Here is a 144,179-nt window from a genome sequence, read left to right as displayed (position 1 = left end):
GAACATTGAAATCTCCAAGAATGGAGATTTCAGAGAAAGGAGAAATGGATAGAATGTGTTCCATCGTAGAAGTAAGATAGTCGAAGAATTTTTGATAGTCAGTAGAATTAGGGGATAAGTAAACAGCACAGATATATTTAGTCAGAGAATGACAGGAAAGCCGAAGCCAGAGTGTGGAGAATTCAGAAGAATCAAGTTCAGGAACACGAGAGCAAGATAAGTCGTTGCGTATATATACACAACAGCCACCTTTGGCTTTGAAATGAGTATAGAGAAAGTAGGAGGATACAGAAAAGGGTTTGCTGTCAGTTGCCTCAGACAGCTGAGTCTCCGTTAGAAAAAGAAGGTGAGGTTTTGAGGAGGAGAGGTGGTGCTCAACAGAGCGAAAGTTAGAGGAAAGGCCGCGAATGTTGCAGAAATGAAGAAGAAGAGAGTCAGACAGTGGTTCCAGGCACCTTGAGTCGTCATCGGGAGAGGGGCAGATGGTGGGGGCATTTATGGTCCCCCCCCCTGGGGACTCCGAGGCTTGATATAACGACGCCATTTTAGGTAAATTTTGAATAGGAAGTGTAGTGTGTACTGTGCATGTAGTTTGGTGAAGATAGTTAGAGAAATTTGTACTTGAGAGCATGCTGGCCTACTCTCTGTGTAACTGAGACACTGAAAAAGTTCAGCAAAGGGGGATGGTCAGGAACTAGTCCTGAGGGCTGATGAAACGGGAGCTCCAGCACTCCCTGTCATCAGCTTTCCATCCACCTCGGGAGTACTGCCCTGCTCGACTGGTGCTACAGTCTACTCCAAAACAATTCACAAACATGAGGATATGTACGATAAATATGGTTTAAGACACGGGACAGTACGAGCTTGACTCATTCCTGTAAAGATACAATTAGGTAAGAACACACACACACACACACACACACACACACACACACACACACACACACACACACACACACACACACAGAGGGAGTCATCGGAGGTAGACGTTCGTCATCGGCGCTCCGTACCAGGCCAACACGGCCAATGGCAATACCTAAATTAGTATCTTTGAATGAGTCAAGCTCTGTACCAGGTTAGACTAAATGATTTTTCATTATTAAAAGGAAAAGAAATAATAAGTTTAAATAAGACTGGTTCAAACTGAACAAAGAACCACGATGTGCTGAGTCAGCTGGGTTTGTTTAGACTACAGCAACACGGGGAAAGTGTACATACTATGTAAGTACATACGCTGTTCATTTAGTATTACAAAATGGATACATACTTCAGTAAAACAAATTTGGAAAAGAAAAGGAATGAAAGTAAAAGCAAAATGATGATTTCTACCAAGAACTGGTTGAAGTGGAGACTCACAATAGACTGGTTGAACGTGTACACAAACTAGAAATGGCTTTCAAAAATGAAATTGATGAAATAAAGAAGCAAATGCACTTGCAAAAGGAAGAGACAGAAAAACTAGGAAGGGAGGCCAATAAGAAAAACACAACCATCAGTGAACTAACAGTGGAATTGAGTACGCTTAGGAAGAAAGTGAGTGAAATGGCAAGTACAGTAGTCAATCACGAGAGTGTTATGGAAGAGTTCAAAAATAACACAGAGACAATTAGGCAAGCAAGCAGTCTTATGGACCAGAGCAGTGATATTGAGGAGAAGATAACACAGGTGAATGAAGCAGTGCAAAGCTACAAAAATGATGTAGAAACCACGTATGCTGAAATGGTGAAAGTAAAGAAAGACTTAGAAACAAGAGTGGTGGAAAAAAGCATTAAAAAGGAAGTGAAAAGAATAATCGAAAACAATCCAAAGTTAGTCAAAGATTCAGTAGAGATAAATAAATCAATAGTAATCACTGGTATAGAAGAGGAAGAGGTTAAAAACAAGATCACTAGAGACAAAAAGGAGATGGCAAATGTAATGAGCTTACTGAAAGAAGTATCAGAGGAAATCTGTAGTAAAGACATAGAGGAACACAAAAGGTTAGGGAAATACGAGAAAAGCAAGTAAAGACCTCTAAAGGTGACTTTCCAGAGTGTAAACACTGTGGAAGAGATACTAAAAAATGCAAAGAATCTTATGGAAAAAGAGGAGTTCAAAAATGTATGGATAAAAAGATGCCTAACACAAGAGGAACTGGAATTACTGAAAGAGAAAAGGGAGGAAGCAAAAACAAAAAATGAGGGAAGATCAGAAGAGGAGAAGAAGAAATTTTTTTACAAAGTAATAGGATTGCAGGTACGAAAGTAGTACACAAACAGGATGGAAGAAAAAGGAGGAAGGTAGTAGAACCATGTCATGACAAGTATATAAACAAGATGATAAAGTTGATGTACTCAAATGTGAATTGAATGGTATCTAAATTACTAGAGATGAATTATTATGTCAAAGAAAATGAACCACATATAATATGCCTAACTGAAACAAAATTAACACCAAGGATATCCAATGACATACTAAACGTAGAGGAATACAATATATGGAGAAGAGACAGAAATTTAAAAAAAGGAGGAGGAATTATAATATTAACTAAGAAAAATCTAAAAGTCAAGGAAATAAACCTAGATATACCATCACAAGTAGAACTGATTGCAGTAGAGATCAACACATCTGAAGGTAAAGTAATTGTAGCTAATTTGTACATGCCACCCAGATCAAAGACATGGGAAAGAGACGAATATGAGGACCTGGCAGAGAGTACAATTCAGAGTATAAGATCATTGCTACATAAAATGGAAGAGAAATCGGAAAGAATTATACTAACTGGGGACTTCAATACAAATATAAATTGGAATACTCTAGATATAAATAGCCAAGAAAGCTGTTGGGACCAAAAGCTCCTGGATCTTGTACAAGAGTTTTTCTTAATGCAACATGTGAGGGAAACCACCAGAAAAAGAGGATTTGATGTACAGCCGTCCACACTGCCGCGAGGTACACCACAGAGCGGTGGCAACGCTGGGGAGACATAGTAAAGAAGCAAGTGAAACGCTTCGAAACCCTCCCCCCGATTGAAGCACAGGTGCGCGCTGTTGCTATGTTACCGAGGCGATGTGTATGATCGACGTTAGCTACCTTTCATTCGTATGACTCGTGTGTATTGATGTCTTTACCTGCAGAAAGTAATGCCCATTCATCGGAGATGATAGATTTGTTGGTATTGGGTGCAATCATTATAGCCTATTAGGTGCAGCACACTATATTGCTAATTGTAAATGAACATATGGGGAATCGTTAGGTGTGTTAAGTAAATAGGCATGAATAACTTAGGATATGTGCAGAAGGTCAATAAGTAATTATTATATTACTGGATGTCAAGGTAACCATGGATGGTTTATCTGCATGGTGTAAAAATGCTGAATAGCAATATTATCTGTGATAATAAAACTTAAGACTGAATATTTGTATTGAATGACCTCTTACATCACTCGTAACTCGTACGATATGTGGATTATGCCTCCCATTCCCATCTCTCCCTCCCACCAGTGACTGCATCGAATGAAGTTCGAAAACTTGAGGTTCCGGGTTACCGTCTTGGCCAGCGTTGCCAACGTTCTGTGATGTACCTCGCGTTAGTGTGGACGGCTGTACCTTCAGTGCTAGATCTAATATTTACTAGGCAAGAAAATGACACTGACAGTTTAATATATCACCCTCCACTCGGCAAAAGCGATCATGCAGTACTAAATTATAACTTCAGGATAGCATATGACATAGTAAACAGCAATGACAGTTACAAAAAGAGCCTACTCTATAAAAAGGGAAATTATCAAGACCTAAAGAAGTATTTCTTAGAAGTTGATTGGGAAAATGAGCTTAGAGGACAAGATTTAAATGCTGTATAAAAAAAATTTTTGTGAATTTTATGAAATTGGAGTCCAGAAGTACATCCCACAGCACAAAGAAGCAGATAAGAAAATACAGAAATGGTTCAATACAGAATGTAAAAAATCAAAAGAAAGAAGAGATTTGTTGTGGAATAGATACAGAAGACACAATAGTGAAAGGGCGTATAATAATTACAAACAGGCAAGAAACGACTATACAAGAATAAGGAGGGAAGCCCAAAAACAGTTTGAGGAGGATATAATAAATAAAAGTAGTGATCAACCAAAGCTGTTTTACAGCTATATCAGAAGCAAAACCAAAGTAAAAGATATTATACAATCCATTACTGACGAGGGAATCACTTATACACAAGAGAAAGATATTTGTGAAGCACTAAAGAAGAATTTCCAATTAGTCTTTACAGAAGAAAAAAATTTTGAGAGGGACTATGTGGAACACGCATGTCCACACATACTACCAGATATACAAATAGCAGAAAAGGTAATACAGGAGGAGTTAAGTAGATTAGACAGAGGAAAAGCAAGTGGTCCTGATGAAATTTCATGTTGGGTATTACGAGAATGTGCAAAGGAGTTAAGTAAACCATTATTTTTAATTTTCAAGAAATCTTTGAGTCAAGGGAAACTACCTGATATTCGGAAAAAAGCAAATATAGTCCCCTTATTCAAGAAAGGAAATAGACAAAATCCTCTCAACTACCGACCAGTATCATTGACCAGTGTTGTAAGCAAGGTATTAGAAAAACTTATAAGAAAAGCTTGGGTAAAACATCTAGAAGAACACAGTATGATAACAGAAAGACAGTTTGGTTTCAGAAAAGGAAAATCATGTGTTACTAATCTGTTGAGCTACTATGACAGAGTAACAAACACAATACAGGAAAGGGAAGGATGGGTGGACAGTATCTATTTAGATTTCAAGAAAGCTTTTGACACAGTACAACACCAAAGACTTTTATGGAAACTGTACCATCAAGGAAGAATTCGAGGCAAACTGTTTTGTTGGATGCAAGACTTTCTCATAAAAAGAGAAATGAGGACAGTACTAAGAGGAAACTACTCATCATGGAAAGAAGTGACTAGTGGAGTACCACAGGGTTCGGTGCTGGCACCAATCATGTTTTTAGTGTATATAAATGATATAAACAGTAACACTGGAAATGAGAGCTATCTGAATATGTTTGCAGATGATGCAAAAATACAAAGGTGAATTACTAGCACAGACTCTTGTAGGAAGCTACAAGAAGAATTAAATAAACTTAATGAATGGAGTAGTACATGGCAAATGGAATTCAATGTGGACAAGTGTCATGTAATCAAGTTTGGTAAAAGTGTAAAAAGACCTGATTGGGATTATAAGTTAGGAAATAAAACCCTATACACATCAGAAAGAGAGAAAGACCTAGGTGTGATTATCAATAACAGACTATCTCCGGCTGACCACATCAGCGAGAAGGTACGGAACATGTATACACTGCTTGCAAATATGTGAATAGTCTGGAGTCCTCATCTCAAAAAGCATATAGACAAGATTGAAAAAGTTCAAAGGGCCGCTACAAGATGGATACCAAGCTTAAGGGACCTAAGCTATGAAGAAAGACTAAATAAACTGAATCTAGCAACACTACAGGAGAGAAGGAAAAGAGGTGACATTCATTCATTCATTCATTGCCAGACGCCATGTATCCCAGACGGGGTGGCCAAGGGCTTAGAGTTAATTGTTTTTACAGGGAGGGGCACTAATCCTCCACCAACCACACTAGACACGTAGGGATGCCAACAGCATCTGGTGTTCCCAGGTGGTCACCCATCCAAGTACTAACCAGACCCAACGTTGCTTAACTTCGCTGATCGGACGGGAAGCGGTGTACTCAACGTGGTATGGCCGTTGGCAGAGGTGACATGATAATGCTATATAAGTGCATATCAGGAAAGGAGAAAATAGACATAAATGATTACTTAACATATGGAGAAGCATCAGCAAGAGGACACTGCAAAAAACTGCATAAGAAGAGAGTTGATAAAGACGTAAGGAAATTCAGTTTCCCAAACAGAGCAATTGATCAATGGAATGCACTACCGAATGAAATAGTGTGTGCCAAAATAATTCACAAATTTAAGAATATGTACGATAAATATGGTTTAAGACACGGGACAGTATGAGCTTGACTCATTCCTGTAAAGATACAATTAGGTAAGAACACACACATAAACATTCATACATTCCTCACCAACATCTATTCTCCTTCCCCCCAAGGAGAATGTTTACTGGGGAAGCCTTTCTCTCTCACTCTCTTCAAATTCAACCTAAACATTTCACTATTTCATACACAATTGTTCTTTATAAGAACTCCTTCCTCTTTTGTCTTTCTTTCATTCATTCTTTCCTCGTCCTTCTGCCTACTGGTGTCTTTACACTCCCTCTTCTGTCTTGCTTTCCTTCATTCTTTCCTCTTCCTTCTGCCTGTGGGTGACTCTACACTGAGTGACAAGCCAAATGGTTTCCTGTACACCAGGAAACCATTTACTAGGCTGGGTGGTAACCATATGACCAAATTATGGCAACTGGTGGTTTAGTGGGTAATTAAGGCACTCCAATCAGATAAAGCCTGTGTAGGTTTATATCCAAGGGATGGTTGGGGTTTATTGCTCAAATAATGCCACTCAGGGATGAGTGAGGCTGGTCACACTCATCTTAAATGTCGGGACCAACTTGCCTAGCCCCGGGCTCCTTCGCTTCTCATGGGGCAACATAAGATTGGATGATGGATGGATGGATGGATGGAAAAACAAATACACAAACAGTAACACTTACACACACACACACACACACACACACACACACACACACACACAAAGGAGGCAGACGTGCGACATCGGGGCTCCGTACCGGACCAACACGGCCAGTGGCATTACCTAAATTAATATCTTTGAATGAGTCAAGCTCTGTACCAGGTTAGACTAAATGATTTTTCATTATTAAAAGAAAAAAAAAAAATAATAAGTTTAAACAAGACTTGTTCAAACAGAAAAAAAACAGAACCACGAGGAAAAAAAAAATGCGCTGAGTCAGCTGGGTTTGTTTATACTACAGCAACACGGGGAAAGTGTACATACTCTGTAAGTACATACTCTGTTCTTTTAGTATTGCAAAATGGACACATACTTCAGTAAAACAAATTTGGAAAAGAAAAGGGATAAAAGTAAAAAGCAAAATGATGATTTCTACCAAGAACTGGTTGAAGTGGAGACTCACAATAGACTGGTTGAACGTGTACACAAACTAGAAATGGCTTTCAAAAATGATATTGATGAAATAAAGAAGCAAATGCACTTGCAAAAGGAAGAGATAGAAAAACTAGGAAGGGAGGCCAATAAGAAAGACACAACCATCAGTGAACTAACAGTGGAATTGAGTACGCTTAGGAAGAAAGTGAGTGAAATGGCATGTACAGTAGTCAATCACAAGAGTGTTATGGAAGAGTTCAAAAATGACACAGAGACAATTAGGCAAGCAAGCAGTCTTATGGACCAGAGCAGTGATATTGAGGAGAAGATAACACAGGTGAATGAAGCAGTGCAAAGCTACAAAAATGATGTAGAAACCACGTATGCTGAAATGGTGAAAGTAAAGAAAGGCTTAGAAACAAGGGTGGTGGAAAAAAGCATTAAAAAGGAAGTGAAAAGAATAATCCAAAACAATCCAAAGTTAGTCAAAGATTCAGTAGAGATAAACAAGTCTATAGTAATCACTGGTATAGAAGAGGAAGAAGTAAAAAACAAGATCACAAGAGACAAAAAGGAGATGGCAAATGTAATGAGCTTACTGAAAGAAGTATCAGAAGTGTAGTAAAGACATAGAGGAACACAAAAGGTTAGGGAAATACGAGAAAAGCAAGACAAGACCTTTAAAGGTGACTTTCCAGAGTGTAAACACTGTGGAAGAGATACTAAAAAATGCAAAGAATCTTATGGAAAGAGAGGAGTTCAAAAATGTATGGATAAAAAGATACCTAACACAAAAGGAACTGGAATTACTGAAAGAGAAAAGGGAGGAAGCAAAAACAAAAAATGAGGGAAGATCAGAAGAGGAGAAGAAATTTTTTTTACAAAGTAATAGGATTGTAGGTACGAAAGTGGTACACAAACAGGATGGAAGAAAAAGGAGGAAAGTAGTAGAACCATGTCATGACAAATATATAAACAAGATGATAAAGTTGATGTACTCAAATGTGGATGGAATGGTATCTAAATTACTAGAGATGAATGATTATGTCAGAGAAAATGAACCACATATAATATGCCTAACTGAAACAAAATTAACACCAAGGATATCCAATGACATACTAAACATAGAGGAATACAATATATGGAGAAGAGACAGAAACTTAAAAAAAGGAGGAGGAATTATAATATTAACTAAGAAAAATCTAAAAGTCAAGGAAATAAAACTAGATATACCATCACAAGTAGAATTGATTGCAGTAGAGATCGACACATCTGAAGGTAAAGTAATTGTAGCCAATTTGTACATGCCACCCAGATCAAAGACATGGGAAAGAGACGAATATGAGGACCTGGCAGAGAGTACAATTCAGAGTATAAGATCATTACTACAAAAAATGGAAGAGAAATCGGAAAGAATTATACTAACTGGGGACTTCAATACAAATATAAATTGGAATACTCTAGATATAAATAGCCAAGAAAGCTGTTGGGACCAAAAGCTCCTGGATCTCGTAAAAGAGTTTTCCTTAATGCAACACGTGAGGGAAACCACCAGAAAAAGAGGACATGATGTACCTTCAGTGCTAGATCTAATATTTACTAGGGAAGAAAATGATATTGACAGTTTAATATATCACCCTCCACTCGGCAAAAGCGATCATGCAGTACTAAATTATAACTTCAGGATAGCATATGACATAGTAAACAGCAATGACAGTTACAAAAAGAGCCTACTCTATAAAAAGGGAAATTATCAAGACCTAAAGAAGTATTTCTTAGAAGTTGATTGGGAAAATGAGCTTAGAGGACAAGATTTAAATGCTGTATATAAAAAATTCTGTGAATTTTATGAAATAGGAGTCCAGAAGTACATCCCACAGCACAAAGAAACAGCTAAGAAAATACAGAAATGGTTCAATACAGAGTGTAAAAAATCAAAAGAAAGAAGAGATTTGTTGTGGAATAGATACAGAAGACACAATAGTGAAAGGGCGTATAATAATTACAAACAGGCAAGAAATGACTATACAAGAATAAGGAGGGAAGCCCAAAAACAGTTTGAGGAGGATATAATAAATAAAAGTAGTGATCAACCAAAGCTGTTTTACAGCTATATCAGAAGCAAAACCAAAGTAAAAGATATAATACAATCCATTACGGATGAGGGAATCACTTATACACAAGAGAAAGATATTTGTGAAGCACTAAGAATTTGCAATTAGTTTTTACAGAAGAAAAAATTTTGAGAGGGACTATGTGGAACACGCATGTCCACACATACTACCAGATATACAAATAGCAAAAAACGTAATACAGGAGGAGTTAAGTAGATTAGACAGAGGAAAAGCAAGTGGTCCTGATGAAATTTCATGTTGGGTATTACGAGAATGTGCAAAGGAGTTAAGTAAACCATTATTTTTAATTTTCAAGAAATCTTTGAGTCAAGGTAAACTACCTGATATTTGGAAAAAAGCAAATATTGTCCCCTTATTCAAGAAAGGAAATAGACAAAATCCACTCAACTACCGACCAGTATCATTGACCAGTATTGTAAGCAAGGTATTAGAAAAACTTATAAGAAAAGCTTGGGTAAATCATCTAGAAGAACACAGTATGATAACAGAAAGACAGTTTGGTTTCAGAAAAGGAAAATCATGTGTTACTAATCTGTTGAGCTACTATGACAGAGTAACAAACACAATACAGGAAAGGGAAGGATGGGTGGACAGTATCTATTTAGATTTCAAGAAAGCTTTTGACACAGTACCACACCAAAGACTTTTATGGAAACTGTACCATCAAGGAGGAATTCAAGGCAAACTGTTTTGTTGGATGCAAGACTTTCTCATAAAAAGAGAAATGAGGACAGTACTAAGAGGAAACTACTCATCATGGAAAGGAGTGACTAGTGGAGTACCACAGGGTTCAGTGCTGGCACCAATCATGTTTTTAGTGTATATAAATGATATAAACAGTAACACTGGAAATGAGAGCTATCTGAATATGTTTGCAGATGATGCAAAAATACAAAGGAGAATTACTAACACAGACTCTTGTAAAGAGCTACAAGAAGAATTAAATAAACTTCATGAATGGAGTAGTACATGGCAAATGGAATTCAATGTGGACAAGTGTCATGTGATCAAGTTCGGTAAAAGTGTAAAAAGAACTGATTGGGATTATAAGTTAGGAAATGAAACCCTATACACATCAGAAAGAGAGAAAGACCTAGGTGTGATTATCAATAACAGACTATCTCCGGCTGACCACATCAGCGAGAAGGTACGGAACATGTATACACTGCTTGCAAATATGAGAATAGCATTCACATACATAAATGAAGACATGCTAAGAAGGATAATAACATCATTCATTAGACCAACCCTGGAATATGCATCAGTAGTCTGAAGTCCTCATCTCAAAAAGCATACACTCAACCCTCGGCTATCACTCACAATTGGTCCTGCTATGGCTGCGCTATAGCCGAAACCGTGATAGCCGAATTGAAGAACTTATGGAAATAATTCTAATTGGTGCCATGACCTCAATCTTTACCCCTAAGATACCCATTTTGTACCACATATTAACATACAATAGTCCAAAAATGAGCATGTTTTATGATGTGATCATGATTCTTATAAATACCCCTCACAGTTGATTCACTGATGTTAAATTTCTTCCCCACACTTTGCTTGGTCTCTCCATTGTCTATAAGTTTCACATTTCCAGTTCATCTGCATAACTTAGGTTCTTCCTTTTCTTTATTTCCCTGCCAGGTGCCGGAGCATTATGTTGGGTGATGGTAATGGGACAGGGAGGGGGTATGTTGGCCATGGTCATATCATAAAATAGGTTATTGTTCTCGCTTTCACTGTTCACGGTCTGAGGGTGCGCACTTGAATGGTTTGGCGGGCAGGAGACTCAGTTGGGCGGCCAATCAGCACTTGGCTGGCGCTGACGTCACACGACCAATCACGGAGTGAAGCTTTTGTTGGCTGGGCGGAGCACCGAAGCCCGGCCTTCTTGAAAATTTCGAGCATTTCTGGTGCGCGATAGCGGGCATTTAGTGCGTGATAAAGGTATTTGGGTAGTTTTTTATATAGGCGTGATAGCGAGATACGCTATAGCGGAACCCGTGATAGCCGAGGGTTGAGTGTATAGACAAGATTGAAAAAGTTCAAAGGGCCGCTACAAGATGGATACCAAGCTTAAGGGACCTAAGCTATGAAGAAAGACTAAATAAACTGAATCTACCAACACTACAGGAGAGAAGGAAAAGAGGTGACATGATAATGCTATACAAGTGCATATCAGGAAAGGAGAAAATAGACATAAATGATTACTTAACATATGGAGAAGCATCAGCAAGAGGACACTGCAAAAAACTGCATAAGAAGAGAGGTGATAAAGATGTAAGGAAATTCAGCTTCCCAAACAGAGCAATTGATCAATGGAATGCACTACCGAACGAAATAGTGTGTGCCAAAACAATTCACAAATTTAAGGATATGTACGATAAATATGGTTTAAGACACGGGACAGTACGAGCTTGACTCATTCCCGTAAAGATACAATTAGGTAAGAACACACACACACACGCGGAAAGTGTAAGTACATACTTTTCATTTAGTATTACAAAATGGATACATACTTCAGTAAAAGAAATTTGGAAAAGAAAAGGGATAAAAGTAAAAAGCAAAATGATGATTTCTACCAAGAACTGGTTGAAGTGGAGACTCACAATAGACTGGTTGAACGTGTACACAAACTAGAAATGGCTTTCAAAAATGAAATTGATGAAATAAAGAAGCAAATGGACTTGCAAAAGGAAGAGATAGAAAAACTGGGAAGGGAGGCCAATAAGAAAGACACAACCATCAGTGAACTAACAGTGGAATTGAATACGCTTAGGAAGAAAGTGAGTGAAATGGGAAGTACAGTAGTTAATCACGAGAGTGTTATGGAAGAGTTAAAAAATGACACAGAGACAATTAGACAAGCAAGCAGTCTTATGGACCAGAGCAGTGATATTGAGGAGAAGATAACACAGGTGAATGATGCTGTGCAAAGCTACAAAAATGATGTAGAAACCACGTATGCTGAAATGGTGAAAGTAAAGAAAGACTTAGAAACAAGGGTGGAGGAAAAAAACATTAAAAAGGAAGTGAAAAGAATAATCCAAAACAATCCAAAGTTAGTCAGAGATTCAGTAGAAATAAATAAATCAATAGTAATCACTGGTAGAGAAGAGGAAGAAATTAAAAACAAAATCAATAGAGACAAAAAGGAGATGGCAAATGTAATGAGCTTACTGAAAGAAGTATCAGAGGAAATCTGTAGTAAAGACATAGAGGAACACAAAAGGTTAGGGAAATACGAGAAAAGCAAGACAAGACCTCTAAAGGTGACTTTCCAGAGTGTAAACACTGTGGAAGAGATACTAAAAAATGCAAAGAATCTTATGGAAAAAGAGGAGTTCAAAAATGTATGGATAAAAAGATGCCTAACACAAGAGGAACTGGAATTAATGAAAGAGAAAAGGGAGGACGCAAAAACAAAAAATGAGGGAAGATCAGAAGAGGACAAGAAGAAATTTTTTTACAAAGTAATAGGATTGCAGGTACGAAAGTGGTACACAAACAGGATGGAAGAAAAAGGAGGAAGTTAGTAGAACCATGTCATGACAAGTATATAAACAAGATGATAAAGTTGATGTACTCAAATGTGGATGGAATGGTATCTAAATTACTAGAGATGAATGATTATGTCAGAGAAAATGAACCACAAATAATATGCGTAACTGAAACAAAATTAACACCAAGGATATCCAATGACATACTAAACTTAGGGGAATACAATATATGGAGAAGAGACAGAAACTTAAAAAAAGGAGGAGGAATTATAATATTAACTAAGAAAAATCTAAAAGTCAAGGAAATAAACCTAGATATACCATCACAAGTAGAACTGATTGGAGCAGAGATCGACACATCTGAAGGTAAAGTAATTGTAGCCAATTTGTATATGCCACCCAGATCAAACACAAGGGAAAGAGACGAATATGAGGACCTGGCAGAGAGTACAATTCAGAGTATAAGATCCTTGCTACATAAAATGGAAGAGATATCGGAAAGAATTATACTAACTGGGGATTTCAATACAAATATAAATTGGAATACTCTAGATATAAATAGCCAAGAAAGCTGTTGGGACCAAAAGCTCCTGGATCTCGTACAAGACTTTTTCTTAACGCAACATGTGAGGCAAACCACTAGAAAAAGAGGACTTGATGTACCTTCAGTGCTAGATCTAATATTTACTAGGGAAGAAAATGACATTGACAGTTTAATATATCACCCTCCACTCGGCAAAAGCGATCATGCAGTACTAAATTATAACTTCAGGATAGCATATGACATAGTAAACAGCAATGACAGTTACAAAGAGACTACACTATAAAAAGGGAAATTATCAAGACCTAAAGAAGTATTTCTTAGAAGTTGATTGGGAAAATGAGCTTAGAGGACAAGATTTAAATGCTGTATATAAAAAAATTTGTGAATTTTATGAAATAGGAGTCCAGAAGTACATCCCACAGCACAAAGAAGCAGATAAGAAAATACAGAAATGGTTCAAAACAGAATGTAAAAAATCAAAAGAAAGAAGAGATTTGTTGTGGAGTAGATACAGAAGACACAATAGTGAAAGGGCGTATAATAATTACAAAGAGGCAAGAAACGACTAGACAAGAATAAGGAGGGAAGCCCAAAAACAGTTTGAGGAGGATATAATAAATAAAAGTAGTGATCAACCAAAGCTGTTTTACAGCTATATCAGAAGCAAAACCAAAGTAAAAGATGTAATACAATCCATCACGGACGAGGGAATCACTTATACACAAGAGAAAGATATTTGTGAAGCACTGAATAAGAATTTCCAAGTAGTTTTTACAGAAGAAAAAAATTTTGAGAGGGACTATGTGGAACACGCATGTCCACACATACTACCAGATATACAAATAGCAGAAAAAGTAATACAGGAGGAGTTAAGTAGATTAGACAGAGGAAAAGCAAGTGGTCCTGATGAAATTTTATGTTGGGTGTTACGAGAATGTGCAAAGGAGTTAAGTAAACCATTATTTTTAATTTTCAAGAAATCCTTGAGTCAAGGGAAAGTACCTGATATTTGGAAAAAAGCAAATATAGTCCCCTTATTCAAGAAAGGAAATAGACAAAATCCTCTCAACTACCGACCAGTATCACTGACCAGTGTTGTAAGCAAGGTATTAGAAAAACTTATAAGAAAAGCTTGGGTAAATCATCTAGAAGAACACAGTATGATAACAGAAAGACAGTTTGGCTTCAGAAAAGGAAAATCATGTGTTACTAATCTGTTGAGCTACTATGACAGAGTAACAAACACAATACAGGAAAGGGAAGGATGGGTGGACAGTATCTATTTAGATATCAAGAAAGCTTTTGACACAGTACCACACCAAAGACTTTTATGGAAGCTGTACCATCAAGGAGGAATTCGAGGCAAACTGTTTTGTTGGATGCAAGACTTTCTCATAAAAAGAGAAATGAGGACAGTACTAAGAGGAAACTACTCATCATGGAAAGAAGTGACTAGTGGAGTACCACAGGGTTCGGTGCTGGCACCAATCATGTTTCTAGTGTTCATAAATGATATAAACAGTAACACTGGAAATGAGAGCTATCTGAATATGTTTGCAGATGATGCAAAAATACAAAGGAGAATTACTAGCACAGACCCTTGTAGGGAGCTACAGAAGAATTAAATAAACATCATGAATGGAGTAGTACATGGCAAATGGAATTCAATGTGGCCAAGTGTCATGTAATCAAGTTTGGTAAAAGTGGAAAAAGACCTGATTGGGATTATAAGTTAGGAAATAAAACCCTATACACATCAGAAAGAGAGAAAGACCTAGGTGTGATTATCAATAACAGACTATCTCCGGCTGACCACATCAGCGAGAAGATACGGAACATGTATACACTGCTTGCAAATATGAGAATAGCATTCACATACATAAATGAAGACATGCTAAGAAGGATAATAACATCATTCATTAGACCAACCCTGGAATATGCATCAATAGTCTGGAGTCCTCATCTCAAAAAGCATATAGACAAGATTGAAAAAGTTCAAAGGGCCGCTACAAGATGGATACCAAGCTTAAGGGACCTAAGCTACGAAGAAAGACTAAATAAACTGAATCTACCAACACTACAGGAGAGAAGGAAAAGAGGTGACATGATAATGCTATATAAGTGCATATCAGGAAAGGAGAAAATAGACATAAATGATTACTTAACATATGGAGAAGCATCAGGAAGAGGACAATGCAAAAAACTGCATAAGAAGAGAGGTGATAAAGACGTAAGGAAATTCAGCTTCCCAAACAGAGCAATTGATCAATGGAATGCACTACTGAATGAAATAGTGTGTGCCAAAACAATTCACAAATTTAAGGATATGTATGATAAATATGGTTTAAGACACGGGACAGTACGAGCTTGACTCATTCCTGTAAAGATACAATTAGGTAAGAACAATTAGGTAAGAACACACACACACACACACACAAAGGGACCAAAACACTACACCACCATCAGGCACCATCAATTAAGGAAAAATGAATTAAATATAAAACTTATGCAATAAACACAGGAACTAAAAAAAAGCCTCCAAAACTTATCCACCTAAAAAAAAAAAAAAAAAAAAAAAGTAAAATTCAGATGCCTAGATACATTGTAACTGTAAAAGAGTTTAGGTCGTAGTCAGTGGGAAAGACAGACTGAGGAAGAGTGTGCATAAAGATTGACAAATGCCTAAATGGAGAGTATAAATAAATGGATGGATGGGTGAACAGAAGAATGAACAAACACAGATAGACCAATGAATGGTTCAATATAGACAGAAGTATGTACAAACTTGCATAAATGGCTACATAATTATAATCTATCTATCTATCTATCTATAGCCCGACGCCCTAATCCCGCAAAAGGTGGCCACAGACAAAACGCCTCCAAGTCACTCTGTCACCCACCATTTGACTACCCTCCCCCCAACTCACCCCCCCTTCCCTCATATACCTCTCAATTCCATCCCTCCACCTCATCCTCGGTCTACCCCTCCCTCTCCCTCCCTCCACCTCACCTACATACACCCTCTTAGTCAGTCTTTCATTCTCCATTCTCTCCACATGTCCAAACCACCTCAGTGTATTTCTCCTAATCTTCTCAACCACATCCACATCTACTCCACAACGTTCCTTCACTTCTTCATTCGTCAATCTGTCCCTCCATGTCACTCCACATGCTCCTCTCAAGTAACTCATTTCCACTGCTCTCACTCTTGACTTGTTCCCCTCTTGCAAGGTCCACGCCTCGCTAATAATAATAATAACAACAATAACAATAATAATAATAACAACAATATGGATGATGATCGTGACACACATGTATATTCTGCAAAATTAACTATGAATGGAAAGAGACACATTAAATATTCCATGTTCTTATTCTAAACTTTAGAATTCGGTAAAAACAATGATAACTTGGTCTATAATTACCAACTTACTCATAAAATAAACTGAGACACAGATGACAAATAAGAGATGGATAAATTTACAACTGAGATATGTAGCAGATGATCAGCTTCCCTGTTATAAGCAGACTTTTTCATTTTTCCTGGCTCATGCTTAATTTTACTCGTTCATATTCAGTGACAACATATTTATCTATACTTATCTATATATCTACCTATATACATACATACATAAAGTTCTATACGCTATTTCTTCTATTCAAATATACTCAAACTCTCACTCACAAACACAGCTGTACGAGTAACAACAAATCCCCACATATACAGTACTGTCCTTCTCCTCCTACGATGTGTCTTAGTGTAGATGCATTAGGCTATGTCTGTGGGGTGGAGTCAGGATTCTGGTGGCTTTAATGGCAAATGAATGCACAAGTGGAATATTCAACTAGGCAGACTTTTGGTTTGTTTCTCCTATCAATTTCTTTTAAAATCCTATCTCACACCATCTTTGGATGGGTTAAAGAGGTCTGAATGATGATGATGATTTCTTGACCTACAATACAATGCCTTCTACACCAATACTCAAGTATGAAGCACTGTGAGACGGCAGGTCACTTCACCAACGGACAGTGGTATTCCTTGGCCATACATATCAGCTGCCCTTCACAACAAATAAAACAAAAAATGAACGTGTATGGTACAGCTACCCATCATTTATGTCGGGCATTTGCAAGCTGGCTGATGCAATCCATACATAGTCAAGATGATGTGGGAGGAAAGGGCAACTTTGGGAACTGATAGATGAGGGAATTCTAAGTAAAACTGCTTTATCAACATGGATCTAAATCTCAACCATTACAAAGTTCCAATTTCTGGTCATCTTGTAGGTAAATTATGAGACATTTTTGACCATAAGATCATCAGTAACTGCAGCTTCTTTACATTTCAGATAAGGATCCATGTTATTACAGCAGTTTTTACCATAAATTGTGTCCATGTCTTTAAACCTAGCCATGCAGGTAAAACAGATACCACAGATCATCACAGCAGCCAAAACACATCCTGGTGACCTGGCAGCTATCTATCCATATCCATTCAAATCTTTATCTTAATTATTACCTAAGAAGTTAACTATATCCCCCTACACGCAGAGCTTAATCCTCGAGGGGGTGGCCACAAACAAATTGCCTCCATGTCACCTTGTACTCCATCATCAGACTGCCCTCCCTCCACCTCATACACACCCATTAAATAAATATACAAACAAAATGCCTTGTTCAGTACCTTTAAAAGCACCCACACGAGCAGCCACCTTCCCCTGACATCATTACATGTTCAAAAATTCTCCATTCACCTCTTGGGAACTGAACCCATGAATACAAACAAACTCAACAAAGTTGAAGTGGCAAAAAATGGGGAGAAATTATACCAGAGCCTGACAGAAGGGGTACAGCTGTGAGGAAAAGTCTGCCAACAATTCTGGCTGTGGTGACAGAAGGTGTTACCTGAATCTTTTTTTTTTTTAGGTGACAGCAATATGCAGCACACAACATAAAAGTCTGAGGAGGTAAAATAATTGTCCATTGGAGGGGAATAAGGAATATGGAAAGCAGGACATAATGCAGGCTGAGGACTGTTGGTAAATTTTTGATGATGGCTGTACATTTGGCTCCTCACCTTCACAGGGAGAATGTTTTTACTGTAAGTTGCCAGCAAATGACAAAAATCAAGGAATAACTGGCACCCTCTCTGAACAACCCCTGCATATGTAATTTATCTATATGTTTACCTATTAAGTGTCCCCAGAGTTCAAAATATCATCAGACATCACAAGCTACCGGTACTTATTTAACTTCTCGAAGCTGAGTGACATTCTTTTTAGTTTATGCATGACATTTCCAGATGATTTCATTCAAGCTTGGAAAGACCTCTCATATTGAAAGGGTTTAACACCTCTAGTTAAAAAAGACTATGGTACAAAAAGTTGCATATAATTATCTGGAAACAACAAGAATAAATGAAAAAGACATGTCCAGGCTCAGTGAGTTGAAGTGCATTGTAAGATAAAGAGACATGCTGTAATTAATCTCAAAATATGTTAAGTGTAAATTAGATATTGATTTATTAACCCACAAGTAACCAAACCCACAAACAGCACTCCCATCAATGTACAGTACAGTAAACCACCAATTTGTTGAACTACATGAGGGGAAAAGCTGATGAAACGGTCAACAGTTCGATATAGCCAAAGTTCACAGGGGGGACAAAAACAACCCCAGGTTCAATTTACAGTATATTTAATCTTATTCTGCGCATGCCTCAAGGAATTATACACGTTTACAGTTTTATCTTTCAATTTTCTGTGGGTTTATACAGTACTTATCAAATATTTTCAATCAATAATTAACAGCATAACACAAAAAAACTAAAATTACTTCATTTACCTTTTGTTTATTCTTGCAGATATGTTCCCTCAATAAACTGACCTTTAGTTTGAGACATCTCAAGGCTCAGCAAGCTCAAAGAGGTCAATACAGCTAAAGTTCAGATTCATGAGGTTTAAATAAGTGTGGACTTACTTATCCATCACTAAAATCTTTTTCTCGCACAATGTACTATTAAGAATTGAAGCACGTACTGCCAGGTACGCCATCAAGTGCAGCACCACCATGCCATCCCATGCCCACTTCTTCAAGTGCAATAAGCCACAACCCTTGAGATGATTCAGGTGTGGTTCCTGTGGAGGGTATGTATCAATTAGCATCCTCTTCACTTGTCTGACACATAACAGCTCACCTTCATCAACATCCTATTGTTAGATCATTCATATTAACTAGGCAGAGATCACCGCACACTCCACTCCTTGCCATTCTCAATAATATTCAGGAGTGGTTCCTGCATGGGGTATGTACCAATTAGCCTCTTCTCCACTCTTCACACACATACCAGCTCACCAATATCAACCTTTCTATAGTTCAGTCATTTTAGTTAGCAAGAGATCTGTGTTCTTTTGCAACTTCTCACATAGCTCAGCAACAGAAAAAGACAATATAGTACTATGGTTCTATGGTACAACATTTACACAACACTTCTTCATGACTATCACTATAATGTAGTGTTAATCTCTTGCTATTACTTAACACTGATGATGAGGACAAGGAAATTTTACACCTAGAATAAGGGGACATAGCATCAATAACATTACCAACCAACAGTTATGATGATCAACCTTGTAAGTTAGGTGGATTTTGCCTCCATGTTTACATTAACTTTTATCTAAATTCATCTACAGTAATCCCTAGGTTATAGTGGTTTTCATTATTACTGCAAGCTGAAAATCTGCACTTCTCCCATTATTTCTGCATATTTCGGCACACTGTTATCGTGCTGACTATGATGATCCAGTTTTTGCAGGTTCTGATGGCTTTGAGGGATTCACAGATGAGGTCCTACTCAAGGAATTTATCCCAGGTGGTGGAGACTACTACCTCTCCACCCCCCACCTCAGGCCCATCTCAGGTTTCTGTATGGCACATATCTCTTCCTTATTGTGCCCTTTTCATCACTAGCTATTAATCTAACCATGTCTGTGTGTGTTTCTGGTACTTACCATAACAGGATGTATGTGGTAAGTCTAAATTGTTGAAAATGGGAAAGCTTGGGCTTGCACTCAGGGAACCTGGTACCAATTAGGAAAAATCCCATAGGTTCTGCGTACTGTACTTGTTATCTTTGCATTTCCGTTATCACACACCATGTTCAGTACCAGTTATGTGCAATAACCTTAGGATAAGTGTATTAATACAGTACAGTATTAGTCTTTGTAAGTCCCAATAAAAATACTAAAAAGTGATTAATAATGGAATATAATATTAGAAATAAAAATGTGCAGTGAAAAGGATGTAGAACTGTAGTTCCACCTTATCCTACCACTGAGCAACATGAAATATGCTGCAAAAGGATAAGAATCTGGACCAAGTTAAGGTAAATGGAATATGGTAAACCCTCCACTCACTAAATATACACTGTGTTGATCTATATTGTAACTGGCATCTCTCTACCTTGAATGCTGAGCTGTGACAGCAGCTTAACATAAACATGGTGCTAATCACAGAGATGTTACAGAACAATGTAAAACCATAGCACTGGCTTTGTCTGCCATTGAGGTAAACAAAATAGGCTACAGAAGGATGAAAATCTGGGCCAGCTTAAGGTGAAAAGGGTACAATATGGACTTTAACTGGTCACAGTAATGTAGTTCTGACTTGAATAAAGTGCCCAGGCTATGGCACACCTAATGTCTGACTTGGCTTGCATCTCTGGTTGGGGTAAAAGCAATCTTGTTGGTTTTAATGCATCAAAGACTCAGTTCCTACACCTATCAACCTATCAAAATCTTCCACAGGAGTACCCGCTAATATCTGATAATATCCAGCTCAATCCTGCATCATCTGTAAACATACTTGGGGTTTCATTCTCTCGGAATTTATCTTGGAAAGATCATATTACATCTCTTGTAAAATCTGCTTCCAGTAAGCCAACTTCATACCTTCTTTACCCCTGCACAGTTGTTGACCTTTCACACAGGTTTTATTTGCCCCTGTGTAGAGTACAACTCTCATGTGTGGGGAGGCTCCCCACATACAGCTCTTCTCAACAAGATGGAGTCAAAGGCTTTTCGTCTCATTAACTCTCCTCCTTACTGGTTCCCTTCAACCTCTATCTCATCATCACACTGTTGCATCTCTGTCTCTTTTCTATCGCTACTTCAATGGTCACTGCTCCTCTGAACTATCTGTTGCATCCCTCCACCTCTACAACGGGCAGGTAGCACCTGTCTAACAACAAACTCTCATCCCTTTTCTGTCCAACTCTCTTGTGCAAGAGTTAACTGTTACTCCCAGTCCTTCATTTCTGTGACCGGGCAACTCTGGAACTGTATCCCTCTGTCTGTATTTCCTACTTCCTATGATCTTCAGTCTTTCAAATGCATCTCAAAATGAATGGATCTTGAATTTGGCTCTCCGTTGTATTATCTCTAATTTTCTTGAAGGGAACAGTTTATGGGTCCTTGCCTTTGGTTCCTTCTTCCTTGCATTAAAAAAAAAAAAAAAAGAAAAAAAAAAGAAAAAGATTTTACCCTAATTCACAAAAAGTTTAACTCTTCAAAAGGTTTCCAACTCTATGCCTTCCCATTGGATAACCTTATATACACTTCATACGTAAAACAACAAAGTTGTTGTTGTAGTTGTTTAACCCTGGTCTATCATGCTGTAAAGACCCACTGACCCAAGTTACACAAATGTTTCTGTGAGGCCATCCTACAGGTTCAGTACAGTACAGAACACTGTGTAGGGATCCAATGCACCTTGTGGTAGACAGCACTTCACCAGGGTTGAACCATTGTCATTCCCATGGCGAGGTGCAGGGATATGTGAGAATGTCCGGCTCTTGGGTGAATGCCACAGCTGCTGTATCCAGAGTGCACAGCACCACCATGTGTGGGCTTCTTGTCAGCACCAACAAAAAAGGTAAGTAGGTACAACAATGCCTTAATTCTGGGGATTTTGGCCACTAACAAATCACCTCTATGTACTACAGTAAACTCTCAATTCTCCGACGTCACAATATCTGGCCCAATGCAATATCCAGCCAAATTATGCAATATCCGGCACTGAAATGGGATGTAACCGGCAGTTCAATGCAATATCCAGCACTGAGGTGCATCAACCAGCTCGTAAACAGTAGCCAACTGGTGCTATGTTATTGTACTGTATCTTTATTATATTTTATTTTATGCTTAATTTTCATCTTTTACTCATGGGAAAGTTTTTAGATTAGAGGTTGGAGATGGATAGTTATGCAATATCTGGCTCGACACTGAATACTGAGCCGATGGGGAGTGCTATGCATGGGTACATTGCAACATTTTGCATTTGCCAGTCCCGACGACGTACTGGTATGTCGTGCAATTGCAAGGTCCCTAATTTGCACAATTTTCAATTTTCGTGCATGATTTTTCATACGTATACACGGGACACCTTCCTCTGTTCCTCTACAAGATGCCAAGCAGGGACAATGCCTTACACCGCATAACCTCCCCCCTCCCCCCCTCACGCCATTGTCTCGGCAATTCACCTGTTATCAGTGACCTGGCCAGTAAAGACATTCAGGGCCAGAGTGATTCCCCAATCGATGACACTGTGGAGGACAAAGTTTACATAGGATTACAGGAAGAAACAGTCAGAAATAATGATCAGGTAATGTGGCAAAAGAAGGTCAGGTATGGTGATGAGTTAGTGAGTGAAACAATGCTTATAATGCCCATATTACTGTTTGAAAACCAATATACTCTTGTACTACATATAAATTCGTACCAAGTAAATAAATAAATACCCTTTATGAGTGGTGTGAAATAGTTACCCTCCCATAGAACTCGTTTTCTTTGGTGCCAGCCTGTTAGAAAACCCAATCAGGTAAGGAGGTACTGGTAACTGGATCGAGTATTTTAAACCTCAGGTGAGCGATTTCTCTATGAAATTTCGATGTTTCTCACCAAAAGTGGAGGTTTTAGCAAAAAAATTTTTTTTGGAAAATACCTCGGGATCGGGGGGTGTCAGAGGTGCGAAATAGCTCGTGATGTGACGAGTTAACCGGCATAGGGTGTGGCCAAATTACACTGGATAATTTAGAGTTTACTCTATACTTCATTCATTCATTCATTCATTGCCAGACGCCATGTATCCCAGACAGGGTGGCCAAGGGCTTAGAGTTAATTGTTTTACAGGGAGGGGCACTAATCCTCCACCAACCCCACTTGACGTAGGGATGCCAACAGCATCTGGTGTTCCCAGGCGGTCACCCATCCAAGTACTAACCAGACCCAATGTTGCTTAACTTCGCTGATCGAACGGAAAGCGGTGTACTCAACGTGGTATGGCCGTTGGCTGATCAGCTTAAATAGCATATTTTATAGTACCTTGAAATTAAAACACCTTCATGAAAAATGCAACTGAACTAACTAAACTAAACCATATTAACCTCATCTAACCCATATTAACCTAATAATAAACCATCTCTTCCCCTTTCTATCAAGAACCTGCACAAAGAAGGTCTTGCTTGTCTGATGCAGTAATATTATACCAGCATATGCCTCTTCCAAGATGAATGGTACGGTAAGGTTGGTACACTGCAGAGTTGCTTTGAACGTGAGAAACTGATTGATTGGTATGCCGGTGGGGTGCAGTACACCAAGCTCTCTCATATCTGCTCCCGTTCAGACTTAACACTTTTTAGTACCAAATATTAAATACAGGTATTGTGTACCATACTGCACCTCTACAGTGCAACACTGTACCTAAACAGCAGTGTGTGTGAAGTTGTTATTCAACTAAATCATACATTAACCCACAATGCTGGGTGCAAACCAGGGGCATACCTAGAGATTTGGGGGCCCAGGGGGCTAGGTTCTTTGCAGGGCCCCCCTCCTTGAGGGGAGGCCCCGCATAGAACCTGCCAGCCCCCCTCATTCTCAAAACTTATCTAATATCTCAGCCGGGAGGATAAATATATGTTTTTAAATATTTATAAAAAAGCTTATAAATTTTTAGGACTTTGGGGGGCCCCCTCCAAAATTGGGGGCCCGGGGGGCAGTTTCAAACAGCCTCCCCCACCCCCCCTTAGGTACGCCACTGGTGGAAACCATATAACCAACCCGTATGTGCTCCCTACATGTCAACAAGTGGGCTGGCTGAGGTTTAACACAGAATGACAGAAATATGAGATTTAAAGCCACCATCTGCTCGTTAAAGGAATTCCCAGACCTTTAATGAAAATGTAAACAAATACTTTTTAGCTTTCAAAATACCATTATTATCATACATATTCACATTTTCCTGGGTTTATTAATTTTCTCTGCCTTACCTCTTACAGGACCATATTCAAGGCTTAAAAAACTAATGGATGGCAGTAATAATGGGTGATTTACTACTGCACCAATCTACATGTCTTAAAGGGACATCTTGGTCTGCCGGGAACATACATTCCCGTATATTCTACTTACAGCTAATAAATAAAAACAAAATTAACTAGCTATACACTTAGTAATGACACCAGACTCTAATAAATACACAGTTATGAAAACTGCTATAGTAAAATAGAGCAACACTGTAACTAATGAATATTTTCTCGCACCCACCTTAGCTATCTCAAACCGACTTCTCCAGCCTCACATAATCCTCTAGTTAGAGTCTACTGTAGTGACTCCACACACGGAACATTAGTTTCTGTTGAAGAATTTTAGGCAGATAATTTCGTGCATATATAATAAACTTTTCGATAATAATTTTATGTGCAAAAAGAGACAGAGGTAAGTAAAGAGAGTAAAGGATTGGTGGAGGAAAGTAAATAAGGGAGGAGAGGGAAGGAGGAAAGGGAGGCGGGATGGAGTCGTGGCGGTATAAGGTCTCTAGTGGTGGTGAGAGTTAAGGTGGGTAAAGGAAAGGGATGGGAGCAGGGGTGAAGAAACCGACAACAGTGGAAGGAAGCAATGGAAGGAGGGAGGAAAAGTAGGTAAAGAAGAAGAAAAGGAGGCGGGGGGGGGGGAGAAGGAAGGGAAAGGAAACGAAGAAGGGTATGGTGGGGAAGGGAGGTAAGGTTGGTGAACTGAAGGAGGGGGAAGGGAGGAGGAATGGAGAAAGAGAGGAAAGACGGATATGAAGGAAGAACATTGAAATAATATTGAGTTTGTGGAGCAGCTATATAAAATAAGCTAAAACACAAGACTTGGATCAAAACTGTATGATATGGAAACCTGGCCTATTGTATATTAGAGGGTTGGAACTTCAGCCTGTAGTCCACAGGGTTCACATAACCGATGAACCTTGTGCTAAAGTTACTACTACTACTACTGCTACTACTACCGCGACTACTACTATTACTACAGATCAGAGCCCTGTGGGTGCTCCTGCTGCCGACTCAATTGTGCCTTTAAGGGGTAACTAGAGGCACGAAAATCATGGAGGATTTGCTATTACTGAAGTGGAATGATCGCTGAACCACCTTCATATACATCTTAGAGGTTCTCAGGGTCATGCAAACCTACACTGATGTGCTGCTGGCATGCGGTGGCAAGTACTACAGTGTGCACTTTGGTGTTTTCAACATGTACACTTATAATAATTACTTCTGTGCCATGTTTGACAAGACAGCTTGTAAGAGTCCTGTTACAGTGTTGAAAGACATGAAAAGTGAGGACCTAGAAGCTCTGTTATGTACTATAGTGAAGTGAATGTTAAACAAAGTGACAGCCTCTTTGATAAAGGCAGCAGAAAAGTTAAGAATCAAAGGCCTTGCAGTACTTGATGATGAACCTCCTAATAGGAGCTCTAGAAATGCTCAGCAAAAGAATGAGTTAAGTAGAAGAGACGCTGGTAGTCCATCAAGTCAGAGAAAAAGAAGAGATGAAGGTGAAGACGGACGGGAAGACCAAATAGATCAAAGAGTCCCGTTAACCAGCAATTAAGTCCTTTCCCCCATTATACATCTCGGGAGTCCACTTCAACATAAGACTGTGCCAGCCATACCCATTCATCACCTGTGGAGCCTTCTCAAACCTTTCATGCCTCATCATAGCTCTTGTCTTAGCCCTCAGTATTTCAACATTCCAGTCAATACAGGTCTGATGAGACTCCTTCCTTTGTTAGAGTTGAAATGGAAGAGGATCATGCAACAGATATGCAAGACGCTTATGAATTAAATACAGATGGGTATAAGGAAGAAGGGAATGAGTCTGGAAGCGGAATGAATAATATTTTGCCTAAGTTCCTACAATCAGTTGCATTTGGTGTATTGTCCAGTTAACTCGATTGAATAAAGACAGAATTAGCCCTTCTGCAATCCACTATCCCTCTTTCCGAGGAAGAGGGGCCACCAGGTTTGGTGCCACCACGTGAAGGTATCCCTTTTCTACACCTACCTCGTTCAAACACGATAAAACAGAATCCTGTTTCACTTTTACTTCGTAACAAGTACACATAAGGCAGCTCGATAGTACACAAGACATTTAAATATTTACCTTAGCTTTTATCATTCTTTTTCTGTGCCTGCCCTCCTCTCTTCCTATTTCTCCTATCTTTCCTGTCACTTATTCCTTTTCTTTCCTTTACAGGTGGCTTTACATTGAGTGACAAGCCAAATGGTTTCCTGTAAGCCAAGAAACCATTTACAACGCTGGGTGGTAACCATATAACCAAACCATACGTGCTCCCTACGTGTCAACAAGTGGGTTGGTGGAGGGTTGGTGCCCTTCCCTGTAAAACAACTAACTCAGTGTCAAATGGTCACCCTTTGCGGGATTATGGTGTCTGGCAATAGATAGATAGATAGACTACGTTACTGATACTTGGCTGAGGCCGAGTGGCACAGAGGACAAGACAAATCATCATCATATTATTTATTTTTATTTTATTTTTTTTGCTGTATAAGTGTTTTGTCTTGAGACCAAGCAACGTGTCCTTACAGAGATAGTGTGATCAATGTTAGACCATTGAAAACACCACATTAACATACCAGCTACAAAAGAGAGATCATATACACCACGAAATGATCAGAAACACCACCACATGTTTATAAAAACCACCACATAGTCATAGATAAAACTACAGGGTCATGGTCATAAATACCACTACACGGTCATAAGCACCACAACATGCACTACCACACGGTTATAACCACCACCTCATAGTCATAAAACATCACCACATGACATGGTCAAAAACACCACCTAGTCATGGTCATATACACCCCCTTTTGGTTATAAACATCACATAAGCCATATACATCATTGTTTGGTCATAAACACCACCATATGAAACATTACCACAAGATCATAGTCATAATCACCACTTCGTGGTCATGAGCAGCACGGCATGGTCATAAATACCACCAAACTGCTCTAAACACGATAAATAGTGTTGGTCATAAGCATCACTAGATGGTCATAAACCACACCTCATGGCACTTAGACACCACCACAATTTCACAAACACCACTGAGTGGTCATGAACACCATTAAATGGTCATGATCACTGCCATATGATCATAACTACCACCACAAGATCATGGACATCACCACCTGGCACTTAACGCTACTACAGTACATGGTCATAGTACCAAATGATCATGAAGCATCACCACACGCCTCCATATTCTCATCAAACAGCACCTCAAAGTTATAATCCAATTATCACCTGCTTCTTCGTTATCATAAACATCACAACATGAGAGTAAAGCAGCACCTCTCAGGCACATCAGATCCAACACACGTTTGTTCATATACTCTTTTGTTTTTGTCATATCTCCTTGTTAAGAAACACAAACCAAGGTGCATTCTTTCAGTTTATTGACGTACCAGTAGTTATTATTGTTTGGTTCACATAATTCAGTAGAAGAAACAAATATGTCAGTGCAAGACAAGAAGCTCTCACCTTTGAACGTGGAGAGCGACTGGCACTTGAAGTTGTGAAATTATAAATAAATGGTGAAAATGGTAGGACAGAAACACACACACACACACACACACACATATATATATATATATATATATATATATATATATATATATATATATATAAATATATATAGAGAGAGAGAGAGAGAGAGAGAGAGAGAGAGAGAGATAGCATCATCATCATCATCAGCCGTTTGGGTGTCCACTGCAGGACCGGCCTATCCTGACCGAAGTGGGGACGATACAACCTATGTATCTCTATCAAGTGGCTCAGGCTGTCTGGTAGAGATTGTAGAGTGAGAAGTGTTTGTAAGTGTTACTGTAATGTTGGAGTGGCTTTGGATATGTGTGTGTAGTCCGTGAACCAAGTGTAATCGGCCCGTGTAAGCCGACTGGGTGCAAGTATACTTTATAGTACGCGACACTGGTTCAACCACAGCACCCCTTGTGTCCGCCAAAGCAGTACATGGCGGGAAGAACGCTCCCAAAGTTTATTACTCTGGCGGGGCGTGAACCCTTGTTCTCCCGTGTACGAAAACGCACACTCTACCACTGTACCACAGAAGCTCCATATATATATATATATATATATATATATATATATATATATATATATATATATATATATATATATATATATATATATATCTATACGCTAGGAATGAAAACTAACTTTTTGATATTTTGATATTCAGGCTTTAATAAACAGGGTGCTGTCCATCCTAGAATATAAGACTTCTTGGTATCTTTAATTTCCTCTCGAAACGACCAGATCAGAGAGAGAGAGAGAGAGAGAGAGAGAGAGAGAGAGAGAGAGAGACAGAGAGAGAGAGACTCAGGAGGGTTAGTAGGCGACAGAGAGAGAGGGAAAGAAACAGCCATTACGTTGGTACAGAGAAAAATGAGCTTTGAAGGCTGGGGCAGAGAGAATTTGAATATATAGAATATAAACTGGCTTTCATCTTCATCAAAACACACACACACACACACACACACACACACACACACACACACACACACACACACACACACACTTTTTCCAGGAGGAAGGTGGTAAAATGCGTGAGCTGCAGCATAGTGCCCCCAGAAACTCCCCGACACCCCCACCAGGACCCCACGGAGGAGCCACAGCTGAACCGCAAGACGCAGTGCGACAACAGCACAAGTCAGCCAGGGCTGTGTGCCCCTATGACACGCAGCTGCCTCACCGTCGCCCTAGCAGACATAGGATACTACCTTCGGGGAGAGGTACTGTTGGATCAGATCGGGGTGGACCTGTCTATCCAGCTCCAAACAGCGCCCCTCAGGAGTTGGCCTGTAGCCACTCCTGCCTTCAACAGGAGTGTGCCTGTAGCCTCTCTGAAGGTGTCTCCCTCTTTGGGACAGCCGGTAGCCGCCCTCCCCTCGTAAGGGAATCAGTGAATCACCGACCTGAGGGTAACCAGGAGACGGCCAGTAGCCGCTCTTGCCTTTGTCAAAAGGTGTTCTTCCAGGGATGGCCTGCAGCCGCCCTACACCTCCTCCTGCAGGAGTCGGCCTGTAGCCGCTCCTCCCCCTGGCAGAAGGAGACGGCCTGTAGTCGCTCCCACCTTCATCAGATGGCTGGTAGCCCCCCCGACGATGTTGCCACCGAGTCGGCCTGTAGCCGCTCCTCCCTCCGGCAGGAGACGGCCTGTAGTTGCTCCCACCTTCGGCAGATGGCTGGTAGCCACTCTGAAGGTGTTGCCCCCGAGTTGGCCTGTAGCCACTCCTCCCTCAGGCAGAAGGAGACGGCCTGTAGTCGCTCCCGCCTTCGTCAGACGGCCGGTAGCTGCTCTGAAGGTGTTGCCCCCTAGTCGGCCTGTAGCCACTCCTCCCTCCAGCAGGAGATGGCCTGTAGTCGCTCCCGCCTTTGTCAGATGGCAGGTAGCCGCTCCGAAGGTGCTGCCCCCGAGTCGGCCAGTAGCCGCTCCCCCCCCCTGGCAGAAGGAGACAGCATGTAGTCGCTCCTGCCTTCGTCAGACGGCTGATAGCCACTCCGAAGGTGCTGCCCCCGAGTCGGCCCGCAGCCGCTCCCCCTTCCTCCTGCAGGAGACAGCCTGGAGCCGCTCCCATCTTTGTCAGACGGCCGGTAGCCGCTCTGAAGGTGCCCAGAGGCATGCTGATTCCCCCACTCAGGCCACGGCCAGTAGCCGGGCCTTGGCGCCTCATAGCCGTGCCCTTGGGGAGCCACATCCAGTAGCTGGGCCCCACGGCCAGAGACAGGCGAGAGCAATACTGCAGCCCCAGCGTGAGACAAGGACCCGGACTCCCGATGCAGGGGACGTAGGAGGATTCCAGAGAGGCCCTAATGCCTCCCCTGGCCTCTGTTCCCTACACTTGGCCCTGGAGAAGACCCACCTAACGGACCCTGATTCAGGTTGGTGCCGCAGTCCCTCCCTGACGGCACCCCTTGACTCTGGGGGCTGCAGCCCTAGAGTACTCCAGGCCCTCCCCAGGACGCCTGGTCGAGACCTCCCTACGCCCCGACGGAGGAAGACATCCACCTCCGGCCAAGACCTGAGCCAGAGATTTCTGGACCTGTTTGGCCCCAGTCCTGAGGGCCACACCCCTATACCCAGCCCGGAGAATACGGGCCTCTTCGCCACCTGCAGCCCCGGACGAGAGAAGACGCCCCTGCGAGTCGTCCCGTGCCCTCTTGGCACGCCCTCCCCTGGCGGTGCCCCAGTTCCGGCAGAATTGTCACCAGTGTGTCTCCCCGCCGCCCCCACCGTATAAGTGACTTATGTTAAGTGTGATGTTGCCCCAAGTTGGTGTAACAGAGATATAGTGACATAGCGCACCCCGAATAACAGGTCAAGTGTTCACGAGAAGATACAGGGGGAATAAGTGATACCACGGGGCGGACTAATAATGAGTGCAGAGTCTTAAGTGCTGGTGAATCAGACTCACGGAGTGACGCCCTTGTATGAAATCAGTAAGACGCTCAACCCGAGAGATTCACATTAGTAAACTATCCAAATGTCCCTTGCTACTAGAAAATAGTGAAGAGAAAGTGTTAATAATACCCTCCCGCTCATATTATCATAAACACAACGAGACTCTCAGTGCCTTACACCCTCCCTAGTAAATCTCCTCTCGGCATTCGACGCGTATGTGAAAACCTGGACTAGTGATATAATAAATTACCAAAACCCCCTTGCTACCAGAAAATACCAAGTCAAACTCTTTAACATCAATTCCCACTCGATACTACTATAACTATAATCGGAACCTCAGCGCGTCACCCCTCCCCCCCCTTGTGAAACTCACCCTCGGCTCCCCTACGTGCACCGCGACCCTGTGTTCTAAGTAAACCTGTACACTAAACCTAGAGCGTTAGCATCAGTGTCTGTGAAGCTAGTATCCTGTGAGATACTGATTATCTAGTTAAGGTTTTATTATCCACCAAATATTGTGTTGTACTATCTGCTGTTTTGTCCTGTGTCTGACTGAAGGAATACACGTGTAAAGGTTATTGCCTGGAGTTTTTGTGTCCTGAGTCTCTCTTATTTGCACTAAGTCCCGGTCTCGAAAGAGGACCCCGCTACACGTTAGGTGTTCTAGGACAGAGGAGTCGGGCCTTTTTCACCTAGCATTACATATAAATAAATAAATATATATATATATATATATATATATATATATATATATATATATATATATATATATATATATATATATATATCAGCCATTTGGGTGTCCACTGCAGGACCGGCCTATCCTGACCGAAGTGGGGACGATACAACCTATGTATCTCTATCAAGTGGCTCAGGCTGTCTGGTAGAGATTGTAGAGTGAGAAGTGTTTGTAAGTGTTACTGTAATGTTGGAGTGGCTTTGGATATGTGTGTGTAGTCCGTGAACCAAGTGTAATCGGCCCGTGTAAGCCGACTGGGTGCAAGTATACTTTATAGTACGCGACACTGGTTCAACCACAGCACCCCTTGTGTCCGCCAAAGCAGTACATGGCGGGAAGAACGCTCCCAAAGTTTATTACTCTGGCGGGGCGTGAACCCTTGTTCTCCCGTGTACGAAAACGCACACTCTACCACTGTATATATATATATATATATATATATATATATATATATATATATATATATATATATATATATATATACACTAGGAATGAAAACTAACTTTTTGATATTTTGATATTCAGGCTTTAATAAACAGGGTGCTGTCCATCCTAGAATATAAGACTTCTTGGTATCTTTAATTTCCTCTCGAAACGACCAGATCAGAGAGAGAGAGAGAGAGAGAGAGAGAGAGAGAGAGAGAGAGAGACTCAGAAGGGTTAGTAGGTGACAGAGAGAGAGGGAAAGAAACAGCCATTACGTTGATAGATACAGAGAAAAATGAGCTTTGAAGGCTGGGGCGAAGATAAACTGGCAGTTCATCTTTATCAAAACACACACACACACACACACACACACACACACACACACACACACACACACACACACACACACACACACACTTCTTCAGGCCACTTTATTAATTTTATTCTCTGCTTCCTCACACCCCTCTTGGATATTGCTCACGCCCCCCAGCATGAAAACCATTGATCAAAAGGCTTCCTCCTCATCCTAACTTCATCACCTCAAAGGGATCTAGTGATCACTCAGAAGGATCTAGTGAACACTCAGAAGGATCTAGTGAACACTCAGAAGGATCTAGTCAACACTCAGAAGGATCTAGTCAACACTCAGAAGGATCTAGTCAACACTCAGAAGGATCTAGTCAACACTCAGAAGGATCTAGTCAACACTCAGAAGGATCTAGTCAACACTCAGAAGGATCTAGTCAACACAGTGCATCTTCCATTAGAGCCTTTGTCAAGTCACAGAGGGGGAAAAGATTTGCGCGGTTGGAATATATGGTCTTGCCTCATAACCAGGACCCCCAGCCTTACACTGCCTCTCTCCAGGATAACCTCACTTACTGTGTCTCATAATACGATACTTATTAACTTGATGAGACTCAGAACTCATGTGAAGTATAACGGGAATGTAGTATGTGTTATGTAGCCTACAGGGAGTAACTCAATACCTGTATGTTCTGAGCCTCATACAACCATGTGCTTTAACTCTGTATTTTGTAGCAAGACTGAGAAGAATTCAAGTGCTTGGAGGCAGTAAATGTAGCCTATAATATTCATGATTAAATTCATGATAGTTCAGCGGAAAAAAAAAGTACTTATCAGTTTTCAGCAGAAAGGGAAGGGTTTTTATACAATGATTAATTTGCACAGCAGCATAAAAAGATTTACAAAACTACTACTACTACTACTAGCACTACTACTGCTGCTGCTACTACTACCACTACTACTATTACTACTACTACAACAACTACTACTACTATTTCTACTACTACTACCGCTACTACTACTATTGCTGCCTCTGCTGCTACTGCTATACTATCTATCTATCTATTTATTGCCAGACACCTCAATCCCGTTTGGGGTGGCCACAAACAAATCGCCTCCAAGTCGCCCTGTCCCCTGCCATTTCACTGACCTGCTCCCAACTCCACCCCCCTCTCTCATATACCTCTCCACCCCATCCCTCCATCTCATTCTCGGCCTCCCCCTCCCTCTTCCCCCCTCCACCTCACTCACATACACTCTCTTCGTCAGTCTTTCACCCTCCATCCTCTCCACATGGCCAAACCACCTCAGTGTGTTCCTCATAACGCTTCCTATTACATCCACATCCACACCACAACGCTCCTTTATATCCTCATTCGTCAGCCTGTCTCTCCATGTGACTCCACAGGCTCCTCTTAAATAACTCATTTCCACTGCTCTCACTCTTGACTTGTGTCCTTCCAACAACGTCCAAGCTTCACTTCCATACGTTAGAGTTGGTATCACAATACTGTCATGTAGCAACTTTTTCACTTCCCTGTTTCATATCACTGCTTTCAAAGAACCAGCAACCTTTCTTCCCTGCTGTACCCTTTCAAGCACTTCACCCTCCAAACCTCCATCCTTACTCATTACACTACTCAAGTACTTAAACGTACTCACATTTTCCAATTCCTCACCATCTAACCTCGCTGTACATTCACTGACTTCACCTCTCTCAAAGACCATCACTTTACTCTTCCCTACATTCACCTTTAGATTCCGTTTCTTACACACTCTCCCAAACTCATCCACCAAGCCTTGCACCTCCCCTTCGTCTTCACTCAACAACACAGTATCATCTGCAAACAACAGTACAGGGAGTTTCCAAACACTATCCTCTCTCACCAGGGCCACTCCAACATCCACTACCCTACCTCGTACCTTTTTTTATTGCCCCATCCATGTACAGATTGAACAACCATGGAGACATGACACATCCCTGTTTCAAACCAACTTTCAAAGAGAAAAATTCACTTAGTTCACCATCCACACGCACTGCAGCCTTAGCACCATCGTACATACTCTTCATAGCATTCAACAACTTCCCATCTACTCCATATATTCTTAACACTTTCCACAATCCTTGTCTATCCACCCTGTCATATGCTTTTTCCAAATCCATGAAAGCCGCATACAACTTCTTTCCCTTCTCTAGAAACTTTTCCACTAAATATCTAAGAATGAATATCTGATCTACACAACCTCTTCCCTTCCTAAAGCCTCCCTGTTCTTCTCCAACTAATTTCTCTGTTCTTTCTCTAACTCTGTCAATAAGTATCTTACCATACACTTTTCCTATTGTACTAAGAAGACAAATGCCCCTATGATTACCACACACTTCTTTTTCCCCTTTTCCTTTGTACAAGGGAATAATTATACCTGACTTCCAATCCTCCGGGACTCTACCTCCTCCCAGGCCAATCTGCACATCTTCCACATCCATTCTACTACTATCTCTCCCCCATGCTTCAGCATTTCACCACACACTCCATCAATTCCTGGGGCTTTCCCCGATTTACCTTTCTTCATTGCTTCCACAACTTCTATCCTACTGATTTCTTCCTGTCTTCTCACCTCCCTCCTTCTCCCAGCCATTCCCCAGCCACTTATACTCGCATTACTTCCATCCTTTATGTTCAACAATTCCTTAAAGTGTTCTCTCCATCTGCTCACTTTTTCTCCCTTCTCCACTAGTAATCTACCAATTTTATCTTTCACTCCCCTGCTAACTTCACTTCCACCCTGTCTTACTCTTTTCACCTCTTTCCAGAACATTTTCTTACAGTCCCTCCACTTTACACTCAAATTCCTTCCAAATTCCTCATCCACTCTCTTCTTACTCTCTCTTACTAATCTTTTCACCTCTCTCTTTCTTTCTACATATAACTCTCTCTTCCACCTCTCAACTTCTTCCACGCCCCTATTTCTCATCCATTCATTGTATGCTTTCTTCTTTTGTGCCACAGCCTGTTTCACCTCTTCAGTCCACCACGCTGTTCCTTGCACCCCCCTCTGTCTTCTCTTCCTTCCACACACCACATCACATGCTGCACATATTTCTTCTGTAAATATCCTACACACACCTTCCACGTCTTCCATCTGCTCCAATTCATATTTGCCCAATCGTTCCTCCACTTCACTCTTATACTCTGTCTTTTTCTCATCCTCTTGTAACCTTTCCACTCTCCTTGCAACTACTCCTTCCTCTCGTCTTTCCCTTCTTCTATTTCTCCATCTTACTTGAATTCTAATTCTGGCCACCACCAAGTAGTGGTCAGAAAGTCCACTCCCCCAACCTCTATAAACTCTTGCATCCATTACACATCTTCGCATCCTTTCATCCACACACACATAATCAATCATTGCCTTCCTTTCATTCAGTTCACCACCCACCCTTCTCATCACTCGCCATGTATACCTGTGGATCATTTTATGCCTGAAGAAGGTATTGGCTATCACCAACCCCCTCCCAGCACAAATGTCCACTAACGCACTCCCATTTTCATCTATCTCAGCAGGCACACCCCACTCACCAACTATTCCATCCACCTTCACATTCCCAACTTTACCATTCATATCACCAATCAAAAACACTCTCTCATTCCTTCCAAACTTTTCCCTGCACACTTCTACATTTGTCCAGAACTCTTCTCTCACTCTTCTAGCACGATCTTGCGTTGGCGCATACACACACACAATCGCCCACATTTGTATCCCAACTTTCAACTTTACCCACACAATCCTTGACCCAACTGATCCATACTGTCTTATGCTCCTCTTCCATCTTTTACTCACAACTAAACATACTCCTTCCTTTGCCCTCTCATTCTCACCTACTCCTGCACATATACCCCATCCATACTCCCATTCTCTCACACTTTCTCCTCTCCATTTTGTTTCAGTTATTCCACATACATCCACTTTCGCACCCTCAAGCACCTGGACAATCTCTCTCTCTTTCACCTCATCATTCGCTCCCCTTACATTCCACGTTCCGATAACCATGTCCTTTGTCCGGTCCTTGGTCGTCATCGTTTGGTCAGTCCTTGTCCGAGACTTATTGTTTACTTTTTTAGTTAGTTGTTTTCCGGGGAGGGGCACTAACCCTCCGCCAACCCTTTTAGTCGCCTTTTACGACAAGCAGGGATACTGGGGGAGTATTCTTGAAAACCCCCCCTACCCCCAGGAGTTGTAGTATTAGTAGTAATAGTAACAGTAGTAGTAGTAGTGTCGTAGCAACAGCAGTAGCAGTAGTAGTAGTAGTAGTAGTAGAAGTATTGGTAGTAGTATAGTAGTAGTAGCAGCAGCAACAACAACAACAGCAGCAGCAGGAGTAGTAATAGTAGTAGTAGTAGTAGTAGTAGCAGCAGTGGTAGTTGTAGAACTACTTCTACAACTACCACTGCTGCTACTACTACTACTACTATTACTACTCCTGCTGCTCCTGTTGTTGTTGCTGCTGCTACTACTACTATACTACTACCAATACTTCTGCTACTACTACTACTACTACTACTACTACTACTACTATTACTACTACTACTACTGCTACTGCTGTTGCTACGACACTACTACTACTACTGTTACTATTACTACTAATACTACAACCACTACTACTAGTACTACTACTGCTACAACAACAACAACTACGAACTACCACTACTACTACTACTGGCATAGCCTTAAAAAATGAGCCAAATACACAATAATCCAAGAAGTGGCATTCACTATCCCTTTCCTCTAACTTGGTCTGAAATTGCCATCCATCCGTCTTCAATGCTGATATGTAACAGTTGATTAACACTGTAAGATGCTAGTCACGAAGAAGTGTTAAGGAATGCATATACAGCCGTAGTATTGTCGAATACTGCCACTAATCTGCATGAATTAAGCCGCAAAAAGACGAAAATTTGGGCCAAGATAAGGTGGAAAGAGTATAACACGTATGTTGTTGAGTTGTTGGGGGGGGTGACCATCCACTCATTCGATGCAGTGTTGCCTTTGGGTGACTTAGTACTGATCAAGTGACAAGCCAAATGGTTTAACACAGGAAGTCGTTTACTATGATGGGTGGTAACCAAACAGTAGTAGTAGTAGCAGCAGCAGCAGTAGTAGTAGTACTAGTAAAAGCAATATCGATAGTAGCAGTACTAGTAGTGTGAGAAGAAGAAACAATATCTATAGTAGCAGCAGTCGTATTAATAGTATGCTGGTAGCAGGAGTAGTAGTAGCATTAGTGTCGATGATAGTAGTAGTAGTAGTAGTAGTGTAATGCTGGGTGTTTTAGGGTCGGCTTCCCGTCCCTCTAACGCCTAGTGTGAGCTGGGTTTTCTTTCTAGACCGGAACTTAGACAAATAAGGGAGAGGCAGGATACAAAAACTCAAGGCAACAACCTTACATGTGTATTACTAAATTCTACTGTGGAACGGGTAGATGTCACGAATACAGATATGCTGGACAATTATAATTCTTAGGCCTAGATATGGGTTATTTGTATCGTGCAGGATACTACTCAGGTTAAGGTCGGGTAAGGTGAATAGCACTTAGGGCAGAGGTTTATATACTATTATTGCGGAAAGTTCAAGTTTTATATATTGGTGGTACTATTTCACTGCTGGTAATTATTACTTTAACACTGGGGTCTGTGTATGATCTTAGTATGATGCGGCGTTATTAGTTGGTAGCGTATTCACTGTAATAGACCCATATTTCACTGCCTTGCTGCGTTCACGGTTTCACTGTTACTTTTACTCACTCCACTACTCTTTTATATTGTCACTGATGCTTTTTTCACTGACTTCCTTTATACTGTTAATTCACTGCTCTGCCTTCACTTCACCAGGTCACGGACACTGTGCTTTCACTGTCACTCCTTTCGGATCTGGGCGTCGTGGCTGTCAGGTACAAGGGCAGCGGAGGTGACTCGGCCTCATTACTGATGGGGCTGGGTTCCGCCAGGGGCCTCTATGTTCAAGGGCCACGGGATCAAGAGTAGGGGCGTCCTCTCTCTCGTCCGGGTCTGCTGGTGGTGAAGGGTCCCTCACTTTCGGGGTTTGGGGCGGGAGTCCGGCCCTCGGGCCGGGGCCGAATGGCTGCCTGAACTTCTCGCTCAGGCACCTGATGGAGGACAAAGACCTCCGGTGTCTGGGTGTAGGGAGGTCCCGCCCGGGGGTCCTGGGGGCGGTCTGGAGGTCTCGAGGGCTGTGGTACCTTGTGTTCAGAGACGCCGTCGGGAGGGCGCTGCGGCGTCAGCCTACATCAGGGTCCGTCAGGCGAGTCCTCTCTGGATCCGGCTGCAGGGAGAAGAGCCCAGTGGAAGTCACAGGGCCTCTCCAGTACTCCTCCAGACTGGGGGCTCCATTTGGGTCGTAGGTTGGTGAACAGGAGTCAGCACCTGATGGAGGAGCAGCTACCAGCCGTCTCCTGCTGTGGGGCCTGGCTACTGGCCGTGGCCTTCTGGGGGTGTGGATACAGGCTGTCACTAAGGCACGGCTACTGGCCATGGCCTGGGAGAGGGAGCGGCTACAGGCTGACTCAGGGACACCTTCAGAGTGGCTACAGGCCGTCTCCTGATTCCCTCTGGAGCAGCTACAGGCCGTCTCCTGATTCCCTCTGGAGCAGCTACAGGCCGTCTCCTGAAGGAGGGTTAAGTGGCTACAGGCCATCTCTCAAGGGGCACTTTCAGGGCGGCTACAGGCCGTCTCCTGTTTGCCTTCAGAGCGGCTGCAGGCTGTCTGCTGTAGGAGGATTGAGTGGCTACAGGCCGTCTCGTTAGGGGCAACTTCAGAGCAGCTACAGGCCGTCTCCTGACGAAGGCGGGAGCGGCTATAGGCCATCTCCTGTTTTCCTCCAGAGCGGCTGCAGGCTGTCTCCTGTAGGAGGGTTGAGTGGCTACCGGCTGTCTCAGGGGTGCTGACTGGAGCTGGAGTAACAGCTCCACCCCATTGTTGGTTGTGGTCGGCTTGCCCGGAAGGTAGTCTTGTATTCCTGCTATGGTGGCGGCGGGCAAGCTCCGGGTCATAGGGGCGTGTGGCCTGGGTGGACTTATGTCGTTGTCACCCTGAGTCCCGGTGTGCTGTAGGTGCTCCTCAGTGGGCTCCTTCTGGGGGTGTTAGGTCGCTCTCTATGGCATTATACTGCATTTTAAATTGTAGTAGTAGTAGTAATATCAGTAGCAGTAGTAGTAACAGTAGCAGCAGCAGCAGCAGCAGCAGCAGTAGTAGTAGTACTAGCAGTAGCAGAAGTAGTAATAGTAGCAGTAGCAGTAGCAGAAAAAGCAGCAGCAGCAGCAGCAGCAATAGAAGTAGTACTCGTACCAACGGTAGCAGCAGCAATAGTAGTAGTAGTAGTAGTAGTAGTAGTAGTAGTAGTAGTAGTAGTAGTAGTAGTAGCAGCAGCAGCGGTACAAGAAATAGTAACTGTAGCAGCATCAGCGCAGTAACAGCAATAGTAGTAGTAGTATAAATAGTAATAATAGTGGTAGAAATAGTAGTGGTAGTTACGGTTATTGTTGCTGTAGCCCAGTGGTTCTCAACTCTTTTAGGGTGATGACACCTTCAGCAGCTGGTGCTGATGGCCACGCCCCCCTTCAGCAGCTGGTGCTCATGGCCACGCCTCCGTCAGCAGCTGGTACTGATGGCCATCCCCCCCCCAGCAGCTGGTGTTGATGTCCACGCCTCCGTCAGCAGCTAGTGCTTATGGCCGCGCCTCCGTCAGCAGCTGGTGCTCATGGCCATGTCCCCCTCAGCAGCTGATGCTTATGTCCACGTTTCCCTCAGCGGCTGGTGTTCATGTCCACGCTTCCCTCAGCAGCTGGCGTTCATGGCCACGCCCCCCTCAGCAGCTGGTGCTCATGGTCACGCCCCCTTCCTTCCATTCTGTCCCAGATTCCTTTCCAAATTCATCATTTACCACATCTATATCCATATTTATATCTATATCCACCTACCTGTCTGTCTATTTCTCTCAGCATAAGCGTGAATGGCAGGGAGCTGTCCTGTGCTGACGCAGCACTTGACAACTGGCGCTTGTTGCTGCTGTGGTTGGTTTGAAAAAAAAAAAAAAAAAAAATGGGGGGAGGGACCGTCTAAACTTGTGCAATGACCGAGATGTGGAAACTGGTGTTAATGATAGCACAATTTTTTTTTTTATTCTTAGACTCTGAAAAGGTGGTGTCTAGCCTACTCTTTGCTAACAGACTTCTTGAGATTTATCTTTTGCTCTCGAGACGACAAGAACGAAGAAGAGAGGGAGGTGGCCAGGCGACAGACAGAGGAGGAGAGAGATATACTGTACGTGCTTCACACTGGTACAAAAACAAACATGCTTCAGAGGACAAACAGACAGACACCTATTCAGGCCATTTATTAATTTTCAATAGGGTCCTCCCCCACCTCCTCCCTTGGAAACTGCTTATACTCTCTGTCGTTTGGGGGAGAAGTATGGAAGGTAGACTGAGAGAAAGGAGGATGCTGTGTAGTCTGGGGAAGAATGAAAAATATGGAAGGAAGGGTGTGAGAAGGAAGGAAGGAAGGATACTCTCTATCGTTTGAGGAAGAATGAGAATTATGGAAGGTAGACTGAGAGAAGGAAGGAGGCATTGTGTCGTCTGGGGAAGAAAGAGAAATATGGAAGAAGAGTGTGAGAAGGAAGGAAGGATACTCTCTATCATCTGAGGAAGAATGAGAAATATGGAAGGAAGAGTAGGTGAAGGAAGGATATTCTTTGTCGTTTGGGAAAGAATGAGAAATAAGGAAGGTAAGACACTATACTAGCAGAGTGTAGTCGTCAAACTTTTGCTCATGGCTGTATAATGAAATGCCTGTTACTGAAATCCAACACCGAACACATCTTTTATTGCAACTAAATAATACAGTGTAAAAATAATAAATTATCTATGAAATATACATTTTGATGATATAGCAAGCACAGTTGCAGACAATAAGGTGATTACATTTTAAAACCGTTTCAGAACGAACATATTTTGATAATTTTGCCCGGGTTAAAATCATAGCTTAAAATGTAATCGTTCATTGTCAGTATTATGGCTGCACTCTTCAGTCGAATTATACAACATTTACCTACAGTAATAATCTGTAAAGCTTGTCAGTGGATTTCACAGGTCACTGCTCGCTCTCTCACTGTACATCGTTACTCTCTCGCTATATATCGTTAAGAGGTGGATCAGTATTTATGACCACAGCTGCACTTATTTTTGTCTCTAAAGGCACTGATACAAAAACATGATTACCATACACTATACTCGAATCCATATAAACACACTATCATATATTATACTGGAATCAATGGATATAAAAATATACCATGACCAGGGTCTCTTGACACATAAGCCCCACCCCTTGACAAATAAACCCAGCCCATTTCCTTATGGTAGCTTCCAATTGGCTGAAGTTATTTTTGTCCTTCACCTATGCAAATGATAATTAAGGCGTTCAGTCAGAGATCTTTTATTTGTATTATTGTTGTTATTATTATTATTATTATTATTATTATTATATGATGGCTGGTTATATCGGCGCCACCACATGAAGGCGTCCCTCTCAAACATCTGACAATACTGAAAAGAAATAAATATAAAGCAAGAGGATATGGGCAATTGGTAAAATAAATCGCTAAGGAAGATGTGCTAGGAAGCCTTGTAAGCTGACGAAAAAAATAAAAACGAGTTTAAAAGACACATTGCAGGTGGCACTGGAGAGTTTGTAGTGTCCCTTCCTTAGCGATTTATTCTGTATATTGCACCTTTTTACCCATCCACGCCCCGGAGGGGCTAGGGGACGGGTTTTGTTTTCACTCGGTGTGTCTGTCTGTCTGTCTGTCTGTCTGTTTGTTTGTTTGTCAGTCTGTCAACGACTTTGCGTGAAAACTACTGATGCGAGTTTGACTAAAATTACAGGGATGATGGGCTATGCTCTACTGATCACTTGATTAAATTCTGGGCCAAATTGGTCCAAATCCCAGGCTGTAGGCCCCTCAAAATATTTATATATATTTTTTGCATAACTCCTTTCAAATTCGCCATATTTACATGATACCAAAACCTAAGAGCGCATCTTTCAAATCTGCATCCTACAACATGCCTCATTACATCAAGGGGGTCACCCCCCAGTTAGCAGTAGGAGGGACAATGGCAGGTGGGTCGGGCCTAAAATTTCAAATGGGCATAAAATCGTCAATTTTCACCCGATTTTCTCCAAATCTGATATGTGACATCTTTGACTAAATATCTTGTTTTGTTTATACGCCAACACTAAAATGACTGCCGGGGACGGATTTACTGTGCCTTGGCACCACTTCTTGGTGTTTGCTGTTATATTGCTGTAAACACTAGGGAAATATAGGGTGGTTCATACACAGTGCTCCTCTTTCACATCGTTGGGAAATTTCGTGTGTGTTGTAGGGATGGTTCATTCAGCGTTATCCATACCTTTCCTGCATTATTTATCCATTTCCCACTGCCTCTGCCAAACTCACGCCTAAACCAGCAGACTGTGCCCGTCCCCACAACAAGTAAGATCCCATCAGGGGAGATTTTAGTGCAGAGCTAGTTATGGGCCACGCTTTACAACAGGGAGTAATAAGCATAATAAATCCCTAAGAAACAGGTGTTACGATACCTCCTACGCTACTAATTACACAAAAAAATAGACGATAATATGTGGAAAAATGATATGGAGACAAGGATGAGGTTAGAGCAAATTAGAGCAAGGTAGAGCAAGAAGCCTCAGACCACACTGCTTTCCCGTTGCTGTGTTGTGGCTGTGGCGAGTATCCTGTGGTTGGGGTTGATGGCTGTCTGTATCTCCATGAAAGACATCCCCTTCGTCTCCGGTAGGCAGGATAGCACGAAGACTATCCCGACCAGAGAGCAGAGGGAGTATATAAGGAACACCCCACCTGCACCCACAGACTCCACGCTGTATGGGAAGGTGAAGCTGATAAGGAATAAAAAGAGGCTGAAGCACATGGCTAGCATTCCCGCCCCGACGTTTCTGACTTGTGACGGGAGCAGTTCAGCCACCAGTGTCCACGAGATCGACCCCACACCACTGCCATACGCTAGGGTGAAGACGCAGATGCAAGCTAGTGGTATCCAGCCAAGGGACTCTTGTAGCCCTCCTTCCACCCCTCCCCAGTACCACAGGACTCCCCCTAGTGTGGCGAAGGAAAGAGAGCAGATGAACAAACAGGAGGACAGTAGTAGACGCCTGCGCAGCCTCTCTATCAGCGCCCAAGAGAGGAAGCATGGGAGGAATCTGGCTGCACCCATGACCACAGCACACAGGTATGGGTCTAATGTAGAGCCTGCGAGCCTGAAAATGGTGACGGTGTATGTTAGTGATGCGTATTGACCGGTTAATTCCTTGAAAAGCAGCACCAGCACACACAATACCAGTGGCTTCAGATACACCATCTTCTTCAAAAGTACGAGTTGCTTTAATGCGTTGGGTTCCTCCTGGCATTCAATATACACACTGGCCTTAATATGTTCAAGTTCTACATCCACTTCCACGTTCCAGCCACCTCTGAGCCAGGCTAGGGATGCTGCTGCCTTATCCATCCTATTTCTCCTAGCCAGCCACAGTGGGGACTCGCGTAAGAAATAGGCACACAGGAGCTGCGGGATGAGGGCCCCAGCGAGGACATAAGCGAGAGACGAGGCCTGCGTGACGAGACCCACTAGGTATGTGCAGAAGGCCCCCAGCATGACCATGAGCTCGGACACACACACCATGATGCCTCGCCACCGCACCACACTAACCTCCACTGGGTACACCGTCATTACCACAATGAAGACGGACGCTGCAGGAGAAACACAGATGGAAGTTATGGCTGTGATATGGACATTAAAGTTAGGTGAGATCCTCTGTCAGCTTCTTAGCCTCATCTGCTTCCATACCTTTCCTTCTTACACACTAAAATACCATCCTCTTTGCCTACCATACCTCCTCCCATCTCCAAACTCACTCATATTATACTCTTCTCACCACGACCTCTACTTCCATTTATCCATATACCCGTACCATCAACACACTCTTCAGTCCAATGATCAACAAATTTCCTTACTACATAACAGAGCACAAAGGACAAGCACAGAGCACAAAGGACAAGACACAGAGCACAAAGGACAAGACACAGAGCACAAAGGACAAGACACAGCACAAAGGACAAGAAACTGTACACAAAGGACAAGAAACTGAGCACAAAGGACAAGAAACAGAGCACAAAGGACAAGCACAGGGCACAAAGGACAAGAAACTGTACATAAAGGACAAGAAACTGTACACAAAGGACAAGAAACAGCACAAAGGACAAGAAACAGAGCACAAAGGACAAGAAACAGCACAAAGGACAAGAAACAGAACACAAAGGACAAGAAACAGAACACAAAGGACAAGAAACAGAGCACAAAGGACAAGAAACAGCACAAAGGACAAGAAACAGCACAAAGGACAAGAAACAGCACAAAGGACAAGAAACAGAACACAAAGGACAAGAAACAGAGCACAAAGGACAAGAAACAGCACAAAGGACAAGAAATAGAGCACAAAGGACAAGAAACAGCACAAAGGACAAGCACAGGGCACAAAGGACAAGAAACAGAGCACAAAGGACAAAAAACTGTACACAAAGGACAAGAAACAGAGTACAAAGGACAAGAAACAGAGTACAAAGGACAAGAAACAGAGCATAAAGGACAGAAACAGAGCACAAAGGACAGGAAACAGCACATAGGACAAGAAACAGCACAAAGGACAAGACACGGAGCACAAAGGACAAGAAACAGAACACAAAGGACAAGAAACAGAGTACAAAGGACAAGAAACAGAGTACAAAGGACAAGAAACAGAGTACAAAGGACAAGAAACAGAGCATAAAGGACAGAAACAGAGCACATAGGACAGGAAACAGCACATAGGACAAGAAGCTGAGCACAAAGGACAAGAAACAGAGCACAAAGGACAAGAAACTGTACACAAAGAACAAGAAACTGTACACAAAGGACAAGAAACTGTACACAAAGGACAAGAAACTGTACACAAAGGACAAGAAACTGAGCACAAAGGACAAGAAACTGTACACAAAGGACAAGAAACTGAGCACAAAGGACAAGAAACTGAGCACAAAGGACAAGAAACTGTACACAAAGGACAAGAAACTGAGCACAAAGGACAAGAAACTGTACACAAAGGACAAGAAACTGTACACAAAGGACAAGAAACTGAGCACAAAGGACAAGAAACTGTACACAAAGGACAAGAAACTGAGCACAAAGGACAAGCACAACAGGGCACAAAGGACAAACAAAGAGCACGAAGGACAAACACAGCAAAACACAGGGACGTGATTCTCCACACACGCATCCCTTCAACCAGCAGGACTTCTTTTGGTATAATAACCTCTTTATTTTTTTTATTTTTTTTTATTTTAATTGGCCGAGTTAAATACAGGCTTCATTAACATTTCACAGCCAGAGAAGTGGCGGATCCAGCACTTTGAAAAGAGGGGGGAGGGGGGGGTGCCTGTCCAAAATTGCCATAAGTTTGAATTCATGTCTTTTATTACCAAATCCCTCAAAATTTATTACCCAATTCCTCCTTTTAGTGAAATATTTTTATGATACTATTTATATCAGTGATGTCTATTGCATATGTTTAAGTACATTACGCTATTTTTTTTATATTATAAGTAATCATTGGTCTATCGAAAATAAGGAGTGTACACCATCTCAACTCTGGAACTGTCTCCCTCTGTCTGTATTTCCTGCTGCCTATGATCTCCAGTCTTTCAAACGCAGTGTGTCCAGGCATCTCGAAATGATCGGATCTTGAATTTGGCTCTCTATTGTATTTTGTTTTTCTCTTGGAGGGAACTGTTATTGCGGGCTCATGGCCTTTGATTCCTTCTTCCTCTCATCAAAAAAAAAAAAAAAAAATCTCATCCCCCACGCTCCTCAACTCACTGTCTGTAAGTCTCCACGTCCCCAAGCCTTGAGGTTCCCATGAGATAAAAAAAAAAAAAAAGTGACAGTCGGCGTCAGGAGTAAAAAAAAAATAATAATAAGAATAAAAGAATAAAATTAGAATAAAATGAGAATAAAAGAATGAAATAAGAATAATATAATAGAATGATAAAAGTATAAAATAAGAATAAAATAGGACTAAAATAAACAGGAATGATACATGAATAGAATAAAGAAAATAAGAATAAGAATAAAATAATAAAAAAGTTTAAAATAAGAATAAAGAAAAAATAAAATAAGGATAAACTAAGAATAAAATAAAATAGGATAAAATAAGACTCCGCCAACGCCCTATCTGGCAATGTTAAAGACTGAAAAAAAAATCCTGGATCCGCACCATTATCCGGATCCGCACCAAAATTTAATGGAGTCTATTCTGGGCCAAGGCCAATTCTGCTACCAAGTTTCGTGGAAATCCGTCCAGTAGTTTTTGTATAATTTGCTCACAAACCAACCAACCAACCAACAAACAAACGGGCAGGGGTGAAAACATAACCTCCTTGGCGGAGGTAATAAGAATAAAATAAACAAATAATATAAATATAAAATAAGGTAAAATAAGGTAAAATAAGTATGAAATAGTAATAAAATAATAAAATAATACAATAAGAATCACACAGGGGTTAGACTAGACCCGTACTCTGGGTGGTTAAGGAAGCTCCCTTACACCTCTTCCTGAGCGACTTGTTTTGCCTATTACCCCTTACTGTCCTCTTCTGTGTTACTTTAATCATACTAATATCACCAAACTCTACATATGTGGCGTACAAAGCGATATTAGCAAGGCGTATCCCAAAATAAACAGCTGAGAAAGAGGTGTTATGCGGCTCCCTTAATCACACAGGATACGAACTTAGGACGAACTCAGGACTCACCCACAGCCCCTTGGACGACCCTGGCGAGGATGAGGACCCAGAAGGAGGCGGAGAGGGCGAGGACGAGCCAGGTAAGGGCGAGGACAGTGGACCCCAGGAGGAGGACCCGCCGCACGCCCATCCTCTCCACCAGCACGCCCGCCACCACGCACCACACCACCGCCACCACCATGGGCACGGACGCTAAGGGCACGGAGCACGGTGGGCACGGGGGCTACACGAGACAGGTTAGGTACAAGGCTCGTGCTCATGTCGGGTTAGAGATCTCCTAGCACCTCCTCCTTAGAGATTTATTTTGGGATGTGGCTTGTTCATATCCTTCTGTCAGATATTTCTGCAGATTATAGCGATATTGGAAGGATTTACGTAACAAAGAAGGGGAGAGTAAGGTGTAATAAACCAAAAAAATCGCTTAGGAAAAGGTGTTCGGGAGCTACCCCAACCGACAAGAATACAAGCCCTAGAGTGATAACCTCTTCAATCCAATAACTTGATATTCGTGTTATTTATGCCACTTTCCAGACCATTTTACGAAAGCTTGGAGTGAGTATTCGACAGGACGGGTGGCTGATTTTTCCTCTGTATACCATTTTTTCCATTACGTTCTAAGTCTGATTTTCCCAGGATGCTCACCCTTCCATTTTTGTTACTCTTTTCTACCCTAACCCAAACTAACATATCCTAACACAACTAACTAAGAAACTAACCCAACCTGATATCCTACAGAGAAAACCAACCTAACATATTGCTGTGTTAGCAGGATTAAGGTGGTTTTATATCTGGATATGCGAGGAACTTTAAAAAATTAAGTGCCGTGGTGTAGGATTGGGTTAATGTTTATATCTGGAGATGTGAGGAACAGTCTGGAGATTTTGGCATGTCTTTTGTTTACTTTCTCTCTTACCAAAGGAATTAGTTCTTGTCATAATTGTTACTGTGCATTGTTAATTTACGTTACTTATTGTGTGAGACAGTGTGAGTTCTCTCCTAGGTCCTGGAATGTTCTGGGCTGTACTTGTAGGTGGACTCAAGGGAGGTGAGAGAGTATTTAGAGTGAAGTCCCGTGTCCGAGACAGTTCAGCCTTAGTGAGGAACTGGGAGTCTGACAGTGTGTGCCAGAGAGTTGAGTATGCCTACTATGGGTTTCAGAGGCTGTGACCCACTGTTCTTCGGGAATAACTTATCAACAAACAGTTGGATCGGAATGAATTTCTGGCAGAGCTTGTTGCACACCATGCCCTAATTTTCGGTGATATAGTGCATTACCAAATATGGAGAAATAAGGCACTTGTCCCTGACAAGTGATGCTACAGTCCCACCTTCATGACGAGGAAACGGACAAGGGTTCCGTGACGTTGGTCAGTAGGCTCCACCCACCCCTCCAGCTCTCTCTCCTGCCCCCCACCCCTACCCCCCACCCCTACCCCCCATTTCTCTCTCTCTCTCTCTCTCTCTCTCTCAAATCGACACTGCGGCCAATAGCATTTACCTTATACATATATTAATGAGGCATGCATTATGCGTTATTATATTTGTAAATCTTTATTTGAGAGAGACAGATGACCTGACGTAAAGGCAAGAGCAGGGTAGGGTGGTGGGTGATAACGACCATGATTGATGGGAGTGCAGTGGTGTGAAGCTCTTCAGGTGGTGTGTGATTTTGTAGTGGATTTTTTTGTTCCAATACAGCATCTATTGCAGGATGGTTCTTGTCTCGTCAGTCTGTGTTTGTAGTCAGGTGGAATGGGACAGGTTGGGTCTGGGTCGGGAAGCGGAAAAGGGTGGAAATGTGGCCGGGGAGGAAGGGTCGTGCAGGTTAAGTACTTTGAGGGAGATGTTGACGAAAATAAAACAATTAAAAAAAAAAAAATGGAGGCTGGGTGACAATGGGACATTTATACAATGTTCATAGGAATGCGGAGGTGTGGTTGTGGGCAGGTTCTATTAACACGTCATTGTAGACGATGGGAGGAAGAGGAAACATGTTGGGAGGATAAAATGATGCGAACAAAATACTACATCAATAGCCAATCATCATGCGTCCGAGTAGTAGTCATACTGCAAACATACAGATTATTCTAATCATCCCAAGGCATACAGTGTATGGCCCCATAACCCGGCACCCCCCCCTTCCCATCCCCCCTACCCAACCAGTCCCGCTCTCACATCACCCCTCTTTCTCACACACAGTTACCAGACATGCGTTTGCATTATATATTACAGATTCGCTGCTATAGGCCTCACTTTGGTTGGTTCGAACCTGTGGTGAGGTGTACTGCCGTAAGCCCTCTTCACAAGGGAAACACACACACACACACACACACACACACACAGAGGCAGTCAAAGGAGGCAGACGTGCGACATCGGGGCTCCGTACCGGACCAACACGGCCAGTGGTATTACCTAAATTAGTATCTTTGAATGAGTCAAGCTCTGTACCAGGTTAGACTAAATGATTTTTAATTATTAAAAGAAAAAAAAATAATAAGTTTAAACAAGACTTGTTCAAACAGAAAAAAAAAACAGAACCACGAGGAAAAAAAAAATGCGTTGAGTCAGCTGGGTTTGTTTAGACTACAGCAACACGGGGAAAGTGTACATACTCTGTAAGTACATACTCTGTTCTTTTAGTATTGCAGAATGGATACATACTTCAGTAAAACAAATTTGGAAAAGAAAAGGGATAAAAGTAAAAAGCAAAATGATGATTTCTACCAAGAACTGGTCGAAGTGGAGACTCACAATAGACTGGTTGAACGTGTACACAAACTAGAAATGGCTTTCAAAAATGAAATTGATGAAATAAAGAAGCAGATGCACTTGCAAAAGGAAGAGATAGAAAAACTAGGAAGGGAGGCCAATAAGAAAGACACAACCATCAGTGAACTAACAGTGGAATTGAGTACGCTTAGGAAGAAAGTGAGTGAAATGGCAAGTACAGTAGTCAATCACGAGAGTGTTATGGAAGAGTTCAAAAATGACACAGAAACAATTAGGCAAGCAAGCAGTCTTATGGACCAGAGCAGTGATATTGAGGAGAAGATAACACAGGTGAATGAAGCTGTGCAAAGCTACAAAAATGATGTAGAAACCACGTATGCTGAAATGGTGAAAGTAAAGAAAGACTTAGAAACAAGGGTGGAGGAAAAAAGCATTAAAAAGGAAGTGAAAAGAATAATCCAAAACAACCCAAAGTTAGTCAGAGATTCAGTAGAGATAAACAAGTCTATAGTAATCACTGGTATAGAAGAGGAAGAAGTAAAAAACAAGATCACAAGAGACAAAAAGAAGATGGCAAATGTAATGAGCTTACTGAAAGAAGTATCAGAGGAAATCTGTAGTAAAGACATAGAGGAACACAAAAGGTTAGGGAAATACGAGAAAAGCAAGACAAGACCTCTAAAAGTGACTTTCCAGAGTGTAAACACTGTGGAAGAGATACTAAAAAATGCAAAGAATCTTATAGAAAAAGAGGAGTTCAAAAATGTATGGATAAAAAGATGCCTAACACAAGAGGAACTGGAATTACCGAAAGAGAAAAGGGTGGAAGCAAAAACAAAAAATGAGGGAAGATCAGAAGAGGAGAAGAAAATTTTTTTTTTACAAAGTAATAGGATTGCAGGTACGAAAGTGGTACACAAACAGGATGGAAGAAAAAGGAGGAAGGTAGTAGAACCATGTCATGACAAATATATAAACAAGATGATAAAGTTGATGTACTCAAATGTGGATGGAATGGTATCTAAATTACTAGAGATGAATGATTATGTCAGAGAAAAGGAACCACAAATAATATGCCTAACTGAAACAAAATTAACACCAAGGATATCCAATGACATACTAAACTTAGAGGAATACAATATATGGAGAAGAGACAGAAATTTATAAAAAAGGAGGAGGAATTATAATATTAACTAAGAAAAATCTAAAAGTCAAGGAAATAAAACTAGATATACCATCACAAGTAGAACTGATTGCAGCAGAGATCGACACATCTGAAGGTAAAGTAATTGTAGCCAATTTGTACATGCCACCCAGATCAAACACATGGGAAAGAGACGAATATGAGGACCTGGCAGAGAGTACAATTCAGAGTATAAGATCATTACTACAAAAAATGGAAGAAAAATCGGAAAGAATTATACTAACTGGGGACTTCAATACAAATATAAATTGGAATACTCTAGATATAAATAGCCAAGAAAGCTGTTGGGACCAAAAGCTCCTGGATCTCGTACAAGAGTTTTTCTTAACACAACATGTGAGGGAAACCACCAGAAAAAGAGGACTTGATGTACCTTCAGTGCTAGATCTAATATTTACTAGGCAAGAAAATGATATTGACAGTTTAATATATCACCCTCCACTCGGCAAAAGCGATCATGCAGTACTAAATTATAACTTCAGGATAGCATATGACATAGTAAACAGCAATGACAGTTACAAAAAGAGCCTACACTATAAAAAGGGAAATTATCAAGACCTAAAGAAGTATTTCTTAGAAGTTGATTGGGAAAATGAGCTTAGAGGACAAGATTTAAATGCTGTATATAAAAATTTTTGTGAATTTTATGAAACAGGAGTCCAGAAGTACATCCCACAGCACAAAGAAACAGATAAGAAACTACAGAAATGGTTCAATACAGAATGGAAAAAATCAAAAGAAAGAAGAGATTTGTTGTGGAATAGATACAGAAGACACAATAGTGAAAGGGCGTATAATAATTACAAACAGGCAAAAAATGACTATACAAGAATAAGGAGGGAAGCCCAAAAACAGTTTGAGGAGGATATAATAAATAAAAGTAGTGATCAACCAAAGCTGTTTTACAGCTATATCAGAAGCAAAACTAAAGTAAAAGATATAATACAATCCATTACGGACGAGGGAATCACTTATACACGCGAGAAAGATATTTGTGAAGCACTAAATAAGAATTTCCAGTTAGTTTTTACAGAAGAAAAAAATTTTGAGAGGGACTATGTGGAACACGCATGTCCACACATACTACCAGATATACAAATAGCAGAAAAAGTAATACAGGAGGAGTTAAGTAGATTAGACAGAGGAAAAGCAAGTGGTCCTGATGAAATTTCATGTTGGGTACTACGAGAATGTGCAAAGGAGTTAAGTAAACCGTTATTTTTAATTTTCAAGAAATCCTTGAGTCAAGGTAAACTACCTGATATTTGGGAAAAAGCAAATATTGTCCCCTTATTCAAGAAAGGAAATAGACAAAATCCTCTCAACTACCGACCAGTATCACTGACCAGTGTTGTAAGCAAGGTATTAGAAAAACTTGTAAGAAAAGCTTGGGTAAATCATCTAGAAGAACACATTATGATAACAGAAAGACAGTTTGGTTTCAGAAATGGAAAATCATGTGTTACTAATCTGTTGAGCTACTATGACAGAGTAACAAACACAATACAGGAAAGGGAAGGATGGGTGGACAGTATCTATTTAGATTTCAAGAAAGCTTTTGACACAGTACCACACCAAAGACTTTTATGGAAACTGTACCATCAAGGAGGAATTCGAGGCAAACTGTTTTGTTGGATGCAAGACTTGCTCATAAAAAGAGAAATGAGGACAGTACTAAGAGGAAACTACTCATCATGGAAAGAAGTGACTGGTGGAGTACCACAGGGTTAGGTGCTGGCACCAATCATGTTTTTAGTGTATATAAATGATATACACAGTAACACTGGAAATGAGAGCTATCTGAATATGTTTGCAGATGATGCAAAAATACAAAGGAGAATTACTAACACAGACTCTTGTAAAGAGCTACAAGAAGAATTAAATAAACTTCATGAATGGAGTAGTACATGGCAAATGGAATTCAATGTGGACAAGTGTCATGTGATCAAGTTTGGTAAAAGTGGAAAAAGACCTGATTGGGATTATAAGTTAGGAAATAAAACCCTATACACATCAGAAAGAGAGAAAGACCTAGGTGTGATTATCAATAACAGACTATCTCCGGCTGACCACATCAGCGAGAAGGTACGGAACATGTATACTATCTATCTATCTATCTATAGCCCGACGCCCTAATCCCGCAAAGGGTGGCCGCAGACAAAACGCCTCCAAGTCACTCTGTCACCCACCATTTGACTCCCCTCCCCCCAACTCACCCCCCCCTCCCTCATATACCTCTCAACTCCATCCCTCCACCTCATCCTCGGTCTACCCCTCCCTCTCCCTCCCTCCACCTCACCTACATACACTGCTTGCAAATATGAGAATAGCATTCACATACATAAATGAAGACATGCTGAGAAGGATAATAACATCATTCATTAGACCAACCCTGGAATATGCATCGGTAGTCTGGAGTCCTCATCTCAAAAAGCATACAGACAAAATTGAAAAAGTTCAAAGGGCCGCTACAAGATGGATACCAAGCTTAAGGGACCTAAGCTACGAAGAAAGACTAAATAAACTGGAACTACCAACACGACAGGAGAGAAGGAAAAGAGGTGACATGATAATGCTATATAAGTGAATATCAGGAAAGGAGAAAATAGACATAAATGATTACTTAACATATGGAGAAGCATCAGCAAGAGGACACTGCAAAAAACTGCATAAGAAGAGAGGTGATAAAGACGTAAGGAAATTCAGTTTCCCAAACAGAGCAATTGATCAATGGAATGCACTACCGAATGAAATAGTGTGTGCCAAAACAATTCACAAATTTAAGGATATGTACGATAAATATGGTTTAAGACACGGGACAGTACGAGCTTGACTCATTCCTGTAAAGATACAATTAGGTAAGAACAATTAGGTAAGAACACATACACACACCACCTGAAGAGCTTCACACCACTGCACTCCCATCAATCATGGTCGTTATCACCCACCACCCTACCCTGCTCTTGCCTTTAAGTCAGGTCATCTGTCTCTCTTAAATAAAGATTTACAAATATAATAACGCATAATGCATGCCTCATTAATATACGTAAAATGCCCGCCGCTGGACCACCCACCCCGCCACCCACCACTCCACCACTGGGCCACCACCACCCCACCACCCCAGGAAGATACAACGGGGGGGCTAATGACCCAGGGCAAGAGGGTCACCCACCCACCACTGACCTGTGCCCCTTTTCCCCGCAACTGCCCCGACACCAGGTGAACCAGGATCGGAGACAACCTCACAGGCGGGCCAACCATCGACAGCAGTGGGGTGGGACTGAGCAAGAATCAGTCCCTAGTAACATTTTGGCGATGGCCATAGTTACACCCCTCAAGGGCAGGAGGACCTTCAGTGAGCCACGAGGTGTCCCTACCTCTGCCACGTCCAGGGTAAGAGGCCCTACAGTGAGCCATGAGGGAGTAATACCCTCTGCCACATACACAGTGATCCACGAGGGAGCAATACCCTCTGCCACGTCCAGGGCAGGAGGCCCTATAGTGTGCCACGAGGGGTCAGTACCCTCTGCCACTCCAAGGGCAAGAGGCCCTAGTAGAAAGCAAAAAGTGGGTCCCAGGGTAAAGCAACCTGGAGCTACGGCTGTGACAAAGACAGGAGAGAGAGTCGCCTCTGTGCTGCTCTCCCTGTATGTAGGAGAGGACATGGTCTCCGTGTGCACTCCACCTTCCGCGTTCCCCTGTGGGAATAGCTTGACACCACCCGGGAGAGTTGCCCCGAAGGTGTCACCAGAGTGGAGGCAAAGTCTGAGACCGGACCTGCCTCCCACTCCTGGGAGATTCTTGTCTTCTCCAGGCACCAGCAGGAGAAGAGGCCGCAGCCCAACCCTGACGGCGAGTCCCCTGGCAGACCACCGCAGCCCCAGGACCCCCAGGTAAGCCCAGCAGCCTACAGGTGAGGGTAACACTGACCCCCTCACCCCGCGGAGCCACCGACGCCAGACCCGCCTCCTCCAACTGTTTGGCCCCAGCCCTGAGGGCCACCTCTCAGGTCGAGGCCCCCAGACAGGCGGGCCTCCCTGCACCCCACCGACGAGATCCTGAGGTAAGGGTCTACCTTCAGGTCGAGGCCCCCAGACAGGAGGGCCTCCCTGCAACTCACCGATGAACCGGACCCGGACAGTGACTCCCCTGCGGGTAGTGTGTTGCCCGCCACAGGCAGAGTCCCCCCTGAGGTCCTCCCCCTCGAACAGTGACAGAGTGAATTAACCCAGGAAACATGGGTAAATCAGTGACGCCCCTTAGATCTAAGTAAACCCGAGAAAGAGGAACAGTGAACAGTGACAGAGTGACATAGTGTGATCCATAGGAAACCAGCAGCTAATGTTATTTAACCCAACAAACTCACTTGTCCCTTAAAGGAAAGTAATTCAATAATAATAAGTAAAGTACTATCGCCCTCCAGAATAAAGGAACTTCCCGTAAGTGTGAATGACAGGTGCGCAGGAGAACCAAACCCTGAGAAGAGTGTCGCCACGGCTAGTTAACTGAGTCGAGTGTCATGATCCACACCCTTCCTTTCTTATAGTAATATTCCTCCCCCAGACTCTTAATCTTGTGTATTCCTCTTGCTACTGTGAATATAGATATTTTGGGTTTTAATGAAAGACGATCATCCACACTTATAGAACCAAAGCCATTGTTATATGTGATCATATCGTGTGTTGAGTACAGTTGTATCTCGTGTCATCCCAACCTAACTCTGTCCCTGTATCCTATATCCTAAATATCACTCTGTATCATATTGTAACGGTTTTAGAATTAAGGCAATAGATGTGTTAAGGTATACTGCCTAGTTTTTATGTCCTGTTCCTTTGTTGGTGCTTTATTTCCAGTCTGGAAAGAGGACCCCGCTCAGTTGCTAGTGTTTTTAGGGCGAGGAGTCGACCTAAAAACACTCGGCATAACAATATGTATAAGGCAAGTGCTATTGAGAGAGAGAGAGAGAGAGAGAGAGAGAGAGAGAGAGAGAAATGGGGGGTAGGGGTGGGGGGCAGGAGAGGGAGCTGGAGGGGTGGGTGGAGCCTACTGACCAACATCACGGAACCCTTGTCCGTTTCCTCGTCATGAAGGAGGGACTGTAGCATCACTTGTCAGGGACAAGTGCCTTATTTCTCCACATTTGGTAATGCACTATATCACCGAAAATTAGGGCATGGTGTGCAACAAGCTCTGCCAGAAATTCATACTGATCCAACTGTTTGTTGATAAGTTATTCCCGAAGAACAGTGGGTCATGGCCTCTGAAACCTAGAGTAGTGTTATACTAGGTGTTTTAGGGTCAGCTTCCCGTTCCTTGAACGCCTAGTGTACAGCTGGGTTCTCTTTCTAGACCGGAGCTTAGACAAATACGAGTGAGGCAGGACACAAAAACTCAAGGCAACAACCTTACACGTGTATTGACTAATTCTATATGTGGAACAGGTAAATGTCACAACAACAGGAATCTGGGTAATTATGTCATATGCAAGTATGTGAGGAGTAGACTGTAGCACCAGTCGAACAGGGCAGTACTCCCGAGGTTGATGGCAAGCTGGTGATAGGGAGAGCTGGAGCTCCCGTTTCACCAGCCCTCAGGACTTGATCCTGACCATCTCCCTTTTCTGAACATTTTCAGTGAATTCATTTACACAGAGAGTAGGCCAGCATGCTCTCATGATACCTCTACCTTCAACTGTCTACACCACACTACATGCGCATAACATATCACACCTTCTATTCACATCTTTAGTAATGGCCGCTGCAATCTCACAATCAAATGAGGTGGTATCTCGGATTGCCACCACCGGCAGGGTAGGGCTGGAGGCACAGGGTCCTCCCGGTCGCTATCAAGCGACTGTGCCAGCAGCGACTGTTGCTATTTCCGGAAAAACTCGTCGGCGAAGAGGTGACGGTGTGGCCTTATTCTTTACCAACATCCGCGGCCTTACCACGAATTTAAACTCAGTTCATTTTTTCCTTCAGTCCATATCCCCTTTGGCCCTTTTCCTCACAGAACCACAAATCTCACCCTCTACCGATATATCTCCATTTTGTTTTCCCGGTTACCATCTCCTTACAAACTTTCGAAACAAGGGCGGCACCTGTTGTTATATCAAATCCCAATATGCAGTTGATACTATTTTAAACTTCACTTCATCCAGTTTTGATTACTCATTATATAAATTAAATTGCCAAAACATTACCAAATATATCTGTGTAGTTTATCGTTCCCCCAATGCTTCTTCGGAACCCAGTGTATTTGATTCCATATCCACTCAGTTGAGTAACCTTGACCTTGCCCTTGGCAATGAAATTACCATTTTGGGTGATTTTAACATACACAATGTTGAATGGCTATTGCATTCTGCCCGGACTGACGACGCTGGTCTAGAATGCGAGCTATTTGCGGAATCGTTTAATCTCACCCAGTTGGTAAAGCAACCAACCAGAATACCTGATAACCCTGACCATAATGCCCATCTCTTGGATTTATTCTTGACAAATAATCCAGATCAATACAGGATAGAGGTACTGTCACCACTTGGATCCTCTGACCACAATCTCATCAAAGCCTCATTAGTTAACCCTCCTACACCTCCCATTCCGAACCTGTCAGGGTGACCCGATGGCACTTTGACAGGGCAGACTGGGATGGATTTAGAAATTATCTTGCTGATGTTCCATGGCAGTCTTTCTTCTCTAGTGATCCCAATTCTACCCAGTCCCACATTTGTGACTTAATACTAGCTGGTATGGATTTATTCATACCAAGTCAACAATTCACTAAAAGATCAAACTCTCCAAAATGGTTTGATGGCAATTGTGCCAGAGCAACAGCCCAAAAGTCATTAGCATATAACTCTTACTTAAAATCAAAAACACCTGAATCACTCTCCCAATTTAAAATTGCTAGAAATCATGCAAAAGCTGTATTAAATCTATCTAAATCAAACTTTCTTCAAAAGCAAGCATCAAAACTACTTAACAACCCTAATGACAATAGAATATTCTGGTCAACTCTTAATTCTTTCAATAATAACTTTAACAAGTCATCTTCCATTCCCCCACTAAAATCTTCAGATGGCAATATTACAAAATGACCCACGTGGGAAAGCAGATATCTTTGCTAGTACCTTTGCAAGAAACTCTACCATAGATGATACCAGCCAGAATGTCTCAGTACTGGAACTTGATTCTCCCGAAATTGCCCCACTTAAAATACAGACAAGATTTGTAAAATCCATCCTAGACAATTTACCTACCAACAAAGCTCAGGTCCAGATGGAATTCCGCCAATTGTTTTGAAAAAGTGTTCCCCCTGAACTTGCCTCTGTCCTAGCTAAATTATTCAGACTATGCATACGTACTTCTTTATTCCCAAATTCATGGAAAGAAGCCAATATCCACCCAGTTCCGAAGAAAGGAAGTTCGTCTGACCCCTCCAATTACAGACCAATAGCTATCACATCTTCTCTTGGTAAGGTATTTGAAACTTTAATTAATAAGCATATTGTTAAACATCTTGAATCCAACAACTTAATTAATGATAGACAATACGGTTTTCGCCACGAAAGATCCACCATTGACATACTCAATCTCTTAACTCATACCATCCATCAATCAATAGATCTTTTTGGAGAAACTCATGCAGTAGCTCTTGATATCTCTAAAGCTTTCGACAGAGTATGGCACCGTTCCCTGCTGTCCAAACTCCCTTGCTATGGACTAACGTCTTTTGTTCCTTTGATTTCTTCTTATCTTAGTGACAGGAAAATAAGAGTAAAAGTAGATGATGTATATTCGAATTTCCACTCAATTAACGCCGGCGTGCCGCGGGGATCAGTTCTGGCGCCAACCCTATTTCTGGTTCATATTAATGATCTCTTATCTGTCACTCACAATCCCATTCACTCATATGCAGATGACTCAACACTACATAGTTCATTCACACTCAGACATCCATTTACAAAGTCTAATATCTCTACCTCTCAACTCAATACAGCCATCTCCATAAATGAAGATCTATCTACAATCAGTGAATGGGGACAAAACAACCTTGTCTCTTTTAATGCTAGTAAAACTAAATATATACAGTTTACCAATAGACAGATATTGCCAGACTCGTACATTACCTTCAGTGCTACTAATATTCCCATCTCCAAAAGTATTGAAGTTCTTGGTGTCTCACTTAACAGTGCCCTCAGCTGGACCTCTCATGTCAGATCACTTGCTAAAACCGCCTCAAAGAAACTTGGATTATTGTACAGAGTCCGTAACTTCTTCGCCGATGAGCAGTTAGCTATAATTTATAAGAGTCATGTGCGCTCTCAGCTTGAATATTGCTCACCCTTGTGGAATGGTTGTGGAGAGGTTGCATTAAGGCAACTAGACAAAATTCAGAATAAAGCTGTTAGAATCATTAACAACCCTGCCATTACATATAAACTACCTCCCCTGCAAGTAAGAAGGAATGTTGCCTCCCTTGCATTATTTTACAGATATTTTTTTGGCAAATGCTCAGACGAAGTTGCGTCCATGGTGCCACCTCTCCATGCCTTCCCTCGTGCTACACGGGCATCTGGTAGCGCTCATGACTGGAATGTCACTCAACCATATTGCAGAACTTCTGCCTATCAGAATTCTTTCATTCCCCGAACTGCATCTCTCTGGAACTCGCTTCCCCAGAGTTGTTTTCCTCCAAATTTCAACCTACAACTCTTCAAGTCTAACTGTTACAGATATTTTATGAACAGAGGACACCAGTAATCTGGTGTATGGATTATTTTTTTTTCTCCATTTGTTTTTCCTTCCTCCGTTCTGTTATTAAAAAAAAAAAAAAAAAATCGTGGACAGTAGTGCCACGTAGGATACTATTTAGACAATAGTTCAGGATAGCGGGTGAACAGCACAACGAACAGCGTTTGCAGTCTTTCGGGGAGGGGAAAAGATGACTGTCACTTGGAGGGAAATATAAACTGTGTTTGGGCTGGGCAACTGATTCACAGGTCTTGCAGTGCAGAGGAATTACACTATGAAGGCCGAGTCTGATGTTCACTGAAATCACTGCACTCTTATTAGATCTTTCTTCTTACTCTTGTTATTTCGCTATCTGCCCAAATCGTAACTATCACACATTACTAGGCCTTGGACTTAGATTCCCTCGGCTAATACACTGCCCGATATTCAAGTCACTATTACACTGTCACTGTCACTCACTGTCGATGGGGCGGTGGCATGGTTAGTGGGGGGGGCGGGCGGCGGGGAGGACTCACAGCCCAACACCTGATGGGGCTGAGTCCTGCCTGTGGCCTCTGTATCTGGTGGCCACGGGGTCACTTGCAGGGGCGTCCTCTCTCGCCCGTGGCTGTGGGCGGCGAAGGGCCCTGCACTGTCAGGGCTGGGAGTTGGTGTGCGATCCTTAGGGCTGGGGCTGAACAGCCTCCTGAAGGCTCGCTTAAGCGCCTGATGGAGGACGAGGGTCGTCTGCGTCGGGGTGGGGAGAGGCCTCACCCGGGGGTCCTGGGGGCAGCCTCAGGGGCCCGGTGGCTGTGGTCTCCTGCTGTCTGGGACGCCGTCAGGAGTGAGCTGCGACATCGGCCGTCATCAGAGTTTGTCAGGTAGGGTCCCTCTGGAGCCGGCTGGGTGGAGAACAAGCCTGGGGATAGCACAGGGCCTCTCCACAGGTCCTCGGGACTGGGACCCTCCTCCTGGAGGTTGTCACGTTGTGGGGGTGTGGCAGCACCTGACGAAGGAGCGGCTTCTGGCCATCTCCTGCTGTAGGGCCCGGCTGCTGGCCATGGCCTTTTAGGGGCGCGGCTTCCGGCCATCGCTGAAGCCTGGCTACTGCCCGTGGCCCGTGAGGGGGAGAGGCTACTGGCTGTCTCCTGAAGGAGGGGTGAGCGGCTACTAGCCGTCTCAGAGGCACTATCAGAGTGGCTACCGGCCGTCTCAGGGGCACCTTGGCTGTCTCCTGACAGGTGGGAGGGGCTACTGGCTGTCTCCTGAGAGAGGGGTGAGTGGCTACCGGCCATCTCAGGGGCACCTTCAGAGCGGCTACCAGCCGTCTCCTGACGAAGGTGGGAGCGGCTACCGGCTGTCTCCTGAAGGAGGGGTGAGCGGCTACTGGCTGTCTCAAGGGCACCTTCAGAGTGGCTGTCGGTCGTCTCCTGACGAAGGCAGGAGTGGCTACTGGCTGTCTCCTGAAGAAGGGGTGAGCGGCTGCAGGCCATCTTGAAAAGGGCGTGGCTACCGGCTGTCGCAGGGGTGCTGCCTGGAGCTATAGGAGTAGCTCCACCCCAATCCTGTCGAGGGTCAGCTCGCCCACAAGGTAGTTGCGGTTTCCTGCAATGGTGGCGGCGGGTGAGTTCTGGGTCATAGGGGCACGTGGCCCAGGTGGACTTACGTCCCTCTCGCTCTGAGCTGGACCGAGCACTGTCTGCCCCTCTGTAGGCTCCTTCTGGGGGTGTCATATCGCCCCTGGAGCCTGTATCCGGCATTTTACCAAGTGTACTACATGAAGTGAGTTGAGTGCACGACATTCAGTTTTTCGTCAGTGAACAGTCAGTGAGTCTGGTAGTGAGAGTAATCAGTGCAGGATGGGATAGTAATGAGTCAGTGAGGAGTCAGTGAGGAGTCAATGAGCAGACAGTGAGTGAGTAATGAGTGAGGGACAATGTTAACATGCGAGAGATAAGCCAGTGTTTTGCGACAGTACCTCAGCTGTACTTGAAGTGTTCAGCTGCCTCTGATTAACCACCTCATCTGTCTACGTGTCATTCTCGACGTATCAGCAGAACTTTACGGTGTAACAGTATTAACCTAACTAACAAACTAACCTAACCTCATACTTAGAAAACAAGCCTAACCTAACCCAGACTTCCCAGGATAAGAAAAAAGTGCAAAAACAGTACACAGAACGGGAATGAGTGACGAGTTAGATAAATGCAATAAAGAAAATGACACAACAGAAAGCTGAAGGGGGTTATGCTCCTTTGTGTGTTACTTGTGTTGTTTGGCAGATATACAAATGAAGAGAAAGAAGCAAAGAAACATAGTTAACTCTAAAGAACTAGATAGACAGAGGACGACAAAGGCCTTATTCTCATCCATTAAGAAGCTCCCTGACACCTTTTCCTAAGCGATTTATTTTGCTTATTACAACCTATTGTCCTATTCTGCGTTATGTAAATCCTTCCAATATCGCGACACTCAGCATGAATAACACACAAATGGCTATTAACCAGCCATATTAAAAAATAAATCGCTAAGGAAGAGATGTTAGGGAGCTTCCTTACGTGACGAGAATATGGGAAAAACCAAGAGGCGAACATAAACAACTTAAATGAAGTGCTCACCGAACCACGTCTTCTGCACGGTGGTCAGTGGCACACCAGCGTCCTCCCATCGTGCCAGGGCCACGGCGGGGTAGGCGTAGATGGTGCCGTTTGATAATCCAGAAAGAGATGCCACCATGGACATCACACACTGGGGGGAGAGGCAGAGGTGGACCGAGGATAATGTGAGTGATTAGCATATGTGGGAGAAGGTGTTTGATGCCTGTACAGTTTGGAAGACGGACAGGTGGAGCGAGAGCAAGTTGAAAATACTGTACTTTTTTTTTTATCCTCCATCTGACAAAGTCAGATGAAGGTATTGTTATCACTGGGTTCAATAGGTGTCCATCCGTAGAGTTGGACGGGAGGGTGGCAGGGCGGCTGGCCGGGTGAAGAGATTTCGTTTCTGGGCCAGAACTCAGAAAGTATTCACTATAGTTCATGAAATTTTGCATAGTTATGTGTCTTATAGTGAACTGGTGCCTTTTGATACGTAAAATGCTGCATCTTAAGTATTTTTTTTTTTTAATAATGAAAAAATAAAAAAAACCATTTTTTTCCAGAAATTTCAATGCGACCTGTGCAAAAAATCTGAAAGGCCCAGGTTATGTGTCCTCAAGGTGTTCCTCTTAAACTACATTTAAAGAAAAAGATTGGGTGGTGGTGAGGGCCGTTATGCGCTTGGTTAGGTGTGCAGGGAGGTGGGGGTATGTGCTTGGTCAGATGGAGGGTTGCAACAGCATAGTGTTGCCTATGTTTTTACTTTAACTTGGCTCAGATTTTCATACTTTTACATCTTATTTCACGTAGTTCAGTGGCAGAAAAAGACAATACCTTCCTCCCAGCACTTCTTTGCGACTTACAACATTTCTAGTGTTGATCTATTGCTATGACTCAGCATTCAAGGTGAGAGAGATGACAATTTTAGGCCAGGTTAGAGTAAAAAGAGTATAGGGAGGTGTATGGTAGTGAGATAACCAGAGAAAATAATAAGTGATAGGCTTAGAATGAGGTGACTAGACGAAGTATGGGAGCACACAGGAGAAGCTGTAAGAGATGGATTGTTGAAAGGAGAGGCAGACCGAGAACGACGTGAGGAGAGGGGAGGGGGATGAAGGGGTCAAAGGGCATAGAACCTAGAAAATAAATAGGAGTGATGGGGAGGAGAATGAAAGGGTGAAAGGGCATAGAAACTAGAAAATCAAGGCTGGAACTTTACGATCTCTTGTTGTGTGAGTGTAATATTGCACAGCTAATGATGATGCAGTTCCTGAGGTAGGGTCTGTACTGCATGGAGGGAAGTGCAGTAGGATGGTAGGACACTGGAACTTTGAAAATCTACTGGCATCACATTTATAAAGAGTCTATTTTATGTAAAGTAGGATGACCAAAGGTGGCTTGGTTACTGAGATCTGCTAGTCAAAAGATGGCATTTACAAGCTGTGATGTGTTTGAGTGGCGAGGGGGCCCCAGATCCATGAAAGTTTAATAGAGTTTACCTTTATAATTCATATGCTGAGTGTGTACAGCCGAAATCAAAAGTTCTGTTGTCTCTTCTGCTATCTGTCCAGGGGCTTTGAGAATCAGTAAACTTTGTCCATGGTAACCTATACTGATCATTTTACCTGGCTACAGATCAGTGTCATCAGTCTCATCTGCTGCAGATTCACCATACTGATTTTCACCATGGAGGGAGAGGCAGGAGAGATGACAGAACTTTTGATTCTGACTGTACAACTGTACAGAAAAAGGTGGCGTGGTTGCCGAGATATGGTGTCCACGAACTGTAATGGTATGAGGGGATGAAGGAGGCCTAAAACCTTAAAAATCAACTGGCTTGACCTTCACTATAGACTTATTTTGTGTGTGAAGTAGGAGAACCAGAGGCGGCCCAGTTACTAAAAGAGATCATTCCCAAACTGGTGCACTGGGAGAACATGGGGACAGGGAGGGTTAGAATTGTTCAGACACATGAGTTTTGCTGTGTGGAAGTAGTAGTAGTAGTTGTTGTTTCCTACGTAGTCTGGCCGAAAACAGCCCAGATCTCGGGCCCCGTGAGGGGCCGGGGTTGCGGTGGTTTGGCCCCCATGCTGTCCTCCTCCTCTGCTTCGACAGCCTTTGGGGGGTAGACCCACGGCGATGACGCCACTCAGGTCTGGCGTGTGGAAGTGATAGATACTGCCTCGGGACAGTGGGGTGGTACACCCTTTTTACTCTAACCTGGTCTAATATTACCTTGTCTTTATCAAGAATACTGAGGTATATCAAGACGTTAACCCTATAGTATGATGCTGGTCACGAAGGAGTGGTATGGAAAGAATGTAGAGCCGTAGTATTGCCTTATTTCCCACTGAGCTAAGGGTAAGTACCAGTAATTTAAGGATGAAAATGAAGCCCAAATGAAGATAAATGAACTACAGGAATAGGGGGGGGGTACTGCCTATACTATTTTTACTCTAACTTGGTCCAGAATTTCGTCCTTTGTCAGCTATTTTCAGGTTAGGGCAATTGAGGAAGAAAGACAATATAGTGTATTTCTTTCACAAGCGGTGATGAGCGTTTAAAAACCAGTCTTTGTTACACATCCCACCACCACCAGAGACAGACGCCATCTTACAACGCCATTACTGTCACAAAGTTTCCCATATCGATGCCAATATATTTAAATCTGTACTGTACTAGGACTCTACATACTCTCCATAGCAACATTTGGTAACTAGCTCCACATTTTAGTGCTGATTTGTTGGTAAGCTCAGCAATTATTATGGAAGGGTGGCAATTTTAGGCCAGGTTAGAGTTAAATAAGCAAATCACTGTGTTTTCCCATATGCGCCATTTTGAGTTACGCCTATCTGTTATGTTTTTTCCACAAGACTATTGCATGTGCAGGATTACACAACAAAAGATAGGCTGGTTATTAGGCATGGTGTCCACAAAACAGTAAATTGATGGGGAAGAGGACCCTAGAATATTGAAAAATTAATAGGCTTCACCTTTGCTAGAGGATCGTATCAAACCCATCCATTTCGAAAACCACCCATAAGATTATATAAATTATCTGGTATTAGCAAAAAAAAAAAAAAAGTATATGCTTGAATAGGTTACCCATTCAATCCCGTAACGTCATTCAATCATTTATTTATTTTTGTTACCACTTGACTTTATTCAGGGCAGGTGAGACTTCGAGCCAAAGGGATGGACATGTGTTTTTCGGTAACCCCTTCAGTACAACAGGCCTTTTCTATCTTAAGCAGAGTCGCATGGAGACAGCAATACACCCAAATAATAGATCATGAGTGTCAAGGGGTTAATGGGGTGTTCTATTATTTATCTATTTTCACCTGAGGGGACTGGGTCACTGGCACACACAAACTACTAACTCGTGGTTGCAGAAAATTTAGTGGGCTCTTGTTATAAGGAAGGAGTGATTCTCTTTCGTTACTATGCTCTCCTTTTTTATATATTTTTTTATGTATTTTTTACAGAATATGAACAGAGGAAAGAAAAACAATTAAAAAAATCCCATACGCCAGATTACAGGTGTCCTCCATTCATAAAAAAATCTGTAACAGTTGAACTTGAGCCGCTTGTCCTAAAATTCCCGTCTCTCCATCTTGAATACTGAGTTGTAACAAGAGATTAACATTGGAAAAGGATGCTAGTCACCAAGAAGTGGTAAGGAAAAGATGTGAAGCCGTAATATTGGCCTAAAATCTCTCCATCAACACGAGATTAACAATGAAAAAGGATGCTAATCACGAAGAGGTGCTATGGAAAAGATATGGAGACGTAACACTGGCCTAAAATTGTCATCTCTCCATCTTGCATACTGAGTCGTCATAAGAGATTAACATCGAAATAGGATAAGAGTCATGAAGATGTAGAGCCGCAGTATCGTCTCTTCCTGCCAGCGAACCACGTGAAATAAGCCCCAAAAGTACAAAAATCTGGGCCAAGTTGAAGTGAGAGACCTATAGGCAGCGTATCCACGGAGAAACACATCTTAAAATTTTCTAGCATCCCTTTCCCTTACCTGGCATCCGATTTCTTAACTTTGGCAGGCGTGTAAGTAAGTATATCTAAAAATAATACCAATAAATAAGGCAAATGTATAGGCTACCCGTCTAGCAACAAACTCTCCACTCTTTTCTGTCAACCTCTCTAATGCAAGAGTTAACCGTTACTCCCAGTCCTTCAATTATGCAACAAGTCAACTCTGGAACTGTCTCCCCCTGGCTGTATTTCCTACATCCAATGATCTCCAGTCTCTGAAACGCAGTGTGTCCAGGCATCTCGAAACAAACGTATCTTGAATTTGGCTCTCTTTTGTATTGTTTATGTTTTTTCTTGGGAGGAACGGTTTGCGGATTTCTGGCCTTTGGTACCTTCTTCTTTGCATTAAAACACACACACACACACACACACACACACACACACACACACGATCAGGCCCTTGTGATAGAGCAAGGATACCTGTTGCTTGATTGGTGTGTGGATGATTACGTGGCCATTTACAATGAACGAGTTTGTTGTGTATTCGTCCACTTATGCATCTTCTCTTTCCCCTTTTTTCCGAGTCCTCTCTCATCCCATCTTTAAGTGCGAAAAACTCATGATGATGATGATGATGATGATGATGATGATGATGATGATGTTGGCTGACGATGATGATGATGATGATGACGGACGATGATGATGATGACGATGGACGATGATGATGATGATGATGGCGATGGACGACGACGATGATGATGATGATGACGATGGACGATGATAATGATGACGGATAATAATGATGATGATGATGAAAAACTGACTAGGGCTCCATTTCCCTCTCGTCCCTGTTCCATAGCGATTCATTTAGCATAGTACGCCCTAAACATTCTCTTTGGTTATTTACGTCGCTTATATATCGAAAACGTTTGGACCAATAACATACAAGAAGATACGGAGGTCCAAAGGAATAAATCGCTAAGGAAGGGGTGTTATGGAATTCTCCCCAGCAACTTCCAATGCTACCGCTACCCTGAGATCCTGTCTGTCCTCTCAATGGTACAAGGAAGAGGGAAAACAGAATAAGAGAGATATCAGAATGTGTTGAGGGACGAACAGAGATTTTTTATGAGTGGTAGGGGATGTGGATCAAATATTTATAGTGAAAAGAAGGCGGAAAATGGAAGTATAAAGAAGGAAGGAAGGAAGTAGAAAAAGGAAAGAAAGGAAGTAGAGAAAAGGAAGGAAGGAAGCAGAAAAAAGGAAGTAAAAAGAAAGAAGTAAGGACAGTTAGAGAGCGATGGCATGGTATGTGTGGATCAAATATTTACAGAAGGACAATGAGGAGCAAGCAGGTGAGAAGGACGGTAAGGTATATATGGGATTTACGGATCTGAAGAAGCGTAAACAAAGTGGATATGGGAATTATAGAAGGCGCTGTGTATGTATGGTTGGATGGAATACGGCTGAATGCTGAGAATAGTTTTCGTGATGGTAGTGAAGCTTATGTTTTGAGGGTATGGATGCAGGAACGAAAGTATACGATATCAGAAGGACGTGAGGGTGTACTTTCTCTCTGACCCCACCTGTCTGAGGAAGGGACGGGCGGCAGGTGTGCAGTGGTTGTTGATGCTGAGGTTGCATTCTGAAGGCAGACTTTGGGGACCCTCTCCGTTTATCTCTAAGCTGCCCTGGGAAAGAGAGATGTGTGAGTGCAAATCATCATCATCATCAACATCCTCCTCCTCCTCATTATCATCATTGTGCAAGATGTGGAGCGCTCACCACCTACTTGATACATAGATACACCTTCCTCTGCGCTGAGTGATGAGACAGAATTATCATTATTACAGCTCTGAAGTTAAAAAAAAATCCAGCTTCGTGGTAAGGAAAAAAGAATATTGCCTCTGTATTCCCTGCTTGCCAAATGTAGAGAAGGGAAGGGGGTAGCGTGCATCAAGGACCACTTAATCTTATCTCCTTCATATAAGATAGCCACATACCTCGGTTCAGTGCCTACCCAGGGCCGTGTAGGGTTTATTATTGCCACAGTTCAGTCACCACAAGCAGTATGGAAGATCTGGCAGTATTTACACCTTCAAGAAACACCGAATTGAAGTCTGTTATTTTACACACCCTCTCAGTTTCGGGGAAGATTATGTGTCTCGTTTCCAATCTGCAAGCGATTTATTTATTTATTTATTTTTTTTCACAGAGGAGATTTTTTTTCAAACTAGGAAGGTTAAATAAAGCCTTCGATAACCTCTTCAGTGCAAAAAGTCTTTCCTTGGGTAATTCACTCGTACGGTGATAAAAAATAATTAATAAAACAGTAAATAATCACAATAGTAAGGGAGTTAACAGAATTTGACAACAGTCTTAATTACGGAAGGAAGTGATATAATTTGACTTCAACTCTAATTACGAAATAATGTGATAAAAATTGACAACTCTAATTTTTTGTCACGGCCATACTTGAAAAACCGATGCACTAGAAAATATCGCTCACGTTTAAATTTATGGAACGTAAGGGGTAGCAATTCTGATTTTTTCATGTCTTCAGAACGACGATGCATCTCTCCCTCCCTCCCCCCCTTTCTCTCTCTCTAGGTTTTAACAATTGGAGTGGTATAGGCTGCCTGCGACATTTCGTATATATATTAACCAATAGAATAAATCAAGCTGTTCTTGAAAGTTTGTTTGAGATGGAGGGTTGGAGTGGAGAGGTATACGAGAGAGGGGCGTGTGAACTGGGAACAGGACAGTGAAATGGCTTTGGACAGGGCGACATGGAGGCGATTTGTCTGTGGCCACCCCTTAAGGGATTGAGGCTTTTGGCAATAGACAGACAGATGGATAGCCAACCTAATGGGATCGTGCCATGACTGTCAGGACTACATATTATATTTACAAATCATAATAGGTAGATAGATAAATAGATAGATAGAAGCAGGGAGTCAGATGATGAGAGGTGTTGTGTCTGCGAGAATCGAGCAGTGCTAAACATGCTTACACACTCTGACGCGAGGAATGCTTGATAGGCACACGACAGCGTCTAGTGGCCATATACACACATACACACATGCTCACACACAGGCTGCGAGAACTTTCCATCCACGAGGAACACACGTGACACATCCCTGCTACACCAGAATTTAGGAAAGAGAGCTCAGACGGAGATTAGCCACAGAACAGGCAAGAGAGAAGTAAACAGGCCTCAGAGGAGACAGGTGACGGGAGAAGGGCTTGGCAATTTGAGAGAGAGAGATGGCGAGACAGGGAGGTAGCTACCCGGGACTTATACTCGTTCCGTGTGAGAGACTTGTTAATATTTCCAAGACAAATAAAAATAGTCCCATACTATTCTTTACATCTCCTGTCACTACATGACAAATGGGGAAGCTACTACAAGATATAAAAGCCACTCGACCACAAGTCTAGAATATATATATATATAACTCAACTACAACTGAAGCACAAAGAACCACAAAGTATTTTATGACACAAAGTCATTTATGACATTTGGTGGCAGCGGTGGGATACGAACCTCGTCTACGAATCAACATTAAATTCCTACAAAAAAATATCAAGATTGAAAACAAGAATATCTATCTCTCAAGATTAGCTTCAGTTCTACAGTGAATCCCTACAAAATACAGCCTACAATGCAAATGGTCTACAAGTCTACGAAACAACTCTATAATCTTCACGTAACTTCAAGCAGCAACAAGAAGAATATAAAACGAAGCAAGTAAAGAGGAGGAAAAACCAAAGCAACAAGCACACCACTCTCTCCCACCTGACCCAGAGGTCAAGACACGCAGCAAAACATCTAGTCCATATTCACAACTCGTCTTACTCACCCGTCTTCACTCAATTTACTCATCGCTACTCATTCACTCACCACAGCTACCAGAGTGGGAAGCCGACGTCACCATGTGCTAAGACGACAACACGTTAATCAACCCGCGAAGGACAACGCTATCACCACGTGCAACACCACTCACACCATTTCCTCCACGGTAAAAATTAGTGAGTTACATAGTTACTTCATTTATACAATACACAGTGATAGACAATAAGCTTCTGCACAAACATATAAAACGTGCTGTATAGTTACAGCTTAAATACACATACTTACTTCAGTTATCTGCATAACTCAAACACTAAATAATCACCAACAATAAATATTCTACACTGTATATATTCATTCATTTATTATAACATTTATTTACTACCAACGAGTGTTACCATTTATACCTACATAAAATACGTGTTTCATACATACAACTATACATTATTACATCTACAAAGTGATAAAGAAAATATACCATCACAGTTACTCAGTGAGCAATTAAAAGAACTGTATTTAACATTTATTAATTAAAACTACCTAGTGGAAACAGACAAATTAAGTTACAAGGTAAACTTGAGAAAAAAAAAATGGCCAACACAAATGACGTTAGCAAGAGCGAACATCTTCAACACAATCGTGAAGACAATGATTTCCACACAGTGCTGACACACATATTACCCATGATAGGTACAGGTGAACAACAAGTCAGTGTGTATAGTTAATACTGTATATATATATATATATTTATATATATATATATATATATATATATATATATATATTTATATAAAATAACAAAATATGGGACTATATAATATCATTTTCAGTAATACCTGTGCAATATAAACTAAACTTTAACAAAGTATCCCAAGGAAATTAGCCAGTATTTATGCAACCATGAACAACATGGGGAAAGCGTACACAAGCGAAGAAAAACAAACTACAGAAAATCAATACATACAAAAAAGAAAGAAAGAAAGAAAAGTAAGAAAGAAAAAAGAGAAATAGAGTAAGATCACATAACAAACAAATGAAAATAAGTGTAATTGTTACTACCTATGTCAAAATACCACATAAACTACAAACAAAAAAGCAAATTGTTGTCTCCACAAACAAGTGGCATGGCACATCATCACTATCATCGACCGCAGCATATGTTAGGACTGCAGTTATTACAATTATGTTACTCCATATTATAATTATGTAACTACACACAATATGTACCATTTCTGTGAGTGTTGCATTAACAAGATGTAACTTTTATGTAACTTTAACTACAATAATGTACTTACAAACGATATGTAACAGTTATGTAACGACAAACGATTACATTATGTTACACTTGTTACAATTATGTAACTACAAACAATATGTACCAATTTATGTGACAGTTGCATTAACAAGATGTAACTTTTAGGTAACCTTAACTACAATTATGTAACTACAAACAATACTACAAACAATATGTACCATTTCTGTGACAGTTGCATTAACAAGATGTAACTTTTATGTAACTTTAACTACAATTATGTAACTACAAACGATATGTAACAATTATGTAACGACAAACGATTGCATTATGTTACACTTTGCCAATTAACAGTTGCATTAACAAGATGTAACTTTTATGTAACTTTAACTACAATTATAAGGCCAACACAATTATGCATTAACACAATATTTTGTAACAATTCATAAAATGTTACAATTATGTAGTACCACAATGTTAGTACAATATTATAAGTCATACAGTTATAGCACAATTCTGTATTGCCAGTATCATCATACAAGTTAGGTGAAATATTAGACATTACTAAAGTGATAACTCAAATATGTAATGTATAACCTAGCAGTATTACCATTGCACAATTATATGCGTACGTCTGTTGTACATGCACGTCTTACAAAGTGTTATACAACAACCATTGTATTTATTCAAATATGTATACAACTTGTTCAAAATGTAATATTACTGAATAATCACTATTTACTATGAATAATATATGTATACAATATTCATACAATTATGTTACTTTACAATATTGTATATTTCACTTAATTAGCTTGTAAGTTCATTATAATGTGTATGTAGTATGTATTAATATATTATGACTATTAAATGTCGATGGTATGCCATTTTCGCGCGACCGAGCAGATGTCAGGACTACATATATTTACAAATCATAATAGATAGATAGATAAGTAGATAGATAGAAGCAGGGAGTCAGATGATGAGAGGTGTTGTGTCTGCGAGAATCGAGCAGTGCTAAACATGCTTACACACTCTGATGCGAGGAATGCTTGATAGGCACACGACAGCGTCTAGTGGCCATATACACACATACACACATGCTCACACACAGGCTGCGAGAACTTTCCATCCACGAGGAACACACGTGACACACCCCTGCTACACCAGAATTTAGGAAAGAGAGCTCAGACGGAGATTAGCCACAGAACAGGCAAGAGAGAAGTAAACAGGCCTCAGAGGAGACAGGTGACAGGAGAAGGGCTTGGCAATTTGAGAGAGAGAGAGACAGATAGCGAGACAGGGAGGTAGCTACCAGGGACTTATACTCGTTCCGTGTGAGAGACTTGTTAATATTTCCAAGACAATAAAAATAGTCCCATACTATTCTTTACATCTCCTGTCACTACATGACAAATGGAGAAGCTACTACAAGATATAAAAGCCGCTCGACCACAAGTCTAAAATATATATATAACTCAACTACAACTCAAGCACAAAGAACCACAAAGTATTTTATGACACAAAGTCATTTATGACATGACTACCTTTCCCAGTTATCAATAAAAAATCTGTATAGAATTCTTCTCGCTGGAAAAGGTAATGTATTGGTAGAGTCTGCATTAAGTACAAATCTGAGAGAGACTGTAATGAAGAAAAAGTAACATAGGGTTCATGTGTGTGAATGGGAGACCAGATACGGTGAATGGATATGGGGATTCTCTACATCGCGAGTTATCTTTGTCTGCGATGTTGACTACAGCCTGACCTGTGGAATGTGAACTTTTTAATGAAGATATGGAAACCCAGTGTAGTATGGAAAATGGAGAGACTGACTAGGGAAATATCGACGAAGAGGAGGGTCTGCCATACTGTGCTGTGGAATGAGCGGTGGTTATGGGACGGATATCACCATTCTGTTTTCATCCCAGTTTGGCCTGGTGTATGTGGACTTTCACCTCTGATACACATGCTATTGGAAAACATTAATGGATTGCACAGTTACTCCAGTTAAGGATTCATTGACGTAACAACTGTAATTCATCTGCATTAACTTAGCGACAACAATAAAAACAACAAGTGGTGCCAGGCACAACAAACCTCGCCTGACAGCAGTTATTTTATTTTCAATCGTTTCTGAGTTATAGCCCTCTGAAAATCCGTGCTCTTGCGTCTGACCTTTCAAGGTCACTCATGGTCAAAGGTAATGGTGCCAAATGAAAGCCCAGATGAGACTTGCTATATCTTGATAACAGTAAATATCTCTGTCTTCGACCAATTTCGAGTTATAGTCTCTTGAATATCCGTGACCTTGAGTTTGACCTTTCAAGATCACTTAAGGTCAAGGTACCAATTAAAAACCCATATGGGACTTCCTGTATGTTGATAATAGTAAATATCTCAATCTTTACCCATTTTCGAGATGTAGCCCCCTGAATAACCGTGACCTTGAGTTTAACCTTTCAAGGTTATTTAATTATCATTATTATTATTATTTTTTTTGTGTCCGACTTTGGTCATAGGCTTCACAGCCTGCTCCCAAGGCCCAGCAGTCCTTCTACATACGATACACCTCTCTATATGTCACCACTTCGGTGCTAACACCCACCGTCCATATTGAATACATGCTAGGGCTGTCTTATACAGGACTGGTGTATTGGTATTAGCGGGGGTATTTTTACGACATGTTGGCGGGTCTTCTGGTAGATCAGTAAAGTCTGATTTCGTGAAATCCTTAAACTCTTCCCTGCCCCAGCGGGGATTTGAACCTGGGTCCAGTAGGACTGCAGGCCCATCTAGGACTTCGTATTATTAATGATAATAAATATCTTTCTTCAACCAGTTTCGAGTTATAGCCCCCTGAATATCTGTGATTCTGAGTTTGACCTTTCAGGGTCTCTCAGGGTCAAAGGTCTTGGTGCCAAATGAAAGCCTATATGGGAGTTCCCTTATGATGATAATAATAAATATATCTTCAACCGGTTACAAGTTATAGCCCTCTGCAAACCCGTGACCTTGATTTTGACCTTTCAGGGTCATTCAGTTACCTCCAAAATTTAATCAATTTCTTTTGGGACCAGTGCCTACATATCCTGAAAGTTTCATGTAATTTAATTCTGCCGTTTTTCCGTAATGTTGCTAACAAACGAAGAAACAAAAACAAAGGAACGATAAAAAACGCAATACCTCGCTGGACTCCGTCCGGGAGAGGTAATAATGGAGAAATGAAAGTTTTAGGCCAAGTTAACCCGCCCCGTCCCGACCACTTTTTCACCACTGGTACCCCCCAATCCCGACCATTTTTCGACCATTTTTTTTTTTTTGTGCTAAAACTTTCGCTTTTGGTCAGAAACAATGGTCAGTGACAAAGAAATTGTTCCCCGGGGTCCATAATTACCTTAAACAGGTATGCCTTGGTCCCACCTTGCCCCGTGTTCTCCGTAGGCGGTCTGAGCCTCTAACGTTTTCTATGGTATTATAAGTCTGGGAAACCAATGAAAGTAAGTAGATATGTATTTATTACAAACAAAAAAAACATGTGATAAAAGAGTATAATGGATTTTATACAAAAATAGAGCAGAAATAAGCATTGTACCATCGTGCGAAACGAGCAAAATCGGGCAACTTGGTCACGATGAATCGCTAACATTCGAAATTCATGATACATATCTTTTGTTTTACTTACATAATACTTCTACAATAACATTATACCATTTTACATTTTATTGAACTGTTTTTACGTATTCACAGGCCTTTTGATAACATTTAGTGTAATGTTAGCGCTTATTTACGTAGTGAGTGAACTCGCTGTGACTGTTGTTTCAACTCGTATTGTGTTTTTTCTACTTACGTAATACTTTTCTAATAATATTATACACTTTTCAACTTTATAGAACTGTTTTGAGATAATTTCAGGCCTTACGTAAATATATAGCGTAATAATAGCGCATAATAACACACACGGTGAAGTTGCTATGACCACTATTTCAACTTACAACCTATTTTTGTACTTATATAATAATTCTCCACTAACATTGCACATGTTTACACATGATATAATTGATATCACATAATTTCAGAACTTTCGATGCAACTGAGCGTCATATTAGCGCGTACTTCCACAGGGAGTGTTATCGCGATATCATTTGTTTCATCTTACACTAGTATTCAGCTTATAAAATACCTTACTACTAACATTACAACAAATTCCACTTTATATAATTCCTATGCTGTTGATTGGAGACATGAATGGCAAAGTTGGGAATGTACAAGTGGATGGAGTGGTTGGTCAGTGGGGTGTGCCAGCGGAAGTAGATGGGAATGGTAGTGCTTTGGTGGACATCTGTGCTGGTAAGGGGTTGGCAATAGCCAACACCTACTTTCGTCATAAGATGATCCACCGGTATACATGGACAGTAATAAGGAGGATGGATGGTGAACTTGTTGAACGAAAGGCAATGATAGACTACGTGTGTGTGGATGAGCGAATGAGAAGACAAGTGTTGGATGCAAGGGTGTGGAGAGGGTGGGGGAATGGAGTCTCGGACCATCACTTAGTGATGGCCAAGGTAGAGCTGCAAAGAAAGTGGTTGAGGAGGCGAAGGGGAAGACAGGAGGAAGCAGCTCCTGTGAGAAGAGTGGAGAAATTGCAAGATAGTGAGAAGAGGACAGAGTATAAGAGCATAGTGGAAGAAAGATTGGGAAGGTATGAGCTAGAGCAGATGGAAGGGGTGGAAGACGTATGTAAGATATTCACGGAAGAGATAAGCGCAGCGTGTGAGGCGGTTTGTGGAGTGAGGAGGAGATGCAAGGGTGTGCAAGGGACAGCATGGTGGAATGTTGAGGTGAAACGAGCTGTGGAACAAAAGAAGAAGGCATATGGTGAATGGTTGGCGAGTAGAGGTAGGGGAGAAGATGAGAGAGAGAAGAGAGAGGTATATGTGAGCAGGAGAAGGGAGGTTAAGAGACTGGTGAAGGAGAGTAAGAAGAAAGTGGATGAAGAGTTTGGGAGGAATCTGAGTGTGAAATGGAGGGAGAGTAAGAAATTGTTTTGGAAGGAGGTAAAGAAAGTAAGGCAGTGTGAAAGGGGAAATAGTAGGGGAGTGAAAGATAGGAATAATAGATTGTTGGTGGAGAAGAGAGAGAAATTGAGGAGATGGAAGGAGCACTTTGAGGATTTGTTGAATGTAGAGAGTGAGAGCAGTGTGAGTATAAGTGGTTGGGGAATGGCTGGGAGAAGAAGAGATGAGAGGAGGGAGGAAGAGATCAGTAGGTCGGAAGTAGTGGAAGCGATGAAGAAGATTAAGCTGGGAAAGGTCCCAGGAATTGATGGAGTGTGTGGTGAAATGCTTAGGTATGGGGGTGAGATTGTTGTGGAGTGGATATGGAAGTTGTGTAGATTGGCTTGGGAAGAGGGAAGGGTTCCAGAAGACTGGAAATCAGGTATAATTGTTCCTCTGTACAAAGGAAAAGGGGAGAGAGAAGTATGTGGTAACCATAGGGGTATTTGCCTTCTTAGTGTGACTGGTAAAATATATGGTAGAATACTCATTGATAGGGTTAGGCATATGACAGAGGAGCTAGTTGGAGAAGAACAAGGGGGATTTAGGAAGGGAAAAGGGTGTGTAGATCAGATATTTGTTCTAAGATGTTTAGTGGAGAAGTATCTAGAGAAGGGAAGGAAAGTGTACGCTGCCTTCATGGCCTTGGAGAAAGCTTATGACAGAATAGATAGGAAAGGTATGTGGAAGGTATTAAGAATATATGGAGTGGAGGGGAAATTGTTGAGTGCTGTGAAGAGTATGTACGAGGGAGCTAGGGCTACGGTGCGAGTGGATGGTGAGCTGAGTGAGTTCTTTGATCTCAATGTGGGACTGAAACAGGGGTGTGTAATGTCTCCAGGGCTGTTTAATATATATATGGATGGGGTCGTAAAGGAGGTACAAGGTAGGGCAGTGGATGTGGGGGTGGCCCTAATGAATGAGGGTGAGATTTGGAAGCTTCTGGTGTTGCTGTTTACTGATGATACAGTATTGTTGAGTGAAGATGAATGGGAGTTGCAAGGTTTGGTGAATGAATTTGGGACAGTGTGTTGGAGGAGGAAGCTGAAAGTTAATGTAAACAAAAGTAAAGTTATGGTGTTTGAGAGGAATGAAGTCACAGAGTGTGCAGTGAGGTTGGATGGTGAGGATATGGAGAATGTGAGTGCATTCAAGTACTTGGGTAGTGTGATGAGTAAGGATGGAACTTTGGGGGATGAAGTACGTGAAAGGGTACAGCAGGGAAGGAAGGTTGTTGGCACACTGAAAGCAGTGATGAGAAATAGGGAGGTGAGTATGGAAGTTAAGAAGTCACTGCATGATGGTATTGTGATCCTTACCCTGACGTATGGAAGCGAGGCGTGGACCTTGCAAGAGGGGAACAAGTCAAGAGTGAGAGCAGTGGAAATGAGTTACTTGAGAGGAGCATGTGGAGTGACATGGAGGGACAGGTTGACGAATGAAGAAGTGAAGGAACGTTGTGGGGTAGATGTGGATGTGGTTGAAAAGATTAGGAGAAATACACTGAGGTGGTTTGGACATGTGGAGAGGATGGAGAATGAAAGACTGACTAAGAGGGTGTATGTAGGTGAGGTGGAGGGAGGGAGAGGGAGGGGTAGACCGAGGATGAGGTGGAGGGATGGAGTTGAGAGGTATATGAGGGAGGGAGGGGTGAGTTGGGGGGAGGGGAGTCAAATGGTGGGTGACAGAGTGACTTGGAGGCGTTTTGTCTGCGGCCACCCTTTGCGGGATTAGGGCGTCGGGCTATAGATAGATAGATAGACATACTTACTGACCAGAATGTGGGTGTACTCATGACATCAATTATTACAACTTACACTATTGTTCAACTTATACGTTTTATTCATACTAACATTACACCCGTTTCCACTTTATATTCTTGCTATCACATATTTACTGACCAGAGTGTTATACTGAGCGTCATATTTTCGCAGATTTATACAGTGGGTGTAGTTTTCATATCACTTCGTTCAACTTACACTATTTCTCAACTTATACATTACTTTCCTGCGAACATTACACCCGTTTCAAGTTTATATAAGACTTGGTACATACTGACTGGCCTTACCATTATACTGAGCGTCATATCGCCATCCCACACAGTTTCAGTAGTGTAGGAAGTTATGGTACTCTCTGAAACATGGCTGAAGGCACAACGCAACATTGGTGGTGGTGGGGGAGGTGGAGAGCGGCGCCTTTCATCACTCGCACTTCTCTTCCCTCTCCCTTTTCCTTTACCCTTTCCCTTCCCTTTCCTTCCTTTCCCCACATCCTGGGGCTGTGTGGAGGAAGTTTGGGAATATTGTATGGCGAAAGACGTGCTGGGGAGTGGCTCCACCTCCTCTCCCCTAGGCCTACGTGCACCACGTGCTCGTGCTGCCTCCCTCACACCACTTCCCTTTCACCCCGCACTCCCACCACACCACTTTCGCCTTCCCCAGACAAAACACTATGCCATACTTTATTTGCCTTCTCGCCCCACCTTCTGATCCTCGGGGTGAGATTTTTTCCTTCCCCAACCACGAGGCAACATCACGTCCTAAGCCGCCGTCATCGTCATCGTCCTCATCCTCGTCCTCATCAGAATCTCTCTCTAGGGGATGGAGAGAGGTCCATGCAGGTGTTTTGGGTGCAGGCTGGCCTTCCCTTGCCTTTCGATACGTGACATACCGCTTTTTCCGGGGTGAAGGGACCTCCTCATCACTGCTTGTTATTTCCTCCTCAGGCTGCACATAATCTCGATCCACCACATCATTATCAAGTGGAGAATCACTATCTCCAGTGAAGGCATCCAGGGCGGATTGTATTTCGTCGTCTGAGAGACCTTTACGCGCCATGTCTGACCTGGGTCACTGCTAACAGGTGAGTGACCGAGACAAGGGCGAGCACAGGTCACGCGGGGTCTGGGACGCTGCCCGCCTGGGGGCAGGTAGGGGAGGCTTGGGTACGTGGGCGAATCGAAAATCTCGCGCGAATTTTGAAAATTGTGGAAATTATGAACCTTGCAATTGCAGGACGTTGAAGTACGTCAACGGGATTGGCAGTGACATAACGTGAGGACGTGGAAGTACGTCGACGGGACGCCGCGGGTTAAAGTGAAGGGAATGAATAGGTAAACAGAAGTCCCCCAGTAGGTGTGATAGTGAAGTGGCTTGTGTATGGGCATTGTGGTCTGCCTGTGCCGGGTTTAGATCCAGGGGTGGTGGGCTTCGATTCAGATAACGACTACAACAGAGACATGAGCAACCCAGGTCCCATAAAAATGCTGAAGGGAGCCTAATGTCGGTTTTGAAGCACGATAAGGGATATTAAGACACAAATGTAACATGATGATGATGACGATGATACCTTCTGTACAAAGATATAATATGGCACTGAAGAGGAGCGTACACATGGTAGTGCTTTGCACCCTGGATGGAGCAGCTGCAGCATCCACCCTGGAGCCAAACCTCATATTTCCCTGCACCTTGCCGTGGGAAGGACTCTGGTCTGTTCTTGATGAGTCCTTTTCTGCTACCACAAGGGGCCACTGGATCCCTACATATACTGTGGTATGTATTGTACTGTACCTGTAGGGCGGGTCCACAGAAGCTGCTACTTACCTGCGGTCAGTGGGTCTGCTTGGCCAAACAGACCAGGAATATGTAACAACAACAACAATATCAACAACAACAACAACCAGAATATAAACATTTTGCTAAAGATGACAATAACGACGACGATGATAATGATGATGATAATGAGGATGGTGATAATGATAACAGTAATGAAGGAAATAGTACTGATAATAACGATGATTTTGGCGATGACAGTAATATAGCAAAAGCAATAATAATAATAATTATGACCAATAAGTGACAATGTTTATGACAGTTACACAATACTGGAAGAAACTAAACACTCACTTCTCTGAAGACTGATGTAGGTCGGTTTAACATTGGCTCCTCCTCCTCTTTTGTCCTGTTGTCCTTCTCTTCTTCATCCTCCATCTCTTCCTCCAAATTTCCACTTTCCTTGCTGGTTTTCGTCAAAGCTCTGGTGTTGCCACTAACTTTGATATACTTTGTGGGGGCGTGTCGTATCAATTTCTCGTTTTCCATTACATCCAAATCTTCCTCCTCCTCTTCTTCATCTCCACATTCACTAATTTTCACCATTCCTTTCTCCATTTTCTCTCTACACTCCTCCTCTTCTTCCTCCTCTTCCTCTTTATCTCCATATTCACTAATTTCCACCTTTCCTTCCTCCATTTTCTCCCTACACTCCTCTTCTTCCTCGTAATCTCCACACTCACCAATTGTCTGTTTATCTCTCTCATATTTCTCTCTATCTTCCTTCTCTACCTCCTCCTTATCCTCGTCATCTCCACATTCACTCATTTTCTGTCTTTGTTCCTCCATTTCCTCTCCACACCTCATCTCTTCCTCATCCCTCTTCTCCCCCTTATCTCCACATTCACTTATTTCCTTCATCTGTTCCTCCACTTTCTCTCCACCCTCGTCCTCCACCTCCTTCTCCTCCTCTTTACCTCCATATTCACTTATTTCCTTCATCTGTTCCTCCACTTTCTCTCCACCCTCGTCCTCCTCCTCCACCTCTTTTCCTTTCCCTCCACATTCACTTTTCTTCATCTGTTCCTCCACTTTCTCTGCACCCTCGTCTTCCACCTCCTCATCCCCTTTTCCTCCACATTCACTTATTTCCTTCATTTGTTCCTCCACTTTCTCTCCACCCTCGTCCTCCACCTCCTTCTCCACCACTGTTCCTTGGAGCGTCATATCTTCTCCACCTTCATTCGAGTCACCCTCCATCTCGACTGACTCCTGGACCGCCGGTTTGGAGAATTCGGTATTGCTGCGTTTCATCTCTGTGGAGGAATGGACGATGGTAGAGTGTAAATAGCTATCATTATTATCTTCATGCAACATCATCCTCCAGTCAATTAATCAATCAATCATCATCATTATCACAAAGCATCATTATCATCCTATCATCCACGCGCTTGATGTAGTGCTGCCTACTTCTTCCTTCACCAATATCACTTTTTTTCTGTGCCTGTCCTCTCTCTCTTCCTATTTCTCTCATCTTCCTCTCTCTCTCTCTCTCTCTCTCTCTCTCTATTTCTCCCATCTATGCCTGTCCTCTCTCTTCCTATTTTTTCCATCTTTCCTGTCACTAATTATTACTCTTCTTTCCTTTTCAGGTGGCTTTACAATGAATGACAAGCCTATTGGTTTCTTGTAAGCCAGCAAACCATTTACAACGCTGGGTGGTAACCATATAACCAACCCGCACGTGTTCTCTACGTGTTAACAAGTGGGTTGGGGGAGGGTTAGTGCCCCTCCCTGTAAAACCACTAACTTAAAAGACAAACGGCCACCCTGTATGGGATTATGGCGTCTGGCTATAGGTAAAATAGATAGACTCTTCAATCAATCAATCAGTCTATAATCATCATCATCAAGCAACATCAAGTCAGTATTGTCCATCTATCTTTCATCACCATCATCATCAACATCATCATTTTTATCCACCAGTCATTCTGTATTATCCACCAATCTTTCATCATCATCATCAACGACACTATAAAACAGTACCATCCATCAGTCAGTCATCATCATCGTCATCGTAACCTTATTTCCCACAATTAAAAGGAGTGGGGGGGGGGATGGAGAAACAATTACATATCTAGCAGTATTTAGCTTTATACCTGTTGACTAAGCAAGAAATTGAGAGAGAGAGAGAGAGAGAGAGAGAGAGAGAGAGAGAGAGAGAGAGAGAGAGAGAGAGAGAGAGAGAGAGCGCTTGTAAACACACACACAGGTGGTGAAATTGTATAGTTTTTACATCATCTCTGGCAATTACCCCACCACCTGTGCAAAGGGGCGCCTTCACGTGGCAGCACCGATATGACAGGGCGGTGGAGCTACCCGGTTATACAAAGTCCCCTGAAACCCCCTTTTTTTTTTTTTTTTTTTTAATCCCCGAGAGAAAGATAGTGGACTGCAGAAGAGAGGTAAATTTAGCCTTCAGCCCATGGAGTTCACGTACAGATGAGACTGGGGTTGCTACTGCTACTACTACTGCTGCCACTCCTCCTCCTCCTCCTCCTACTACTACTACAGTGAGAAACTTAAAGCTTTGTATAATGTCTAAGTCAAAATGCATGGTTTTTGGAAGCAGAGAGTTTGGTAACAATTTGCGTAAGGTTGTGACTGCAGGAGATGAGAGTGATGTTGACTGTTACAAATATCATCCATCACCATCGTCAATTATTATTATTATTATTATTATTATTATCACCCCTAATCATCAGTCATCAACCATTACCAATCATCGATCATCATCAATCATCATTCATCATCAGTAATCACCAGTCATCATTATCAGTTATCATCAGCCAACACCATCAACCACTATCATCATCATCAATCAGCATCAGTTATTATTATTATCATCAGTCATCATCATCTTAAGTCATCAATCGTCATTAGTCATTACCAACCATCAACCATTAGTCATCATCTTTCAAAATAATATATAATAATAATAATAATAATAAATAATAATAATAATAATATAATAATAATAATAATAATAATAAATTCAGAGCGCATATCTCCCCCAGTGCCATGAAAAAGGATCCGGATCCGGATCCGCGCCAAAAATTAAAATAAATTTTTTCTTGGTCCATTGTGCGGGATACTCCGGATCTGGATACGGATCCTGCCCAAAATTTAATCATTTTTTCCTTGACCCGTGGCCCACCGTTCCACAAAATTTCATCAAAATCTATTCATAACTTTTTGAGTAATCTTGCTCACAGACAGACAGACAAACCAATGCGGGGTAAAACATAACCACCTTGGCGACGGTAATAAACGTTTTCATTTCAGAGAGATCCATTGCACAGTCCCTGATGTGTTCCGTCTTGCTTTATTAAAATTTGTCCACCACTCTTTCTACCAAGATCCAAAAAGTCAAATCCTGTCCACACGAGTGGGCAGTGCCCGGGGGGCAAACAATGTTACAAAATCACGTTTCACACAACGCTATACTTTTAGCTTTAAATGTCCTGCGACGATTCTTACTGTAACCCATGTTGACGTACTGTACTCAGTTCCGCCAAGCACCTACTCTGGCCGCTGCCAGACATCGACTGCCTAATCACCACCCGGTCTGCCGTGTGGACAACAAAGCAGGTGTGCCCGGTAGTGGCCACAGCCCGCCGGGAACTGCTCGATCTGGTAACACTGCTAAAGAAGCTAGGGATATACAGTAAGTTCAGCGGGCAGTCTGCCGCTTGTGTGGACGGGGCATAGCAAATAGAAGATAGGGCTTTGTATAAATCCTCCCAAGCGATTCATTTTGCCTATAACATCTTATCTTCTGTGTTGCTTACATCGCTCTGGTATCGACATACTTTGCGATATTAAAGTACTAGAGGATGCTGGCGTGTAATGTGCGAAATAAATCGGTAAGGAAGAGGTGTTACGGAATTTCCCAAGGTCACTTCTATTACGTCCATGTATTAAGGGGCGTAGGCGACTTTATTGGCCTCCTTCCTTAGTGATTTCTTTAAATACTGCACCTTAATAATACTGTGTGTGTGTGTGTGTGTGTGTGTGTGTGTGTGTGTGTGTGTGTGTGTGTGTAATTCACCGGGTCGGTCAGGATCACTTGATGGTCGTGTGTGTGTGTGTGTGTGTGTGTGTGTGTGTGTGTGTGTGTGTGTGTGTGTGTGTGTGTGTGTGTGTGTGTGTGTGTGTGTGTGTGTGTGTGTGTGAGAGTGAATGTGTGTGTGTGTGAGTGAGTGAATGTGTGTGTGTGTGAGTGAGTGAATGTGTGTGTGTGTGAGTGAGTGAATGTGTGTGTGTGTGTGTGTGTGTGTGTGTGTGTGTGTGTGTGTGTGTGTGTGTGTGTGAGATGTACTCACGTAATACCACCGCCATTAGATGTTGGTCCCAGATGCAAAGTGTTGGAATTTTTTAATCTCTGTATATTACCTTAAAAAATAAAAATGCTTCCTGTCTGTAAAACCCACACTCCATGTTATTTCTTGGTGGCAACTTTGTACTGGGAGTTCATGTGTGTTCTTTTAGGTTACAGTAATACACTCCTGATGTAACACACTTATTGATAAAGTACCTACCGAGAGATAAGATGATAAAGGATGATGATTACGTCCAAGAACAGCAAAGTCTATATTTATTTTGCTGACAGTAATGCCTTTCTTAGCTCATGAAAAAGATGTTACAGAGAAATCAGTAATTTTAAAGGATTCCTTCTCGTTCAACCTCCAACTTAAGGTATGAAGAGGGAATATAGGAGTAACAAATACTTTTCATCTTCGTTCCCTCTCAGTCTTCATTGACGGCTGTAATGTTATCCACACGACCGTCAGATTCTGTGTTATTTTGACTTATAAATTATGTATGTGGTATTAAATAGCCTTAAATGTTTACCTTTATATTATTTGTTAGAAGGTGGCCAGTTTGATCACAATCCAGTTGGCTCAGGTCACTCAGCGTGGTTGGGCCAATTCTTGACAATCTTTGTGTTGTGGATAATAATTCATCGTCATATTTTTCATGTAAAATCCACGAGTCTTTGTTGAAGGAAATTGCACTAAAAGGAAATATGCATAAGCATAATTCCTTGTTCGTATATAACCTCTGCTAAAGTACTTTTCCATCTGCCGAATTGTCTTTCGTGGCATCAAAACACCTGTAAAGTCCTGAACGAGACGCTGTTGCTGCACAGACTTTGTTTATAATTTAATGTAATCATTAACCATGGGTTGTAATAACAGATATACAGGATGTATTTGTCATCCCTCAATATAGCTTCATTCTCTGTCTTCGTTGTCCTGGGGCATCACGTAACTCATTACAGGTTTACAGCACCACAGGCTATGTTGGAAGAAGTTATCATCATCCAGACTTTCTGTCATAGTTGTGAACATTATTATTATTATTTATTACACAGCCACACCTTCTACGTTTACCTCTGGTGATATGAGTAATAATCAGACTGACTACACTATACACATCAGGCATATATGGCGCCATGTTAATGTTACAACAGCCTTCTCTGCACTGAACACATCGCAATTCAAACTAATAATATTATTCAACAGTTGAAGACTCAGCATTCCAAAGACTAACAGATCTTTTCTAACCCTCTGACTAATAGATTTTCCCACAGCTAAGTAATACAGTTTTGAGGCAGCTTGATTAATATATCTAACTGTGTTCGTATGAGGCGAACTAGTTAACTGAATTGTTACTGGATATTAACGCTGATGATTTTTTTCTTTTTTACTTTTTCTACTTTGTATAGTTGGAAATAACAGCATTAACAGTTAACAACAATTAGGGTGATGATACCTTGTATGTTTCACTTATTTCCATTGTAAGTGACACGAGCTAATAATGAAACTGCTACATTTATTCATGTCACGTTAAATAAACAGTAACAGTCGGTAGAGTCGCAGTTAGTGATGTGTCCAGTGTCTCCGGATGCCAGCGGTGAAAAATATTGTCTTACAATTTCTTTTATCTTGAGTAGATATTTGCCACATACTGATTCTTTACCAGTAAATGTCACTAAAGTGTCCACCCTCCATCCTTCTCATTAGGCTAATTGTCTGGACTCAGCTCGGCATTGGAGAGACTGAGATTTCTTAAAAGCTGAGGTTGGCGGCGGAACAAGTGCCTCTTTTCCTCGATGTGGGTTCACAGCTGCCCTGCCATTGTCTCTCGTTCAGTACCCACGTGTTCATCAAGATTCTCGAACAATTTTCTGTAATAATGGAGTTACAGTTGCTACGTGCAGTCTACTCAGCCATCCTGACAGTCGCAGGTTCTGATGACCAAGCCAGTCTGTAACAGCTCAGGCTGTATGGACTGGTTAGCAACAATAGGCAACGATGACTTGGACTGGGCGGAAAGGAAAGTTTGTCTCGTAAAGAATGCGGGAAGAATTCTGTCGGATATGCACACACTTCTCTTCCTTAAATCATCATTTAAGTAGTGTCACCTCCGCCATGCATGCTCCTCCACCCTCAATTATTACAGCTCATGTGTCCGCTACGCGCCGCCTCATATCATGCAAAAATAATCACATCTACTGTATATACAAACATGATAAATAAGCTTCATGATTTTATGCATGTCCCTTTGTAAGCATATGGTATTCGAGGCACCTATCATATGAATGTTAACAGTAACCCCGTGATGGTTACATTAAGAATGCTGGTTTCTTCTACTTCATAGTTGTAGTTTGGAATAATATGTAATGATGATAATGATGATGATGATGCTAGTTCTCCCACTGCACTTTCGTTCACTGCATCTCCATATTTCTGAATCTTACCTCACCTCATTTAAAATTGGGAAAGAGAATAATGATGGTAATGATAATGGTAATGGTGATGATGACGACGATGATGATGATGTACTTAATAGACATAGAAAAATGGTTAAGACAAGCGAATATTACGGTGATAAAACACATTCTTCAGAAATGCATCAATATTAAGTTCCAAGTTTTCAGTGACTAAATAAAATCGTGTGTCATTAGTTCAATATACAGAGTTGGATTGAAAATGAGAGTTAGTGATGATGATAGTAACATGTGGCTTCTATGACCCACTCCTACCTATCTACAGTATAGTTACCTGGCACTTCCTGGAAAAAGAAAATAGAGTTGTCCTCCAAATGAGAAGGGTAATGGAGTCACTATCAGCACTTTCAGGCTCCCATTATTAAACATGAGGCCGGGAAGGGGAACGCAGACCCTCCTCTTTTTGACGTCATTATTGGAACACGTAATGAAGAATTAAAGAAGAAAAAAAAATGACCTTTCTTCCTCGCTGCTGGTGGCGCAATGTAAAGTGAAGCGCTATTTATTCTTTTCCTATCCTGACAAGTGTTTTAAAATGGGGTGTCAAAATTTAGCGGTTCACTGCTATTTATTCTTTTCTCCTGACAGGTGTTTTCAAATTGGCTGTCAAAATTTAGTGGCTGAGTACTATTTAATTTTTTCTTATACTGACAAGTGATTTAAAATTGGCTGTCAAAATTTAGTGCTGAGTGCTATAAAAATTTTTCTTATGCTGAGAAGTGTTTTAAAATTGGCGGTCAAATTTAGCGGTATACTGCTATTTACTATTTTCCTATCCAGACAAGTGTTTTAAAATTGGCTGTCAAAATTTAGCGACTTGCCTATACACCTTCGCATACTCAGGTTTAATACAATGAACTTTTGGCTCACCTGAATGGAATCGTCAGAATAGATTACTAGTTTTCCCAACCGTGAGCGGATTGAAAAAAATCTAGAAATAACCTAGCAAAAATTATGGAGGTAAAACTGCCACAAATATTATATAATTAAGTTTAACAGCCTTGAGTCCCCGGCCTATATTTTCTGAAACTTAGGACACCGCACATTAAAAAAAACATGTCGGGTCACTCATCTGAGGCCGAAATCACGCCTATACTCCTTTTACCTTAACTTGGCCCAGATTTTCGTCCCTTTGCAGCTATTTTCACGTAGCTCAGTGGCAGTAGTGGACAATACTGCAGCTCTACATCCTTTCCACTGCACCTCTTCGTGACTAGCACATTAGTGTTGATCTAATATTAAAGCTGAACGCTCGAAGCAAATTTAAGCCAAGATAGCATGAAAAGGATATAGTAACTTCCCACCTCGACGAGTGAGTCATGTTATCAAACCCATATTATCAGACGTAAAAATGGCTGAACTTCCTCATGAACACATCCATATTTAAACAGGACGATAAATAAAAACCACTTTGATGAATGTACGTATATATAGAACAATAAGGTCGCTTCCCACCCTAGCTGTGCTGCCACCAACCGATAATCAGGTGAAAAAGGTGAAAAAATGGTATGGAAGGAAAGAAGTTGGTGGGAGCTTTATGAAATACGGTAACCAGAAATGAAATAAACTCAATAGCCTTGGAGGTGAAGGAGTTTTTAGAGAATTATTCGAGTTGTGGGATGAATCCTGACACATACTGTATTGATAGCAAGGTTTAACGTACAGAGTATTCAAAATTGTTAATCTTTATTGCAGAATCGTACAGCACCAATCTTTACAATGAGAATAAAGCGACCTGGATGTAGATGTAATTAGAACCAGATAGAGATTTTTTTTGTAAAGTCACTGAGAATGGCAGATGAGGTGTTTCTCGCTCAGCTTAGCAATGATTTCAAGAATTTTCAAGGCGGTTTCACGTGTCCTATAGAGTTTTCGTTGTTATGGTCCTGATGTGTATGGTATGATTATGAAGTATGATTCATCCTTAATATCCCAACACCTTGTACAGAACTGCAGCTGTGTGTGTGTGTGTGTGTGTGTGTGTGTGTGTGAGAGAGAGAGAGAGAGAGAGAGAGAGAGAGAGAGAGAGAGAGAGAGAGTGTGTAAATTAGAGAGATGTGAACATAGGGTTTTCATATCAGATAAAGGCTATGTTTTCAAGGCTTTATTTATTTATGTATTTATTTAGTTTGCATAGAGAATGGTGAAAATCCAGTACACTATATAGACACTAACCTATCAAAGGCTGAGGTGCCTCATGTGGAAGTGGGTCACGTTGCACTCCTGTAGTTGGATGTACTCAAAGTCAGCTTCTAAATAATCACCCAGGGCAGCACTAACGTAGCACTTTTACCTACTCCACTGTACTTCTGAGCTCCCTGTCACTAATGCACGCTCAACCCGACGACCTAACACACAAAGCACCAATGTTTATGCAAATTTATGTTCAGGTGGTATTACAACTCGTGCACAATCGCCTAAAAGATCGCAACATTGATCTACCTGATACTAAAAAAGGCACAAATGCTCCCTGTCTACATAAGAGATAAAATTAAACACACAAAGCACCAATATTTATGCAAATTAATGATCACTCGTGGTATTATACAACTCGTACACAATCGCCTAAAAGACCGCAACATTGATCTGCCTGACACACATACACACACACACACACACACACACACACACACACACACACACACACACACACACCAAAAAAAAAAAGGCACAAATGCTCCCTTTCTACACGGGAGAGAAAATTCGACTTTTTCTAACGTCATGTATCATTACTGCACTCTATACATGCGGAACATTGTCGAAATAACCGTAAAAGTGCTGGACATATAAATAAATCACGAACATAAATCACTTGAACACACGACATTCCTTCCACCTTCGTGCTACTGCGCTATCTTTAAAAAAATAAATTCACCGCACACCTTCTTTTCCACTGTGTATAACCAAACTGGCACTGGTACTTTTATGATTCATTATACTTTACTTTTCCACTCAGTCTCGTGCACTCTGGCCAATACTTCGCCTATTTCACAACACAGATCTCCCCTATATCCAGTAATCAAATTTCGTTTTATGGCAAAGTACACCAAAATAACACTCACCGCTTCTTATAAATATATTGGCAGTAAAACATGAACAATAAATACCCAGTGAACAAATAGGTGAAATGAAGCAGCGAGGGATATATGGCACAAGCTGAAGCCGTCACGGTCAAGGGAGAAAGGAGACTACGTGCCTGGGAAGGAGGAAAGGCAGCACCACAGTCACAATGGTGCCAGAGATATTGGAACACAGCCGATACCTGATTAATTTCAGAGCTGATGTACACAATGATGAGTAAAATTTCGGGGTGACTTAGCACAGAATAGCCGAGAAAATGCAATTCCACTTGGTGATAAGTGTGAGGCCTCCAAGGTCATGCTCTGCTCTTCCTATAATTTATGCACCAACACGTCGAGACTCAAAGGTGTTTACGAACTCGGTGGTGAATCACACCAAAATAATACGTGTCATCGGTCTCAAATATTTATGCATTTATGGCCAATATCTTTTCCTAACGTACTGCTAAATTTGCCAGGTGGAACTAGATGCTTATACAAAGTTTCTGCATTTTTTTAGTGTCATGAATGCTGCTGCTGCTGATGATGATGAGGAAGATGACAGTTATAGTGATTAAAATGCTGATGATGAGGAGGAACGGGATGACAGTTACTGTAATTATAATTATGATGATGATGAGTTATAACAGTGATAATGATAACAACAACAACAAGTAGCTCTCAGAGAGGGCAACACTCATGATCTTCAGTTGGTCTCAGAGCCGAATATATAAATCTGCCCTGTGACTAAAATCGACTTACTTCACTCTTGCTTGACCCTTAACACTTCCATCAGCTTTACTTCAAGTAAGGTTGACGCTGTCGGAATAAACTGTGCCTGGTGACCTTGAATTTTGACCTATTATTCTCCAAGTCTATTCTCTCTCTCTCTCTCCTAGCTTTTACCCCCTTCCATAAAGTTTAATCTACACTGGATAAAACTGCTTAAGGGTAGATTGCCATGTGACCCTGCCGTTTCACCTATTGTTCTAAAAAAACAAGAGGTCAGCCTTTTGGGAGACCCTCAATTCATTCACACAGTCTGATTCAGATCAGATTAAAACTGTTTGTTATATACTTTACACACAGGCACACGGACCTAATTTCGACCTTGCCTTGTGACCTTGACCTTTGGCTAATTGTTCACAAGCTTTAATCACATTGTTCTTGCCTGACCCTCAACAGTACCACTTAGGTTGGTTCAAATCAGACCAAAACTGTTTGAATTAACCTTGCCTTACAACCTCGGTGTTTGACTTTTTTTTTTTTTTTTTTTTTCATAATAACCATGGCGGCGCAACTGCCAGGGTCATATGCCGCCGTATAACAAAGAAGTAAAAAGCAAAAACAAAAAACAGAGGATAATCACACAATCAAAAAGGAGAAATTCTAAATATCTTTAAGAAGTCCTGCCTCCTTCACAAAGGAGAGGGTTGCCCCTCCCAAGGCACAGGCATCCTCCCCAAGCACGGAGGAAAGATGATACTCACCTCCATCCGTTTGGTGGTCAGAGAGGAACCGACGCCGCAAATCCTCAAGACTAGGGCACTCCACCAACAGGTGCCGAACAGTCAAGGGAACCAGACAGTCATCACAGAATGGAGGAGGAGCCCTCTCCATTAAAAAACCGTGAGAGAAACGGGTGTGGCCAATGCGGAGGCGGCACAAAGCAGTCTCCCATTGACGAGGGAAGCCCTGGTAACTGAATGAGCCCACCTTCTGGCAAATCGAGCGCAACTTATTGGCACCCACAGCATCCCAATGCTCCTGCCAACAGCACCAAACTCTGAAGGCAATAAAGGAGCGCATATCTGCAGCAGGCAGACGATACAGAGGGGACTGTGCAAGAGGGGGACGAGCCGCTGCCGCCTTGGCCAGCTGATCAGCTCGTTCATTCCCTGCCACTCCTACATGAGCTGGAACCCAACAGAAATCTACACGACGTCCACGACGCCCTAAAAGGAAAAGCCACTCTAAAATGGATAAAACCAAAGGATGAGAGGGATTAAAAGACTCCATTGCAGAAAGAGCACTTCGTGAGTCACTAAAAACAGTAAAAGCAGTGTGGGGGAGAGTGAAGAGAATCTGAAGGGCAAATAAAATAGCAGTCAGCTCAGCCGTAAAAACAGAAGCAGTCACAGGGAGGCTCCCACCTCGACAGAAGGTGGGAAACACCACACCAAAGCCCACACCCGCATCAGACTTAGATCCATCAGTATAAACTGGTATGGAGTCCCCATGAGAAGAGGCATGCTCTATAAACAGAGAAAATAAAACCTGAGAAGGAAGGGAGGCCTTACTGGATGAGAAGAAACGACAAAATGTCACCCTGGGGAGAAGCCAGTAGCCCACCCTCGGGACACGATGGGTAGTGATCGGCACAGAAGGAACAGAGAAGCTAGACATAACTGACTGCACCCTGAAACCAAAGGGCTTTGGAAAGAATGGCCGAGTTTGTTTGACATTTCACTGTGACCTTGACCTTTGACTGACTGCGGTAAAAACTGAATTCTTTTATTCTCGCCTGAACCTCAACTTTTTCAGTTTGTCTAAACTGGATAAAAAAAAACATTGTAAGTTGCCCTTGCCCTGGGTCCTTGACCTCTAACCTGTCGTCAAAAAAAAGAAAGAAAAAAAAAAAAGACTAACCTTGAATCAATGCACCAGGTTTGGTTACGTTCGGACTAAAACTGTTTGTTTTCAACAACTACGTACACGGGCGAACTTTCACATTGTCATGTGACTGATTGTTCCCAAAACTGAATCATGTCATTCTTACTTTGCTTTCAGTCTTTCACCTACGTTTGGTCAAAATTGGATGAAAGCTGTTTAAGTCGATTTAGCTGGGTCAACGTTTGACCTGGCCCTGTGACACTGACTTTCACCCTACTGTTCTAAAAAAAAAAAAAAAAAAAAAAATAGGATCTATATTGTCAGTCCCTTAACCCCTTCATCTAGTTTGGCTGAAAGGGGATACAAACTTTTTGGGCTACTTGGTTAACACACAACAGCGTGCGCCGCCTAAATCATAACCCCACTAACCGCTGTACGAGTAGTGGGTGTAACAACAGCAACAAAAACAACAAGAACTACTCCTACTACTACTACTACTACTACTACTGCTACTACTACTGCTACTACTACTACTGCTACTACTACTACTACTGCAACAACAACAGCAACAACAATAAAAAACTAATAATATTATAATATTAATGATTATGATGGTGATGATCAAGTATTCTCTGGCAAGTAAGGTTTGTTTTTTGAGAAAGAATAAGGCACATTACAAGACTCTACAATTTGCCTTTGTGCTTCTTGACTCACCACTACCAACCACCACAATCACTAACAATGCCACAACTACCACAATCATCACCACTACAACCACCACAAATACTACTGGTACCATCATTACCACCACAACACCCACCACCACTATCACAACTGCGACTGTTATTACAATCCCCACCACAATTACTATCACCACAACTGCCACAGCCACATCCATCATCACAGCTACCACAACTACTACAACCACAAACACCACCATTACAAGCACAACTTCCACCACAAAAACCACCATCACAACCACAACTGCCACCAACATAATTACCACAGCAGTTACCCTCACCATCATTACCATCACGACACCCACCACCAACATCATCACAATCATTACCAAACCAATCATAACCACAGCAACCATCATCATCATCATCATCATCATCATCATCATCAACAATTGCAGTTTTGCTTACATAAACCTTCCATCGCCATCATCATCATCATCTGCACCTCTTTACATTTTAAAAATCATCACCATCATCATCAATATCTCTGCTCCTTTAAAAGATCATCATTACTATCATCATCATCACCAATACTCCACTCTCACGTAATCCTCCCCATCATCACCATCATCACAATTTCCCACCAATACATGGGACAGAAAAGAAAAGAAAGGAAATGGCAGTAACTCTCACCACAATGGCCCAAGAAAATGTTAATCCTTCCTCCCTCCCCCTCCTTCCTTTCCACTTAATATGACACACAACAACTTAAGTGTTATCCTTGTCAGTCACCGTGCACGTAACACAACACTTATACGGCCTTATCATTGCAAAAAATTGTCCGAAATTTATGCAAGTCTCTGAAATTTGACGATCATTTTTGGAACATCCGGGGGAAATTTTTTGTTCTGTATACTACTTTTTGCGCTTTTTTCCCTTACCCTCTAAAGTCAAGGTTTGCTTTGGTTGATTTTCTTAATGTCAGGTTAGGTTAGTTTGTCAGTCAGTTAGGTTGATGTGTGAGGTCAGGGTAGGTCAACTTAGGCCAGAGTAAAAAAAAAAAAAGCAAAAGACATAAACCTGGGAACACCAAACACAGCTCGTCATACAAAATTGATGTACTGTACAGAACGAAAATTTTGTAACCAGTACTGCGTCGCGTCATCGTTCTACATCCCGTGGCGTATCCAGAAAGTTGAAAAGGAGGGAGGGGCTTTTTTTTTTTTTTTTTTTTATCTTTTTAACTGCGCAGCCCATGACTTTGGCGAACGCAGCGAGCCCGTACAACTGGGATGTTCGGGGAGGCGTTGTAAGCCCCGCCCCCGAGAAAATTTTGCATGTTGGCCAATTTTATGATCATTTTGAGGCCATATGGAAGGGTATGCGACATAAATATAGCATATTCTAAAGTCATTTTTAAGTACTCTGTGTCACTGAGTTATGATTCAGTCTTTCCAATAACCCTACACTACTAAGATTCAAACGCTCACATTTCGATCAAACAACTTACACCTGAAATAAAGTAATAACATTAAAAAATAAAGATAATCACTGTATTAGTCTCAATTACAAACAGTCAAACTTATATGTGTATCTATCTATCTATCTATCTATATGTTTTGCAAAAGGGGGGGGGGGCATGCGGCCATGGCCCCCTCCCCCGGTACTCCACTGTCTACATCCCACACTAGAAAATGCACTCAAAAGCAACACAAATAAATAAATAAAAATATAAAGCAACAGAGTCCAGCGTGTCCTGTTATCTTTATAAGTTACAGAAATTCATCTCGAAAACTGGGGTCTTCACACTTTCCCATCGTCAGTTTCAGCCGTATGGTAGATAGACACGTGACTAAATAGATAACCAACTTGGAACTAAAGTGAAGGATGCGATACAAACTTGAGTGAAGACGGTGGTGGGCATGACACAGGTTAGGCAACACACTCAGCATAACACTGAAGAACTGTGCTGGAGGCGGGAATGAGAACCACACACACACACACACACACACACACACACACACACACACACACACACACACACACACACACACACACACACACACATGGGCGCTACATGAATGTGCAAAGGAGTTAAGTAAACCATTATTTTTAATTTTCAAGAAATCCTTGAGTCAAGGTAAACTACCTGATATTTGGAAGAAAGCAAACATTGTTCCCTTATTCAAGAAAAGGAATAGACAAAATCCACTCAACTACCGACCAGTATCACTAACCAGTGTTGTAAGCAAGGTATTAGAAAAGCTTATAAGAAAAGCTTGGGTAAATCATCTAGAAGAACACAGTATGATAACAGAAAGACGGTTTGGTTTCAGAAAAGGAAAATCATGTGTTACTAATCTGTTGAGCTACTATGACAGAGTAACAGACACATTACAGGAAAGAGAAGGATGGGTGGACAGTATCTATTTAGATTTCAAGAAAGCATTTGACACAGTACCACACCAAAGACTTTTAAGGAAACTGTACCATCAAGGAGGAATCCGAGGCAAACTGTATTGTCGGATGAAAGATTTTCTCAAAAAAAAGAAAAATGAGAACAGTTCTAAGGGGAAATTACTCATCATGGAGAGAAGTGACTAGCGGAGTTCCACAGGCCTCAGTGCTGGCACCAATCATGTTTTTAGTGTATATAAATGATATAGATAGCAACAGGAGTAGACTGTAGCACCAGTCGTGCAGGGCAGTACTCCCAAGGTGGATGGAAAGCTGATGATAGGGAGAGCTGGAGTGCCCGTTTCATCAGCCCTCGGGACTAGGTCCCGAGCATCCCCCTTTGCTGAACTTTTTCAGTGTCTCAGTAACACAGAGAGTAGGCCACCATGCTCTCCAGTAAAAGTTTCTCTAACTATCAACACCAAACTACATGCTCAGTACACACCACACTTCAAAATTTAAAAAAATGGCATCGAATAACGTAGCCTCGGAGCCCCCAGGGGGGGGGGGACCATAAATGCCCCCACCTTCTGCCCCTCTCCCGGTGACGACTCAAGATGCCTGGAACCACTGTCTGACTCTCTTCTTCTTCATTTCTGCAACATTAGCGGCCTTTCCTCTAACTTTTACTCTGTTGAGCACCACCTCTCCCTCTCTAAACCTCACCTTTTTCTAACCAAGACTCAGCTGTCTGAGGCAACTGACAGCAGACCCTTTTTTGTATCCTCCTACTTTCCCTATACTCATTTCAAAGCCAAAGGTGGCTGTTGTGTATATATACGCAACGACTTATCTTGCTCTCGTGTTCATGAACTCGATTCTTCTGAATTCTCTACACTCTGGCTTCGGCTTTCCTGTCATTCTCTGACTAAATATATCTGCGCTGTTTACTTATTTCCTAATTCTACTGACTATCAAAAATTCTCTGACTATCTTACTTCTACGATGGAACACATTTTATCCATTTCTCCTTTCTCTGACAACCCCATTCTTGGAGATTTCAATGTTCACCACCACCTTTAGCTCTCCTCTCCTTTCACTGATCCACCGGGTGAACAAGCCTACACCTTTTCTATCCTTAATGACCTAGAGCAGCTTGTACAGCATCCTGCCCGTATCTCTGACCACCTTGGAGAGAGCTCCAACATACCTGACCTCGTCCTTACAACTAATCCTTCTGCTTACACTGTTAATCTTTTCTCTCCGTTGGGCTTCTCCGATCACAAGCTTAACACCTTAACCTGTCCTATCACTCTGGTATGGCCTGTGGACCCTCCAAAGAAACGTCTACTGTGGCACTTTGGAGCTGTGGATTGGGAGGCACTCAGGCAGTACTTCTTTGATTTTCCTTGGAATGATTATTGTTTCTATGGCTGAGAGCCATTTGCGTATACCTTGCGCATTACGGAGGTTATTCTCTCGGGCATGGAAGCATACATTCCTTTCTCATATCCTCTGACTAATGCAAGAAAGCCTTAGTTTAATCACGCCTGTTCTAATGCTGTCTGCAACAAGGAGAGGGCCTATAAAAGGTACCGGAGCCAACCCACCCCACCCCTGAATCACATCTTTTATACGTTTCTGCCCGGAATTGTGCTAAGACTGTTCTTCACTCTGCTAAAAATAATATCATCCATACTAAATGCTCTCAACTTTCCAACTCGAATTCTTCCTGCTCCTTCTGGCACCTTGCCAAAAACCTTTCTAACAACTTTACCTCATCATCCTTCTCCCCTCTTTTCTACTCTGATGGCTCTGTAACTATTTCTTCTACTGATAAAGCAGATCTCTTCACTCAGCCTTTCTCCTCCAATTCCACCTTAGATGATTCCAGTGCTGTTCCTCCATCACTTCCCCCCTCTGACTTCCTCATGGCTGACATTAAAATTTCTTCAGCTGATGTATTTTCTGCCATCACAGGCCTCAATACTAATAAGACATATGGGCCACGTGGAGTCCCTCCTGTTGTTCTCAAGAACTGCTTCTGTGCTTACACCCTGCCTACGCAAACTCTTCCGCCTTTGTCTTCCCACTTGTACCTTTCCTTCTTGCTGGAAGTTTGCTCTCATTCAGCCAGTCCCAAAGAAGGGTGACCATTCACATCCCTCTAACTATCGTCCAATTGCTTTAACATCCTGTATCTCAAAAGTTTTCGAGTCAATTACTAATAGAAAATTTTTAAAGCATCTTTCCTATCACAACCTTCTTTCAGATCGTCAGTATGGGTTCCGTCAGGGACGCTCCACTGGCGAACTTCTCACCTGCCTTTCAAACTCCTGGTTATCCTCCTTTTGGGACTTTTGCGAAAGTTTTGCCATTGCACTTGACATCTCAAAGGCTTTCGATCGAGTTTGGCATAAATCTTTAATTTCCAAACTGCCCTCTTACAGTTTCTATCCTTCTATCTGTGCCTTCATCTCTAGCTTCCTTTCTGGTCGTTCTATAGCAGCTGTTGTAGACGTCCATTGTTGTTCTCCTAGATTATCAACAGTGGCGTTCCCCAGTGCTCACTCCTATCAACAACTCTCTTCCTTTTATTCGTCAATGACCTTCTAAGCTGTACATCTAACCCTATTCACTCATATGCTGATGACTCCACCCTTCACCTTTCCATTCGGTTCCCGCAACGTCCATCTGAGCAGTTACTTCAACAAACAAGGGATGAGACTATGGCACACCTAATGTCTGACTTGGCTTGTATCTCTGACTGGGGTAAAAATAATCTGGTTGTTTTTAATGCATCAAAGCCTCAGTTCTTACACCTATCAACCCGACAGAATTTTCCATAGGTATACCCACTGTTTAATAATATTCAGCTTACTCCAGCATCATCCTTGAACATGCTTGGGTTTTCATTTACTCAGGACTTATCTTGGAAAGATCATATTACATCTCTTGTAAAATCTGCTTCCAAGAGATTAGGTGTGCTAAGCCGACTCCTTGCCTTCTTTACCCCTGCACAATTGTTGACTCTATACAGGGGTTTTATCTGCCCCTATGTGAAGTACACCTCTCATGTGTCGGGAGGCTCCCCACATACAGCTCTACTCAATAGGGTGGAGTCAAAGCCTTTTCGTCTCATTAACTCTCCCCCTCTTACTGACTCCCTTCAACCTCTGTCTCTTCGTCGCACTGTTGCATCTTTATCTCTTTTCTATCGCTATTTCAATGGTCTCTGATCCTCTGAACTGTCTACATGCATTCCTCCATCCCTACAACAGGCGCGTAGCACCCGTCTAGCAGCGAACTCTCATCCCTTTTCTGTCCAACTCTCTAATGCAAGAGTTATCTGTTACTCCCAGTCCTTCATTTAAAACTCTGGAACTGTCTCCCTCTGTCTGTATTTCCTGCTTCCTATGATCTCCAGTCTTTCAAACGCAGTGTGTCCAGGCACCTCGAAATGATCGGATCTTGAATTTGGCTCTCTCTTGTATTTTGTTTTCCTCTTGGAAGGAACAATAATTGCGGGTTCGCAGTCTTTGGTTCCTTCTTCCTCGCATAAAAAAAAAAAGAATAACATTGGAAGTGAAAGCTAACTAAATATGTTTGCTGATGATGCAAAAATACAAAGGAGATAGCAATATATGACAAACGGAATTCAATGTGGACGTGTCACGTAATCAAGTTTGGTAAAAGTGGAAAAAGACATTATTGGGATTATAAGTTAGGAAAGAAAAACCCAACACATATCAGAACGAGAGAAGGACCTAGGTGTGATTATTAATAACAGACTATCTCCGGCTGACTAGATCAGTGAGGAAGTACGGAACATGTATACACTGCTTGCAAATAGGAGAATAGCATTCACATACATAGGTGAAGACATGCTAAGGAAGATAATAACATCATTCATCAGACCAACCCTGGAGTATGCATCAGTAGTCTGGAGTCCTCATCTCAAAAAAACACTTATGTAAGATTGAAAAAGTTCAAAGGGTCGCTACAAGATGCGTACCAAGCTTTAGGCATCTAAGTTACGAAGAAAGATTAGAAATATTGAATCTACCAACACTACAGGAGAGAAGGAAAAGAGGAGACTTGATTATGCTATATAAATGGATCTCAGGGAAGGAGAAAATACACATAAATGAATATATAACCCATGGGGATGCATCAGCAAGAGGACACTGCAAAAAACTACATAAAAAGAGAGGCGATAAAGACGAAAGGATATTCAGTTTACCAAATACGGCAATTGATTAGTGGAATGTACTATCGAATGAAATAGTGTGTGCCAAAACAATTAATAAATTTAAGGATAAGATAAAAATGATTTAATACACGGGACATTACAAGCTTGACTCATTCCTGTAATAATACAATTACGTATGAACAATTAGGTAAGAACACGTCTAGGATTACAGTATATTAGATGTGATAATGTGAGGTGTGAGTGGACGGGAGGGAAAAACAGGAGAGAGCTTAAGTTTATTTCTCTAACGTTTTGGACTACAGAAAGCCCATCCTCAGAAAGACTACAAAAGTGAGGGAATCACACATGTTTATACACAGGAGGTTTCTGGACCTATTGTCGAGCCTGTTGATAATTGACTACCCTCCTCTATGGATTATAAGTCTCAAAAACAAAACAGAAAGAATAATAAAGATGAATATAGGGAATAACATGGAAAGAAATAATGAGAATAAAAGATAAATGTCTGCCCCAAACTACAGATTTCCAACAGAGATGGCTTCCTACTTGTCCCCAGGTGAAAACCCATACCATATGCGGCGTCATGTTATTGTATGTATATTTTTGTGAAAAGTCTGTATTTAAATGTTTTTATTTTACTCTCAAATATCATTTATTATATACCATGAAGAAGGTCATGTTTTGCGTAGATATAGGGAGATATGGTTAGGTATCACCCTGGTTTTGACCTGAGAATTGATGGAGTCTAAGGAATTTCCACAACCCCTCTCTCTCTCTCTCTCTCTCTCTCTCTGTATAAAGCGTCAGTTGTACTGAACTTCGCCCACATTGTTCGCCTCTGAAGATGTGATTACACGATTGCACTCGGGACATTTTTGTCTTTCCTTACCTTGTTGATATCAGCGTATCTATGAATCACGCCTAAGCAAGTGATTTATTTGCATATATATATATATATATATATATCTATATATTTATATATATATACATATATATATATATATTCATCATTCATTCATTGCCAGACGCCATGCATCCCAGACGGAGTGGCCAAGGGCTTAGAGTTAAATGTTTTACAGAGAGGGGCACTAATCCTTCACCAACCCCACTTGACACGTAGGGATGCCAACAGCATCTGGTGTTCCCAGGCGGTCACCCATCCAAGTACTAACCAGACCCAACGTTGCTTAACTTCGCTGATCGGACGGGAAGCGGTGTACTCAACGTGGTATAGCCGTTGGTATATATATATATATATATATATATATATATATATATATATGAGAGAGGTGAAGTCAGTGAATGTATAGCGAGGTTGGATGGTGAGGAATTGGAAAAGTGTGAGTACGTTTAAGTACTTGGGTAGTGTGATGAGTAAGGATGGAGGTTTGGAGGGTGAAGTGTTTGAAAGGGCACAGCAGGGAAGAAAGGTTGTTGGTTCTTTGAAAGTAGTGATAAGAAACAGGGAAGTGAGCATGGAAGTGAAAAAGTTACTACATGACAGTATTGTGATACCAACTCTAACGTACGGAAGTGAAGCTTGGACGTTGTTGGAAGGACACAAGTCAAGAGTGAGAGCAGTGGAAATGAGTTATTTAAGAGGAGCCTGTGGAGTCACATGGAGAGACAGGCTGACGAATGCGGATATAAAGGAGCGTTGTGGTGTTGATGTGGATGTGATAGGAAGCGTTATGAGGAACACACTGAGGTGGTTTGGCCATGTGGAGAGGATGGAGGGTGAAAGACTGACGAAGAGAGTGTATGTGAGTGAGGTGGAGGGGGGAAGAGGGAGGGGGAGGCCGAGGATGAGATGGAGGGATGGGGTGGAGAGGTATATGAGAGAGGGTGTGTGTGAGTTGGGAGCAGGGCAGTGAAATGGCGGGGGACAGGGCGACTTGGGGGCGATTTGTTTATGGCCACCCCAAACGGGATTGAGGCGTCTGGCAATAGATAGATAGATAGATATATATATAGATAGATAGATAGATAGACAGATAAATAAATTATATATATATACACACACACACCGCTCGCTGGTGCAGTGGTAACGCTCTCGCTTGCCATCTGGTAGACGGGAGTTCGCGCCTCGCTCAGGTTGCGAAAAGTTTCACTGACGAAGTGGGTGGTTACTGTCCCCCTTGAGCAAGGGGACGGGTGTGTGAGTGTGTGAAGGTCACAGCCTTGCCCTTAAATCGGACTATATGAGCTCTCAGCTCCCTTCCGGGAGGGTAAAATGCTGACGATCACGACCATCAAGTGATCCTGACCGACCCGGTGAATTACACACAAGCACAGAAACACACACGCGCGCGCGCTATTATAGTAAACCAGATGTATTCGTATTGGTATATATGTATGCACGTATAAATGTGTATACAACATTTATTATTTCTGCTGGCAGCTGCACACTCCACCTTCACAATCACCATGATAACACTCATCAACATAACACTTGTGCTTCCCATCAAACACGGTATCCAGACACCCACACACTTGCCACCAGTTACAACTTTAGACTGAGTAAATATATGTAAGTTAGATCATGGCGCAGAATCGCTTTTTATAATTGGCTTGTTGATATGCGCTGTATTTTGTAAGGTCATGTGACTGGACGAGGAAGATAAAGTTACATCATCGGATTGAAGGGAAATGGAAAAAGCAATCATGAATATCCCCCTATCTGCTATTTTATAAATTTTACTCAGGTCATCGCTATAGCCGGATTGTTTTCATCTAACGGAACTGCACCACTAAGACAACGGAGATACTAAGTTGTGATTGTGTGAAACAAATAATTGTTGGACTGGATTACTAGCCAGGCTTCCCTTTCAACCTAATTACACTTGGCCATCAACTAAGCTGCAATGGGTTACAGATCTTTGTCAGGTTAGAAGAAAAGTGTTCTAGTTATTTTTACCTTGTTCTTGTTCTTCTTGCTGATCTCTGGTCCATCTAACTGAGCAGACCAGTTGACCGCAGGTGAGCAACCACCCCTAAGGAGCTGTCCCATAAATTCCCTGCACTGTTGATGATGTCTCTGCGTCTTAGCGTAGCGTGTGTTGTGCAGTGGTTCATTATGTGGGTTAAGTGGTGTGGGCCTATGTTGCAAGCGGGGTACGTCATCTGTGATTTCACCCAACCTAAATCGAAGCTGGTAGTTGAGGAGGGCTGGGTGATGTCCTGCTCTAGTTAAGTGAACTCGATCATCTCTATTTCAGAAGACCTACGATGGGTGGATGTCAGGAGTGGCTTGTACGATGGCGTTGTGATGGAGGTGTTGTATTGCCCTGCATGCAAAGTGAATATGTAGGTGTTCCTTGACTGCTGGTGTTGGAATGTCTGAAGGTGGGATATTGTAAAAGGTCTGATAATGTTTGCGTGGTGATTATTTTATGTGTTTAAGTGTGTTGTGTGTGTGTGTCTCTCATGTAATGACCGGTGTTGTATATTGGCAAAGGCTGCTGCATAAAACTGTGTGCCACTCATATCAAGTTAACAGTACCGCAGGTTGCCAAAGATGTACGACATTAAGGAGAAAACCCCAAAATTTAGGAAGCAGAGGAGACTTGTGGCTTGCTCCACTGAAGTGAAAGCTGACGTAGAGCAGCCCGTGAACGAGGCTATCATTGCTTGAGTAGTTACTATTTTCGTCTCACATTGTTGCCCACATTTATGGAGTACTCACATTATGGTTTAAGCACACGGCCGTTCGATTAACAACTGGTAATGAAGGCAAACCTACCTTTGGTATGGCTGCACATTTCCCAGTAACTGCTAGTGACCACATGTCTTGAACCCAAACACAAACTGTATAATGGCTTGCTGAGAATATTAAATAAAGATGTCTGTGTAACATATCCCAAGACACACTTTCCGGTCAGTTCTTTACTTTAAAATTTCATGAATGGCTCTCCTGTTCTTGTTCAAAATTATCTTTTAACACACCATGAGATCTGCATTGTCTTTCATGTGTTGGTAATTCCAGGCATGATAAAAATTTAAATTCTGTCCAAGATTGTATACTGTCCCTTCAGCGTTTACATTCCTCTCTTTCACTCATGGCAGGGCATCTGGGCTGATGATGTCACTGCAAACACTCGAACCCAGTGCACTCTTTTAAAGCACACTCGGACCATTCTACTGTCTGACACTGTGCAGTGTGTTTGTCTAATAAAATTGCACCTTTCGCCTCTATAAACTTCTTTTGCAACTCCACCATTTCCCTTAACCTCCCCCCGAGGGTTTTCCGACGTCGCCCACTCCTCCCTACGGGGGATTTCCGTGATTTTGGAAAGAATACCCTTAATTCAAACCCTAATATCTGCCAAACTATAAGAGCTAGAGAAAAAATTAAAGATACATAAGACTCACCAACTCTTCCTCTTTTCAAATGAAAATATCCCCACGTCTCCAGGTGGTCCCGTCGGCGAGTAAGGATAAGTTAAAGATGACTGGTTTTCCGTGTTTTGGCGAGCTTATCTAAGTGCACGCCACTGCCAGTGACCTTGGACTCCCTGGCTAGCAATGGCAGCACTGACCAAAGTGGTGATTGTAACACTACCTTGCCTCTCAGAATTTTCCACCCATTCTTTAACTTTTCCTTATTCACCGTCGTAAGGATGAGTCATCACCCTGTTCATGTGGCTCCCCATAGGGTTTTCCACCCGTTTCATACTGCCACAATGCCCCGCAGGTGTGTGGGAAAAAGAGTAGCTATTCGAATTTCTGTACTCACTTTTTGCGTCAGCTATACTAATTTTCCTCTACTACAGCACTTACATCTGCACTTGACATCACGATTACGGGTAACTGCACTCTGAGAAGTAAATGCTCTGACTGTTTCACCAGTATGGTTGAGTTTGAGGTAATTACTTGTACAGAAATTGACTAAATTGTACTAATCAGGGGCATCGTGAAAATATTAGTAATGTTATATACAACTTACATTTTTTGTACTTCACATCACACATGCGTTAATTCTCACATATTTACCATTATTTTCTGAGTAGCGAGGGAAATAATTTAATTACAGCCAATCAGGTCATTTTCTTTCTCACCCGTGCACTCGTGGTTTTCTTTCATTGTACCAAATAGAGTTACTCAAGGTATTTCCAGTCATTGTTTCACAGATAACCATAAACAGTAACACTTATTGCAATGCACTTGTTAAGCTTACTGTAAAACACTTATTTCATAGCATTTACTAGATATAACTTGTAATATCTTACATTTCACTTATGTAAAAAAATAAAAAAAAACGTGCATATTGTTTACTATGTACAATTTCCGACACACCTTTTCAGTCACTTAACCCATTACCCGGCGGTAAGGTCAGAACTTTCGCTGGGGTCGATGATGCAATCGGTCCCGCGCATGGGGGAGTGGAACCGGACGAGGAGGATGAGGAAGACATCACCCTACACTTTATCAGTGCCGTGTACAGACTGTGCCATGTGTCAGTGGGGTACCTTGGGTACGTAGCTACCCTGTGGTTGTCACAGAACATGGGCGCCGGTTCAAATGGTGGTGGGAAGATGCTTGCAGCTGTACAAGTCAACCGGCGTTACTCCACGCCCCAAATCGTGACGGTATAACACATCCTCCCACAAGGAGGGTGCCATTTTACCCTTAATACCCAGACAAGATAGGTTACACTAAGTTAAGTTAGATTATTTACTGTTAATTAGTATTCTGCAAGAGAAATTTATAGAGCAATCATCTTTTGGCGAATTGTTTACCCTCCTTTTTTTTTTTAAAGATGAAATTCAAAATCTACTGTCCTTAAAATTTACCAACTCCTTCAGCCATGAAACTGAGCTGAAGGTGTTACATATTGTTTCAAAATTTTCAATGGGACCTTATCCAAAATTGAATAAAATCATCCAGATGTAGAAAAACCTGTACTATTCTTAATCTGGCCAAAATTTTCCCCCTCTCCATCTTGCATGCTCAGCCGTAACAATAGATTAACCCATCTGCACCCAGTATAGGACGGAGGTGGGCCTTTTCAAAATTTAAGAAAGAAGGGAACCCCGGGATAGGGACCTATGAGCTACGCGACTGTGAGCTGATAGGGGGAGGGTGGTACAATTAGTACCCTGCCAGGAAAATCCCTTGCACAGGAACTCTGAAAGCTAATGGGTTAAACACTGGGAAATCAGTCAGTTTCTTTAATCCATTTGTGCCTAGTGTCCTCAATACAGGACGGAGGTCGGCCTTTTCAAAATTTAATAAAGAAGGGAACCCCAGGGTAGGGACCTACAATTATGAGCCAATAGGCGGAGGCGGTACACTCAGTATCCTGCCAGCAAAATCCCTCGCACAGGAACTCTGGGAGCTAATGGGTTAACATTAGAATAGGATGCTGACCAGGGAGAGGTGCAATGGAAAGGATGTAGAAATTTATTTATTTATTTATTTTTTTAACCACTGAGCTACATGAAATATGCTTCGAATGGGAGTGAAAATCTGGAATAGACTAATCTCACTAATAATAATCCTTAATGTCTGAATACGTGTTTATTTTTCAGCCCTGGGGAGGCCGTGTAGTGAAGATAATGAAGGCCATATCTACTGTATACCCTCTTCAGTTTGAATGGCGTCCTCAAAACTGAATAAAACTGAAAATAGAAAGAAATATCTTTTTCATTTTTATTTAATGTTTCGGTAAATCACCACCGTTTTACCTACTGTTTTTATTGTTTCAGTAAATCACTATAGTTTTTATTGAGTGCTGGACTGGTTCTATATCGTATGTTTTTCACCAGTTTTCCCGGCGTACACATCGCTGTAATCTGTTAAATCTCGTCAGGTAAAAAACCCTAACCTCTTTCACCTCAGTTAGTGGCCGGATGTGGTCAAATTGGAGGATAAATTCGACCAGTAACCATGGAGACCCATTCCTACCTTATGACCAAGACTCATCAAATTTCACCCAACCATGTCTACGTATTCCAGTTGCATGAGTGGTCAAGTTTCCTCTGACGAAATTAAACCAGTTACAGTTTCATTTTCAAGTTACATGTCTAAGGCGCTAGTATCATTTTGTAGTTATGTCTAGGGCGCTACTTTGATCTAGTTTTACATGTCTACGGCACGTCTCATTATCTAGCTTTTATCTAAGGCCCCAGTTTCCTTCTGCAGTTATGTCTAAGGTGCTAGTTTCATTTTGTAGCTGCCTAAGGCACCAGTTTCATTTCGTAGTTATGTCTAAGGCGCTAGTTTCATTTTGCAGTTATGTCTAAGGTGCTAGTTTCATTTTGTAGTTGTCTAAGGCGCTAGTTTCATTTCGTAGTTATGTCTAAGGTGCTAGTTTCATTTTGTAGTTATGTAAGGCGCTAGTTTCATTGTGTAGTTATGTCTAAGGCGCTAGTTTCATTGTGTAGTTATGTCTAAGGCGCTAGTTTCATTGCGTAGTTATGTCTAAGGTCTAAGGCGCCAATTTCGTATTGTAGTTATGTCTAAGGCGCTAGTTTCATTATCTAGTTATATAACGCACTAGTTTCATTATCTAGCTGTCTAAGGTGCTGTTTCAGTTTCGAGTTATGTCGAAGGCGGTTTCATTTTGTAGTTATTTCTAAGGCGCTAGTTTCATGATCTAGTTAAGTCTATGGTGCTGTTTCATTTTGAAACTATGTCTAAGGCGCTAGTTTCATTATCTAGTTATGTCTAAGGCGCTAGTTTCATTTTCTAGTTATGTTTAAGGGGCTAGTTTCAGTTTTTGGTAAAGGCCAAGGCACTAGTTTCATTCTGTAGTTATGTATAAAGCGATAGTTTCATTTTGTAGTTGTCTAAGGCACTGTTTCATTCTGTAGTTATGTCTAAGGTGCTAGTTTCATTTTGTAGTTGTCTGAGGCGCTAGTGTCATTTTGTAGTTGTCTAAGGCACTGTTTCATTCTGTAGTTATGTCTAAGGCGATAGTTTCATTTTGTAAGTATGTTTAAGGCGCTAGTTTCAATTCTTAGTTTGGTATGTTTGAGGCACTGGTTCATTTTATAGTTTCCGGTACCCCAGATGCATGTTTCATTTTCTTGTGTCTTAGATTTGGAACAGTTCAGGTATACTAGTTTCACTGCTAGTCTGACCTACCTAACCACAGTTTCCTTTTCGATTTGACATGTGGAGAGTGTATGTGAGTGAGGTGGAGGGGAGGGGAAGGAGTGGGAGGCTGAGGATAGGACGGAGGGGTAGAGTGGAGAGGTATATGAGAGAGAGGAGTGTGAGCTGGGGGGGAGCGGGATGGGAGCGAAATGGCGGGTCCACATCCTTTCAATAGCACATCTTCGTGACTAGCACCAAATTCTAATGCTATAGTACAGTGACAGTTCGACATTATGTGGAGAACGGCAATTTTAGGCCAAGTTAGAGTGAGAAGAGTACAGTTTCATCTCATTTTACTTCTGAGCCAACTGTTTCATTTTGTTTCATTTTCTCGTTCATAAGCACTAGTTTCGTCTTCTAATTAAGCTTAAGCCAACTGTTCCATTGTCTAGTTTATATGCACTAGTTTCGGCTTCTGAGCTTCTGAGCCAATCGTTTCATTTTGCTTCATTTTCTCGTTCACATGTAAGAGATTAATCTTGTAATTGTGCATCTGAGTCGATTGTTTCATTTTGTTTTATTTTCCAGTTTCTTTGTACTTCTGGGGCACTAGTTTTATTTTCTGACTTAAAATTCCTGCAAGCGCTGGTTTCATTTACCGAATTAACATGTACGAGGCACTAGTTTCTTTTCCTAGTATCTAATGTGCCGTATGAATCACCCTTCATCTTTTGGTTTTAAATATCTCAAAGCGCCAGTTTCATTTCCTAATTAAACGTTTCTTGGAGTACCGGTAGTTTCAACTTCTAACTAAACATTTTTAAGATCCTAGTTTCACTTTCCAAGACCCTAGTTTCATTTCATGGCATTAATGAAAGACTGACCAAGAGGGTGTATGTACCGGTAGGTGAAGTGGAGGAAGGGAGAGGGAGGGGGAGACCGAGGCTGAGGTGGAGGGATGAAGTTGAATGGTATATGAGGGAAGGGGGAGTGAGCTGGAGGGAAGGGGGAGTGAGCTGGAGGGAAGGGGGAGTGAGCTGGAGGGAAGGGGGAGTGAGCTGGATGGAGGGCAGTCAAATGGTGGGTGACAGAGCGACTTGGAGGCGTTTTGTCTGCGACCACCCTTTGCGGGATTAGGGCATCGGACTATAAATAGATACACTAACTTCTCTTACACAGTACCGAATGTTTCAGATGTAGTCTTTTCACCTTAACTTGGTCCAGCTTTTCATCCTCATGCAGCTTATTTAACATACCTCAGTGGCAGAAAAAGACAGTACTACGGCTCTACATGCATCCATAGCACTTCTTCGTGACTAGTACCATATTCTAGTGTGAATTCATTGTTAAAAACCAGCATGAAAGAAGGAGAGATGGCGGTTTAGGTCATATTTTTTAATCTGACACGTCTACGGAACTGTTTCATTCTCTAGTTTCAAATGTTTTAGTTACTAGTTTCAGGCTGGCTTCTAAACCCACTCCCACTGTTTTATCCTGAAGTTCCAATTATTTCAGTTATTAGTTTCAGACTTTGAACTTCACCGCCACCGTTTCATCCCTTACTTTCAAATGTTTCAGTCAAGCATCACTGTGTCATCCCCTTGTTTCAGTTACTAGTTTGTTTGGCTTGTAACTTCACTCTGTCGGTCGGCTATGCACGCCACCACAGCGTTGTAAGCAGCACTATCTGAGCAGATGTTGGGGCCCCAGGCTTATCACTCAGGCTTAATAAAGTTCTCCCCCCGCTGCAGTTCACCATCCTTCTCAGTGTTGCCACTTCTACAGATTTTGTTGGCAATTTCAAATTATCCGATTTTGTTTGAAAAAGAGGCTTACTCTACAGACTTTAGCTTCGGAATACATTTTCATAATGAGAGACCTCATTCTCATCATCAGTAAGAAACTCGACATATATACTGCTTTAGTCTTTTGAGAATTTTGTTTAAAGTTCCATGAGAAGTTAACACGTACATGCTCGGTGTGACCTACCGGCTACATTATGATTTTCTCAGTATTGTATTCCTCCGTATACTCCCAGGGTTGACACACATTCAGCAATATTTTAGGCGATTAATCCAAAGGCACCTTCAGTTCAATTGATATGCGAGAGTATTGCCTGTGCAACGGCATTCCCTGATGCGTTATTCATTCCTGCTTTATCTTCCTTCTGTTTTCTTTCCTTCTACGGTCTGTATTTCTGTTTTTTTCTCCCTCTTAGTTATGTTGTTGAACCCTTCTTTCCCTTATTTTCCAAAAACTGTGTAGTGTTTTCTTTGTCTCTTCTATACTATCACTGTCGAACAAAATTTTTCTATAACTTGTTCCTCTTCTTCTTCGTAAGGCCGTTGAAGTCTTGCACATTTCCTTCTTACTGTTGCATAAGCTGAACACCACATAATGAAGTGCTTCAGGTCTTCTCTTTCTTCTCCACACATATCACATGTCTCTTCATTTTTAAACCTATTGCTATCCTTCAGACTCAAATTGTTTGTCCTACATTTTAAACAATATTACTGAAGCTATTCTACTCGTATTATCGTATACCATTTCTTGTCCCCCAATCTCTCTTCTCCATTCTTGTATATTTTCAAACGTATTTTTTCACTCATTTCCTGCTTCTACATTTCTGTGTCCCATTCACTCATTCTCTTTTTTATTTCTTCACAAGTTGTAGTACTTATACTTCCACACTGTCTATTACTGCCCCTTTCAGATCATTTGCAAGCTTATTCAACCACTTACTCTTCCCCTGTTCTCTCGTTTCATCAATTATACTCATCAAATCATTACTTTCACCACTTAATATTTGGCTTAAGAATTTCCACTGCCCTTCCATTATTCTCGCCCTCATACTTTTTGCTCCTATTTCTCCTCTCAGTGCAGTTCCTTGTACATATCCCTGACCCCCCCAAATTTGTCTTTAAACGCTTTATTCAATACCCTGTAGTTCATCAGTTTCTTGCTTTGTTAACCTAATCAGATTCACTCCATAATTGATGGCAGCGGTTTTTCCAGTACGTCTTTCCTCTCAAAATTTTTGAACAACTCTGGGCTATAACTGTATAGGCCATATTTGCCAGCCTTCTTGCCTTCCTTATCATCTCTTCCTTATGCACCTTAAAATAATTCTTACTATCATTTATTGTTATCCCAAGATACTTTATTCTTTGATTCACCATTATTCCTATAATCTCATTAGGTTTATTTTTCATATTAAAAATCAGTTTTTGGTTCTTCTGCGTATTTACTGTTAGCCCACACTCTTCACTAACCTCTGTAACCTCCTGTATTACTTTTTCTGCATCCCCTATGCTGTTTGATTGCAATAATCCATCGTCTGCATAAAATAATGACGTTATCTTGAACCTTTCATCCTGATGACCTTTGCCCAATCTATTTTTTTTCAATCTTTCCGTTATTTTTTGTTACTAGCGTGAAAATAGTTGTTGAGCCTGTGCGCCTCTGGCATATTCCACTCTCTACTGGTATTATTACCTCCCTGCCTTCTTCTAATCTTATCTTTGTTTTATCTCCTTCGTACATCTTCACTATTACTTCCATTATATGTGGATTCACTTTATTCTCCATTGGAATTTCTAAAATTTTCTCTCTTCTAATACTATCAAAATAATGCTTTCGCATAATCTGTAGCAATTACAATTAGTGGCATTTTCATTCTAAATGTGTTTTCAATACAATAACTTAAGTACAATACTTTCTGTTTTCCCTCCTTCTGTGAATCCAGCTTGCGTATCTTTTCTCATTTCATTATTCTTTAGGTGCTCTTCAGTGCCCAACCTCATTACTGCCATTAACAGCATATAACCAATATTTGCTAGCACTATGGGTCTTAACTCATTTACTTTGGGTTTGCCTGTCCTGGGAATCATTACTGTTATAGAGTCTCCACTCCTTTGGTGGCTTACCCGTACTTATTATATTAGTCAACCATTCTACTATGTTTCCATCATAATATCGCTTTCCAAGAAAGTCTGGTAAAATTCTGGCCAAATTTCGTCCGGTTCGGCTTTTTAAAACATTGTCTTACCCTTTCGTCATTAATAATTTCTTCTTCCATGCTGATTATTCCTCCTTTTACTTTTAATGGCATTTCCATATGTTCTCTAATTTTTATACTGCATGCATCTATATGCTGTATTTCCTCCTCTCCCTCTTCAGCTCCCTCCTTGCCTCACTGCTTGAAACTGCTTCCCCTTTTTCTGTCTTCCATTATTCTTTCACGTTCATTTTCATGCTGCTCTTTTTTTCCCTCATTCCATGCTCTGCTGATATCATTTTCATGTCTGCTATATACTGCACCCCACAAATTCAATATTTCTGTCGGTATCATCCTTCTCTACTTCTTTACCATTTTCTCTGTATATCTTTAGATCCTCCTCTGCCCTTTCCTTATCTCCTTTCAGCATTTTGATGTATTTCTACTTATTTTTCCTTCTGGTGTTGTTCTACTTTATTATATTTGTTAACTTCTCTTCATGTTTATACATTTCTTCTTCTACCAATAACTGTACCTTTATCTTTTGTTCTAGGTAAAGCCTTTCTCGTTTCTCCTCCTCCTGCCTATCGTTTGCTTTAATGGCCTTCCTCCTGTTTCTCTTTCGTCTCCTCCTTTCCTCGATTTCTTTTCTTAATTCCTCACTTAACCAAGGTGGTTCTTCTTTTGCCTCCTGGGTCCTCCCTTTCCTCTTACTATATTTGCCTTTTAAAGTTCTTTCAGCTATATCAGTTATCATTATCTCTAACTCTTTCTTATTTTCTACTTCATTATCTCTTAATGCTTTTTCCATTTCTTTTATATATATACCTTTAATGCCTCTTTCTCAGTTTTGTAGTAATCCCTTTCAATCCATTCCCTTTCCTCATATCTCTTACCTTTAGACTTTACTGTTATTTCCATCATATTATTATCTGAAATATCAATAAATCTCATTTTCTTCATCTACCTTCATACATATAAATTTATCATACTGTTTGTTCATCATCATCATCATCATCATCATCAACCGGACCTCCTTTCCCACCCTAGGGCAGGGTGAGGAGTAGCAATGTCCAGACAGCACAAATTTGCCCAATCCAATGGGCCACGCTTCCGTTCACTCATCATCTAGCCCCTGGAATGATTGATTGATTGCATATAATTAAAATTTGGCGGCGCAACTGCCAGGGTCATATGCCGCCGGACGACAAAGTAAAACACAGCAAAATAAAAGATGCATATTCATAATAAAGTTAATATCTGTTAGTATGAATAAAACACTGAAAATAATAAAAGAATAGTTAAAAAAAAAAATCAATTACTTATAAAAGTGGAAGGAGGCCTGCCTCCTGAAGAAAACTAAAAACATCACTAAAATCACTAGCGGCTTCACCAAGCATCGAGGACAAACAGTAAGCACCATCTGCCCCCTTATGCCTATGGAGGAATCTCTGACGTAGGTCCCCCAGACTTGGACACCCCACCAGCAAGTGACGGACAGTAAGGGGAACAAGGCAGTCATCACAGTACGGTTGAGTTTCACCACACATGAGGAACCCATGTGTAAGCCGAGAATGCCCAATGCGAAGCCTAGCAAGAGCCACCCCCAGTCGCCGAGACATAGAGGGAAGAACCCTTGGCACAACCACTCTCTGAAAGATTTCTTTTAGTTTATTGTGAAACACCATCCCAGTGTCTCTGCCAACACGTACGAATTGCGTACTGCAAGTAAGGTGTTACATCAGAAACAGGAAGTGGGTAGTCGGTTGGGGGCTGTTGAGAAGACGCAGCTTTAGCTAAAGTATCTGCCCTTTCATTGCCCACCACACCTACATGTGCGGGTACCCAACAGAAGTCTACATGGCGGCCACGAGGCCAAGAAGAAAAAGCCACTCTAAAATTGATAAAACCAATGGATGGGATGCATTAACAGACTCTAGTGCAGACAAAGCACTATGCGAGTCACTAAAAATCACAAAAAAGGATTCGGGGAGAGTAAAGATGATTTTAAGAGCATATAAAATTGCAGTCAGTTCTGCTGTATACACTGAAGTAATGCCAGGAATGCTACCGCCCCTACTAAAGTAAGGGAAGACAACACCAAATCCTACTCCAGTATCAGTCTTAGACCCGTCAGTATAGACGGGGACAGAACCCTCATGAATGGAGGCATGTTCTAAAAAGAGGGAGAGGGACACCTGAGAGAGAAGTGAGCCCTTTTTTTCAACAATTGACCTACAGAATGTCACGCGAGGGAGCAGCCAAGAACCCACCCTTGGGATCCGATGTGGACAAATTGCCAGTCTTGGGACAGAGACGGCTAACATAACAGGCCGGACCCTGTAACCAAATGGCTTTGGGAGATTAGGACGGGTGTCAAAAACAGAAGATCGGGAATCCTGGGAGATGATGGCACAAGAAATTGAGTCTGGAATGCTATGAAGACGATACCAACACCTCATCATTAGCAGCTGGTGTTGCAAATCCAAGGGGAGTACACCAGCACACCAACAAACTTGGAATCGGGGATGATCTGAATGCCCCGGTTGCCAGACACACACCAGCATGATGCACAGAATTTAACAACCGGAGACGGGCATCTGTTGCAGAGGAGTAGACCTCACACCCATATTCAAGTTTAGGAAGAATAAGAGACCTATGCAAGAGGAGGAGGGTCTGACGGTCAGCACCCCAAGAGGTATGAGCTAAAACCCTAAAAGGACTCAAAGATTTAAGACAAGCCGCCTTAACAGAACGAATATGAGGATTGATTGATTGTAGTAGAAACTGGCGGCGCAACTGCTAAGGTCATATGCCGCCGGACAACAAGCTAAAACACATGGCAAATAAATTGTGCATAGTTAATAACTTTTTCTAGAAATAATACACTGAAAATAATAAAAGAATAGTTAAAAGAGAAAACAATTTCTTATAAAAGCGGAAGAAGGCCCGCCTCCTGAAGAAAACCAAAAACATTAGTAAAAACGCTATGGACTCCCCCAAGCATCGAGGAGAGACAGTAGGCACCATCTACCCCTGTATGCCCATGGAGGAATCTCCGGCGCAGGTCCCCCAAACTTGGACACTCGACCAGCAAGTGACGGACAGTAAGGGGAACAAAGCAATCATCACAGTACGGTTGAGTCTCGCCACTCATCAGGAACCCATGTGTAAGCTGAGAGTGCCCAATGCGAAGCCTAGCAAAGAGCTACCTCCAATCACCGAGGCATGGAAGGGAGAACCCTTGGCACAACCACTCTCTGGAAGACCTCTTTCAACTTATTATGAGCAACACGATCCCAGCGTCTCTGCCAACACACATGCATTCTGTCCTGCAAGTAAGGTGTTAGATCAGATGCAGGAAGCGGATATTCTGTTGGGGGCTGTCAAGTAGCCGCAGCCTTGGCCAATGCATCCGCAGTCTCATTGCTCACCACACCAACATGGGCGGGAACCCAGCAAAAATCCACTCTCTTCCCCCTACGACGAATGAGGAACAGCCACTCCAAAATAGCTAAAACTAAGGGATGGGAAGAGTTAAAAGAGTCCAGGGCCAAAAGCGCCCCTTGAGAGTCGCTAAAAATAGTAAAATAATTGTCAGGATGAACAAACACCAACTTCAAGGCTAAAATGATGGCTGACAACTCCGCAGTAAAAACTGAGGCAACCAAAGGAAGACTACCTCCACGGCTAAAATTGGGAAATACCACTCCAAAACCAACACCTGATGCGGATTTAGAGCCATCAGTATACACAGGCACAGAACCACCATGACTAGAAGAATGTTCTAAAATTAATCTTAAAAGACACTGAGGAGCGACAAAATCCTTTGAACCTGCAATAGGCCTGCAGAAAGTTACCTTGGGCAATCTCCAAGGTGCAACCCTCGGGATCCGAACAGGACTGACAAGTACTGCCGACAAACCAAACCCCTCCATTATATCCTGAACCATATAGCCAAATGGATGAGGCATGCGAGGGTGTCTACTATAACACAAAAGACAAGACTGTTTCGTCACACCCTCACAGACAAGTGAGTCTGGAAGGCGACGAATCCGGAGCCAGCACCGCACTGCAACAGACTGACGCAGTAGATCCAAGGGAGGCACACCAGCTTCCACCAATAAGCTGGGAATTGGAGAGGACCGAAAAGCCCCAGTTGCAAGGCGAAGACCAGTATGATAGACAGCATCTAGAGTTTTTAGTCTTGATTCTGTGGCAGAGGAATATACCTCACAGCCATATGACAGCTTAGAGGTTACAAATACCTGAAACAAATGCAAGAGTGTCCTTCGATCAGCACCCCAAGAGGTATGGGACAGAACCCTCAATAGATTGAGAGCCTTCATACATGACGTTTTAAGATTTGCCAAGTGTGAGACCCATGTCAAACGACAATCAAAAGTCAGGCCCAAGAATTTCGTCTCTGTCACACAACGGAGTCTCCTGCCACAAAGCTGGAGATCAGGGTCCGGGTGTACCCCTCTCATCCTACAGAAGTGCATAGCCACAGTCTTTGAAGGGGAAAACCGAAAACTCTTGGAAGTGGCCCATGCAGAAATCTTGTCCAAGGCAAGTTGCATCCGCCACTCAATAGCAGACATGTGGGAGCCAGAAAACCATATAGCTAAGTCATCCACATAAAGGGATGAGGATACCCCATCAGGCACAGTGTCAATGATACCATTAATGGCCACTGCAAACAGGGAAACACTTAAGACACTCCCTTGCGGGACACCTTCCTCCTGGCACAGTGGCACAGAGAGGGTAGAACCCACACGGACCCGAAATACACGATCAGTCAAGAAGTCTCCAAGCAACACAGGCAGGCGACCACGTAAACCAAAGGCATGAAGTTGTTGGAGGATGCCATGGCACCGTGCAGTGTCATAAGCCTTCTCTAGGTCAAAAAACACAGCCACAAGATGTTGCTTGGAGGCAAAAGCTTCACAGATTGACGCCTCAAGCCTGATAAGGTTGTCTGAAGTGCACCGTAAAATACGGAAACCACTCTGCGACGGAGAGAGAAAGCAACCCTTCTCCAGAAACCACATAAGCCTGACATTGACCATCTTTTCGAACAGCTTGCACACACATGATATTAAAGTGATAGGGCGATAGCTGGAGACTTGGGAATGGTCTTTACCAGGCTTGGGAAAGGGGAGGACAATACCCAACTTCCAACTCCTCGGAAAAGAGCCCTCACTCCAAACCCTGTTAAAAAGGTCCAATAAAAACTGAAGTGAATCAGTCGGAAGATGACGCAGCATAGCGTATGGAATATCGTCAGGCCCAGGAGCAGTGTCACGACACTCTGAAAGGGCAGCACGCAGCTCACAGAGGCTGAAATCTAAATTATACAGTTCTCCGCCACGAGAACGAAAGTCAAGACCCAGCCTCTCCTGATTCCTAGGAAAGGTGGCAAATGGCTGAGAAGGATCCTTTTTGGAGACAGCGTAAAACTGATCTCCAAAAGCAGAGGGTACTGCATCTGGTGCAGACACAAGTTCTCCGTGAAGGCGCAACACCGGAGGGGAGGGGGGAGAGAACCTACCAGAAATCTTGCACACCTTTTTCCACACCACAGACATTGAAGTTGAAGATGTAATTGTAGAAACATACGACCTCCACGAGTTACGGCGAGCATTCTTCATGACCCATCTATAGCGAGCACGTGCTTTGCGAAACTGTATTTTTAGAAAATCAACATTACGATTGGCAAAATACCGACGAGCAGCTGCTTTGTAAGTTCCCTTTGCTATGGAGCAGTCATCATTCCACCATGGCACAGGTCTCCGGTTAAAACACCAGAAGTCCGTGGAATAGAATGAACCCCTGCTGAGAAAATGGTCTTAGTAAAATAACATTCGGCATCATCGATAGTTGAAAAATCAGTAACCCTGTTGGCAAATACACATAGTTCCTCAAAGAGAGACCAATCAGCCCTGTCCAGACACCAGCGTGGCAGACGGGCCACAGGAACAGAGCGAGTAGGCTGGACCACTACAGGATAATGGTCACTACCATGTAGATCATCCAAAACCTCCCAAGAAAAATCAAGGGCACAGTTAGAGGAGGAGATGGTAGGGTCAATGACAGAATACGTGTCAGTCTGAACATGAAAATGGGTCGGCCTTCCATCATTTAGGACAACCAAATCTAAATCCCCAACCAAAGAGGCAAGAAGATCACCCCGGGGATTTGAAAGTGAGTCACCCCACAAAGGATGGCGGCCATTAAGGTCACCAAGGAGTAGGAAAGGGGGTGGAAGTTGGCTGATAAGGGTTTCTAGATCAGCACATATAACAGGAACGGAAGGTGGAAGGTACAGACAACAGATGGTATAGCACCTCCCAATGTGCATCTGTACGGCTAGAACTTGAAAGGGCGACTGAATCTCAAAGGAAATAAATGTGACATCAGAACGGCACAAAATTGCACATCCACCGCTGTGACCACCAGGAGGAGATGCATGGAAGGCTTTATACCCCCTAATGGGAGGGAACTGTCTGTCCCCCACCATTGTCTCCTGAAGACACACACATAGTGGGTTCAGAGCAGAGAGTAATAACTGCAATTCCTCCCAATTTGCCATGGCACCTCTACAGTTCCACTGAAGACAGATTGGTACCGATTGAGCCATAGTGATTAGTATTAAATATTATGAACTTAGAAAGCTATGTAGCAACCTCGTTGGGAAGGGAGTGAAAGCCTTTCTTCCTAGGCGTGGAGCTCTGCCTCACCAACCGAGAAGGCAATGAAGATTTAGAGTTTCCATGGGTGGAAGTACCCTTACCCCGAGACATGTCCCGCCCATTGCCAGAATGAGTCCGAAGCACAGAGACCTTCTTGGAAGACCCACGTGCCCCGTCCGCACACCTATGTGAGGGTTCAGCTGGCACCTCGGGGCCAACCGAACCCCCCTTAACCAAATCATTGAAAGGTTGGCCACTGGGTGACGGATCAGAGGGAGCAATCGACTGAGCTCTATGGGTATCTAAAGACCCAGGCCCCACCACACCTGAGGAAGAGGCAGGAACGGGAATCCTAGAAGGGCCATCATGAACACCCACAGACTTAGACGCCACCACTGGCTGGGTTGTCGAGCAAAGAGCCCCCTCAGAATCCTCATGTGGTACAGAAGTTTGAACCTTAGAAGGAGGGGAGTCACCCAAAAACTCCTCACTCCTCATTCGTTTGAGGTTGGCAGATGCAACCTCCATCTCTGCACCAGAACTTAAAGCATTAGAAACTATAGTGCCACATTGTAAAGAAGAGTGAGCAACAGTAGCAGAGCAGGCAGATGGTACAGGAGCAGCAGTCAGTTCGGAAGTAGCAGCTGGTACAGAAGTATGAGAGACGCTGTTTTTTTTGGATATGTCAGGACAGAGATGCACAGGAAGGACATCGGGAGTTTTGGATTTGTCAAAGCAAAGTGTAGCATCGACACGGGTGTTTGTCACATGAAGAATCGGAGGAACTGGGATGGGGGAGGCACTCCCAGATGCTGGAAGAACCACCACAGAGGGGACACCCCCAGCGACAGGAGGCACCTCCCTGGAGGAAGCACAGCTGCTTCCAGGCTGCACTCCCTCAGTGGAACCCCCCTGGCGAGAAGGCCGGGAAGTAGAACCCCGAGAATTTGATGGGGCATTGTGTGATGGCAGGGGCACCTGCCGGGTAGCTTTATGGCGAGACAACGCAGCAGCAAAGGTAACCCCAGGGCGAGTGAACCGCTCCCTTACCCTGGCCTTTGCTTCAGAAAAGGAAATTTTCTCCTTCGTTCAGAGAGAAATGATCTCGTATTCATATTTGTATACTTTGCAATCCCTTGAGGAGGCTGCATGTGCTCCTCCACAGTTCAAACATTTAGAGGGTTGAGAACAATCATCTATACCATGAGAAATTCCACCACAATTTCCACAGACCTCAGGAAGGCCAGACGCTTCCCGCCTGCAAGAACGGCGGACGTGACCACATCTTTGACAATAATAGCATCTTCTAGGTCGGGGAACATAAGGTTTAACCTTTAGCTTCCACCACGCAGCAGTGATAACCTCCGGCAAGGTAAGACGGTCAAATGTCAAGATAAGAGTGGGCATGGGGGTTAAAACCCCATCAACCTTCTTCATAATTCTCTGTACTCCTACAACACCCTGAGGAGCCAGCCCCTCTAAGAGCGAAGAATCAGAATACGAGATCAAGTCACGAGAATACACAACCCCTCGGGACTGGTTTAGGACGAAGTGAAGTGAGGCAGATACAGGATAATCAGCAACCATAGTTAGGGACTGGATGCGTGAACTCTCCTCTCCATTCTTGGCTTCTAGCAACAGAGAACCATCACCCTGCAAAGAGACCTTGGGGGCAAATCCACATGCTGTAACCAGACCACTGTGAATCTTAAAACAGTTCATGTTCCGGAAGGAAGTACCATCATTCGTTTTGAGGACTATATACTTTGTGTAGGAGTGTTTCACAAAGACACCAGGTAATAACTCGATGCAGGAACATCCAAATTTGCAGTTTTGGCAGACGACCCGGAGGGTACAGGGTCGTCGGCCAGAGAGTGACCACTTGATGCCGACTCGTGTGGCTGGTCACCGACCACACGAGTGGATAAAGAATTGTTTAATATATCCATATATATATTGGTGAAAATGGATTGGCACCAGAAGCCAAGGGAAACCGCCTACCAGGGAGTGAGGGGACCGAGCGCGGTCTGATGGGAGTGGGGTACCTCGTCCCCAGAGGGTGTCCCCAGAAGGACACCCCGTGATGCGAAAGTTCGCTCCCACCAGTGCAGAGACCCCCAACACCCCCCAGCCCAGACACCCAACCAACCAACTCAGGACAGCACCGAGGCGATCCCTCTGGAGGGCAGCACAGATGACCCTTACAGGTAACCTACGTTTCGGGCAGCGCTTAGTAAGACCCCTCAACCACAACCCCACCCGTGTGGGAGACCCTGCCGGATGTCGTTACATCCACGGGCAGGCTTGTGGGATCACAGGGGCACACAAGCCCCCCCACCATGACAAGGTGGCTGCCCACGGGGGGGATCAGTGTAACGATGAGAAATTTTATCCCATCATTATTTATCAGGTTTGTTCTGTTGAACTTACTTGTTGATAATACAAAGGGTACTCAACTTAGTCTCCCCTCAATGACTGATAAAGTATTCACTAAAGAAAAAAAAAACAAAGGGGGGGGGAGTAACTTCGACTTTGAATGATAAAGGTTAATTGCATAAAGGATATTTTTGGTAGCGTATGTATTTTTGGCCGAGTCGAGAATAAGTGTTAGTCATTCCCAAAGCGGAGGAATCTTGAACTTGAAGGGGAGTGAGTTATGTATGAGAGGACAAAATTCCCTTAGTTGGATATCAAAATTGCATATACATTACTCTAGTAAATCTATACTTGTTAAACAACAGACAATTTTTTTGAATTACATGACCTTTAATGATATGAAAAGAGTTGTAAATTAAGTACTAGTTTGGGCGATAGTAATACAGTACTGTTACCAGGCGAAACAATTTGAATATTTAACAATGACTCCTGAGTTCATCACAGTTCATTCTCGATTATCAGTTATTCTTGGGCTCGTCAATAGCCTCAAGACTGGGACATTCAATGACATGGACTGTCTTTTCGGGTTGGGATAGCCTCGAACAAAAAATATTCACTCATGTACTATTACGTCGGGCCAGTCTAAACTCATCACACAATTCACTAATATTTCATAATCACTCGGGCTTGCTTAGCCTCGAGGAACAACTCAAAATTACATATCCTTCTATCTATCTATCTATCTATAGCCCGACGCCCTAATCCCGCAAAGGGTGGCCGCAGACAAAACGCCTCCAAGTCACTCTGTCACCCACCATTTGACTCCCCTCCCCCCAACTCACCCCCCCTCCTTCATATACCTCTCAACTCCATCCCTCCACCTCATCCTCGGTCTACCCCTCCCTCTCCCTCCCTCCACCTCACCCACATACACCCTCTTAGTCAGTCTTTCACTCTCCATCCTCTCCACATGTCCAAACCACCTCAGTGTATTTCTCCTAATCTTTTCAACCACATCCACATCTACCCCACAACGTTCCTTCACTTCTTCATTCGTCAACCTGTCCCTCCATGTCACTCCACATGCTCCTCTCAAGTAACTCATTTCCACTGCTCTCACTCTTGACTTGTTCCCCTCTTGCAAGGTCCACGCCTCGCTTCCATACGTCAGGGTAGGGATCACAATACCATCATGCAGAGACTTCTTAACTTCCATACTCACCTCCCTATTTCTCATCACTGCTTTCAGTGTGCCAACAACCTTCCTTCCCTGCTGTACCCTTTCACGTACTTCATCCCCCAAAGTTCCATCCTTACTCATCACACTACCCAAGTACTTGAATGCACTCACATTCTCCATATCCTCACCATCCAACCTCACTGCACACTCTGTGACTTCATTCCTCTCAAACACCATAACTTTACTTTTGTTTACATTAACCTTCAGCTTCCTCCTCCTACACACTGTCCCAAATTCATTCACCAAACCTTGCAACTCCCATTCATCTTCACTCAACAATACTATATCATCAGCAAACAGCAACACCGGAAGCTTCCAAATCTCACCCTCATTCATTAGGGCCATCCCCACATCCACTGCCCTACCTTGTACCTCCTTTACGACCCCATCCATATATATATTAAACAGCCATGGAGACATTACACACCCCTGTTTCAGTCCCACATTGAGATCAAAGAACTCACTCAGCTCACCATCCACTCGCACCGTAGCCCTAGCTCCCTCGTACATACTCTTCACAGCACTCAACAATTTCCCCTCCACTCCATATATTCTTAATACCTTCCACATACCTTTCCTATCTATTCTGTCATAAGCTTTCTCCAAGTCCATGAAGGCAGCGTACACTTTCCTTCCCTTCTCTAGATACTTCTCCACTAAACATCTTAGAACAAATATCTGATCTACACACCCTTTTCCCTTCCTAAATCCCCCTTGTTCTTCTCCAACTAGCTCCTCTGTCATATGCCTAACCCTATCAATGAGTATTCTACCATATATTTTACCAGTCACACTAAGAAGGCAAATACCCCTATGGTTACCACATACTTCTCTCTCCCCTTTTCCTTTGTACAGAGGAACAATTATACCTGATTTCCAGTCCTCTGGAACCCTTCCCTCTTCCCAAGCCAATCTACACAACTTCCATATCCACTCCACAACAATCTCACCCCCATACCTAAGCATTTCACCACACACTCCATCAATTCCTGGGGCCTTTCCCAGCTTAATCTTCTTCATCGCTTCCACTACTTCCGACCTACTGATCTCTTCCTCCCTCCTCTCATCTCTTCTTCTCCCAGCCATTCCCCAACCACTTATACTCACACTGCTCTCACTCTCTACATTCAACAAATCCTCAAAGTGCTCCTTCCATCTCCTCAATTTCTCTCTCTTCTCCACCAACAATCTATTATTCCCATCTTTCACTCCCCTACTATTTCCCCTCTCACACTGCCTTACTTTCTTTACCTCCTTCCAAAACAATTTCTTACTCTCCCTCCATTTCACACTCAGATTCCTCCCCAACTCTTCATCCACTTTCTTCTTACTCTCCTTCACCAGTCTCTTAACCTCCCTTCTGCTCACATATACCCCTCTCTTCTCTCTCTCATCTTCTCCCCTACCTCTACTCGCCAACCATTCACCATATGCCTTCTTCTTTTGTTCCACAGCTCGTTTCACCTCATCATTCCACCATGCTGTCCCTTGCACACCCTTGCATCTCCTCCTCACTCCACAAACCACCTCACACGCTGCGCTTATCTCTTCCATGAATATCTTACATACGTCTTCCACCCCTTCCATCTGCTCTAGCTCATACCTTCCCAGTCTTTCTTCCACTATGCTCTTATACTCTGTCCTCTTCTCACTATCTTGCAATTTCTCCACTCTTCTCACAGGAGCTGTTTCCTCCTGTCTTCCCCTTCGCCTCCTCGACCACTTTCTTTGCAGCTCTACCTTGGCCATCACTAAGTGATGGTCCGAGACTCCATTCCCCCACCCTCTCCACACCCTTGCATCCAACACTTGTCTTCTCATTCGCTCATCCACACACACGTAGTCTATCATTGCCTTTCGTTCAACAAGTTCACCATCCATCCTCCTCATTACTCTCCATGTATACCGGTGGATCATCTTATGACGAAAGTAGGTGTTGGCTATTGCCAACCCCTTACCAGCACAGATGTCCACCAAAGCACTACCATTCCCATCTACTTCTGCTGGCACACCCCACTGACCAACCACTCCATCCACTCGTACATTCCCGACTTTGCCATTCATGTCTCCAATCAACAGCACTCTCTCGCTCCTCTCAAACTTGTCCATACATGCTTCTACTCTCGCCCAAAACTCATCTTTCACTCTTGCCACTCGATCCTCTGTTGGAGCATACACACATACAATCGCCCATGCTTGTATACCTACTTTCATCCTCACCCATACAATCCTTGCACCCACTGTTCCATACTCTCTTATATTCTCCTTCCACTTCTTGCTTATCATCAGACATACTCCCTCTCTTGCCCTCTCATTCTCACTGACTCCCGCACATATACCTACACCGTATTCCCATTCTCTCATCCTTTCACCTTTCCATTTAGTTTCAGTCAATCCACATATATCCACTTTTGCATCCTCAAGCACCTGGACAATCTCTCTCTCTTTCACTTCATCATTCACTCCTCTCACATTCCACGTTCCTACTCTCAGAATGTCCTTTGTCCGTCCCTTAGTCGTCAACGTATGGTCCGTCCGGGTCCGAGGTGCTTTATTTGCTTTTTTAGTTAGTTCTTTTTACGGGGTGGGGCACTAACCCACCACCAACCCTTTTAGTCGCCTCGTACGACAAGCAGGGATACTGGGGGAGTATTCTTGAAACCCCCCTACCCCCATTAATAAAAGAAAGAGAGAAAAAAAAACCGGTTGATGAGTTAAACTCGATTTTCCGTTACATGATCACAATAATTTTCAAAATTCTGTACCTTATCTACTATCCAAAAAAGGTTCACCTGATTGATTCATAATTCAATTGCTACTACATTCAGTTATAAATCTATTTGTGGGTAGTGTTGTCATAAAAGACTTTTTAGTTACTTGTAGAGAAGTTTTGTGATTTAGTTGTCACTCTCGATTTCTTGTAGTAGGAATTAAAGATGAATACAGTGAGGTGATCTTAATTTATTATCTTCAGAGAAATCTAAGTTGAGCAGGGTATGTCTTACAGACACAATATAATAAGTAAGTCTAGTTGAGCCCCTCTTTCTTGTTCACTCTCTCCACTACCTGTCGGTTCTAATGCTAGCCTCCTTCTGCCTCTCTGCTTCCTAAATTCTGGTAAAACAGGGGTCGTGTCACGTGTGTTACAATGTGGTTGGAAAGTTCCAGAAACCTGTGTGTGAGTATGTGTGTATGTCACTAGGCTTTGTTCCCCTGCTATCTCGCTGACACACTACCTACAACATCCCCTGACTTTGCTACTTCCTGTGTGTCATCAACATTCCCTCAGTTAACTTGCAAGATCATTTCCCTTTCCCAGGCTTGCATGGAGCTGTCTATCTATCTATTTATCTATCTATCTATTATGATTTGTAATTATAATATGGACTCATAACATTGCTCTGCCACGCCGCTGAAGGTCCTCCGACAGCAATCATCATTGACATATGCTAATCAATTAGTACATAATATTGATTATAATACTGTATACATATAACATTCATAGTAAATTGCAATGACTCAGTATTATTACATTTTAAACGTGTTTGTGTGTATGATTGAGGATGGCGTAGTGATTGATGGTGGATAAAGTAGACATGGCTGGTGTAAATACCGCACAGTAGTCTGGTGCTATGTATAATCCTGAGGCTGAAGTATGAGATGGTGGTATATCTGGACAGACTATGTAAACTGATGTGTTATGAGTGAAATAAAAAAACTGAGTGTCCGATGCATTGATGGTGTACAAGTTTATCTGGAGCAAAAGTGAAGTTGCAATGATTATGAATATTGTCATTTCTGATGATAGCCATTTCACAAGGGACTGTATCAGTAGGCTGAAACGTGAAAATGTACGCAGGACAAAGATGAACAGCATGTAAGGATGTGTGGCACTTTCGTTCAATCGTTGATTCACTTGCGAAAGTGACAGTGTTCCGTCTCTTGGAGACCATGATGAGTTCAGTGTCTGTGTTGATGTTGATGACCAAAGTGTTGTTATTTTTATAGGGGAAGGGGTGTATTTGGTATACTGTGAATAGGTCTTCAGTTATGAATGGTACATGAACTACTACTGATGTTGGTGTTAGTGTTGCTTCTAAATGTGGATAATATTGCATGAATTCCCTACTGTGGAACAAAGGCTTCAATTTATGTTTATGTATGCCCTGACTAATTATCTGACGTAGCTCATGAACTGGGAGTAAGTCAATTGTGATCTTGCCATCACCAGCATTCGAAATTCCTTGCATAAGTGCCCTGAAACGATCTCTAGTGTTGTCTAATTGTAGTAGAATCGTGTCAATATGTTCTGTGATGATGGAGAAGTGTTGGAAAAGTGTAATGTTTCCTTTCATTTCATTTATTTTATCTACACTTTCGAGAGCTATGTTTTCTGCCTTTTTCAGATTTTTCACAATTGTCTTCATTGCTGAGTTCTGTCCTGTGATGAATTTATCTTGGTATGTTAATATCTGAGCTATTTTATTAAATTTGTTGTTTATTTCTTTAAGGTCATCCTCTGTAGCCAATCCAAAGATGTTCCCAAGAACTGCACCACCCAGGTCGAACAAACCGCGCTTTTGGCGAGTACGTGTGATGTTGTTCCTGTTGCTCAGTACCTCCGTTCCATATGATGGGGAGATCTTGGATCATGATGAGCATAGTTGACTTTGCCTGTTCTAGTTTCCATTTCACTAACTTCACTATTTCATTCACTTCCTTTGTGTTATGTGCTTGTGAAACATAGCTTCCTATCATGAAGTCCAGGGTTCGCATAGGCTTCGCAAGATTTTCTAGATAAGAAGGTAATTCATACAAGTAATCCAGACTTATTTCAGTACTCATGACGTCCTTAACGATTGAAGTCGTGGCCGTTGGAGCTATGAGGCATCCTTGTCGTACTATGTGTTGGGGGTCTAAGTCCCATATCCTCTTGCTATGTAGAGGAGAATCCATAGCATAAGTTCACTGTAACCTACCGAAAAAAAAAAAATCTATTAATTTCCTAATATGGTCATGCTGTGGTCGATGATAGTGATGATGTGCGTTATGGCTGATTGTTATTTCATTTATAGAAAGAGTTTAAATCGATATTTAATTCTCGTTAATGATGTACTGTAGATTTTATTGGAACAATTGTACCTATGTTTGATTGTTTGGTATATGACCTTAATTTCTTTTTGTAATCATTGTTGTTTTCTTCCTTGGTTTCTTGAGGTACGTTCGCCTGTTCGGTTGTATCCGATGCTGAATAATTATTGGATAATTCCCTCGAAACTCGTTTTAAATGGTCAATATGAACTTGTTTCTCTTCACCAGTTGACAGTGACTTTATAAAAACTTTGTTTGCATTTATGTTAATTACTCTGTATGGGCCCTCAAATTTTGGGGATAATTTATTGTCTCTAGTATGAATGATACCATAAACAATGTCTCCTAAGCTGATAGGTGAATCTCTTGCCTTCTTGTTAAATGCCTCCGTCATTTCTTCCTTGGACATCGTTAATTGTTTTTTGACTCTTTTTGTGTATGTCCTGGAATTCACAAAACTTCTCTACAAGTAACTACAAAGTCTTTTATGACATTATTTGGTGGCAGCGGTGGGATACGAACCCACGCCTCCGAAGAGACTGGTTTGAGGCACCAGTCTCTTCGGAGGCATGGGTTCGTATCCCACTGCTGCCACCAAATAATGTCATAAAAGACTTTGTAGTTACTTGTAGAGAAGTTTTGTGGTTTAGTTGTCACTCTCGATTTCTTGTAGTAGGAATTAAAGATGAATACAGTGAGTTGATCTTAATTTATTATCTTCAGAGAAATCTAAGTTGAGCAGGGTATGTCATACAGAGACAATATAATAAGTAAGACTAGTTGAGCCCCTCTTTCTTGTTCACTCTCTCCACTACCTGCCGGTTCTAATGCTAGCCTCCTTCTGCCTCTCTGCTTCCTAAATTCTGGTGAAACAGGGGTCGTGTCACGTGTGTTACACTGTGGTTGGAAAGTTCCAGAAACCTGTGTGTGAGTATGTGTGTATGTCACTAGGCTTTGTTCCCCTGCTATCTCGCTGACACACTACCTACATCATCCCCTGACTTTGCTACTTCCTATGTGTCATCAACATTTCCTCAGTTAACTTGCAAGATCATTTCCCTTTCCCAGGCTTGCATGGAGCTGTCTATCTATCTATTTATCTATCTATCTATTATGATTTGTAATTATAATATGGACTCATAACAGTGTAAGCGTGTGTGTACGTCAAGTCTATGGGTTTGATTGATTGATTGATTGATTGCAGTAGAAACTGGCGGCGCAACTGCTAAGGTCATATGCCGCCGGACAACATGCTAAAACACATTGCAAATAAATTATGCATAGTTAATAACTTTTTCTAGAAATAATACACTTAAAATAATAAAATAATAGTTAAAAGAGAAAACAATTTCTTATAAAAGTGGAAGGAGGCCCGCTTCCTGAAGAAAAACAAAAACATCAGTAAAAACGCTATGGACTCCCCCAAGCATCGAGGAGAGACAGTAGGCACCATCTACCACTGTATGCCTATGGAGGAATCTCCGACACAGGTCCCCCAAACTTGGACACTCGACCAGCAAGTGACGGACAGTAAGGGGAACAAAGCAATCATCACAGTACGGTTGAGTCTCGCCACTCATCAGGAACCCATGTGTAAGCCGGGAGTGCCCAATGCGAAGCCTAGCAAGAGCTACCTCCAATCGCCGAGGCATGGAAGGGAGAACCCTTGGCACAACCACTCCCTGGAAGATCTCTTTCAGCTTATTATGAGCAACACCATCCCAACGTCTCTGCCAACACACATGCATTCTGTCACGCAAGTAAGGCGTTACATCAGATGCAGGAAGCGGATATTCTGTTGGGGGCTGTTGAGTAGCCGCAGCCTTGGCCAATGCATCCACAGTCTCATTGCCCACCACACCAACATGTGCGGGAACCCAGCAAAAATCCACTCTCTTCCCCTGACGACGAATGAGGAACAGCCACTCCAAAATAGCTAAAACTAAGGGATGGGAAGAGTTAAAATTTTGAGTCCAGGGCCAAAAGCGCCCCTTGAGAGTCGCTAAAAATAGTAAAATAATTGTCAGGATGAACAAACAAAAACTTCAAGGCTAAAATGATGGCTGACAACTCCGCAGTAAAAACTGAGGCAACCAAAGGAAGACTACCTCCACGGCTAAAATTGGGAAATACCACTCCAAAACCAACACCTGATGCGGATTTAGAGCCATCAGTATACAGAGGCACAGAACCAACATGACTAGAAGAATGTTCTAAAAATAACCTTAAAAGACACTGAGGAGCGACAAAATCCTTTGAACCTGCAATAGGCCTGCAGAAAGTTACCTTGGGCAATATCCAAGGCGCAACCCTCGGGATCCGAACAGGACTGACAAGTACTGCCGACAAACCAAACCCCTCCATTATATCCTGAACCCTATAGCCAAATGAACGAGGCATGCGAGGGTGTCTACTATAACACAAAAGACAAGACTGTTTCGTCACACCCTCACAGACAAGTGAGTCTGGAAGGCGACGAATCCAGAGTCAGCACCGCACTGCAACAGACTGATGCAGTAGATCCAAGGGAGGCACACCAGCTTCCACCAATAAGCTGGGAATTGGAGAGGACCGAAAAGCCCCAGTTGCAAGGCGAAGACCAGTATGATAGACAGCATCTAGAATTTTTAGTCTTTATTCTGTGGCAGAGGAATATACCTCACAGCCATATGACAGCTTAGAGGTTACAAATACCTGAAACAAATGCAAGAGTGTCCTTCGATCAGCACCCCAAGAGGTATGGGACAGAACCCTCAATAGATTGAGAGCCTTCATACATGATGTTTTAAGATTTGCCAAGTGTGAGACCCATGTCAAACGACAATCAAAAGTCAGGCCCAAGAATTTCGTCTCTGTCACACAACGGAGTCTCCTGCCACAAAGTTGGAGATCAGGGTCCGGGTGTACCCCTCTCATCCTACAGAAGTGCATAGCCACAGTCTTTGAAGGGGAAAACCGAAAACCCTTGGAAGAATCCACGCAGAAATCTTGTCCAAGGCAAGTTGCATTGGCCGCTCAATAGCAGACATGCGGGAGCCAGAAAACCTTATAGCTAAGTCATCCACATAAAAGGATGAGGATACCCCAGCAGGCACATTGTAAACAATACCATTAATAGTCCCTGCGGGACACCTTCCTCCTGGCACAGTGGCACAGAGAGGGTAGAACCCACACGGACCCGAAATATACGATCAGTAAGAAGTCTCCAAGCAACACAGGCAGGCGACCACGTAAACCAAAGGCATGAAGTTGTTGGAGGATGCCATGGCGCCAGGCAGTGTCATAAGCCTTCTCAAGGTCAAAAAACACAGCCACAAGATGTTGCTTGGAGGCAAAAGCTTCACAGATTGACGCCTCAAGCCTGACAAGGTTGTCTGAAGTGCACCGTAATTTACGGAAACCACTCTGCGACGGAGAGAGAAAGCAACCCTTCTCCAGAAACCACATAAGCCTGACACTGACCATCTTTTCGAACAGCTTGCACACACATGATGTTAAAGTGATAGGGCGATAGTTGGAGACTTGGGAATGGTCTTTACCAGGCTTGGGAAAGGGGAGGACAATACCCAACTTCCAACTCCTCGGAATAGAGCCCTCACTTCAAACCCTGTTAAAAAGGTCCAATAAAAACTGAAGTGAATCAGTCGGAAGATGACGCAGCATAGCGTATGGAATATTGTCAGGCCCAGGAGCAGTGTCACGACACTCTGAAAGGGCAGCACGTAGCTCATGGAGGCTGAAATCTAAATTATACAGCTCTCCGCCACGAGAGCGAAAGTCAAGACCCAGCCTCTCCTGATTCCTAGGAAAGGTGGCAAATGGCTGAGAAGGATCCTTTGTGGAGACAGCGTAAAACTGATCTGCAAAAGCAGAGGGTACTGCATCTGGTGCAGACACAAGTTCTCCGTGAAGGCGCAACACCGGAGGGGAGGGGGGCGAGAACCTACCAGAAATCTTGCGCACCTTTTTCCACACCACAGACATTGATGGTGAAGATGTAATTGTAGAAACATACGACCTCCACGAGTTACGGCGAGCATTCTTCATGACCCATCTATAGTGAGCACGTGCTTTGCAAAACTGTATTTTTAGAAAAAGAACATTACGATTGGCAAAATACTGACGAGCAGCTGCTTTGTAAGTTCCGTTTGCTATGGAGTAGTCATCTTTCCACCATGGCACAGGTCTCCGGGAAAAAACAACAGAAGTCCGTGGGATAGAATGAACCCCTGCTGACAAAATGGTCTTAGTAAAATAACATTCGGCATCATCGATAGTTGAAAAGTCAGTAACCCTGTTGGCAAATACACATAGTTCCTCAAAGAGAGACCAATCAGCCCTGTCCAGACACCAGCGTGGCAGACGGGCTACAGGAACGGAGCGAATAGGCTGGACCACTACAGGATAATGGTCACTACCATGTAGATCATCCAAAACCTCCCAAGAAAAATCAAGGGCACAGTTAGAGGAGGAGATGGTAGGGTCAGTGACAGAATACGTGCCAGTCTGAACATGAAAATGAGTCGGTCTTCCATCATTTAGGAGAACCAAATCTAAATCCCCAACCAAAGAGGCAAGATCACCCCGGGGATTTGAAAGTGAGTCACCCCACAAAGGATGGCGGCCATTAAGGTCACCAAGGAGTAGGAAAGGGGGTGGAAGTTGGCTGATAAGGGTTTCTAGATCAGCACATATAACAGGAATGGAAGGTGGAAGGTACAGACAACAGATGGTATAGCACCTCCCAACGTGCATTTGTCCTGCTAGAACTAGAAAGGGGGACTTAATCTCAAAGGAAATAAAGGGGACATCAGAACGGCACAAAATTTCACCTCCACTGCTGTGACCACCAGGAGGAGATGCATGGAAGGCCTTATACCCCCTAATGGGAGGGAACTGTCTGTCCCCCACCATTGTCTCCTGAAGACACACACATAGGGGGTTCAGAGCAGAGAGTAATAACTGCAATTCCTCCCAATTTGCCATGGCACCTCTACAGTTCCACTGAAGACAGATTGGCACTGATTGAGCCACAGTGATTAGTATTAAGTATTATGAACTTAGAAAGCTATGTAGCAACCTCGTTGGGAAGGGAGTGAAAGCCTTTCTTCCTAGGCGTGGAGCTCTGCCTCACCAACTGAGAAGGCAATGAAGATTTAGAGTTTCCATGGGTGGAAGTACCCTTACCCCGAGACATGTCCCGCCCATGGCCAGAAAGAGTCTAAAGCATAGAGACCTTCTTGGAACCCCTACGTGCCCCGTCCGCACACCCATGCGAGGGTTCAGCTGGCACCTCGGGGCCAACCGAATCCCTCCCAACCAAATCATCCAAAGGTTGGCCGCTGGGTGACAGATCAGAAGGAACAAGCGACTGAGGTCTATGAGTATCTAAAGACCCAGGCCCCACCACACCTGAGGAAGAGGCAGGGACGGGAATCCTAGAAGGGCCGTCATGAACACCCACAGACTTAGACGCCACCACTGGCTGGGTTGTCGAGCAAAGAGCCCCCTCAGAATCCTCATGTGGTATAGAAGTTTGAACCTTAGAAGGAGGGGAGTCACTCAAAAACTCCTTACTCCTCACACGTTTGAGTTTGGCAGATGCAACCTCCGTCTCTGCACCAGAACTTAAAGCATTAGAAACTATAGTGCCACATTGTAAAGAAGATTGAGCAACAGTAGCAGAGCGGGTAGGTGGTACAGGAACAGCAGTTGGTACGGAAGTAGCAGCTGATACAGAAGTATGAGAGACGCTGTTTTTTTTGGATATGTCAGGACAAGGATGCACAGGAAGGACATCGGGAGTTTTGGATGTGTCAAAACAAAGTGTAGCATCGACACGAGTGTTTGTCACAGGAGGAACCGGAGGAACTGGGATGGGGGAGGCACTCCCAGACACTGGAAGAACCACCGCAGAGGGGACACCCCCCGAGATGGGAGGCACCTCCCTGGAGGAAGCACAGCTGCTTCCAGGCTGCACTCCCTCAGTGGAACCCCCTGGGCGAGAAGGCCAGGAAGTAGAACCCCGAGAATTTGATGGAGCATTGTGTGATGGCAGGGGTACCTGCAGGATAGCTTTATGGCGAGACAACGCAGCAGCAAAGGTAACCCCAGGGAGAATGAACTGCTCCCTTACGCTGGCCTTTGCCTCAGAAAAGGAAATTTTCTCCTTCGTTCGGACAGAAATAATCTCGTATTCATATTTGTATACTTCGCAACCCCTTGAGGAGGCTGCATGTGCTCCTCCACAGTTCAAACATTTAGAGGGTTGAGAACAATCATCTATACCATGAGAAATTCCACCACAATTTCCACAGACCTCTGGAAGGCCAGACGCTTCCCGCCTGCAAGAACGGCGGACGTGACCAAATCTTTGACAATAATAGCATCTTCTAGGTCGGGGAACATAAGGTTTAACCTTTAGCTTCCACCACGCAGCAGTGATAACCTCCGGCAAGGTAAGACGGTCAAATGTCAAGATAAGAGTGGGCGTGTGGGTTAAAACCCCATCAACTTTCTTCATAATTCTCTGTACTGCTACAACACCCTGAGGAGCCAGCCCCTCTAAGAGGGAAGAATCAGAATATGAGATTAAGTCACGAGAATACACAACCCCTAGGGACTGGTTCAGGACCAAATGACGAGAGGCAGATATAGGATAACTGGCGACCACGGTTAGAGACTGGATGCGTGAACTCTGCACTTCATTCCTGGCTTCTAACAATAGAGAGCCATCGCCCTGCAAAGAGACCTTGGGGGTAAATCCACATGCTGTTACTAGACCACTGTGAATCTGAAAACAATTCAGGTTCCGGAAGGAAGTAGCCTACCATTATCCATTTTGATGACAATATATTTTGTGTAAGAATATTTCACAAAGACACCAGGTAAAAACTCAATACAGGGAACATCCGAACTTGCACTTTCGGCGGATGACCCTGAGGGTACAGGGTCGTCGGCCAGAGAGAGACCAGTTGATGCTGACTCGTGTGGCTGGTCACCGACCACACGAGTAGTTAATGATTTGGTCAATGTATCCATATATACATTGTTAAATAGAAATTGGCACCAGGAGCCAAGGGAAACCGCCTACCAGGGAGTGAGGGGACCGAGCGCGGTCTGATGGGAGCGGGGTACCTCGTCCCCAGAGGATGTCCCCAAAAGGGCACCCCGTGATACGAAAGTTTGCTCCCACCAGTGCAAAGACCCCCCTCCCCAACACCTCCAAGCCCAGACACCCAACCAACCAACTCAGGACAGCACCGAGGCGATCCCTCTGGAGGGCGGAACCGATGACCCATACAGGTATATTTCGGGCTGCGCTTAGTCAGACCCCTCACCCACAACCCTACCCGCATGGGAGACCCTACCGGATGTCGTTACATCCACGGGCAGGCTTGTGGGATCACAGGGGCACGCAAGCCCCCCCACCACGACAAGGTGGCTGCCCACGGGGGGGTCAAGTCTATGGGCAAATTCACATGATGGCCTCGTGCAAACCCCAAAGTCACGGTGTCTGTGGACTGAAACAACGTCTGTTACTCGTAACGTCTGGATAGCCAATGTGGCTATGTTAAGCTTTTAAGAACATTACTTCATATTGTTCACGACAAGCAAGAATTAAAACAAGCAAGGGGGGGAGAAAGGAGGAATGTGTACAGCTCACCTGAAACAACGTCTGTTACTCGTAACGTCTGGATAGCCAATGTGGCTTATCGGGGCACACAGGGACGCTACTGCTAGTCAAATTAGACTGTTTTTGCGATATGGTGGGTTTTAATTCTCTTCACTATTTATATAGTAGAGTACACATGACGTTAGGACTTTTGAGTGAATTGGGGAAAATTTGGGATTCAATTCTTACTACAGTTAAATACTGAATTTACTGCCATCCCGCCCTGAGTTTGGGGTAGCTTATGCCATCTAGTGACGGCTAAGGCAAGCGGAACTACTTGGTCCTCACAAATTACATTATCTTTGCCTTTTCTGACTATTAATTTCACATATTTGGATTCTAGCAGCTTCATTAGTAAGCATTTCACAACAATGATACGGAAAGAATTGCATACCCATCATTATTCTTGGCGCCCGGCAACGACGCACCACAAGCAAGAGGATGTTGCCCACATCTGCTACTCGTTACTCACCAGATGGGCGAACTCCCATAGCTCAACACTCCCAGTTACACTACCTATGCATAGATACAGAGATATATACACATAAAAATAAAGTGGTCCCTATATCGATCAGTAACACATGAACTACTACTTAGAACAGGAGCCTTATAGACTAGTATTCAGACTACACTCTCTAACTTAGAAATTACAGTACCTCTAAACATATACATGAATACTAAATTTGTGGCATTACACGGCTCCCACGTTCGGAAGACAAATTTTACCCAAGTCAATCATCTATGACATATGCATGGATGGAATGTTGTTACCCCTATAACTGCTATTAACACTTTGAATTAGAACATTTTTTTCCCCCCACAATCGATGGCACCTGTCGGTCCACATTAAACACCTAATGCATACCTCAGAAGGTCGCTTACTCACTTCATTAGGAGGTATGATCACTCCTTACACTTGATGTGATGAAGGAATTTATGCCCCCGTCAGCCTCAGGTTTTGGAGGATAGCTTGTCGCTCACCGGAGCTTGACAGGGTCTCTCGAGAGTGAGATCACCACGGGGGCGCTTCCTTCCACTCTTCCATTCGCATTTGCATTCACTCGGTTCTTTTGTTTCCAGCATTCCGCACGCAAGAAGGTGAGGGCTCATTCTGTCCTGAAGACTCCACTACCTCACAAACCGTGTTAACTGTAAGGTGAGGGAATTAATTACTCCCCTCGAAGTAAGGCACTTCTCGGTTCCAACCGGAACACTTTTCTCTCTTTTTTTTTTTCTTATTACACCCTCTCCTCGGGGATGAGTCCACCCGGAACACAACCTAAGGCAGTTATTTTTGACAACATTCGTCTCATGCACTTATTTCTACTTTTCTGTTTAACACTCCTCTATGAGCCTACGAGGGGCATTCCTCACTCGTGGTGGTAATCGCTCATCTTCAGGCTCCGGGGCGAGCTCCTGTTGCAACGGTTCTAAGAGCCATTCCTCGGTACCGTAATATGGTTTTACCTTTTCAGCAGCCCTTTGTATTCTCTTGCCACTAAATACATTTTCAATGATATAAACACTTCCATCTAGCAACACTTCGATCACTTTATACAGGCCGTCCCATTTGGCATTCAGTTTCCTACAGGTACCTGGCTGTATGGTTTCTTTTTTCGCCCACAACAAGCTATTGACCCCAACCTTCTGCGCTCTCCTCCGCCTGTTGGTCACATCCCGGTATAGCCTGGTCATCTTTTGGTGGGTTCTTTTAATAACGGTGTGTGATATCACTAGGTCGTCCTCCTCTGCGTCCATGGAAGGCAATGAGGTACCAATGAGGCGAGGGGGATGGCGTGAGAAGAAGGCATAATAGGGCTGTTGTCCCGTGCTCGAGTGCACCACTTGATTTATGACGGTTTGGCACGACTGGAGCAGCTGAGGCCAACGCAAGCGGTGCCCGTTGCAGAGGGATGCTAGGATACTTTTCATAGTCCTATGCACCCTTTCGGTGGTGGAATTTCCCTGGGGATGATAAGGGGTGACGTAGAACAAGTCCACCTGGTTCCTCCGGCAGAACTTCCTGAATTCTCCACTCGTGAACTCTCCGCCGTTGTCCAGGACGATACCTCGTGGCGTCCCAAAATCGGTGAAGTATTGCCCAAGACAGTGTATGATGTGTTGTGTATGTTTGTCTCTGAGTGAGTAATATTTCACAAACCTACTGTAGTGATCTATCACAGTAAGGACATATTGGTAGCCCTGAGCTCCAGCAACCATATCGGTCAAGTTGATCCCGATACATTCCAATGGTTTACTTACAGGCGGGAAACCTTTCCAAGGTTGCTGTAACCCAGTTTCACCTTTGAATCTTTGACAAGTGGGACATTGTTTCACATACTCGCATACATCTACTTTTAAATTTGGCCAACAGAATAGCTCTTCTGCCTTTTTGATGGTTTTCTTTTGACCTAGATGTCCTGAGATTTCATGAGCATGTTTTATAGCTTCTTTTGTTAATGACTTTTTTTTTTTTTTTCCAATAATCATGGCAGCGCAACTGCCAGGGTCATATGCCGCCGTATAGCAAAGAAGTAAAAAACAAAAAACAAAAAACAGAGGATAAGCCACACAATCAAAAAGGAGAAATTCTAAATATCCTTAAGAAGTCCTGCTTCCTTCACAAAGGAGAGGGTTGCCCCTCCCAAGACACAGGCATCCTCCCCAAGCACGGAGGAAAGATGATACACACCACCATCCGATTGGTGGTCAGAGAGGAACCGACGCCGCAAATCCTCAAGACTAGGACACTCCACCAACAGGTGCCGAACAGTCAAGGGAACCAGACAGTCATCACAGAATGGAGGAGGAGCCCTCTCCATTAAAAAACCGTGAGAGAAACGGGTGTGGCCAATGCGGAGGCGGCACAAAGCAGTCTCCCATTGACGAGGGAAGCCCTGGTAACTGAATGGGACCACCTTCTGGCAAATCGAGCACAACTTATTGGCACCCACAGCATCCCAATGCTCCTGCCAACAGCACCAAACCCTGAAGGCAATAAAGGAGCGCATATCTGCAGCAGGCAGACGATACAGAGGGGACTGTGCAAGAGGGGGACGAGCCGCTGCCGCCTTGGCCAGCTGATCAGCTCGTTCATTCCCTGCCACTCCTACATGAGCTGGAACCCAACAGAAATCTACACGACGTCCACGACGCCCTAAAAGGAAAAGCCACTCTAAAATGGATAAAACCAAAGGATGAGAGGGATTAAAAGACTCCATTGCAGAAAGAGCACTTCGTGAGTCACTAAAAACAGTAAAAGCAATGTGGGGGAGAGTGAAGAGAATCTGAAGGGCAAATAAAATAGCAGTCAGCTCAGCCATAAAAACAGAAGCAGTCACAGGGAGGCTCCCACCTCGACAGAAGGTGGGAAACACCACACCAAAGCCCACACCTGCATCAGACTTAGATCCATCAGTATAAACTGGTATGGAGTCCCCATGAGAAGAGGCATGCTCTAAAAACAGAGAAAATAAAACCTGAGAAGGAAGGGAGGCCTTACTGGATGAGAAGAAACGACAAAATGTCACCCTGGGGAGAAGCCAGTAGCTCACCCTCGGGACACGGTGGGGAGTGATAGGCACAGAAGGAACAGAGAAGCTAGACATAATTGACTGCACCCTGAAACCAAAGGGCTTTGGAAAGGATGGCCGAGTGGCAAAAATAGGTGACCGAGAATCTTGAGAGACCTTGACAAAGGGCACAGAGTCTGGGAGACGAGATAAGCGATACCATCTCATCAAAAGGGAAGAGCAGAGCAAGTCTAAAGGAAGGACACCAGCATCAGCCAACAAACTCGAAATCGGGGAAGATCGGAATGCCCCAGTGGCGAGACGAACACCAGCATGATGTATGGAATCTAAAATACGAAGCCGGGCTTCTGAGGCAGAGGAATAAACTTCACATCCATAATGAAGTTTGGATAAAATCAGAGACTGATGCAAGAGGAGGAGGGTCTTGCGATCAGCTCCCCAGTATGTGTGCGCTAAAACTTTCAAGAGACCCAATGCTCTGAGACACTCAGCTTTTACGTACCTCAAGTGAGGGACCCAGGTCAACCGGCTGTCAAAAATCAGCCCTAAAAACCGGGTTTCCTTTAAACACGAAATACGACGCCCATCTAAAAAAAGGTTTGGGTCAGGGTGGACTCCACGAACGCGGCAAAAATGCATGGCAACGGTCTTCTTGAAGGAAAATCGAAAACCTCGTTCATCAGCCCATCTAGAGACACGGTTAAGAGCCATCTGCATCCTCCTTTCTGCCATTGACATCCGTGAGGCAGTGACAGAGATTGATAAATCATCAACATAGAGAGAGCCACGAACACCATCAGGGAGCACAGAAATAACGCTGTTAATTGCCACTGCGAAAAGGGTAACACTTAGTATGCTCCCTTGTGGCACACCATCCTCAAGGGGACGTGCAGTAGACAGCTCACTCCCGACTCGGACCCGAATAAAACTATTAGATAAAAACTCCCGGATAAAAGTGGGGAGTTGCCCACGGAGACCAAACTCATAAAGAGATTGCAATATACCATGACGCCAGGAAGTGTCGTACGTCTTCTCCAAATCAAAGAACACTGATATGATGCTGGTTAGTTGCAAAAGCCTGGCAGATGGAAGATTCTAAAGAAAGGAGAGCATCTGTGGTCGACCGCATCTTCCGAAACCCACACTGGACTGGAGACAAGTAACCACCCTTCTCTAAGTACCACACGAGCCGACTATTCGCCATCTTTTCGAGGACCTTACAAAGGCAAGATGTCAGCGAGATAGGGCGATAATTAGTGGCCTGCAAGTGATCCTTACCTGGCTTAGGGATGGGGAGAACCACAGCAACACCCCATGAGGTCGGAAACCCACCATTGCACCAAATTCTGTTATACAGTGACAACAGAAAATGAAGGGCTGCATCAGGCAAGTGGTGTAAGAAGGCATATGGGACATCATCCAAGCCTGGAGACGAGTCGCGACACTGCGACAATGCCGTCTGAAGTTCAGAAGTAGAAAAAGCAACATTATACGACTCCTCCGCAGTAGATGGAAAACTAATGCCCAAAGATTCCAGGTGTCGTCGTCGGCGTGCCGATGGGGATGAGGTATCCTTCCTAGAGACATTAGCAAAATGAGCTGCAAATATCTCGGCAACAGATGGAGAATGAGCCACCACCACACCTGCATGAGATAAAACAGGAGGAGAGGGAACGGGAAATTTCCCTGAAATCTTCCTCACCCGTTTCCACACTTTTGTGAGAGGAGTCTGTGAAGAAATTGAAGAAACAAATGATGCCCAAGACTTCCTCCTAGCCTCCTTCATAACCCGCCGGGCATGAGCTCGGGCCCTCCTATATGCCGCTAAGTAACCAGGGTCACCTCGGTGACGACGAAGTCGGGAGAAAGCAGCACGTTTAGCCCGAACAGCAGAAGCACACTCATCAGTCCACCAGGGAACTGGGCGGCAAGGAAAGTGACCAGCTGTTCTCGGAATACTCTGCAGTGCCGCCGAGTGTAGTAAGTCTGTGAAATACTCAACAGCGGCATCAGTGCTGACAAAATCCTCCACACATCGGTTTGGGGAACACAGCTCTTCAAAAACCGGCCAGACCACCCTATCCAAGCGCCAGTGGGGAATACGACGCCGAGGCTCACTCTGTGTCGATCTTAATAAAATAGGGAAGTGGTCACTGCCATGTAAGTCTGGTAACACAGCCCATGTAAAATTCAGGGCTACCCCTGCAGAGCACAGAGACAAATCAATAGAAGTAAAAATACCCGTTTGACTATGGAAGTAAGTAACTTCACCAGAATTTAAAATATACAGGTCCACATCCTCCACAATGGAGGCTAACATAGTACCTCTAGCATCAGCTGTGGAGCCACCCCACAGGGGATGATGACTGTTCATGTCGGCCAGCAAGAAATAGGGTGAGGGAAGTGCACGAATAAGATTTTCAAGATCAACCCTCTCAATAGTGGCACTAGGAGGGAGGTACAAAGAGCACACAGTATAACGACGGGGAAGAAAAATCTGGAGAGCAACAGCCTGCAGTGGAGTGTTAAGACTCACGGCTGTGAAAGGTATGTCACTGCGTACTAGAATAGCCACACCCCCACCATGACCCTGTCCAGGAAGAGGATCTGAATAAAAAACCTGGTAACCAGGTGGACTGGGAGGCGCAGCATCACCAACCATTGTCTCTTGTAGGCAAACACACACAGGTGAATACTCAGCCAGAAGCCAACGGAGTTCCTCCCAGTTGGCTCGTAAACCACGGCAGTTCCACTGAATAATATTAGCCATTAAAACTATTGAAATAAAAAGGGGCAGGGGAGAGGGACAAACAGAAAACCATAAAAAAATACTAAAAATTTAAAAATGGAGGAACTATATACACAAAAGAAAGGGTCACTTAGTGGAAACCACTGAGCGACCCTGGGAGACAATCTTCTTGGGAATGCGGATACGCCCACTAAAGGGCTTGCCACGGGCAGCAGCATGGCTAGAACGAGGGCCTGGGGTCTGCAAAGTGTTGGGAGACTTCACAGACACCCGTCGCTGCCCAGCAGGAGAGGAAGAGCTACTCCGAACCCTGCCCGGGGCCCCCAGTGAACCAAGAGGTCGAGCAGGAGGAATTGGGGTCCTGGCCTCCAAACGTGGAGGGGGCAGGACAGGATCCTCAGAGGTAACCGGAGGAGGAACATCCGATACCCCGGAGGAAGAGGTGCCAGACTGACCTGACACCCCAGAAGCCCCCGAAGACCCAGAAGCAGGGTCTGAGGGCTGTTGCACAGATGGACTAACTACAGAGGATGTGGACTCCACGACCGACACCTTGCTTGGAGGATCTTCAAGACTCAAAGACTCTGAGGAACCACGATGACGTTTAGCAAATGAAGACTGTGCACCATGACTACCAGGAAATACCATAGATGTAGAGGTCGAGTCTTGAACTGTAGCGGCAACCGTCTCAAGTGTGGGAGATTGTTGCACTGGCATGGGATCAACAGATGAAGGCATAGGAGCTGACACAACAGGAGGAACTCAAGTCTGCTGCTGGACAGGACGATGAGGACGGCTATGACCGGACAAAACTGACGCATAAGACGCTCCGTTACGGAAAACAGATGACATGGCTCTACCCCTGGCCTCAGAAAAGCTTATTCTATCACGATTACGGATGAGGAGGATCTCCTTCTCCAAGCAAAACCGGGCACAGTCTTTAGATGAAGCAGGATGTGCCTCGCCACAGTGCAAACAACAAACAGGTCCAGGACAGTCCTGTCCTGCATGAGTGGATTCTCCACAACTGACACACACCACTGGGAGGCCCTGTTGCAAACGACGACAGACTCGCCCAACATGCCCGTACATCTGACAGTGGTAGCAGCGTCGAGGGTTTGGTACAAAGGGTTTGACCCTAAGGGACAACCAAGCCACCTTGATGGATGAAGGGAGAACAGTACAGTCAAACGTCAGCAACAAGGATGGAGTTGGGGTAAGTACACCATCAACCTTCTTCCGAAACCTCTCCACTTTGACAACCCTGTGGACCTGGAGTTCTTCAAGTAGCTTCTCTTCACTGTAGTGAAGTAAGTCTTTGGAGAAAACAACACCTCGACACTGATTGAAAAAAGCATGAGGGACACAAGAAAACAGCGCATCCGGGTCCTTACACTGGGCAGCCAGCCGGGAACCCTCTTCAGGGGATGTAACCTCCACTAGTAGGCTACCACCCCCCTGAGGTGAAATCTTCGGCTCCCTCCCACAGATTGACATAATGCGCCGATGAACAGTAAAAATATCCAAATTCCCAATAGGTTGACCATCCAAAGTACGAATGGTGTAGTACCTTGCAAAATCAACCCTCTCAAAGACACCCGGCAGGACCTCACGGGCATGTCCACTATATGTTGTTGTGTGTCCGGCTCTTCTTTGTAGTGGCCGTTGACCGTAAACCACTGGAACCAGGTAGGTATGGTTACAGGGTGGCAATATGGGCCTCACCAGCCAGAGGCACAGGAGGCGCACAGGAGGGAGATTGTAAAGGATGGTCAGGGACAGAACCAGGGTCGTCAGCTGATAAAATTTTATTGGAGGCCATATTACAAAAAAAACTACCTTCATTCCCCCACCCCTCCACCCACCATGGAGCCCAACAAGGGGAGGCCATATGCCAGGGAAAGCACCACTGGCGACCCCAGAGGTAGTGGGAAAGTATACGCAGGTAACCACCAAGGGACCCTGACAAGGGTGACTCCAGGACGATAGGAGCCACCAGGTCCCCCAGTGCCTGCTTGACCCTAAAGCCACTATGTGACTAGCCTGGATGGCTAGCCAGTGACCAGCCGATTGACCTGGTCGGGCCCAACCAGGTCACCCATCTAGCCAGAATAAGGGACCAAAGAGGTGTATTGCTGGCTGCAGGGCGCACCATACAGCATCACTCAACCTCCAGGACTCCCGTCTCCCAGCATTATGGGACGCCACGCACGGCAAACACGTGGGGAGGCAACAGTCCCGCCCTAGATGGCAAATGGGCAGGGACTCACATCACCAGTAGGCCTCCTCTACCAGTGATGTAGGGGGTGCTTGGTCCATGACACTGACAAATGCCGAACCCTACAAAGGTAGGCATGCCTCCAAAGTAGGTGGCACTGCCAGCCACGCTTCAAGCCCCGCCACCATGTCAAGGTGCTCCCCCTCAGCGGGGTTGTTAATGACTTAGGAATCACCAAGCAATATTGGATGCTACCATCATTTGTTTCCTGA

The 144,179-nt window shown here is 42.8% G+C and overlaps 1 protein-coding gene, 3 non-coding genes and 1 pseudogene across 4 annotated transcripts; 1 reads left to right on the top strand and 4 right to left on the bottom strand.

Annotated features, from left to right (window-relative positions):
- Positions 1-5,619: 5,619 nt before the first annotated feature.
- Positions 5,620-5,738, bottom strand: LOC145395931 (5S ribosomal RNA). Its single transcript, XR_013896673.1, has one exon. It is a non-coding gene; the product is annotated as a 5S ribosomal RNA (ribosomal RNA).
- Positions 5,739-23,478: 17,740 nt separating this feature from the next.
- On the bottom strand, positions 23,479-23,597 carry LOC145395964 (5S ribosomal RNA). The gene has a single exon (XR_013896691.1). It is a non-coding gene; the product is annotated as a 5S ribosomal RNA (ribosomal RNA).
- A 2,068-nt stretch (positions 23,598-25,665) lies between these two features.
- Positions 25,666-26,510, top strand: LOC145395862 (uncharacterized; annotated as a pseudogene).
- Positions 26,511-43,334: 16,824 nt separating this feature from the next.
- Positions 43,335-105,087, bottom strand: LOC145395861 (facilitated trehalose transporter Tret1-2 homolog). Its single transcript, XM_080269387.1, has 6 exons — positions 105,073-105,087; positions 103,521-103,657; positions 103,211-103,391; positions 62,788-62,917; positions 47,510-47,692; positions 43,335-44,413 (listed from the first exon to the last, which is right to left on the bottom strand). Exons 1-6 carry the CDS (start codon positions 105,085-105,087, stop codon positions 43,335-43,337), a joined length of 1,725 nt encoding a protein of 574 aa, XP_080125513.1.
- On the bottom strand, positions 101,417-101,535 carry LOC145395949 (5S ribosomal RNA). The gene has a single exon (XR_013896677.1). It is a non-coding gene; the product is annotated as a 5S ribosomal RNA (ribosomal RNA).
- Positions 105,088-144,179: the final 39,092 nt, after the last annotated feature.

The sequence above is a fragment of the Coenobita brevimanus genome, chromosome 33 (genome assembly GCF_032717465.1).
Source record: "Coenobita brevimanus isolate Jiangsu-jjx chromosome 33, ASM3271746v2, whole genome shotgun sequence".
Lineage (NCBI taxonomy): Eukaryota > Metazoa > Arthropoda > Malacostraca > Decapoda > Coenobitidae > Coenobita > Coenobita brevimanus.
Note: the sequence above shows the minus strand (reverse complement) of the source record. Positions and strands in the feature narration are given on the sequence as shown.

Coding starts and splice junctions, on each gene's coding strand:
- LOC145395861 (XM_080269387.1), bottom strand. Junction 62,918..103,210: donor GCAAGAAGAACAAGAACAAG/GTAAAAATAACT, acceptor CTCTCCCCCCAG/TGTGTGATGTCCATGGTGGC. Junction 47,693..62,787: donor CGTGCAGAAGACGTGGTTCG/GTGAGCACTTCA, acceptor CCGTGCCCTTAG/CGTCCGTGCCCATGGTGGTG.